The sequence below is a fragment of the Lepidochelys olivacea genome (assembly GCF_965140295.1).
Source record: "Lepidochelys olivacea isolate rLepOli2 genome assembly, chromosome: 8".
NCBI classification, from domain to species: domain Eukaryota; kingdom Metazoa; phylum Chordata; order Testudines; family Cheloniidae; genus Lepidochelys; species Lepidochelys olivacea.
In genome coordinates this window covers 35,669,590-35,813,768 of record NC_140418.1, presented here as the reverse complement: position 1 = coordinate 35,813,768, position 144,179 = coordinate 35,669,590, and the positions used below count along the sequence as shown (strand labels likewise).

The following is a 144,179-nucleotide window of genomic DNA, read 5'->3' as shown; positions in this document are numbered from 1 at the left end:
ACACTAGATATCCCCGTCCCAATCATCATATGGTCCAGCACTGCCCTGGGCTTTCACCCCAACGACAGTGACCCGGGCCGAATAAGCCCCCTGGACCCTGTTCTCCTGGGCAGACCCCTCCAGGACCAGATCCTTCAGGCAGGTAACTGCCTGGTTCAGAGTGGCATTCTCTACTTCCACCCACTCCTGCTCCTCCTCCGCTGCCACCACCTGCACTGCGGCTACAGAGAGGGAAGATGCCTGGGCGCCAGCAGTCAGAGCCTGCGCCTTCCACATATCCCGTTCCTTCTCCAGCTCATTACATCGGTCCTTGAGTGACTCTATTTCCGTGGCAAGCTGACTCTTTGCTGCCTGCCATTGCCAGCCTGCTTGCCACAGCAGCCAGGTCCGATTGCATATGGCCGCACAAACCTGCCCGATTGCATTCTTCAGCTTCTCTGTGTCCAGCTAAAGGGCTGAGCTTCATTTCTGTGCATACAACTTAAAATGAATGGAGCGAGGTTTTTAAATACAGCCACCTTAGCATGACATATGGCCGCACAATCCAGTCCCAACTTATTGGGACCATATATAAGTACATATTTATCCAACATGAGCTCTAGTTCAGGAATTGTACTCCCAGGTGGAACCGCCCCTGGCATCAGGGGTCTGACCCTTTCTTTTGGATCCCTTCGAACAACACCCCAGGCGGTGGTGCCACTCCCCAAGCAGGGGTAGGGGTATTGGTTCCAAGATACAGATCCTTTTGCCCCTGGGATACCAGCTTCTGGCCCACATTGGTAGTGATGAGAAGTTACTGCCTTGTGAAGGCTGCTTGGAAGGCTATGGGAAATTATTGGAATTGTGCAAAATTTCTCATTTCACTTGTCAGAAGGGTTCACCTATGTTGCTCTCTACCTCTTGAGCTTTGCTCTGAGTTCTGGGTTCAAATGAAGTGGGAATTCTGAGGCAAACTTCAGTTAAAGCCGCTGACTTTCACATTAAAGCTCTGTGAAGCTGTGAATTTCACATTATTTCAATGGAAATCATAAATCAACATTGAGTCTCACAGATCGGGCCCCAGAGCCACTGGAATAGTCATAGAATCATAGAATATCAGGGTTGGAAGGGACCTCAGGAGGTCATCTAGTCCAATCCCTGCTCAAAGCAGGACCAATCCCCAATTTTTGCCCCAGATCCCTAAATGGCCCCCTCAAGGATTGAACTCACAACCCTGGGTTTAGCAGGCCAATGATCAAACCACTGAGCTATCCCTCCCCCCCACGTCCCCCAAGTATTCACTCAGAATGGGTGCAGAGTCAGCTGGTACAGATTTAGAATGGGTCAGCTGAATGGTTTGCAAACCTTTCTGCAAACATGGCTGAAGATTAGTGTTTGTGGTGGACCATGCTCCCAGATGAGGTTGGTGTGATTGCACATTTATTGTGGACATTTCTCGTGGTCTAGGAATGGGACAGTAGGTCTGATCCCAGTTCCTAGGAGCTGCCATCCACTTCCCAAAAAGCTCTGCTATGATTGACTGTACTCTCACTGGCAGTCTCAGCATAAAGCTTGGGGGTTAAATGGGCCATGGAAACTGACTCCCTCTCTCCTTGAGAGAGGGGGTCCCTCTAGATCTGGGCAGCGCCAGGCATTGATTGGACCTGGTGCAAGAAATGTTGCACTTCTTCTGCACCTGTTCTGGGGTTAGACAAAGGACTTTGCTCTCCAAAGCTGTCAATTCAGCAGCTTTCGCCAGCTGTGGGGAAAGCTCATAGGTTTTCATCTCTGTTGGCTCCGACGCTATTGAGATCTTTGTTAAGAATTGGCTTCCCCGAGTTTAGCAGTCTGAGAAATGTGTAGAATAAATCACTTTTGACACTTACTCCTACATTTCCAGCCTTGCCCAGGACTTAGCCACACAGCTCCCATTTAAGTCAATGCGAGTTATTAAGGTCAGTGGGAGTTGTGTGGCTAAATCCCGTTGCACGGCTTTGAAAACGTCGAGGGAAGAATTCTCCCCCTTAGCCGCCATCAGGATTTGTCTCACACCCACATGACCTATTCTGTGGAGCCACAGCTAGCTAGTTAAAAGATGGTTAGGCATGCCTTGCTGTGGCATCTGGGCATCTGACCAAATTTCAGAGACGCTTTCAGACTAAAAATCATACATTAAAAAAAATCCTTACCTACATTATAAAAACAAGCGCAACCTTTACTATTAAATGGGACAGACTTTTTTAAATCTAGAGCTCGATCCTCAGCTGCTGTAAATGGGCATAGTTCCCTATCTGAACCCTATGCTTCTTGTCTGTTTCAGCTGTTTCATTGCTTTGTACACTTCACTCACCATGGACAGTGAAAATAAACTAGTCAGTATCTCTTTTGTTTCTAGTCAATTTCACTTTGGTGTCCTTTTGCCCTAGCACAGCGCAAACCCTACAAGGGGATATTTATATTAATAGCCCTTTTATTTGGGCTTTTAAAAATTCCATCAAAACACTTCTCTGCTTGTTCTCCTCTACTCGTTTTTCCCGGCCTACATTTCGGGCTGTATTTGACCAGACATGTCCCTTTCAATATGACAGGCTCCAAGGAAGAAGGGATCAGTCTCTTTGACAGGAACTAAAGTCCTGTTTGAGCTGGATTACATGCTCGTGTTGCTTAACAAACACAAGCATGCGGGAATGAGACGACAATGCGGAGCCATCTTTGTGCAAACCTGCCCGATTGCATTCTTCAGCTTCTCTGTGTCCAGCTAAAGGGCTGAGCTTCATTTCTGTGCATACAACTTAAAATGAATGGAGCGAGGTTTTTAAATACAGCCACCTTAGCATGACATATAAACCGCGGTTATTTGTACTACAAAATCCCAACGGGGTTCAGGGCCCCACTGAGCTAGACCCTGCACAGACACCTAGAGAGAGTCCCCGGTCTGAAGAGCTCACAGCCTAGACAGACAAAAGGAAAACAAAGGTGAAGTGACTGGCACAAGGTCCCGCAGCAGGTCAGTGATAGGAATAGACTCTACATTTCCTGAATCCCAACCCAGTGCTCTGGCCACTGTACCATGGTGCCGCTCAGAAATTAGGGGAATTTGCAACTGGGACAGACTAGGGCCTTGTTTGGGGCCCACTGAAATCCTTGGGAGTTCTTCCAGGGTCTTCAATGGACATGGGATCAGGCCCTCAGATGGTACCTTCTCTCTGACAACGACTAATGTAAAGCTGCCTCAGGGCCCCGATTACAGCACGGACAAGGCAGTTCCCTGTCTGACCTCAGCAGCTTATGGCCAGTGGCAGGATGGCTCATAACCTTTGTCATTTTGATCTTGGCTCGCAGAGCTGGGGACACAGTTCTATTTGGACCTCTCCCCTCTCCCAGGAGCTGCTAAAGCTCCAATTATGCAAGTCCATTCCTCTCAAAATAGCTTTCCATGTGCACCTCGTACCTGTCTCCTGTCTCTTCCGTCACCTGGTGCACCGTGGCTGCCTTCCCCTTGTGACTGTCTGCGGGGACAGAGCTGCTGAATTTTTCTCTTTCATGTATTTTGCAAAATTTGGAACAAAAGGCTGATTTGTCGGCTGCCCTGCTAGGACTGTGGGTTTGATCTCATTCTTCTTTGCTGGGACTTACATTCAGAATTCATGTGTGCATCCAGAGCCTTAGACAAGACAGGGATCAAAGGCAGGGGAGGGCCTCTAAACCACCATCTATATATTTATCGACATAAACGCTGGCTAGAAAATGGAAGCTCAGCAGATGCCCTCCCCATGCCATGCATCTTCCCATTCCCCCAGTAGCTGCAGAGCAGTGGAACTGCCAGTTCAGCGTGTAAGAGCATTGTATGTGCATGTTCCTTTATCAAATAAGGTTTCACAAGTCCTGCCGACAAACCGAGATTCTCTACACCTCTCAGCATCCAAGGGTTGCTTGCCGCCCTATCCCGCTGCTCTTTGTAATCCATTCTTTGCTAGTCCTCACTGTGATTTCCATGCTGCAGGGATCAGCGACGTGCACAGCCCGCGCAGGAGCCTCTTCAGCCAATGCACAGCAAACCCTACAACAAGAATATCCAAAAAGTGCAAAGCTGTCATCCGGCGCGTGTAACTGGACATATCCCTTCGCTGTGTCTGCTCAACACATTATAGTCACAGCAACACTTCCTCTCTCCCACCCTGTGTCTGCCCTGTGTATTGAGACAGGAAGATCTGTGGACAGGGACTGTGTTTCATTAGGGATTTGCAATAGCACCTGGCCCAATGAGGCCTTGATCTTGGCTGGGGCCTCTGGGTGCTACTGTAATAATTACAAATAATAAGGTTTTAACGGGATGGTCATTGAAGGTAATTGTCCCAGTCTGCTTGGCAATGATGGGGCCTCAGCTGGAGTACTGTGTCCAGTTCAGGGCATCACACATTAGGAAAGAGGTGGACAAATTGGAAAGAGTCCAGAGAAGAGCAACAAAAATGATCAAAGGTTTAGAAAACCTGACCTGTGAGGAAAGGTTTAAACGGGATTGTTTAGCCTTGAGAAAAGAAGACTGAGGGGGGACCTGAAAACAGTGAAGGGCTGTTCTAAAGAGGGACGGTGATCAATGGTTCTCCATGTCTGCTGAAGGTAAGACAAGAAGTAATGGGCTTAATCTGCAGCAGGGGAGATCTAGGTTAGATACTAGGGAAAACTTTCCCACTAGAAAGCGTAGTTAATCACTGGACCAGGCTGGACTAGGCTTCAGTCATGGAATCCCCATCACTGGAGGTTTTTAAGAACAGGTTGGACAAACACTTGCCAGGGCTGGCCTAGGTTTACTTGGTCTTGCCTCAGTGCAGGGGATGGGCTAGGAGATGCAGCCTCTTGAGGTCCCTTCCAACCCAACATTTCTGTGAAGCCATGATTTAATACAGTAACCATCAGAATTGCCAGTTTCCTGATTTTTCTCCCTTCTCCACATTTTTATGTCTCCACAATGCATTCTAAACTCTTTCTGTACCTTGCTGTTTGTTTTCCCTAGGCTCTGTCCATTTAACCTAGTTACTGTTGCTATTACGGTAGCACCCAGAGACCCCAGTCAAGGATTCGGACTCCAGCAGGCCAGGGCTGTACAAACACGTGGCAAGACACAGCTTGTGCTCCAAAGAGCTCACAGTCAAGGCCTTGCTGACATCATTTTAACATACAGCACTTTTCAAACCAATGAAGTTAAACAGGTTCAATAATCTTTGTGGACGTTCCCATTTGGGTTCAAGAGAGGCTTACTGGAATTTAACTTACACCAATTCCTAACTGGCTTACATCAGATTGCAGTGAGCCTGGTTTAAACTGAAAGGCGAGCATCCACCCAGGGGGCTGCACATTTAACTCAATGGGTTTGAAATCACACCTTTCAGTAAACGGTACAACTTTGCATGTAGGTCAGGCCTCAGTCCACTCCCCTCTCTCTTCTCTTAGATGTACAGCATTTTCTCCTGCCGCCCCTGCATGATCCCTTAAGTCCCTAGTACCTTTTCCTCCCCTGCTCGCTGCCTTTTTCCCTGTCAGTGGTTTTGCTCCTTCCATTTGCATTGCTTTTCCGGGTCGACTGTTTTCATCCCTTTGCTCTCTCTTCCTTTGTCTTGTCCTCTCTCTTTGTCCCTATCCGAGTCTTTCTCCCTTCTCCTATCCCACAGGAACTGCTCGTATTCTCTCTCTCTCTTCCCTGCTTCCTCCTTCGCTGCCGCCTGCTCTTTCCTTCCTGAAAACTCCCCCCAATAGTCAATTTCCCCTCATCCATCATCTCCCATAGATCCTCCATCTCTCCATCCCCGGGCCATCCCCCACATGCAGCTTTCCCTCGCCAATTGCTTTATCCCAAGTCTACCCCTGCGGCAGGGCTCAAAGTTTACAGAGCACTAGACAGACATTAGCTAATCCTCACACCAGCACCGCGAGGTCAGCCCCTCGGTTCCACTCGCAGTCCCTTCTCTGCTCTAGGAAGCCTGGACGTAGCTCATCAATAGCCTGATCCTGCTACCTACCCCTTTGCTCACCCAAATAAGGGCTTGGCAGGATCTCTCCCTAGCTCAGCTTGTCCCTCATTCTCTGCCCCTGAAGAAGTTCCCAGGGGTAGAACAAATGGGGCCCAGCAGCTCAGCACAGGGCTGGTACAGGAGAGACTCCTCTGGGGCACTGATTTGGCACCGCTCTAGCATGGGCAGGGAGGGGCACCCAGTGGTAGGGCATGCAGCCAGCCCCATGGCACGATTTTGCCTGAGCACAGTGGCAGTGGAGAGGTCTGGGGGGTCCAACTGATTGGCTGTGGCGCTCTCCAGTTCTTCCAGCCACCTAAGCTCCACCCACCAGTGAAGCTCCACCCACAGCTGAAACACCTGGACAGAAGAGAAACAAAACGTGATGCCACTCAGGTTCCTCTCCAGCCTGTGTGTGCTTCTCCCTGGGCTGCTTCTCCTCCTGGCTGTCTGCTAGTACTCTTGCTGGCCGTAGGAGGCGTTGTGGTGCGCCGGAGCTACTTCAGACGGGCACCTGGCATTCCTCTGCTGCCAAGGAGCTGCCCCTCCCTAGCCACCTCCTTCACCAGTGCCTTCTCCCACTTTTGCTGGCCAAAGGCCTGCTCAAACAATGGGGCTGTCGTAGCACGAATGGAAGGGCAACAGATTCAGGCTATTTTGAACCAGGGGCATCATTTACTAGGGGCAAAGACTTTGGTTTGTCCCCTCCTAAACTTTTCATAGGTCTGTATGCCCATTTCCCCCCACCACTGCTACTTTGCAGGCTATAATCCCATGTAATGTACTACATGCTGACACAAGTCCTCCTCCCCTCCCCTGGCTAGTTTTCTGCCCTGATGCCCATTTTGAAGCAAGTGATCTGCCGCAGGTCACTTGAACGCACTGCCAAAGCCCAATGTGGCGGATGCTAAAAGGCCAGCTAGCTTAACGCATACATGCGCCAGCCTGGCTGGCTCAACTTTTGATATTCTTGAATCTTACACTTCCAGGTCACTCTTTGCCCCCAACTGGGGTTGTTACCATCTGTCTGATGTTCAGGGGTGCAAGCAAAATGAGATGGTGAGTGTCAGTAGGGCTAGTGCATGAAGCTGGAACTCAGCAGACTGGGGTGCTCGTCTCATCTCTGCTACTGACTTTCCACGTGACCTGGGGCAAGTCTCCTCTCCCTCCCAGCCATGGTCAGGCTGGTCTTTTGAGACTTCAAGCTCTTCACGGCAGGGAGTGTTGCTCACTCTCTGTTTGCACAGCCCCGAGCACAATGGGGCCCCAATCTCCGCTGGAGCCCTTACGTGTGACTGTAATAAGCTAATAATATTAAATCCAGAGCCTGGTTACTCTCCTGCTATGCTCCGGCTCCCTCTGAAGGAAAAGGGGACCAACTATAAAGGCCAAGGGATGTTTTCAGCAGGAAAAAGCTGTGGGGTTTTGTCAGAATGAACCTACCAACAATCCAGCCTATGTGTCACAATCAAGCCACGCTACATGCTGGAATCTTCACATCAGTAAATGAGCTCGGGGTCAAGCCCCTGGTCCCTGCCTCGAAGGGAAGCAGACTGTGTGTCCTTTGCTCACGCATTCCATTCCTTTTCTGCCAAGCAATCCCGCCCGCTTTTCTCCTTGGCGAGTCGCTGGTGTGGCTTTACCAGGGCCGATGCCCCGGTCCCATGACTATGAGAGAGAGAGAGGCAGTGTCACAGCTCATTAATACACCTCTTGCAGGGCCCACCACTTCTGCTGGGCTCGTTCACGCCTCGTTCGCCTTGCTGTGTCGCTCTGGTAAACGGGCCCTGGTAGCATCCACGAATTGACCTGAATGCTTTTCTCGAGTGCTGCGAGGGGGAGGAGAGGCGGATAAAAGCAGCTATTACAATATATGTGCATCAGTGCGGGGGGGGGTGAAAAAGCACTCAGCCCCCATGGTCTCATGCCAGGGTGACTGCCTGGCCTGTGACCTGCTGACAAGGCACTGGGCTGTGTTGCAAGGGAGACAGCTACCTTGTCATTTTGTTTCCTTTGTATTAGCTCACCGCGATTTTGCTCATCCCACTATGCGGCTGCCAGCTGCTGGGATAAAGTCATTATAATACTAATAGCATCTTCTAGATGGGAAGGCTGGGCTAGTTGTTACAGCTCCGGGTTGGGGCTCCAGAGAATTGGGTTCAGTCTGCCTCTACCGCAGTCTCCGTGGGAACGTCTACACAGCAAGCGGCGGCCTTCAGCCTTGAGCCTCAGAGCTGGGGTCAACAGACTCGGGCTCACGCTACAGCACTAAAAATAGCTATGCCGACGTTGCTGCTCAGACTGGAGCTCGGGCACTGAAACCTAGGGAGGGGGCCTTCAGAGCCCAAGCCGCAACATCTACACAGCCGTATTCAGCACAGTCGCCTGAGCCCTGGAAGGCCACATCTGTCAGCTAGACACTCACGGCAGCAGCCTGTGTGGATACAGCCCATGTGACCCTGGGCAAGTCATGTAGATTTTCCGTGTCTCAGTTTCTCATCTATAAAATGGGCTGATGGTGCTCCCTTTGTCTGTTTAGACTGGAAGCTCTTTGGGGCATTGATCCTCAGACGTGGATCATTCGGATTTGTTGTTTCTGGCATGTTCCCGGCACCTTAGGGGACATAGAGTCGAAAGATAAGTTGATGGCACATGCTGAGCCCCTGCTGCGAGATACTGAGCACCGAGCGCCTTGCCCAGGCTGGTCCCCAATGAGGGGAGAGAAATGATTGCCTCCCATAAGCTGTTGATCTAATCAGGAATTTGAAGCAGGTGGTTTTCTCCTGTGCATTGCCATAGGGGCTGCAGGAGTGGGCCCGGCTCTGGACCGTTCTGTTTGAGGAGTTCTGTGACTGTGGTGTCTGATAAGATAAAAGTGAATGGATAAGGGCGTCTGACTTTCTGACTGTCCCAGGACATGAGTGGGGAAAGGGAATTGCACATCTCCCGCTGTGGTAGGGTGACCAGATGTCCCATTTCTATAGGGACAGTCCTGTTTTTGGGGACTTTTTCTTATAGAGGTGCCTATTACCCCCCACCCCCTGTCCCGTTTTTTCACAGTTGCTATCTGGTCACCCTGCACTGTGGGGGCCCTCTCTTCCAGACCTAGGGAGATGCAGGACAGAGGATCTCTTTCCGGCGATGGTAAGGGAGTGGGGGAAACGTGGAGCATAAGTATATTTGGAGGCAGCACAGTCCACTCTTGCCGGTTCCCCCAAGATCAGTAGAGCCAGTCAGGAAATGGGATTTTTCCTCATGAGAAATGTGAATGAAAACAACAACTAGTTATTGCCATAGAAAATTGTGTGACATTTTTCAGGTTTTCACTGCAAAACTGAACCCCAGTTGCTGGGTGACAATTTTCATTTTTGCTGGCCAAAAATTGAAAAGTTTTGGATGACAACCTGGAAAAAAATTCGCTGAAATGGCCCTTTCCTGTGGAAATTGACATGTCAACAAAAAGGAGCCATTTTTCAATGGAAAATACAGCTGGGATTCTGGGCAAACACCTTTGTTTTTCAGGTCTCCTAAATTAGGAGCCTCTTGCACAGTTCTTTCTTCTTCTGGTAGAAAAATGTACAGCGCCAAGCACAGCAGGGTCATGATCCATGGCTGGGATTCTTAGGTGCTAGCAGAATGCAGACAATAGACAATAATGGTAATACCTGAAGCCCATCCAGGAGAACCAGCTACCCCCCGCCCCCCGCAATGGAAAAACTAGCGTTTTTTGTACATTTCTAAAGCCACTATAAAGTTGCTGGCTGCAGGCCCATAGCTGCAGAACTGGAAGAGCCGTGGCCATCATTGTCAAGGGCAAAAGAGACAAAGAGAAATGTTTGGGGGCCATCTTTGATGTGGACAACAGGCCCCCAGACATATTATATTGGAAGGCCAACAGCTCATAGAATCTATTGTGATAAAGCTATGGGTTGAGATAGGCAGTGCCTAGACCTTGGGAGACCTGGGTCAATTCCCTGCCCTGTGCCTCCATTCCCCAGCTGTCAAATGGGGGCAAATAGCAATGCCCTACCGCACAGAGGTGCTCTGGGGATAAAGGCATTAAAGACTGTGAGGGGCTCAGATCCAGTGGTGACGGGGCCATAGACATACTGATGATTGACAGAGCTCCAGAGAGTGAAAAGGTGCAGTAAGCAGGAGCAAAGTCTGAAATAAATCACTATAAACGTCAAGCAGAATAGAATAATAACAAAAGCCCATGTCCTTGGCTCATGGTAGCAGTGGAGCAGTACTTATGAGCACTGGCTGACAAAGGGAAAAACAAGCAGCATGGCATTTGTACTACCTACGCTCCCAGCATTTCATGTCGCCAAAGATGGAGCAGAGTAATGGTGATGGCAGAACCAAGTAATGGTGGTGGCAGAAATGGACAAGCAGATTCAGAAATCTGGGGGGCCTGGAAGTCTAAAAGGAGCCCTCGCACTTCTGCACACTCCATGGGTGAGGTGAATAATGTCCAGCAAATCCGTGGTCTGCAGCTGAGCGAAGCGAGAAGCAGGTGAGACGAGGCACTCTTTAGCCCAGCTTGTGTCAACGACGGCTCACGGGTGAGTTTGCTGATTTAGACAATGAGACCAAGATGTGAATAGTTCCGCATTGCTCAGCAACAAAGCTTCACACAGCAGCACTGACTGTGGACAGACTTTTAGAGCTCAGGCCGGCTATGGGTCACCGTTCCCCAGGGTGGAAAACAATACTGAACCATGATGGGGGCTAATGTTGCTGAGCCTCTGGTCCCAGCTGACCAGGTCTCAAGGAGTAAGCTTGAGTTTTGAAACACTGGCATACTGCCTGACCCAGATGGCAGAATCTGAACCCAAGTCAGGGAAAGGGAAAGCTACCCAATATACTTGGGCCCAGTATAGTGTGAGAATACCGAGTTGCTTAGGCAGCGCCTAGCGAAGAAGGTGATGCCAACAGCAGAAGAGGAAGCTCAGCACATCTGTGTGACTAGAGCTAATGCCCTGAAAGCTGAACTGGAAGAAAAAGAGAGCGCTCTGAAGCATGGGTAGTGTGCGACTCCTCCATTTGGGGAGGCTGGGCACGCCCAGGCCCGTCCCTACTCACCTCCTCCCACTGAATCCCCACCCATGCTCCAACCCCACTTAGCCTCCTTCCCTGAGGTCCCTCCACTGCCCGCCTTCCCCCAAGCCCCTCCCCGCACCGCTCGTGCCTCTTTCACCACCCCCCCACACCTGGCCACCCACCCGGTTGTTCACTGCTCACACGCACCACTTTACTCTTTTCCCTGCACCCCCGCCCTCCCCACCTGCTGGCCAGCCAGCTACTCACTACTCACACTTGCCTCTTCAGCCCCTCCTCCACTCCCCCCCCAACTGGCACTCACCACTCACCTCCTGGGTCCCTCCCCCAAGGCTCCCATGCGGGCAGAGTGGGGATGGGAAGAGGTGGAACAAGGGTAGGGGTCTTGGGGGGAAGAGGACTAATGGGAGCGGGGCCTCAGTGCAGAGCACAGGTTGGGCCACGTCCGGGGCACCCTTTCAGCGGCAGTGCATTCCAAAGCCGGCGTGACAGGGCTCAACCTCCCCTGGCCTCTTACAGCCACCGTCCATGCTCTGAAGGCCTACTGGTATAGGCAGGCGTGAAAGAAGCAGGCAGCACCAGGAATGATGCTGTGGAGGGGTCACTGAGAGACAATGTGATAAAGGCAGAGGACACTGGGAAAAAGCAGAATCTAGATTTCCAAACATTATAGCCTGAACAGGACGTGCTTGGCAAGGAACTCCAGGAGTTACAGGTCAGAGCTGATGGCTCTTGAGAAGAGAAGAATAAAGGGTGTTCCATGCAGACTTAGGCCTTGTCTACACTGAGCCCTAGTGAGGATTACAGAGGTGTGAATTGCAGAGCACACCGAAGTGTTGTGTACTTTCTGATCTGTGTGGACAGTGCTTTTGCAAACTACAAGGCGTTTTGTTAATGCGAACGAGGTACCATTTGGTTCACACCAGCAGCCGGTCAGCATGCAACAACTGGTGCGCTCTGCAGTTCACGCCCCTGCAGTCCACACTGCAGCACAGTGTAGACATCGCCTCAGGGCTAGATTCTTTTCTGCAGTCGGCATCAACTTGACTCAGCAGACAGCAAGGCTGGCTGAAGGATGGTTACTACCCCCTGATTCTCTGCCTCAGCCCCACTTCCAGAGCAGGTCAGAGCAGCTTCCAGGCTGCTCTATACCGAGCCCGCTGGCTACGGGCCGCAACACAAACCTGCTGTGGATTTTTAGCACTTTGCACTCCACCTACGTCCCTTTCCCCCACCACGCTCCTCCCCTCCTCAGTTTCCCACCAGCAGAGGGGTGTAGGAGCTGGCTTTACACCTGCTAGGAATTCCCCCTGCCTGGGGGAATTGCCAGGAGGGAACTCAGAGGAGGCTTCTGCAGTGGTCTGGAGAATTCATCTGTAAATTCCAAGGCCAAAAGGGCCCATTTGATCATCTGGTGTGTAACAGGCCAGAGAACCCGATCACCAGAGAGCAAGTGCAGATCCAGTGACAGCATTAACAACACTGAAGGTTACAAAACTCCATGAGACTGATTTAAAAAATCATGAGACTTTAAAAATAATAAATGAGGGGCTCTTTTCATTAGCCTCCTGGGTTCACACTTCTGGGCTTTTCTCTGTAACCAGGAGGGGTAGAAGCATACTGCTTTTTTCATTAAAAGCTGAGAATATCAGATAATCACCTTAAAAAAAAAAACCCCAACGATCATAAGTGTCATGAGAAACTTGCGAGAGCTGGCAACGCTACAGTGGGAAACTAAGTAAAGGGAAAATAAAGTTGCTGTGGATTGAACTGTGGTTGTTGGGCATTATATTTTCCCTCTTTTATTGGCCAGATAGCTCCTGCCGTTTAGTCTTCGTCTAGCCGCTCATCTGCAAATATAATTCAGTCTCCACAATTCAAACTTCAAGCCCTTTGGATGGGACCCATAAGGCACGTGGTACCATTTCTGGTCCCTGATTGGATGAGTGTAACTCTCTGACTCAGGTATCTGGTGCGGCTACTTGTGGCTGCGGATTTGAAATTTGCTTCCCGTGAATAGTTGTGCAGCCGTTGACGGTGTGAAGAACATGCCTGCCAGCAAATTCATTGGCTACAGTATTCCTGGAGACTGAATGTGAAGGAGGTGTGAACACAGTTGAAACCAGTTCTATTTTATTCTATTCTGTTCTGTCCTCAGCATCCACGGACCTGAGCACCTTCCAATAGTGCATTAAGTGATGTGACTAACATCTGTTACAACTGGCTTGTTCGCTCTCTCCTCAGCAGGAGAAAGGCGTGAGCAGTGGATGATTTTGCTTCAGTAGGGTTCTGTTTGGGGGATTTTTGATTTTATTTATTTTTTAAATGCCCACACTGTTGTCTCTGGATGTTAGAGAAGGTCGGGTTGGAGAAGTGCTACCTGGAACAGAAGGTGGGTCAGTTTGCAATGGATCTTAGTTCCTATGGAAGCCCATTCGGCAGGCTGGGACCAGCCCTGAGAACGCTCTTTGTAGAGCAAAAGCCTTAGGCTCTTTTAGCTACCCTGGGCCCAGGCCATGAAGGGTGCAGGTAGGGTTGCCAGCTGTCTGGTTTTCGACAGCCCGGTCGAAAAGGGACCCATTAAAAGTCCAGTCAGCAGCGCAGTGAGGCTAAGGCAGGCTCCCTACCTGCCTTGGCTCTGTGCAGTTCCCAGAAGCAGCCCGCATGTCCCTCCAGCCCCTAGGTGCAGGGGCAATCAGGGAAGCTCCGCGTGCTGCCCCTACCCCCTGTGTCGGCTCCTCAGTTCCCATTGGCCAGGAACCATGGGGGTGGTGGTGGCCAATGGGAGTTGTGGGGGTGGTGCCTGCCAGCATGGGCACCATGCAGAGCCCCCTGGTCATGCCTCTGCCTAGTGGCCGGACATGCCAGTCACTTCCAGGAGCAGTATGAAACCAGGGCAAGCAGGGAGCCTGCCTTAGCCTCACTGTGCCACCAACCGGGAGCCACCTGAGGTAAGCACCACCCGGCGGGAGCTTGCACCCCAAACCCCCTCCTACACCCCAACCACCTTCCCCTGGTTGGAACTTCCTTCTGCATCCTAACTCCCTTCCAGATCCCGCACCCCAACCCCCTACCCCAGCCCTGAGCCTCCTCCTGCACCCAAACTCCCTGCCAGACCCCACACCCCACACTCCCTCCTGCCCCCCAACCCCCTGTCCCAGCCCAGAGCCCACTCCTGCACTCCAAACCCCTTGTCCCCAGCCCAGAGCCTCCTCCTGCACCCCAAACGCCTCATCCCCAGCCCCACCCCAGAGCCTGCACCCCCAGCCGGAGCCCTCACCCCCCCCCCCCCCGCACACCAACCCCCTGAGCCAGCCCGGTGAAAATGAGAGTGTGAGTGACGGTGGGGAGAACAATCGACTGAGGAAGGGGGGCTGGAGTGATTGGGGGGCTTCAGAGAAGGGGTGGAGCAGGGGCGGGGCCTCAGGAAGGGGCATGGCAGGGGTGGGGCAAGGGTGTTCAGGTTTGTACAGTTAGAAACTTGGCAACCCTAGGCACAAGCCAAGAACTAGGAGTGACTATTTGCAGGGTCTATCTTGCAGTATTTGCTCAGCTGTAATGAGAACGTCGCTGACAAGAGTGCGCATGCAGGCGGCTCCTCACTCCTTTGGGGCAGGTGATGCTGCAGTGGGTTGATGCATTCGCCTTTCATCTCTAGAGCTGTGTGCTCCCCTCCTGTTCCACAGGCGAATGACTGAGCTGGAGTCTCTCACCCTGGCCCTTACCTGGTCATTTCGGCACATCGCTAAATTGCCACATGCTTTGGCCCAATTGCGAGGCTCTGCTCAGGAAACTTGCAGGATTGGACTAGCAGGGGGAGGCTGCAGGGCAAGACTGAGGTGCATCAGCAAAGCTGCCTGCAGAACCTCGTGACTGGAATAACAGGGGTGGCTGTGGGTCAAGCCTGAAGAGCAGAAGCACGAAGCCCAGGAGAGTGGGAGCTGCAGGCCAGGGCAGGGCTGTCAGAGCAGTATGGGGGCAGCTTGGGTGCCTCCTGCCGGCAGGACGCCTGGCTGAAGCAGGCACTGTTCTCTCTCTCTCTGCCATGAACACTAAATCCACTTGCAACATTTAAAGAAAAAACAAGTGTGTGATTCATGATGGCTAACAGCTCCAGCGCGGGGATGAACAGCAGTGGCAAAAGGAGGCGGCCCTGGTTCCAGTATGACGCGTAACCAGCCCCGACTGGTACCCGTTGGTGCTGCCGGCTCCCTTTTACAGCAAGCACTATATAGCGGGGTGGATCCAAATACAAAGTGAATGCCGGAGCTGCAGATTCCACCTCCCTCCTCTTAACACAGGACAGGGGCCTTGGCATTTTCCCCACTGCATCTAGGATTTAGTAGCTTCCTTATGCTGTCTCAGGCCGACCTATTTCTCACCAATCCTGACTGGTCTGGCCTGAAAGCATCTTGCCGCAGTGCTGAAACCAGCCTTGACGCAGCAGTGAAGCAGAAGCAATGATGCTTGCGATTCCCGCTCTAACCGGGAGCAGCCGTGGATTTGTGTAAACTTTCAGGAGAGCAAACGCTGGGCAGAAACAGCGCCCCAGCCAATAGCCTGGATACAGTTCGGGTCTGGAGAGAGAAAATGAACCCATCCTTCGCTTTGGTTAATGAACAGCAGCCAGAGCAGCAACCTTCCCACCAGGTGGGAAGGCTTGTTCAGAGCTGCCCGGGAGGCGGAGTCAGGTGTGGGGCAAAGGGCTTGTCAATCTTGTGTGACCTCAGTCACCTTGTCTTGCGAGATAGATCTCTTTGCTGTGCTTTGTCTGATGAGCCCCTCGCTTGCCGTGCAGGCTGAGCAACAGCCTTGCAACACGCACACACACGCACATAGCTAGATCATGTTGCATCTCCCTACGCTGCAAAAGTAGCCCCTTCTCGTTCTGTGAGTGACACTCAATACCCTTTGCCTTCCTGTCTAATCCACTGCACACAAGGAATGTGAGATTCCCTTCACACCCATCAGCAATTGCTGATGTAACCTTCCTGCATCCTCTCACACCCTGGACGCTCCGCTCTGTAGCATTTCATGCCAAATCCCAGCAAAGAGCTGAGCATAGAAACTCTGGTGGAGGGGAGGCCGAGGGCGGGACGTGCTGGTATCTGAAGACTAGAGGGTGCAGATAGCTAGAAATACTTCCTTCCAAACTGCCTGTGGTGTTTGTTACATAGCCAAGGGTCATCTAAAGGGCAATCTTCTCCGGCTTGGTAATTACAGGCTAGCGCTAGTGGGTAAGGCGACTCCTTGATGCTACTAAAATCATAGAGGCCGTAGGGTGTTTGCACACCCAGCTGTTTGAAACACTATGGTTGACCATCTCCACAGCATTGTGTTTTGGGCTCCTCACCGTAATGGAAAGCGTGGATGACTTACAGAGAGACACCTGGAACCATCTAGCCCTAGGAGAGGGATTACAGGGACATGAGTGATGTGCTGCCAATATTTCCACAAGGGCCTCCCACAAAAATGGTCCTCTTCACCGGTGATATGCCTCACAGGCCCCAGGGCTTCCTTTACTGCAGGGGGACAGGGAAGGAACTTGTGTTCCCTTTTAAACACAGGTGCTTTCTCGTAACCAGACCATGGCAGGATGCAGCAACACTGTGCGAACAAACCTGGACTAAGCTGCACCTTGATCGGGTCAGTTAGAGGAATTTACAGTGTCTGATGATGTAGGACTCTGCTCCACTTACGTAGTTGGAAATGGGAGGTCCATGGGGTCAAGAATTTCTATCGGGAATCTGGGGAGATTGTGTCCTGGACATTTTTTTGCAAATACCTGCTCTGTGGTGCCATCTGGTCTGACAACAAAGGTGCTCTTCAGAACTATTTTGAGGCACCCAGGAATACGTCAGTATTGCATGGAACCAAACGAACGGTGGGTCCCCCCCAACCTACCTGTGATACCAAAAACGAGATGCCTCCCAAAGCAGAGCTTCACAATATGCTCGGCCCTTTTCTGGAGAAGATCAGGAGAGCAGAGAAAGGGGTCTGCTGGGTGCATTCATGCAGAAGACAACCCTGCATTAGTCCAGCTGCTCCATGAGATCCTTTGCAGACCTATCGATTCTAACACCACCTCTGGCTCTTGGTACCTCCCTGCCCAGCCAGCTGCAGAACTGAATTGGGCTGTGGCATGCATCCATCCCACCAGAAATGTTGCTCGGTAGCGTTTGAGCAGCGCACCCAAAGTCAGAGATGCCATCTGTGGCAGCCGCCTCCAGCCAAAGTGCTGGCAAGTGCTGCAAATCCCCATGGGACCTGGGGGATGGCGGCTGCCTCATTCCTCAGCGGCATCACTTCATCAAATTTGGCCAATGCACGCACGGGCTAGCGTTTGCAGACGGCATGCCGTACAGCAGATGTCAGCCATCCCACACGCTCACACAGTGATTTGCCAGCCGCACATTGCACTGGCTGAGCTCCCCAGGTTCTGTGCGCACCACACACAACGCATGGGGGCCACCGCACTCATGTGTGTCACACACGGTGAGGCCGCTAGCCCCTATCCCCCCCTGCTTGGTGTCCTTGCCACTGCTGCTGCCCCTGCCCTGCCCCTGTCCATCCATCAGCCTCACCCTCCGGGTGGCAGCAGTCTCCGTGTTCAGGCAGCGGTTTGCACAAGTCTCAGCACATCTTCACAGAACCATGCAACACAAAGTGTGGGAGGTTTGCCCATGGGTTTGCTCCTCAGATGATGTCCAGTTCACTGTTCTCACCCTGCCGGCTCTCAGCTTTCCTTCCTTTTCAGAGCTCTAACCTGACTCCTATTTCACTCAATCTCCTGTCCTGGTCCCCAGATCTCCACAATGGGAGGCTTTTAGTCTTTGCAGGTCCTTCCTCAGTCCTGGAGCAACTTTACAGGAGACCTCCCAGGTTCTGCAAGATGTGGAGCCAGTAGTTTGATAGCTGGCATTCTTCCTCATGAGTGCTGTGCTGAGGGATCCTTCTGTATCCGGATCATAAACCCGCTCCAAGGCTGGACCCGCACCACTCCATCACTGGCACGTCTCCTTGAATCAATCGTGCAGGATTGGGTCCTTTGGCAGGAACATCCTCGCTGACACTGAACAGGAATCCACCCCCATCACTGACTCACCCATATGTCACACCTCTTATCCCTGCTGCTCAGGGATACGAACAGGGTGATTAATCAGTAGAGCACCTACCTCCTAACTGCTTGTTTATTTAATGACAAACCCCCCAGAGCTGGTGGGTCCAGAGTTCTCCCTTGGAGATCACGCAATGAGATGCACTACCAGATGGGTAGCGAAGTCCCAGCACCAGAAGGTTACTACGAACCAGAGTAAGTATATGTGACTTAGACAGCAGTTGTGGACAAGGGGCAGGCCTTACTGCCTCTCTTCAGCATCCTCTTCCTGACAAGGGCAAGTCTACACTACACAACTAAGTCGACCTAAGTGACCTCGACATCCAGCCCCCACAGTAATTAAATCACTTTGGCACGTCCACACTGCACTCCTTGTGTTGGCAGTGCGCGTTCTCACCAGGAGCGCTTGTACCCATTGTACTGCCAGTGTGGGGCATTATGAAAGGCAGCAACGGTCAATATAAGCAACATATTGTCTGCACAGACACTGTGTTGACCTAAAATCATCTACCTAAGTGCTACACCTCTCGCAGAGGTGAAGTTATTAAGTCGGTGTAGTGGGTGACTTACATCGGTGGGAGCTGTATTTTAGTGTAGACGCAAATAGAGTAGTGTAGACATTCCCATTATCATCACGATGGCCTCCTGTGGCTACAGTTACTGCCAGTCGGGAAATTTTCCACAAAATGTTTTTCCATCAGAAAACGCCGATCCGTCAAAACCAACATTGTTGGAGAAATGACTGGCTAAATGTTCTCCAATCCAGGCTGGAATTTCTGGTAAAAACCCACGGAGAAGAATAGCCAAGAGCCTGTGGGCTAGAGAATCACCTCGCACGTAGAAGGCCCCAGGCCTAGACCCAGGGTTTCCCTAACCACCAGACTATAGGATCAGCCTGGCCTTGTAGAGCTGCTCCACTTTGTAGATAAATAATTAAATAGTGATTGGGCCAGAGACTCTAGCTCAGTGATTTGGGCACTAAGCTGGGATGGGGGAGACCCCAGATCAGCTCTTTGGGTCTCTGACGTGCAACCGGAGTGCCCTACCCACCGGTCTGTTGGCTATTGCGGAGGTGGGCCGTGCTCTCTCTATCTCCACGCAAGACTTTAAAAGGGCTCATTTTTGTTCCAATATGGAACAAAAACAAATGTCAAAGCTGCAACCCAGATTTCTCGTTTTCTGGCCAGCCCCAGCTGCAATCTCTGGTGGATCCTTAACATCAGGTGTCATCTCCATCCCTCGTTCTGGAAGTCCTCTCCATCCTGGGCCACTGCGGGCTCGGAAGGCTGGCTCTACCCTGCTGCATCCCTTTAAAGCTGCTGCCCCTGAGCCAGCTTGCTGCCAACCGGTGCGTCTGGCAGAAGAAGCCTGCCATACATCAGCTGTTGCAGAGCAGGCAGCCAGCTCCCTTAACTTCCCTGTTGAATATTAACAGAGCAACAGCAGCAAAACACCTGAACCATTGTTCGCCCAGCAAGGCTGGGCCTGGCCAGACTGCCTGCCCGCCGCCTGCCTTGCCATGCCCCCTCGAAAGGACACGTTTGAATAAAAGACCTGAGCAAGAAGGACAAAGCACAGCCAGGCTGGAGCCTGTGAGCTGCTGGAATGGCCCCGGGGCCCCATCCTGAAGCACTGAAGCCAGCAGGGGTTCACTATTGAGCGCAGTGGGAGCGGGAGCAGGCCCCGGTGCGCTCGGAGCGAGAGCGCCATCCGGCTCAGATGAAGCACATTCTGTGCAGAGCTTCCTGCATCCCGCCCGCATTCCCCACGTCGCTTTGTTTCTCCCAGGGAGGGGGGCGTCGAGGTTAAAATGAGGTCAGGCTGCTAATTGCGTCAAAGCGTCAGGCTGGGAGTGGGGAGTCAGCAGCCAAGCTAATGTGGCAGCAATTTAGAGCCCAAAACAGCAGCAGGAGTAAGAGAGGAGGCGTCGGGCGAGGCCAAAGAGAGGACAGAAGGGCAGTGAGAATGGGGAGAGCGGAGAGGAGAGGAGGGAGAGAGGGAGAAAGCAGAGGAGAAGGGTAAGAAAGGAGCGAGAAGAAGAAACCAGGAAGAGCCGTTAGTCACTAGAGTGATGAGCACTATGGAAAACCATAGCTAGATACAGAGGTATGAATGGGGAGGGATAGATGGATGGGTGCATATGGGGGTGGGGAAAGAAAGAAAGAAAGAAAGAAAGAAAGAAAGAAAGAAAGAAAGAAAGAAAGAAAGAAAGAAAGAAAGAAAGAAAGAAAGAGAAATGGATGGAGAGAGGGGGAAGCAGAAAAGGAAGGAAGAACTCAGCAGGGAGTCAGAGCTGCAAGACAGGGCCTGTGACACTTGGCCTGACAATCCAGGGGAACTGCATTGCCATCTCCAGGGGGGCTCAGAAGAGATTGACCAGCTCCCCCGCTCCCCCAGTTAAGCACCCACCACCCTGGACCTCACACCAACCCTTGTAGCAACCCACTAGACAGCTAGTTAGTTTAGCTTGAGCCACTGCTGTTGTTTCCTTACCTTTTCTTTCTCCTGCATCCCCTTGCCTCCAGCCTTTTCTTATTCTTTTTTTAACCATGTTTGTCTGGCAATATTTAGTCTTTATATGTCCTTGCTGCTGTTGGCTCATGGGTCCTCTAGCCTCCATCTGTGTATAGATTGCTTGCTGGTATATTTGCCCATTTTACTAAGGGCAAAGGATAGATGTACTGGATAGAAACTGCCAGGATCTCTTGTCTTTGCCTTTTGTGAAGCTCAGTAGCACATTTGCTTTCCCCTTCTCCACAATTGCACTAGCTGCCCCAATTTTTCAAAAATAATCATCAAGTAGTTCATTGAGTTAGGTAAATTCCCTTAATGCCCTAGGATGGAAATCAATCCAGATGCTATTAGTAATCCCCAATATCCCCTTGCTATTCCCTTATCACAACTAGTCCCTTATTTTTTAATCAATAACTCTTTTTCAGCGTTCTTCATGACTTCCTCGTTGGCCAGTCCTCTTAGGAGAAATCCCATGAACTGCTAAATCTCAGGCATGTTTGGGCCAACTCCTAATTTAATCTGAACTGAGTCCACACCTCTCTTCTTACAGTGACTATGATGTTGGTGAAAAGATGCCAGCTTAACCACTGCTGGAGGCAGAAACCCTCTCTTTATTCCCTGGACAGGCATATTGAGGGGCAGCAGTGCAAGCTCCCCTCCACCCCCCAAAGCACTGTGTCTCCACCTTGCTCCAAAGGGAACCTCCAGGGCCTGAGAGGCTAGTTCAGGCTCCATGGCTCACTCAGTGCTCTCTGTTGAGCCTGCCAACAAGGAAGCCAGCTGAGTGTTTGTGTGCTGTGGATACTTGTCAAATCAGAGCCGGACTCAGGCCAGCTAATACAGGACTGTCAGCCTGGAACAGCTTTTGCTAACTTGGCTTGTACTGGCTAAGGTGAGTGATCGCCACTCCCTGTACCAGACTGAACTGCACTCTTGCCTACGTGTGTGAAGCTATGTCACCCTCTAGTGGCTGTGTCAGGGAGGAACCAAGCCCTAACTTTACTGCAGCTCCAGGCGATTCTCCTACCCCCTCAATGCCCCAATCAACCAGCAGGAGACACAACGTAGGGGAAAGTCCTAAATCCACCTCTCAACCAATGCCTGTCACATGACCTTGCACTCCCCAGACTCTGCAGAACGGGGTTTAAAGCAATTCATGGGACTAATATGCTGCATGTTAACAGTCTCAAGGCCAGAAGGAGCCATTGTGCTCAGCTAGGCGGGCCTACTGCATAGCACGGGCCAGAGATTTCACCCAGAGAATGCTTTGCTCTCCCCTACTGTGTGAGTGGACCCTGGTCAGCCCTGGCCAGCCCATACGTGCTGGTATGGCTGAGGTCAGGTACCTCTTAGCACTGACCACAGCTCCTGTTCCAGTTGTGGTTCTTGCAGTGTCCTATCTAGCAGTTGCCGCTCTACAGCTCCTGTGGCTGGGCCTGGACCCCACCCACCCTGCTCTTCCCTTGCCTGCTAGCTCCTTTCTCCAGCAGTTCTGCTCATTTCAGACGCCCTTTCTTCCCTGTTGCCGTGACCCTTTTCCTCCATATGATCCTTATCAAATTCATTGCCCGTATCAATTTATTTGCCTTCCTCCCACCCTCTCCTGGGCACAGGCTCTCTCTCTGCCCCCCCCTGCCCCCCCCCGCTTCTAAAGGAGAAGGGAGAAGGGTCCAAAGACTTTCCATGGTTCACTCGCCCAGTCCCTTTCACTTCCAATCACAGTCTCCCCAGGTCCCTCCCTGCCTTCTCCACCCGTCCAATCTTGCCAGCCTCAGATTGAGGCTCCTTTCACCCAACCACAAGCCTCAGCCCTGTCTTCCTTCTCATGCCCAGACCCTGTTTAGCCCCTGCCCCAGACAAACCCCATCTCTTCAGCATGGCTGGGGAATCCCCTCAGGCTGCCAGCCCATCTGCCATTGCCCCCTTGTCTTCTTGCTCCCAAGGTTCTCCTTCTACCCTGGTTGTTCTCATGGAGACAGCAACCAGGCCAGCCCCGAGAGCACCAGCTGGGGCAGAAGCATTCCCCAGTTGTCCTCAACAGAGCAAACTCCAAATAGAAAGCTCCCGTCTGGGCACTGCCCCCATGACCATGCAACATAAGAATGGTCACACTGGGTCAGACCAAAGGTCCATCTATCCAAGTATCCTGTCTTCCCACAGCAGCCAATGCCAGGTGCCCCAGAGGGAATGAACAGAACAGGTATCATCAAGTGATCCATCCCCTGTTGCCCATTCCCAGCTTCTGGCAAACAGAGGCTTGGGACACCATCCCTGCCCATCCTGGCTAATAGCCATTGATGGACCGATCCTCCATGAACTTCTCTAGTTCTTTTTTGAACCCTGTTATAATCTTGGCCTTCACAACATCTTCTGGCAAAGAGTTCCACAGGCTGACTGTGTGTTGTGTGAAGAAATCCTTCCTTTTGTTTGTCTTAAACCGGCTGCCTATTAGTTTCAGTGGGTGACCCCCTAGTTCTTGTGTCCCCTTCCTCCCAAATTCTGGATTTCTCAAAGACAGCCAAGCTCTATGGCTAAGGGCTAAAGGGCATCCTGTCCATGGCCCAGGCAGGCCTGGTAGCTGTGTGTGGCATACAGGAGGGTGAGGGTGACAAGACGGCAGAGCAGGGCTGGAGGTGAACTAGAGGTGAAAGGCTGGGTCGCCTATGGCCCATCCGTCCATCACATGCTGCAGAAGTAGTGCAGTCCAGAAGGTAGGGTACTGACCTGGCACCCAGCAGCTGTGGGTTCTGTACCTGGCTCAGGGGCTGCCCTGCTGCGTATGTCTAGACTGCAAGTGTTCCAGGGCTTTGCTCCTCTCTGGTCCTCTCTTTCTTGTTCTTAACCCAGCCTGATCAGTGGGAGCCTGATGTCTGCACATATGGGAGCAGGCACGCCTACGAACGCGCGCTCCCGCGTGCGAGACGCATTTGCCTCCATGGTACACTCTGGAAATCGCCAGCTGGAGCCAAGCAGCCGGGATGCTATTCGAGCCACGCTGAGGGCCCCACTGACCATCTCTCTTGCTGCTTCAGGGACCGAGAGCGGTGGTGGAGCCAACAAGAACGAGAGAACATGCAGCTGGTGCTACCACCTGTGCCTGTCGAGCTGCAGCCAAGCCAGCGACTTCCCCTGAGTCTCCAGTGCCGGGGAGGGGGGAGAAAAGAAGCTCAAAAAGCCGGGCCAGAAAGCATGCGCCGTGTCCCTGACTCCAGCCTGAAATGCATCAGGGAAGAGAATGATCATTATAATTAATGCCAGTGGGCATGGACTGCTCACTCGCTCAACTGTGGGTTGATTCCCTCCCCCAAGCTGGCTAGCTAGCAGCTCCAAAAATCGAACACCTGTATGGTAGCCAGATCCATACACTGCTGCTGCACCATCTGCAGGGTCCAGCCTGTGCCAGCTGCCTCGCACAGGGGCCAGGGGAGGGAGACCAGGAAAGGAAGTGAGGCCCATAATCTGCTCGGCAGCACGTCCCTCCCCTGCCCCATGACTCTCAATCATTGTCTCCCTCTGAAGCTGCCCCGATGTGGCTTCCAAGACTGAATGTGCTGGGCACAGCCCAAGCACACACCAGGGCTTCACTGCTGGGCACTCCTCTAGCCGCGCGTGGTCTAGCTACGCGCGCCCCATTAGTATTAGCTCTGCCGGGGGCTAAAGGGGGCACCGCAGAGTGCCCCAGGGCTCCATGTCCGACATCAGGCACGTGCACGCAAATCCAGAGTAACACTCTTGACTGACTCTGCATTTACACTGGTCTCATTGAGCTCAGGATTTTGCCCCATGACTTTACCGTCCCCCAAGGGCAGACTGTGGCATGACTGACCATCCCTCTGCAGCATCTGATGTAGGCCACTATTGTAGATCGACTCTCGGAGCGCCTGAGCCATTGGGCTGAGCCAGTTGGGCACCTCTGGTGCCTCTGTCATAGTGGATTGGTTCCTTTGGACTCATGTGGGGCTTGGGAGCAGCATGGAGGGTTCTAGCTTTGTAGTTATTACTTTTCTTTTTGGCTTCTCTGGTTTTCCTCCCCTGACTTTGCCATTTGTCAGATTGTCTTGACTCTCCTTAGTCCGCAAAGTGGAGCCGTGCTTCCTCCCCAGCTCTGGCCAAGGGTGGGCGCAGGAGTTTGATGGCTGGTCACTAGGGAACAATCCTGCTGTTGAACTAGATGGCCCCAGTGGGTTTTCTCCATCCCTGGGCATTACGTGGCACCCTCAATGGCTCAGTCACAAAAATTGCCCCCTGCTCAGCTAGGGAGTCTGTATCTTTGGACAGGTAGCCTAGGGGTTTGTTTCTATGGCAGGACGCAGAACACAGACCTCAGCTGTGGGGTTGGGCTTGGGGTCCTCCAGAAGCTACAAGGGGGGACGGTTGCCCTGAGATCGCTTATACTCAGACAGTCATTTAGGCCCAGCTCCCCGAATGGATTTAGGCACCCATTGAAAGTCATGCAAGTTAGGCACCTAAATATCTTTGAGGATCTGGGCCTATTAGAATAAACGGCCCAGCGCCTGCACCAGGCTTTGCGCGTGCCTTTCTCCACGTAGCTAGCGCTGGCTTGCTTTCCAGCCCCACCCAGAATCTCCCCGCAAACCTTCTCCACTGTATCTTCTGAACCAGCCTTTCGAGTTCACCTCACTGCACCAAGCCAAGGCAGTGTGTGTGCTAGTGGTCAGATCATAGGGCTGGGTGCTCGCAGTCTTGGGGTGTAACCCTGGCTCTGTGGCTGCCTTGCTGTGTGACCCTCATCTGCAAAAAGGGGCTAGGTCCCTTAGCTACTCCCCAGGGTAGTAAGGCGCAGGCTAAACCAGTGAGAGCGTGGGGCTTTGTGCTTCTGGAAGGGGAGGGGTTATACGGAGGAGCAATGCAGTGTGGTGGTGCATACTGACGGGATGGAGGGGGGAAGGCAGGGGGAGGAGTGCTGCGTGCTGAGCCTGGTTCACCCACTGACTTGCTGTTTGAACCTGGGCAAGTCACGTCCCTGCTCCCTGTCGGGTCCCACCTCTGTCCTGGCTCTTTAGACTGTAAGTTCTGCAGGGCAGGGCCTATCTCTTACCACACGTTTCGAGAACAATCGGCCTGCACTTAGTTGTCACCTGCCGGTACTACTGTACTAGCAATGTCAAACGCTTCTTACTCCCGCATCTGCTCGGCCAGCTCAGGCCGATTTCTCTCCTGCATGCTGCCTCAGCTCGCCCCCGTAAAACAGTGCATGGCGACCCCAGTCAATCTGTGTTCATAATACCCGCCCCCGCTGCTATTGCCCGTGGCGCTGTGTGAGCTGGAGCTTTCACCCGCACCCAGTGCTGCAGCAAGCGCATGGCACAGCGATTGCTGCCCAAAGGCCGGTCACGTCACTCCAGCCCCACGCAGCGCACGAGGGGGAAACCCTTCCATGACCACGCGGGGCGTTCATTAAGGAGGCTGTGCACAGCCGAGCACGTCCACGCTGACGCTGCTTTCCAGCACACAGGCGCCTCTCTAATGCACCTTGGCCGTATGCACCTGGCTTGCCTCAAAGGCTCGGGCGGAGAGCACGTCAGACTCTTCCACACGCTGCCCACAGTATGGGTTATGACCAGCAGCCCTGTTTTGCCCTGCGCCTCAGCAGGCCTCGGGCACGTGCAGCCTCTGTGCTCTGGAAGGGACCTCGCCAGCCCCTTCCCTGCACCCGGTCGTTGCCTCGACACTAACCAGCATGCCGCACATGGAGCAGGAGTAGCTGGCTGCACTTGGCTTAACAGGTCGGGATTAGCTGGGCATTGCTTATCAGGTTGCAACTGACCAGAAGGCAAACAGGAGATGCCATAGCAGAGCAGCGCGCCGGGCCATGTAGGCTGGTACCCAGTATCCAGCAGCTGCTATTTGATATTTATGTGGAAGGCAACCGCCTCCCCGCCCCCTCCCCCTGCCGCCAACCCATGAATCAATGCTATAAACCTGAGCACAGATGAACTGGGGGGAACATTTTACCCACGCACAAGCTCGTCCATCTCTCAGCTTTTCCTTACACCCTGGCACCAGGGCCCTCATGCAGCAATCCTCTCAGCATGTGCAGCTGCAAATCTTAGCCATGCTCAGCAAATTAGACAGCCTTTCTCTGTAAACACAAACCTGCTAAGCCTTAGTGTGAATTCAGTGAAACTGGGGTTGCCACAGGAGTAACGCCACTGGCATCAGCTGAGCCATAGCGGTGCCAAACAGGTTTGAACGAGCACGGGATAAACCCTGCTCCCCCACCCCCCACCCCGTGGGTCAGAGCCTTTGCTCCCTGGACTGTGCTAGTCACTCCCGGCGTGTGCCGCTGCATCCTCAAACTCCACATCAAGATGAGCAGCAGCCACTGTACCTTTATCATGGCTCTCTGGCAAGCTCAGCTCTGTGCTTTTGCCATGGCTTGCCTTACCCACGTCCCCATCATACACTTGCGCAGAACACGGGAAGCCTGGTGCCATTGACTGGGTTCATGGCACGCTGAGGTCCATCTGCCTGTCTATCCCTTTTTTACAAGCTACCATGTTAGACTGTTTGAATGGCTGCCACACGCTGGGCACTGAGCTATCCGGGGTGGATGAAAGACCCCAGCTATTTTCCCCCAGAGAATCTGGCTAGCTGAGAAGCATAATTTCTCTCCCCCTGCCGCCCACTGGGCTGGAAGCTCCTTGTGGTAGGACTGTGTCTAGCTCTGTGTTGTACAGCACCTGGCACAATAGGGCTCGCATCTGACTGGAGTTCCCAAGTGCAACTGGCATACAATTAATAAGCCAGAACCCAACCAGCAGTGATGCTGATATACTCTGCACAAGGGCTTGCCCTAACCCTGCTAACGTGTTGCACTTCTGTAGCAGCTCCCACCTGAGGACCTCAAGGTGGTTCACAAATCGTCTTGACCATAGCCTCCCAATGCCATGAGTGGTAGGGCAGTACTTATGACCACCCTGTCCCAAGGGTCTGAGAGGCCTTGCCCAAGGAGTCCTTGGGAAGAGGCAAGAATAGAGCCCAAAGCTCCTGACTTCCATCCCCATGGCCAGCCACAGCACAATCCCATAAATATATTGGTACGCCAAGGTCTTCTAATGATCACTGGTTGGCCCACAGTTCCTCTCTCCGTAACCTGTCCAAAATGGCTGGAGAAGGTCATAAGCAAATAGCCCGTCACTGTTTGCAGTGTTGGTAGAGCTGTGTTGGTCCCAGGGTACAAGAGACAAGGTGGATGAGGTAGTAGCTTTGATTGGACCAACTTCTGTTTCTGGAAGAGACAAGCTTTCGCGCTACACAGAGCTCTTCCCTAGGAGAAGAGCTCTGTGTATCTCGAAAGCTTGTACTTTCCATCAGCAGAAGCTGAGCCAGTAAAAGATGTTATATCACCCACCTTGTCTCCTTCAATGATTGGGCATTTAGCAACTTGTGAATGTTGGAGCCTTGGCCAAATCCACCAGGAGTCTATAAACACCCTCAACTGCAAACATGCTTAGGGCTCAGCTGTGGCTTAGACCACACACTCATGCAAGGGAGAGTAAGAGACCCTTTCCATGTGCACTGGCTAGCCAGAACTCGGTCTGGGGCACTGGGAGGGGAGCCGGCATTGCATGATCTCATAAGAGATCAGGGCATTTTATGAACTCCATTCCCCAACGCACAGAGAGGACGTTGCATGCTGGCTTAGCCCTTGCTTCCTGGAGCAGGTGTCTGAGGAGGAGGTGAGGAATGCACAGAGCCTTGGCCCCACCCCTGACAACCATACTGGCCAGCACAGCTGAGCTGGCATACAGGAAGAAGAGGGATATAATTTGCTGCTGGTATTAGCCAGTGACAAATTACAACGCTATCCCGCCGCCATCCAGCTTGGAGCACGGGGATGCAGAGAGCGAATCAGGGCTCAGAGAGGTGTGTTGCGCCCAGTGACTTGTGGTGCTACTCATGGGGTGAAGAGCATAGACTGCATCTCAAGGTTGGCTGTCCTTAGCTCCTACTGCGTCCACCCTCCACCTGATCTGGCGAGTGACCCAGTCTGCAAGCCACACACACTTGAAAATTATCCCCAAAACAGACTCACCCCTTCACAAGTGCAGAGTAAATTTGTTTTATTGAACATTCAGCTATCTAAACTTAACTCACTAAAAAAGAGTTCCTGTTTTGAAGCATCCATTTTATCCTTGTCTTTCAGAACCAGTCTAAATACAATTATCTGTGGCATGATTGCACTGTTTTTCAAAAACAAATGGCATGTACTGTATGGTAAAACTCTAGGCAGGTCTAGCTGGTCAAATATTCCCACTAAGAAAGATAGTTTTTAACCCAACGACTCATATGATTAAATACGGGGGGAAACTGAACAAGTGGTGGCCCGTTGTGTTTTGTAGTTTTGTAGCCCATTGTGTTTCCTGCCATGGCATCAGGGGCTTGGGACCCTAATGTGTTGGGTACCATTGGAAAAGCCTGAGCATGAAGAGCTGTGAATGTCTGGACCTCGCAAGCTGCACTGTCAAGGAGGAGAGACCTTGGTGCAGCTGTTTGTTAGGAAGGAAAAAAGAAAAAAGATATCGGCGCGATATTGCTCTGGCCAACTCCGGCCAGATCCCGCTCCCAGGGCAGTCAAGGACAGCCTTCCCATTGAACTTCACTGGGCGCTGGATCAGCATACCCAGTGTACATTGCCAAAGCTGGAGCTCTGTGATAAGGGACCCAAGAAACAGTGTTACTGTCCTGCTCCTTGTGCGGCTTTGGACCTAAGCAGGGTGGAAAAGGGCCAAAGGTAAACACGAGAAAGCTCATGGGTTGGACACCATTTATTTCGTTTGATTCCTCTTTCAGAAATGCATCATCCGCATGTTACAATATGTCCATGAAGATGGGACTCTCAACACACGCCGTGTTGATACATCTTTATTCCCATTGTGGCCAATGGTCACCTAGTGGGAGGCAAATTCTAGGCAAACGCTGAATGCTTCTGAAAACAACACCCATCATTTCCAATCAGATTTGGCCTCAATTTATACAAGGGACTGTAGTGCCGAATCCATCGCCTGGTACAAGTTGTCAATTCCCCAACAAACTCACCACCACCAACAACCCTACGTCAGTTTCCAAGGAGTCTGTAGTTTAGTTGTCCACATGCTACCTGTAATGAAAATTCTAGCGATCAAGCCTAGCACAGTTTAGTTTAGACTCCTAAGTATATTGTAACAATCCCAGATTTAACACCGTATGTATTTTGCAGAACATGTGCTATTCAGCCAGCCAGTTAAAAATGTAACATATGCAACCTTAGGGGAAAAATGATTGATTGCTCCATTTGCACTGGCAAACATTTACAATTCTCTCATTTATTTTTTAATCTGCTAATAAAAAAACAAAAGCAAAACTGAAAACTAAAAAATACACCCCAAACCCTGAATGCCAAGAAAGGCAAACTTAGGAAAATGCCATGACACAAGAAGTGACATATTCAAAAGGGACATTTTTTTACGGTTTTTTTCTTCACAACTGCGTGCAACAGAAATGGACAGAAAAAAACGAGATGTAAATCATGACACAAAACATGCATTCATTTTATTCACAAAACAGCCTGGATCGCTAAAACATTACAAACAGCATTTCAATTTACTGATGTAGAGAGAGCTGGAGAGACGGGGATTTGAACGTAAGAGAAATATTAGCTTTCAGAACTGCTTCAGCACAGGTCCTGCAATTTTTTTTATTTTGCTTTTAACTTCAGTAAGTTTATAAAAATGATTTCTATAAGTAAACCATTGCAGTTAGGATCTTGTTTTCCCTGTATGCAGGATTTCTTGTTCTATATTAATAAACTAACAATGGTTTTTTTTTCCAAGACTGCCCATTTTGCAGCAATTATTCTTTCATTTTTAATACCAAGCTTCTTGCTGGTTAAACTTACATATGGGAATGGTTAGGAAAAGGGATACTACATCGTTTTAAACATATTCTCATTTATAAACATGAAGTTGAGGCATTCTAGAAACTATCCACTCTATTTTATGATGGGAAATAATCAAATAAAAAGTATAAATGAGGGTGTAATTAAACAACTGTGCTAAATTACAGTAGTGCTTATTAGTAACTAGATTTTAAAAGGTTACTGTAAATTTACATTCTCTACACAAGAACTGCATCTTCCACACATAAACAACATCAACACCAAAACACAGAAAGAAACTGATTGTCCATACTCTGTCTATTAAGTCTTGGTACTTTACAGATCCATTTTTTTATTATTATTATTTGAAAAGCAGTTAAATGTTTTACTAGGACTTGAAGATGTTAAAACAAACGCAAAAAAAATATATATATAAAAACAGGAATGAAATCTGCGAGAAAATATTTTTGGTTCTAAAGAGACACGGGTGCATCCATTCATTTCAGCCAAAAAATTCCTTGCCTGAGACAACACAAGCAAGCAGTGACATTGCACTTGGATGACAGAGCTTTGGAATTCTCATTCCTACTGAAACCATCTGAATGCAGCTCCTGTAGGAAGCATCACCTTCTGGAAAGAAAGAGAAAAGAAAACAGGGACACATTAAGAGTCAGGTGCATGCGGGAAACACAACTGCTACTAAATATGTCTGCTCTGCACACAACCCTTGGGCCGGTCACAGAAATCTTTCCTCGTGAAATCAGTCCCATTACTCCTCAAGGATGAAATCCCAGCCCAAGGTCCCACTTAAGCCCAAATGAGGATGGGTTTGCAAAATCTGGCCCTGCGTACAGGTTGTTAGGCAGGGGAGGGGGTCCCCAAGAAGCACCATGTTTATGCTAGGGACCTTGTCAAAGAGGTATTAGCAGGCAGTAATGCTAATACGATCAACTGGTAAGTTGATTAAAGGCAGCTAAGTAAAAGCAACATATGACAACATGCAAATTTTGTCTGGAGTGCACTGCCCTCCCTGCTGGGGCACGCTTTGCACTCACATTTCAGTGTCTTTGGGGTTCTGTTACTATACAGCTGGACTTGTCCTGCGGGGGAGACTTACGCCTTTTAGCAGTTGCAGCCTTTGGTGGGGGGAAAAAAGAGAAAGAAAAGTCCACACAAAAGAGGAAAATCTGTATCGGATGGGAGACAAAATATCTGCTTTGTAATGTGAGGAGGGAGGGAATAGTTTTATTTAGGGGATAAACCCCCTCCCCCCCTTTGGAACACACGCCTTTGGAAACACAATGCACAATTCCTCCTGTTTCAGACTAGCCACTTCTCCCTCAACCATCCCATTGTCTGTCTGCTGATTAGGGCACAAAGGGAGCCAGCAACTGCTAAGGGGCCCTGAGTGCTACACTGTACCAGGGTACAGGGAGCTCTGCCTTCACTAAGTCACTCCCACAGTCCTGGAAGGCTGGCGGCTGCAACACACGCTCTGTCCTTTGCCTGACAGGCCCTGCAGCCCCCAGGCACGATCTGGAATGGGGCTCAGCACCCCTGACAACCAGTGGGCCAAATCCTGAACCAAAACTTTCAAACCCAGCTGCCTAATGTCAAGCTCCTAAATCCAAATGACAAGACACAACCTGATTCCCAAAGGTGCTGAGCAACCATCAAATCCTATTGAAATCTATGCTCAGCACCTTTGAAAAACAGGTTGTTCCTAAGTAGTCCTGAATATGGCTCTAAGGAGCCTAACTTTAGGCCCCCCAGCTTTGAGAATTTGGCCTCCAAGGGACAGGATCCAGCCTTGCTCAGGCAAACTCCCATTCACTTCAGGGAGAAGTATGCTTGGGTGTGCAAGAAGTGATTGGGCCCACTGAGAAAAGCTCAGCACACCTCAAAATTTGGGCTTGTGTTGGCACATTAGTAACTGGTGAGCATGCTGGCCCAGAGGCCCTCTGTTCTTTACAAGAACGTCTTGTGCACAGTTCTCCTTAGCCAGCTCTACCCTGGGAAATGCAGATGGCACTGCCAGTCCTGCTCAGAGCCAGGTTTAGCCACCGTTTCTGGAGCACGGGTCCTGTCTGCGCTCTCAGCGAAGCTGTGGTCAGCTGCCGCCATCCTCCACTACAGGGAAATCCCCTAGTGGGGACTTAGCCTGCAGGCGCTTTAATAAAAAAATTATGCATTTCAAAGGCAGGAAAAGAAAGAGTTGGCCTAAGTCTGCTCCATCACATCTGCACACAGATTTCATAACAACCAGCTGGGCTAGTAACTCAAGCTAATACCTTGGATCATGTTCTCCAAACCCCGCATCTCTGCTGCATCTTTTAAACAGTTCCTTACAAAGTGAGATTCAGGTGACATCTGCTAATTAGCATTCTCATTTCAAATGAACAGCATTTCACCGGGCAGTCACTCTCAACATCTCTGCCCGGCTACCACACACATCTTCAGTGACAGAAAGGGAGGTTTGTTTTCAACCAGAGGCAGAACGGGTGTTATTCAGCTTTCAGTGCGGGTCACACCTCAACCCTCGTTTCCCACTGGGCGAAGCCACAAGGTTATGGTTGTGATATGGACAAAAGGACCGCTCGGCACTAAGCTGAGACCCAACAAACTCACTGTGCCTGAGAACTGCCTGACCTGGCGCTGTGACATTGGTTTTTAATATGAAGAAAGGAAGCGTGCCTGCCTGGGAAAAGGATATCTCCTCCACCCACAAAGGCTCATCTTAGAAGGGTTTCACTCAACAGTCCGGGGGGAGGGAAGGAGCTACAGAGAATGCTTGCTCCTAAAGGGCATCTGGAAAAACAGCTCTGTGATTGTTCCAGCCGTCCACTTACTGTTCCAGACACAATGGAACAAGCTCCTACTTCCCCTGTGTCTGATGTAGATTACAATGTCCGGCTTCCACTGAGTCGGATACAGAAAAGGCAGGCCAGCCTTCCCAGTGCAGCTGGCACGGCAAGGTAACTTTCCTTTACAAAGCTACGCTAGCCTCATGCTGATTGCTGAGCCTGCCCCAAACCTCCCCTTCATTTCAGGCCATTCGAAAACAGGCTAGGCTGGAGCACTTTGGGAAATCAGCAAATTAGAAAATGAGGGACAGAGCCCAAGACGGCAGAAATGAGCAATGCAAACGGGCCTTTCTGGGCACCTGTCAAACAACACACGCATTAAAGCATGGCTCATGCATCCACATTTAAATGATAATACCTAGTGTCTTCTGTTCAGATGGTAACACGCTTTACCAAAGAGCTCACAAGCATTATCACCCAGGTTACAGATAGAGAGACGGCGGCACAGAGAATGCTGGGACTTGCCCAAGGTAAGCAACAGAGTCAAGACTAGAACTATGTCTTCTGCCAGTCGGAGACCTTACCCTCTGAACCACATGGCCCTTATTAAACCTGATCACTTAAAAGGACAAACTCTCAAGAGCTCAGCTTTACACCGCAGTCCCTTGCATTTATGTAGTGTCTGGGAAATGCAGCTAGTGTACAGTACAGTTTGATGGGAAAGAGAGAAGGAATGTCTTCACACAGCACACAGTCAACCTGCCAGGGGATGTTGTGAAGACCAAAACTATAACTGGGATTAAAAAATAATTAGATAAATTCAGGAGGATAGTTCCATCAGTGGCTACTAGCCAAGATGGTCAGGGAGGCAACACCATGCTCTCAGCATCCCTAGCCTCTGACTGCCAGAAGCTGGGAGTAGACGACAGGGGATGGCTCACTTGATGATTGCCTGTTCTGTTCATTCCCTCTGAAGCACCTGGCACTGGCCACTGTCGGAAGACAGGATACTGGACTAGATGGACCACTGGTCTGACCCAGTGTGGCTGTTTTTATGTTCTTATTAATTTCAAACTGCAAAAGGCATGTGAGCTGGCAGAAATTAATTATCCGACCTAGGACACTGGGGCCAACACCCTGGTTCTTGCAGAGCGCACCATGGGATCTTTAAGCAGCCACAAACGGTCAAGTCCTCTGGTTTACATCACCTCTGAATGGCAGCACTAGCAACATTCAGGGAAGAGCACTGCACACGGGGTATCCTAAACTATCTCCTGCTGATCCTTGGGTTCTGCTTCCAAGTTCAGACCCGGCTTGACCCTTCTGAGATCCCACCATATCACAGCACATGGAGGAGAAATAACAGACATCAGAAGAGACCAGTTTTGAGTTGTACCCTTTAAAGAAGAGGCTGTCAGGGAGTCAGCATTAGCTAAGGGAACTGAACTAGGAAAGCTTTTCAAAGCTCACATTGTGCTGAGGACCCACTGGTGAATGATACACAGCAAGACAAAGGAGTGTTCACCGGGGATTACAGGTCTTCCAGCCTGGATACTGAGGGAGATCTCCTACCCAAGAGTGACAGGAGGCTTATGCTAGGCACTGCTTGCTGTAAAGGCAGCAGGACAGGAAACTTACCAATGCCAGAAGAAACTTTCTAGCACGTAGGACTCCCCAGGGGCAGCGCAGGAATTCTGAGCTGGTGGAGATGTAATGCAGGAGCCAAATGTACCAGATAAATCCCTCTCCTTCAGTTCCGGCATAGCCAAGCTGGCTGAGGCTACTGATGGGGAATGGCAGGTTCCCCCAGGACAACTATGAAGCACTGCAACAGCACTCATGTGGACGAGGACAGGGTGGGCTAGTGAGGAATAACCATCTTCACCCCAAACTGGATCCACTGGCACAAACACATCCAGCCTCTAGCAAGGCTTGACAAAAGGAGGGATGGAGAATGACCTGCCCTGCAGATAGTCCCCCTCCCTCCAATCCTACACCCTCTTTTTTGGCCCAGGAGGAAGCCATGGTATTTTTTCCAGCAAAGGGTTTATCGGAAACCCGGCGGGGCCTGACATGTACCACGGAATACTCTACGGCCGTCCTGACATTGCGCGAGTGCTGCTTCCATCCCTGCAGGCACGGAAGAATCGGGACTGGTGTTAGGAAACACTGGCTCCTGATCAGAGTCTAAGTGGGTTGTCCCCAGGGGCAGCAGCTGGGGTTTCCCCCGCTTCCTCTGAAGCATCAGATAGGGACTATTGCCAGGGGCTGGATATTGGATTAGATGGACCAATAGGCTTATCGAGCAGGGCAATTCCTAGGTTGCCATAAACCCTCAGTCAGGTAGCTGCCTGTCCATGCACACTTCCCTGACTCCACTGATCTCAAGCACTTCAGCAGTCCAGTGCAAAAAGGCAAACTGACGGAGGAGGCTCAGGGCAGAGGCTGGTGCAGTCTCTTGAGAACCAGCGTCCTTTGCGTCCCAGGACTTTCCAGGCACTGGCGTTGGTGGGAGACGGCTTACAGCAGCAGCAAGCCGGGGAACACCAAAGCATCAGCTGATGATGAGCCGACCTGGCACGGGAGCTGCAGGCACTCAGGGCTGCATGTTCAAAGGGGCCTCTGTAGCTAACTTTTTTTGTGCAGCTAACTTCTGGTGTGTGCAGAACTCGCACACCTTTCAGCCTGAACACCTGTGCGTGCAAGTGTTTGTGTGGGCAAAGTCACTTTGGGTTGTTTTAGCTCCTCTGGGTATGTGGACCTCTGGGTTTGGCTCCCCTCTTGCCAGCTTTGGAGGGAAATTTGCACCCTGCCAGAGGCCAGCTCAGCAGCACCTTCTTCCCTGCCATACAAGGACAGACAAACCAGAGCTGAAGGATTTGCCCATGCACAGGGGCCCGTCAGGGACTGGACTTATGTCCTAGAGCCTGGACGACTGCCAACTTGAGGCTTAGGTGCCGCCAGGGATTTTCAAAGTTGCCTCGACAGGAAGGACCGAGCATTTTCCTCTATCCACAACTCACCCCACTTTGGAGATGGGGGTTCTCTTCTTCTCACGCTCCATCCAAATGCAAACACTCAAATGGCTGCACAATACAGGGCAGAAATAGCACCTGCCAGAGCGAACAGCAATGGCACAGCCGAGGCAGAGCAGGGGCCTGCCAGCAGCTGAACCCAGGAAGTACAGAAGCTCTGAGGGGCCTGTCAGAACCACAGATGTTCCGCGAGTTCGCACCCCGGCCGTAAGATGACTCATGATGGTGTATGTCCGCTCACACAGTGGCGAGCACATGACGCCTAGCCACGTGGGTGCGCTGCGTTCTGACCATGCTCACAAGAAGGGCAGGAGCACGACTACCTGGGGCCTTGCGTGGTTCCTCTGCTGTTCCCACAAACGGTTAGCGAGTCCCACTTCTCTGTGCCCAAGGGGATCCCACGTGAAACCCCCCCACAATCCCCTGCTCTGGCCCTAGCAGCTGAGGGCCTATGAGATAGCTGCCCAGATTGTCTCACAATCCACTGGTGCAACCGTGGCTGGACAACATGGAAGGCTGCAGTCAGGCCAACCCAGTTAACACGTGCCTGATGCTGCTGCTGTGTAGATGTGCTCTGCCCACCTGCGTGTTGGATTGGTGGGATCTACCTATGGCGTAGACAGTGATGACGGCTAGTGTTTTCAGGAGCGGGCCCACCCACATGGGAGCTGCGTAAAACAGAGACAGGTCTCAATCAATGGGAGGGGACGATGCACAGCACCGTGCAGGGTCAGGCCCACAGTAAGCTGTTTTGACTTGCTCACAAGACAATAAGCCGGTCCCGCCTGCTCAGAGCACACATCTGATTTCCTGGGCAAATTTATCTTGGGGGCTGAGCAAGCACCACGGCACAATCACTGTTTCTCAACAATTTCCGCAATTTGCAATCAAATCACTGGAGGAGGCAAAACAGCAATCGGAAAAGATGCTTTTGTGCTAGTGACATAGATGGTCAGCAGTGCCAGGAGCGAGCGCTGTCTTGGGAGCAGGGCTAGTCCTGGGTCCCAGCCGGGATTTCCAAAGGAAACGTCTTTTGCAAAAGACCTTTCGTTCATTCCCTTTGAAGCACCTGGCACTGGCCACTGTCAGAAGACACGACACTGGGCTAGATGGTCCATTGGTCTGACCCAGTGTGGCTGTTCTTATGTTACGTTCTTACATTCAGATGGCATCAGAGAAGCCTGGCACCTGCTATCTATGACCCTGCCCATGCTATGGCTCAAAATGCAAGAGCAGCAACCCTCTTTGGAAGCGTTGGCCAAGACCGTTCTGATGTGGCTGTTGATAGCAGAGCATCCTGAACATTCAGGGAGGGGATATTTTAGGTGCCGGACAGCCGTGCTGGGTGTGGACTCTACTCCTCACCCCCGCTGTGACAGATAGCTCACTCCCCAGGACGTTATCCTCTGTCTCTCTTCCCTCCTTCCCCAAATGCTTTCCTCTACTTACTCCCTCTTCCTATGGCTAGGGATGGCTACTGCCCTCCACCACATGGTGGCCAGGCAAAACGGGCATGGCAGGTCTTTCCCTGGGTTTGGACATGCTGCTCTCCGTTCGGCAGAGCTAGCACAGCCCCAGCAGCACATTCAGACGGCAGGTGGCCCCTCCAAGTTAAGGTCATCTCACAAAACAGGGGACCAACATGGTTCTGAAGCCCTGGGCCATGAACTTCCCAAGGTCCCAAAAGCCAGCTCTACAGATAGCTCAGGAGGTGCATGAACCCCCGCGTGGGACTGACTTTCACTGACACCCCACATAGGCCTTATGCTGCTGGGGACACCAGTGCAATCAAGAGGAGTCACGGGGGCCAGAGATGGTATGTAGCCAGGAAGATCGAGTGTCTCTGAGTGAGGATACACCTTTAAACATAGCTTTCTGTCCATGCCCTGCGTTGCCTCGTTCCTAAGGGCTCAGGGCACTGCCTGAATTGAAGCCCAGCAGTGCACAGCCACGCTGACCCATGGTACATGGACACACTCCCAGTGCACAGCAGACCCAGGTTTCTACACGGGCAGGGGAGGTACCTCAAGTGCCAAGATCCCAGGGGCCTCCCTCACCTCCAGCACTCAGCCTGCTCTGAGGAACAGCTCCGCTGATAATGCTGAACCAGGGGCCAGACATGCCGATCTGAAAGGCCGATTCAGGTCTTTGTTTGGAGGAATACAGGTGCTAGAAAGTTCAGGACAATTAAGAAGTCCCAGGTCAAAGATGAGTCTGGAAAGGTTATAAGAGACTATGGACCCAATCCGGAGAGGTGCCGAGCACCTCTGACTCTCCACGGTAGTTGTGTGTGCTAAGCACGTACTCAACCCCTCTCAGGATGGGGCTCTGTATAGAGAAGGAAGATGATGAATGAGTCACATAAGTGCTTAGACTCATCTACTGAGCAAGCCAGTGCCTGGGCAGAGCCCCACTCACTTCAGGTCGCAGTGAATCAGACCTGTGTGCACCAGGCATTGAGCTGGACTGGTTGTTATTCAGAGCTGTTTGAACACTACTGCAAACGAACGTATACCAGGCAATGGGCTGATCTCTAACGCTTCACTCTCTCGCTCTATTTGCCCTTTGGCATGTGTGAATGGTCATCTAGGCCACATGATCTTGTTTCTGTTCTCCCATTGGATAACAGAACCTTTTGCATCACAGAAGAGGCACCTGAAAGAGATTTTAAAATGGCCACATATTTGCACTTGTATTCACAAGAGACCTGAACCTTCCACACTCATTCTTGTACAATTGTACAAGGGGGAGGAGCCCAAAGGTCACCAAAAATTAATACGGAATGTCATGGATGCCGTTGAACTGGATTCACAGAGTTCGTTCAAATGAGCGTATGTGAATATTGTTCTCCAGTGTTTGCCCAGCTAGCTCAGAAAGGGAGGAAGTATGGCTCTTGAGAGATTTTTGAAGCCACACAAGAATAACGTCAGGACAACACTTCCTTGTCTAGTCATCACCAGCAATGGAGGAACAGAGACCATCAGCAATACCTCTGCTCTCAAAACAGGAGCCATGACCATCTCCAGGGGGCGCTATTGAGCCAAGAAACTGAGTAGGACACAGTGATGTTGCGTGAATTTGTTGCAGTGCTTCGGCCAACGGTGATAGGTGAAGTTGGTGAAGGTTTAATCACCAATAAATTGTGTCGAAACACTGGTGACTTCCCAAATTTGTCTCACATTATGGAGACGACAAAGTCTAAGAGGAGGATATTTTCATCAGGAAAGAGACAAACAATGAACATTTCAGAAGAGGTTGAGTTCTATTGTGTACACAGCCCTCAGCACCACCAGGCTCCAGTGAGTGGAAGAATGCACTGGATCGCCTTAAAGCACATGAGAACTGCATCTCCCACTGGCCGGCAGCTCACAGTCTGCCACCCTGTCTTCACCTACCTACGCATATGGACTGAAAACTAGGTAGGCAGTGTGAATGAGAATGCAGTTTCTGGGGCGATCTCATGGAAAGAGTGGCCATAAATGTACAGTATTTGAGGTTTCGCCCTATTTTGGTGACTGTAAGTTCCTTAGTTCTCCAAAGGATGGAATCTTACCTGAAACTTTAGAGCCAATAACAGCTATCAATCCATTTCTGCCTATGCACCTATCCACATCTGGGATTCCTGTTGAGTCACCTGTCCTACACCTATGCGTTATTCCAAATTCACTCAGAAAGGAAAGTGACCCATCCACTCAGAGGTCCCAAATCATAAATTAAAAGCCCGATTCCAGTGACTCCGATTTCCCAGTCAGCTGTAGAACAGGAAACAAATCAAACGGGTGGGCGTTCAAAGGGCTCCCCATGCAATTTAACTTCCATATTTAACTCATATTGCAGGAAGAAAACCCTCTTCAACCTAATGTGAGCTATGGAATCAATTGACCTGCTTTAGGACTCTTCAGAAAAGATGAACTTTTTTTTCCCCCTCTCCCTTTTTCCAGATCACTGACTCAGCAAATTAGAACAAGAATATAATTTAGCAATACAGCGGTTTTTGAAAGACACCAGTCCCCTCATACCCCTGCCACCCAAATAGATTTTTTTCCCCTTCACTATTCATTCAGATCTGATGCTAATTGAAAACTTAGAATGTGGCTAAGAAAACAGTAAGTTCTCTCCTTCAGAAGACGTCAGAGGTTGCATAATACCCTTGCAACCTGGTACAACATCTTGCTGCCTCAACTGAGGCCGAGGTGTTTTTAACCTTTGTTGGCTTCACAGGAGCAATCTTCAGCAGGAGGAGGAAGGCACACAGCCTAAGCGGTGGTCAAGCTACCAAAAATTGACCATGAATTAAATGGAATAATACAGAGGACCTTGTTCAGAGGACTCAGCCCAGCCAAGTGTGGTCACTAGTCCTAGCACAAAACACTGACTCACACTTGAGCCATTTCTGCTCAAGAAACAGCGGGGAGATTCAGTTCCCTCGTATCCGCACAGCTCATCCAGGTCAAGGTTGTATCCTTGACATGCAAAGGTTTGCTTTTGTTGCTACCTACATCGCTTTTGTGCTCGGGCTTTATAAAGCGCTACACACATCTCTACCACAACAAAACTAACACATGGGGATCAGAAAACATCTCTGGTCAACAGAATGTTTCCAAACAACAGGTCTTCTGGGATTTTAAATTCAAGCGAGAAAATTCAGGCAGACAGCGGGTGAACTGTCCTTCCACAGCTGAACTTCAGAAGCCCTGGTCAATCCATGGCTAGGAGATTTTATTTTAAAAAGCCAAAATACAGAGATAGATTTATGGGAAGAGCGTCTGATGATATAAAATGCCTACGCCAGGGATTCCCCCAACCCCCAATTTTATTGATCTTTCCTCATTGAAGGGATGGATGAAGTAGTGAATAGATGCACACATGTTGGCGTTAATAATAAAGCATAGTAGTTCCTTGCCATCTCACACCTGAAATATGCTCAGAGGCACTGTATGCTCCTAACTCATCCCTAACTTTTCACATAATTTAAGCTGAAGTTTACTGAGAACAACTGAGTTCTGAACTTGCTCCACAAGGCTCTGGTTGAATTTCAGGCATATCTGATAACTCAATCCCCACTGCCTGGCATATGGGCTCCAGATTAATAACCCATCTGCCCTGCACTAACACTCGATCAGGAATCAGCTTCACAAACCAGCGGGATATGTTGGGGCAGCTCTTTTCTAGCACCAAATCCTGCAGTCCTTACTCAGACTAAACTCCCAGTGATCTTAAAGAGTGTTTGCCCAAGTAAAAATTAAGGACCCAATCCTGAAAGGAGCAGAGCACCCGGGATGCTCACTTGATTCTGCTGGCTCGCAGCAGCTCCCAGGAGACACCCAGCACGCTCTGGAACTGGACACTGAGGAAGCCTATTGGACCAGGCCCACATTCCAGACATAAAAAAAGGAAAGATCAGGGGTCAGATTCCATTCCCAGTGACACTACTGTATATCTGGAGTAACTCTTCTTTCTTCAATGGATTCATATTGGTGTCCTCAAACTCAGAATCTAGCCCTAGGTAAGCTTAGGTTGTCTCAGTACTGGACATGTTTCCCAAATGAAGTGGCCATTCCCCAGTTGATCACACCAACTTTCAAGAGCTCATCCCCTAACAATTTGCACACAGCACAGTCATTTTCACAGGAATTAACCACAGCCTGTTTCTTCCCTTTCAGAACAAGGGGCAAACTAATGACTTACAGTGGAACACCAGTTTGAAAAAACAGGTTTAACAGATTGATAATGACTACCAGAGTGACCTTGAGACCTGCCCTGAAAAGCCTAGAATTCAGGGCCTGATCCAAAACCCACTGCTGTCCACAGACCACTGACTTCAGTAGGCTTTGGATCAGGCCCTCATCCCATGATTCACTTACTGGCTCAGGAATTGTACTAAGCAATGGCTAGCTAGCTGGCAGGTGCAATTGTGAGACACTCCCCTGTTATACAAGAAAGGGGTATTAAAACTCAAAAGCCCCTACAGGAGTCAATAAAAAGGATACAAATCTACTGAGGGTTGTAATCATCATGGCAAGACCTATTTCAGGTGATATTACTGCTAATTACTAATCAGAATACAGTCGATCAGCATGGGGGGGGGGGAACGCTGACAATTTGTGTGTTGCTAAAGGCAGGAATTGTTAAGAAGGAAAAAGCCCCGGGATTTTATCATCTCTATCAACATCCAAAGGACAGCAGACCAAGAGAAAGGTTAGGATGTCGGACTACAGCCAGTTACCTCCAGCGCTGCAGACGGCTTCTTTTTGAGTTCCTCACATTTTCGGAATTTGCAAATCTGGTGGCCAGTTTTGCGATTCCTACAACTGCTGCACTGCTCGCAGTTTATCCGTCTTCGGCATGGAGGGCACATGCCACATCTTTTCCGTTTCTTTTTCCCAGAATTGATGGCAGATGCCAATTCATTCTGCATTGGGTACTCTGCCAAGCCAGCCATATGGAGCGCGCTCTCTGCCAGAAACACGCCAGCAGGGGTCATAATGAAAAGGCCTGGGTTTATGGGAAAAGCCCCCAGGTAAGGAAAATCAGAAGGGCTGTTCATTGTCTCTGCAGCTGAGACCGCTTCCATATCAGAGATACCAGTCCCGTGGTCATTTGGTAAAGGAATGTGCTCCTGTACCACTCTTTTGAGCATATCTGTAGACTGAGCAAACTGTTGTAGGCTGATCTGTCCTTCTGATGAGATTTCTGACGCCCTGTCTGATTTGCTCAGCATACTAGAGATATTTTTGTGCTTTGAGGTAGAGTGACTTTTATCCACAGTTGTGGCTTCATTGCCATTAGCTAAGGAGGTTCCTTTCTCTGAATGTTCGCTTACCGAGCTGCTGCTGCTGAAGGTGGAGTAATGGGAGAGTGGACGCGATTTCTTAAGACTTTTGTTCAAAGGTTCACTTATGATCCCACTTTTGTTCCTCCTCTCGGAGTTAACAGGGGGCTGCGAGTCCTCTGGGTTATTTCTGTCCAACATGTTGGGCTTGTTACCAGCGTCTTGAGGGGCACCAGGATTAGACATGGTGTTAAAAAAAACCAGAACCAAACCAAAAAACCAAACCCCACTCGCAGCGGCAACTAACCAACCAACCACCAAAAAATGAAATAATTATAATCAACGGGGGAATCCTTCCAACGCTGCTGCAGGAGTCTTCAGGGCAAGGTCAGTGCAGGGTCATCATCTGCGGTGCTGGTACAAAACATACGGCTCTGGAAGTAGAAAACAATAGACAGTTAGCAGTGGCACAAGCGACCGTGCTTTCCAAAGCCGCTCTCCGGCTCCCTGCAATGAAAGCCTCAGCTCCAATAACAATGAACTGGCAGGGCATGGACCTAGACTGGGATCAGTTAGCCTACGCCGTCACATTTAAAGAGTCACCATCATGAGTTTCAAAGGAATGGCCTGGCCTGGCTGACTAGCAGCGCCCTGAATTGCTAATGCTCCAAGGACTTGATTCCCCTTTCCCACTGGCGGAAATGAGGAGGAACCCCACCAAAGCCAGAGGCCCAGAGCCTCTGCTCCGGCCGAGCCGTGTTCGGCACAGGTCCGTAAAGTGAGGAGAGTCTTTAAGTCACCTTTGTGCTGCCCTGATTCTGGGGCTGCCTGCCTGGTCCCTAGAGCACCATTGAATCTATTTCCTTCCCACATCCCCAGCAGCCATCCCTGCAGCTGAGGATCCGTCAGACACAGTGGCATCTTGTCCATGCCCCCTTTTTCCTAGCCACACACCCAGGCAGACAGATTTCTCTTAATGCCAGGCTTGAGGTTGTTGGATCAGAGCCAGGGACTGGCCCAATGGCATTGCACTAGGGTACAGCTGGTGTGAGAAAAGAACCAGGCCCCGGCAATCTAATCTGCTTTCCCCATTTATGCGGATTCATTTTCCCTTGTCTCACCCAGCTCGGGCAGCAACTAAATGGGTCAGTCTGTGTTTCTGGCCTGTCTCCCTCTCGTGTCCTCAATCGCTGACTGAGCATGGCTGCTGCTCGAGGAGTTCCTGGAGCTGCAGTGGGGATTGCTGCTTCTTCTTCTTCTTCTTTTAGAGAATGAACACTTGCCTTGGGAGTCAGAGAGGAAAGTGACGAGACCATCCCCTGTGATGAGAACGTCCCTCTCCGTGCTGCATATCAGAACCCAGAGGTTTGGCCTGCACTGAGCTGGTGTAATCCCGCTAGTGAAGTGGTCCTCAAACTGTGGGTCGGGACCCCAAAGTGGGTCACAACCCCATTTTAATGGGGTCACCAGGGCTGGTGTTAGACTTGCTGGGGCCCAGGGCTAAAGCCGAAGCCTGAGGGCTTCAGCCCTTGGTGGTGGATCTCAGATTACAGGCCCCCTGCCCGGGGTAACAGGGGTTTGGCCCCCCACCTGGGGTGGTGGGGCTCGGGCAGGCTCAGGCTTCGGTCCCCTGGCCTGGGGTTTTGTAGTAATATTTGTTGTCAGAAGTGGGTCACAGTGCAATAAAGTTTGAAAACCCCACTATAGTGAACAAGTCTGCAAACAGCAAAGACAATCGGAGAAGCTTCCTATGGCCCAAATGGGCTTGATTCTGATCTCACGTACGCCAGTGTAGCCCCACTGCCTCCAGCTGAGTCCCTCCTTGCTGTGTAAGGAAGTCCTGGTACTGCTACCCTCAGCATTGAGCGCCCGGGTACGTTTCCTGAAGGGTGGCCTCCCCTGGGTAGTGCCCGTGTCCGGGTCACTGCAATACCACAGCGGGTACAAGTCAAAGCACTCACCCGCCAGGCGCCCAGCTGGAGGAGAATGGGAGGAGGTGCTCCAGTGCCAAGCCCCTGCGCCCCGACCCCACTCCTGGGCTGGAGCGCTGGGTGGGAGAGTGGAGCGGGACAAGCTCCCAACCCCGTTCCCTGGCTGAAGCGCCGGACGGATGGAGGGGGGTAAGCGCTGGGGCCGGAGCAGAGCCGGGGCTGCGGGGGTGGGCATGGATGCTAAGTGGATGGGCCATGGCCCACCCAGGTGCACCTGTGGCTACGCCCCTGCTCTGACAAGGCCCCTCCCCCACCCCCATCACTGTCTCAGGGTCTGAGCCTCACAAACCCGCCCAGCCCAGCCCACTTGGCGTCACAATGTGGCATCTTCTCTGCTTTAAACCAACAAGCCCTGATTATTCCCAGCGCCAAGAGTGACAGCTGCGTTATCTCGTTGGCATGCTCCTCGCTGCTCTTGTCTATCCGTCATTCCTCCCTTTCTTCTAGGTGTTCTGCAGCAAATGTCTTATTCAATATGACTGCATGGCCTGACCCAGCTACAGAGTGTTTAAATCTCTCCTCAGGCCTGCTGTAATTAAAGAGAAGAGGCTTGCAAATACGGGATCATACAGTCTTCCCACATTACATGACCTCTCTGCCAACACACAGGCACACAGACACGGCGGTGCAAGCTCTAAAGTGGAATCTGTATCTCCTCCTGGCAAGATCAGTGCGCTGGGAGACCATACTGGAGGAAAGGGAAGAGGTCCCATCTCACCCTAATAAGGGAAATGCCTTGACTCATGAGTGAAATGGTCCGACCACTGTACTATTATCCCTTTCTTCAGCGCTTGCATATTGTAATGTAGCGGGCAGCTATGTAGCCGTTCAGCCTGGCGGTCACAAACAGGGGTCAGGGCATTGTGGCTGCCCTGTTCCTCTCACCCCCCATGTTAGTAAATGGGAGGGGGATCCTGGCTAGCTGGAAGGGGTGGGCCTGAGATATGGAGAAGGCTGAGATGTAGGATATTAGCACTGCTGCAGCAATGACAGGACCAGCTCAGGTAAACCAGTGCAGCTCCCATGGTAATCTATGGGCCAAAGTCAGCAGTGACCTAAAAGATGGTGAGAAGATGCAAGTAAGGGATGAAGTAGGGTATCTCGCACCAATCTGTCACTGAGTCAGCGTGCAAAGCCATAACTGCCGCCGCTGGAGTCAGCGGGTCCCAGGCAAGTCTCTCTCCAGCAGCACTCTGGGGTGTCACACCTTTATTGCAAAAACGCCTGTAACTGGCATGGCAGGGGCCCAGAGGGGAGCGAAGCAGGAAAAGCATCTAACAAGAGGATGTGAGATAAAGTCACCCAGCCTCCTTATCTTACACCCTCCTGTTACTGCTTTTCCTGCTGCCCTTCCCTCCGCCACCCCCTTGGTGTGGAAGTCACACTTGTTTTGCACACCTACGTGCTGAGCGGCTAGCACCCGGCCTGTAACTCTCACCCAAGCTCGACATTCTCAGGGCCCCAATCAGCTGAGTCTGAAGGGTCGTGGGAGGCCTCGGAGGTGCCCGAACAGGGACAGTTTGCTGCACAGGCAGAGAGAGGGTGCAGAGAGACCAGCATGAGCTGGGTGCTGTGGCAGGCTCCGCAGATACCCTATGGGGAAGGGGAATGATCAGGGGAGCGGAGGGGGCGGTATCTCCTCATGGCAAAATCAGCGTGCTGGGAGATCACGTTGGAGGAAAGGGAAGATCTCCCAGCTCAGCCAGGTAAGGGAAATGGATCGACTGATGAGAGAAATGTTCCTACCCTTCTTCAGCTCTCATGTGTTACAATTTCAAGTGCATCCATGCATCTCTGCAGCCTGGGGGTCACAAACAGGGCTCACTAGGAGCAAGCGGTGGCAACCCCCACATAAATCAACACACCAGGAGCAGCCTGGCTATCACACTGGAAACAGAAGCCAACGTGGCGGGTGCAGCCAAACAGGGACAGACAAATCCAGCACGGGCACCAGGGGGCGCAGAGCCACTTATGGCCTCTCTGAATCAGTGCTAAGGGCTACATGCAAAGATCAAGCCCCATAACGCTAGCCCCACGGAATAGTTATACAGGGCCCTTCATCCTAAAGGTGCCCAAAGAACTGGCAGACTGGCAGCTCAGATCTTCTTCCCCCCATTGCAAATCCCACACGAACAGGCCTTGTGCAGGGGACTCTGCAAAGTGAGGGTGGCACCCCTACCAAACACAGGAGGTGGATTGCATCCACATGACTGCAGATTGGCACTAGCCCCAGATCCTTCCCCTGCCCCATGGGGTAATTTGAGGATGCTGCCATAGCACCCATGCCAGTCTCTCTGCACCCTTGCCCTGCCTATGCAGCACAACCGTCCCTGCTTGGGAGCACCCAGGGCCTGCTACAGCCCTGACTTGACTGAGCTGATTTGGCCCACGGAAGCTGTATGCAATATACAGCTGTCTACATGCAGTACATGCCAGTTCTGATGGGCAGTCGGGACTTCTACCGCCAAGGGAGTTGATTTCCTCCCAGTGAGCAGGGCTGGCTGTTAGCACCGCTGTTTATCTGGGAGGCAGATGCTCCCACGGAATATAAAATGGATTGCTCCCCCAGCACCCCCGGTCCCTGCTGGGCTTCTGAGCTCCCCGGGAACAGGAGTGGAGCTTAGGCGCTTCTGAGCTCGCACAATCCGGTGGCTACAACCCCTGCTGAGCTTAGAAGCGGGATGTCTTCGGATAATTAGGATGGCTCTGTAATTGGGATAACAGGTTGTCCAGCAGCCAATTAAGCAGCTTCTTCTCTATAGGCAGCCACCTCTGGGGTGGAAAGTGGCAGGTGTTGCAACACTGTGCAACAGTTCAGCCCCAGAAGCGAGCATGAGCCCCACCTCCACTTGGAACTGGAGGGGTAACATAGGGAGGTAGAATGTAATTACCCAGCTTGCAATTTGGCGAGGACTCGAGGGCTAACATCGGGACGGGATTATTAACAACCCTGCACAATCAGGAACGTGGGTTTTAGGAACTTGTCATTAAACTCAATCTGGGGATTCTGATCTCAACAGGCCTAATGTAGTAAAGGAAAAGGAAAACCCAAGATGTTCTTTCTTGTGTCCACATTCGGGAAGCCTGCTCAGGACCACAGACATGCTGCCTAGACAGAAATCTGCAGAGACTGTGCAGAGCACTGAATAAGGCCTGGTTTTACTGGCATGCTCAGCTCACATTTCCGGCTCATTTGCAATCGCCAGAAGTTTCAGTTGTAAACGACTTTGCTCGGGCACTTTTCGGCGCTCCTGACATTTCCTCTGAATCGTGCCTCAATGTTTTGTTTGCTAGGAAGTGTCAGGGTTACAACATTCATCATGGAAAGGGAAGACACCCATGTGAAAATAGAGATCTCAAGTTCTCTGTCGTTCGGACCAATCAGGGTAAATATTATACATTCAAAGAATGAAATGGATGCCCTATGGGGAAGGGTTGATTATAGGATATGGAAATTTGCATCTCTAGGTCACTGAATACAGCTTACGGCTGATCAATATTGACCAACACTCATTACCATGTCATGTCAACATAATCAAAAAACACTATCCCAGCCAGCACCCTAATAGCTCCCATTCTTCTCAGTCTTGTATGTCTCTATATAGCTACCCGCTGGTCAGTATGTGTCTCCATCAGTTATATACAAAGGCAGATCCTCTCTCATGGGCAGTGGTAATGGCCCAAATGCTACAGCAATGGTTTTCAACCTTTTTTTCATTTGCGGACCCCTAAAAACTTTCAAATGGAGGTGCTGACCCCTTTGGACATTTAAGACATAGTCTGCGGACCCCAAGGGGTCCCTGAACCACAGTTGAAAACATCTGCACTATGGCTAACAGCAGTGATCTGATCTTAGTAATACCGGTGTGAATGAGAAGTAACTCCACACAAGTAAATGGAGTTACACTAGCGTAACCCTGAAGTCAGTGAGCCCATCTGTTCCAGGACAACACCACAGTATCTTTTGATAAGGGATGGTCATTACACAGCATGAAATTAGGGAATGATTTTAGGTGCTGATCATAAATGGTTTTACAAAGGACAGCTAGATTGGAGGGGGTTTACTGGCATCTAAGCTGTTGTGAGATCACATCGGGGAGTGAGAATCCGGCCTCTCCAAGCATGGGATCTGCTCCTGGTCAAAGACAATGGCCCCATCTCATGTGTACTTGCACGTGTGGGTATGCGTGTGTGCGTGCACAGCTTCAGTGGGCCCATTCACATCTCCTACGCGGGTTTCATCTGACCCCATTCAGCTCTTGGGTTGGGTGTAAGCCATGCATGGCTCAGTGAGGCAACCCCTTTTGCGACCTGCTTTCTTGATGGGCACTTCTTGGAGGGCCCTTTGTGGCAGAAGACACTGCAAGGCTCAATACAGATGTATCCTGTGGGGAAGGAGAAGTGGTTACCTAGAGGCACCAACCTGACTGGAGCAAGAACCATAAGTCCCTCTTGCCCAGTAAAAACAATGGGGAAGGAGAGGAGACACATGACGGCTGGAGGAGATAATGGCAGGCGGGGAGAGACTTCTGGTAGGTCATTTAGCCTCTCTGAGTGGATTGTGATGGGACAGGTTTCATTATCCCTGATAGCTGAGCATCCAGTCTAGCCCTGGCCAGCTCCATAGTAATGCAGCCTGTCTGAGATGGGTAGGACTGGACCCCTCTGTCTCAGGGTCTTTGCATCAGTTGACTTCTCCTGAGGTTGTCAGTGATGGTGACCCCGTTGTTTACAGCCTTGACTATTGCAGCTCCTTCCCCTACAGCCTCCCCACCTCCCAGCTCGCCTGCTGCTGCCCATCTTCTCACACATGACCACTGTCCCATTTCCTCTGCTCCCCCAGCACCAAAACCAACCTTCAGGGCTTGTCCACACATTCAGGAATAACTATGCCACTTGAAATCCACACCCTACCTTCTTCCAGAATAGCTTTCCTGGGGAGATAAGCCCTTAGAGCTTAAAAAAAAAAAAAACAAAAACCACCCAGCAGTGGCTAATCCACAATGGGAGAGGAAAGATATTGGAAGGGGAGATAAAAGAACCAGGATGGGGAGGGAAAAAGAAAGAAAGAAAGAAAGAAAGAAAGAAAGAAAGAAAGAAAGAAAGAAAGAAAGAAAGAAAGAAAGAAAGAAAGAAAGAAAGAAAGAAGAGAGAGCAGACTAGAAGGAGAGGTAGAGAGGGAGGAAAACAAAGACAGCGACAAACTCAATGGCAGCTCTTGTCGCAGTCAGGAAGCCGGTCCAGGCACTGTAAGCGGCAGGAGTGTCTGAGGCAGCTGGCTTGCTGACCACAAGAGACTGGCCTTTAGGCTGGCAGCCGAACTAAGGAGTGTGTCTGGGAAACAAAGGGGCCTCTGCAGCGACTCCTCTGGCCATCTGAGTTACAGCGCCAACAGGGAGTCCTGTCCAGCCCTCCCGGCCAGGGAGACGAGAGCTGTGATGGGCGAGGGGAGCGTTTTGGGGGCAGGGCTCTCACAGGCACCGGGCAGGAGAGGGGCAGCTGGATAAAGGAAGGGAGGGGGCTCAGGACTTTCCAGGCTACATCTAAGTGTCAAGCTGACGGCCCCGATCCAGCAGAGAACCAAGTGGGCGGAGCGCTATGCGATTCCCTGCAGGCGCTGGGAACTGCCCAGGCACAGGCCACACTCTGTGTGTGTCAACTTTGTGGGGGCCCATCCCCACTTCCTGAGGGGATGTCAAACCCCAAGGAGCATTAGAGGCTCTCCTATGGTCACTGCTCTGTGCTGGCCTGTGCACCCCCTTTCTTACACCACAGTGCCTTGTTGCTGGCTTTTTTCACGACCCTACTCCTCTCTTTGCAATAATGGACCTTAATTAGCAAATAATTCTATAACGGAAGAAGACATGCACCCCCCTGCCACCCATCCCCCCCCCGACAGTTCACCGGGCACAGCGTGTCATCTGGGCTCCGTCAGAAGGTGCTTAGTTTCAGCCAGAGCATTAAGTGTCATGTGACACACCCATTCATTCAGGTCTTTATACACGGCAGCTTAGCAGGCTGGAAAGATGCCAGGGTTAAAGGGGACGCTGTCAAGGTCGGGAGGGCCCAGATTGACCCTATCAGATTTAGAGCTGTTTGAAAAGGTCAGGCAGCTCCTGGGGTTCCTGTTTTAGCCCAAATGCTTTGGTGCTGTTATTCTATTGCCCACTCCCCGTCCTCCCTGCTTCCCCCGAGATTATCCTGCAATGGCAAACAAGCCAGCCATGCAGCCGGACACTGTGCACAACTCATCCAGCCACGGGCAACCCTGCAACAGCGAGCGACAGTGCAGTGATCCAAGGGACACATGGGCAGCGCCTCAGTGAGAGCCAGGCCAATGCGCACAGCACAGTGGCTCCCAGCCACGTCTGAAAGCCAACACAGGGAACTTAAAAACATGCCACCTCATGTGATCCAGCAACCCTACAAAAACAAACCAGCTCACACAGCCCCAGCACTCAGGCCAGCAACCTTACAACAACAAACCGGTGCACACAGCACCAGGCAAACCCTATAACAACAAACCAGTGCACACAGTCCAAGTACCCAGACCAGCAACGCTACAACAACAAGCCAGTGCACACAGCCCCAGCACTCAGACCGGCAACCCTACAATAACAAACCAGTGCACACAGCACCAGGCAACCCTACAACAACAAATCAGCGCACACAGCCCTAGCACTCAGGCAGGCAACCCTACAATAACAAACCAACACGTATGTAATGAAGATAAAAGGTGGCTGATAAGGAAACATTTCAATTTCAAGCTTCCAAAGATTTAGTATGTCTATGGTGAGGAGGTAAGAGCTTTATAAGTTACTGAGACCCCTTGAGATTATCCTGCCAAGCCCTTAGCCTGGTGCTTGGCCACAGGAGCAAGCAGCTGGCAGAAGGAAGGAAGCACAAAGAAGGCAGAGGTGACTGATTTTGAGGCCACTCGGCACTAGCTCAGCATCCCTTCCTGGAGCCCTGCACCCTGCGCTGGATCAGTGAGAGGCAGCTACTCGCAGCTGAGAGGGGGCAGAAGGGAAGCATGGGCTCTGCACAATGAGCACTTCCTGGGGAAGGCTTTGCTGCCTAACTGAGGGGGCAGCCCACCCTTTGCCAAGACACAACACAACCCAGAGGGGACTGAGTGGGAGCTGTGAGACCACAGCACCGTCACAGAAACAGCCCGAAAACGCAACCACACAAACCGCAGGCTGGGCAGCATTCAGATGGGGCTCCCCGCCGTTAACGGTGATGTGCCAGCCCTTGGCAGTCTGCCCCCAGGGAGAGAGGGAGCCGTTCCACCAGGTGCCCTGCACATTGGTTCCTTTTTCCTTCACCATCAGATCAAACAAAAAACCGCAAAGCATGTTTTCTCCATCCCATCCCCCAGAAACTGCTCCAGAATCCTCCTGAATCTGCTCAAATACCCCGTCCCCAAAAACTGCTGCAATATCCCTCACCCCCACCCCCAAATCTACTCCAATACCCCCCACCCATCACTCCATGAAATCTCCCTCACTTTTCCATGTCCCTACCCTCACAATGCCCAGATCTTGCCCCACGTGACTTTCTTTACTATCCCTCAGCACCATCCCTCTGCCCATCGTCCTCTGCACCCCCCACTGCTCCTGCCCTGTTCTTCTCCAGTGCCCATGCCCTGTGGAAGCTGACCTGGGTAACGAGGCTTTGGACATGTTCCTACACAAATCAATTGGCCAGGGGTTGGCCAGGGACTTTGCTGGGTGCCAGAGCGGCTGCAGTGGTTACGGGGTGATGCTGCTTCATGAGTTTTCTGTTGCTGTGTCCCCCAGAAATGGGTGGGATACACAATGCCCGGAGCCAAGGGGCATCTCCAAGCCCTACTCCAGTCCTGGGGACAGGTTCTCCCCATGCACTCACCACCACCGCATACAGCCGTGCAGGAGGGATGTGTCCCAGGGATGCTCTGCCTGAGGGGATTCCTACACCTTTGCTCTTGTCAATATTGGATTCAAAGCACTCGGACCAGCCCCCACCCCTACTCCCGGTTTGATTCCAGCTAGTGCTTTCTTCTCAGATGTCCCATCACACACCTTCCGCCCCACGGTGCCGCAAGATCAGAGCTCCCACATGCAGGCAAGCCACCGTTGTGTAGCTTCAAGCCCCACAGCTGCTGCTTATTGCTGTGAGTCGGGGAATCTCCCCCATACTCTGCTGTGAGGCAGAGAAACTACAGAAGCCAGAGGAGCTGCCTAAGCCTGTGCTCCTGAGAAAGGAAGGACGGCCATGGCCACCTGCTGCTTGGTGGGGGTGACCGTATGCTTCCAGCCATGATGGGGATAGCTGCAAAGCACACGGGAGGGCGCTGCTCAATTCAGAGCTGCTCTGTGCTCATGTCTATGGCTTGCAGTATACGGACAAGCCCTTCCCAGCTAGAGAGAGGAGACCTAGGGTGGGGTGGGGTTGGAGACCCCGCACAGACCTCCTCCCTAGTCTGGAGCATTTCAGGGGCTGTAGGTCTCTGCAGCACTCCATGTCTGGCTTAGCTCTGTTAGAGAAGTGGAGTCACGGGGTTTACTCTAGGGATGAACTTGGCCCTGGAGGTGGCATTCCTTGCAACAATGCTGGCTAAGCAGTGATGATAGATCAGTGCGGTTGGGGGCTCCAGATAAGAACTTCCTTGGAGGAAGCGAAAAGGCACTCAGGAGCGAGAGGGAGGAGCAGAGGGCAAGGCACAGCTGCTCAGAGCCAGCTCACATCCAGCCTGGAGACGACCTGGCTTTCAGAAAGGATATCCCGGAGCAGAGCGGCAATGCAGTCAATGGGAATCTTGCAGTGGCTCACCATAATCTTATTCACAATCAGTGGAACCAGTTCTGTTGGCAATCCCCTCTTGCTTATTAGAGGTCAGTCTTTTCTGGGCCCAAACCAAAACCCTGGCTCCAAACACCCACAGTCTCGGAGAGGGGTCCCAACGCCAGACTGGAATTCCTTGTTACGATGGGCCAGATCAAAACTCTGAACCCAGCACCCACGAGCTTTGGGGTGCAGGAACCCCGCAGCAGAACTGTCTCAACTGCGCTAACCCCTAGATGAAACTGCTCAGCAGGGATTATTTGGGAAGTGGCATGACACAGGGGACAAGGCATTCAGCTGACTTGAGGTCTAGTCCTGGTTCTTCCACAGGTCTCCTATGTGACTGGGGTGAGACACTTGCCCTGCCTGTGCGGCCGGTATCTGTACCAGGGAGCTAACGCTACCTACCTCACTTAGAGATCTGTGGATGGAAAGAGCTAGATATTATTATTTCTACTCTGTGACTTCACCTTCAAGGGCCACTTGTCCAGAGAGCTGCCCATGGCATGAGATACACATGTGGCTGTAAGGACCAAGACAGGCACTGCTAGAATGGCCCAAATCACAGTGCTTTCCACTTATCCCCAAACTTCCATCCAACATCACTCTCCTTATCCAAAGTGTCATGACCAGGGCTTGGGAAGTCAGGCTTAGTGGTAGGGTTGCCAACTTTCTAATTGTACAAAACTGAACACCCTTGCTCCGCCCCTTCTCTGAGGCCCCACTCCTGCACTGAGGCCCTGCCGCCGCTCACTCCATCCCCCCTCCCTCCATCGCTCGCTCTCTCCCATCCTCACCCACTCACTCATTTTCACTGGGCTGGCTCAGGGGGCTGGAGTGTGGGAGGGGTGAGGGCTCCAGCTGGGGGTGTGGGCTCTGGGGTGGGGCCAGAAATGAGGAGTTCATAGTGCGGGAGGGGGCCCCAGGCTGAGGCAGTGGGTTGGGATGCGAGAGGGGGCTCTGGCTCGGGGTACGGGCTCTGGGGTGGGGCCAGGGATAAAGGGTTTGGGGTACAGGAGCGGGCTTTGGGCTGGGGGTGGAGCCGAGGGGTTCAGAGTATGGGAGGGGGCTCTGGGCTGCGGCAGGGGTTTGCGGTGTGCGAGGGGGTACAGGCTTTGGGCTGCAAGTGCAGGTTCCAGGATGGGGCCAGAAATGAGGGGGTCAGGGTGTGGAGGGGGCTCCGGGCTGGGGCAGGGGGTTGGAGTGCAGGAGGGTGCGGGCTCTGGGAGGGATTTTGGGTGTGGAAGGGGGATTCCGAGCTGGGGGAGGAGGTGCGGGGAGGGGGGTTCAGGCTCCAGGAGGGAGTTTGGGTGTGGGAGGGGATTCCAAGCTGGGACAGGGGGTTGGGGTGCGGGAGGGGGTGTGGGGTGCGAGCTCCAGGAGGGTGCAGGAAGGGGCTCAGGGCTTGGGAGGAGGGGTGGGGTGCGGGGAGTGGACTCTGGGTGGCGCTTACCTCAGGGGGCTCCCTGGAAACTGTGACATGTCCCTTGGCTCCTTGGTGGAGGCACTACCAGGAGGGTCTGCACGCTGCTCTGCCCACAGGCGCTGCCCCTGCAGCTCCCATTGGCTGCAGATCTCGGCCAATGGCACTCAGGGCAGGGCAGGGGAACCGTGCCAGCTTCCAGGAGCCGAGGTCCAGGGTCAAAACCAGAGTCAGAGTCTAAGAGCGAAAGCCTGAGTCCGAGCCCAGGGTCAGGGTCCTAGTACCAATGCCAGGGGCAGGAACAGAGCCAGGGCTCAAGGGGCAAAGTTAGTGTTCGTAGCCAGAGTCAGAGTTCAAGCACCGAAGCCTGGGGTCGGGATTAGAGTCGGAGATGCAGGGTGGAAGCTGAGGGTCCAAGCCGTAGTCAGAAGTCCAAAGGCAAGCCAAGAGGCAGGACCATTGCTACAGCTGGCAGGGGAGTCTGCCTCATTGCATGGACACTTCCTGGAATTCCTCCTGGGCTTAAATAGGGCACCTGGACCAATCAGGGGCCATGAGGGAAGCTGTCAACCCAGCTTTCAAGGTGGTACTTCCTGTGGTGTTTCTCCTCATAGGGTCTATGTGGTAATGCATGAGGCCCTACCACAGGTAGCAGCACGGAGGCACCGGCCTGCTGCAGATCCTTAGGGAAAGCAGCATTTGTATTAAGAGGCATTCTTAGCAAACAAAATCTTCCTGGAGTTTACCCCAGATACCAGTCAACAGTCATGCATCCTGGCACCAACGCACAGCTACGGCATTCTCTGAGGACAACGCTCTAGGGAATATCCATCGGACACTTAATCTAATAAGAATCCTTCCTGCAGGGATTATGATCTGTAGATCTCAAAGCACTTTACAAAGAGGAGTAAGTACCATTCTATCCATGGTACAGATGAGGCACGGAGCCAGGAAATGACTTGCTTCCACAGTGCTGGTGCTGGGAGGAGAGCCCAGGAGTCCTGACTCCTAGGCCAATGCCCCTCTTCCTCGGGTCACAAAGCACCCCAAAACTAATATCGTGAAGTCACAAAGGCACTTGCGAAATCCAGAACAGCCCCTTTCTTCCCTCCCCAGTCCAGGCACGGAGTTGCCACCAGAACCCGTGTTTGCATGGTGTGCCTCCTGGTCCCCCTCTAGTGGCTAAGCCACAGAAAAGGTTGACGAGTCTGTTACCGCCTCTTTAGCTCAAGCCATAGCTATTCATGCTTTTAGATCCAAGCTTTCCAAGCCATCTGGGGACATGATTACCAGAAAATCCTAACAATCCACAAAATGGCCCTAACCCACCCTGGCTCAGCTCATCTCTCTCCCTCCAAAAAGCCTCAGAACTTTAAGATGCGGCAATTGTCAAATGACAAACTAAGATCTTGCTGATTGTAGAAATCATTTATTCGTAAGAGGGTGAGAGGTGGACAAGAGAGAGAATGCTGAGCTCCTTGTAAAGCACGTAAAGACGACAGATTGCGATTTACATCACTCCTGTGTTATTTCACTGTCTGGGGACCAGCATAACTGGGAAGTAGTCAGCCTCTTCAGGTGTAAAAACTCTTATCTTGAAAAATAATTTCCACTTTCCTTTAATTTTAAATAAATCAGTTTCCTCCCGCAGCCTCTGTTCTCTCAGCCCTGCGCCAAAGCTGCAGTAAAAGCCTCCCAAAAGAAGCTGAGGCCAAGATGCTCCCAAGGATCAAGAGGGGGAAAAAAAGAAAATAAAAGTTCTGCTTTTTCGATGATTTCAGAGAAACTGTTTCCCGCTGTGCATTGATTAGTGGCTGCTCTGCGCCTTTGCATTGTCTGATACTTAACAGGAATGAGCAGAACGCCAAAGGAAAACAGACGTCTTTTCAATCTCCGAGATGAGGAACTAAAAGTCCATAATTGCGTACACTGCGGGATTTCTGTCTGTCCGTCACTTCTGAAAGCACAGCAATCTGCCACTCAGTTTATCTACCTATCTGTCTCTCTATCAAGGCATCTGTAATGTGCTCAGTCCTATGGCATAAAATACAGCAATTCTCAGAATCACTGCTGTCCTAAAATGGACTAGTTTCTCATCCTTCCATTGGCTCGGAGCATTCCCTGTCAGACATGCAGGGGGTCCTTATTAGGGGAAGGGAAAATTGTGCAGGCCAAGCGTGTGATTTTAGCTTCTTCTACTGAGTGGGAACAAGCCTTTGCAAAACTTGTAGGTAGTTCCAATACCAAGGACCCTTTGGCAAAAATTTCTATCTCCCACTCCTGAGACTATCACCCTGTCCTCCATCTGCTGTAATGTCCCCACGCTTCTGGGGGAGTCTCCATCCGCGGTAATGTCCCCACGCATCTGGAGGAGTCTCCATCCGTGGTAATGTTCCTACGCATCTGGAGGAGTCTCCATCCACTGTAATGTCCCCACGCTTCTGAGGGAGTCTCCATCCAATGTAATGTCCCCATACATCTGGAGGAGTCTCCATCCGCGGTAGTGTCCCCACGCATCTGAAGGATTGTATAGGTATGGTCCCTGCATTAATGAAGCCCTAGTCCATTGAGGGCTTTGCATTGGAGGACTGAGGTTTTAAGGAGAATCCAAAATTCAACAGAGAGCCTGTGATGCGAGCATGATGTGCCTTCGTAAGGAGACAAGCTGTAGCACATGGGATCAGCACAAGTTAACAAGAGAGCACATTCCAGCCTGAATGGGTTTTATCCAGTTCAGTGATGGAAAGGCTGCTACTTTATTGAAAGGACATACCCAAAAGGCCTGATAACACATGCCCACCATGCTGTAAACCTAAGGAGATGATGGGATGTTCAGTTTGTCACCTAAAATGGGCATTTATTTCTCCTACAAAAAGACTAATCAGTACTAAGGCAAAGCTGTTAAGTCAAGGCCTCAAAAGAAGGAACTGAACCTATGATAAAGGTTGCAACTAAAATCTCTTCACCTCTGTACCCCAATATCCGAGCATGCAACCTACACTGGTTTCAAAGGAAGCTGCACTTTCATGCCCAAGGGAAGACTCTGGCTCTTGGTAATGAAGTTTCAAAGCAGCTGTTAACAGCTCCACAGCTCACAGCTCAGCTCCCAAACGTCCAACTTGTATGGCAAAAATCAAAGCTGGAATTACAATGCTTCTCTCCCACTTTCCTTCCCAGGTGAGAAAGGCAAAATAAAACTTAGCTATGACTTCTAATTACAAATACCAGTCAGTCTAAGCAAAGAAAGGTTCTGGGGAACACAACAAAGCAACCTGCATGAACCCAATGCTGCTGGGTTCGTTACAACCTTGACCTGAAGACCAAGAGGGATCTGAATTTTGTAGAACTTGTGAACCTGTTTCTTATTATTTGACAGCAGTTGATTTAACTGGATTACAGCTCAACACACAGACTCCCAGCAGGGAAAAGACACTGATTGCTCCCTGTCAGTTTTTCGTCTCGCCCTGGCTAGTTCCATTCTCCTCCAACCCCATCTTGGAAGAAAGACAGATCCAGAGAAGGATGCAACTGACAGTTCTATAGGTATCATGGCTAAATGTCTCTTCGTATTCACTGTTCCATGAGAACCTGAGTAGTGCGTGCATCTAGCCAGTATCCTCCAAATGAGCAACCACCACTGCCGATTCAGGGAGCCTTCCAGAGCTGCAAAGGTAGCAATGATAAGGTACCTCTAACCATTCTGAGCCCGAGGCAATCAACTCTGGTGCCCTCTCTTCATAGGCACATTTTCTGTGAAGACCCCAGCTCTGTCTCAGCCCTCCCATAAATGGGTGGATAAACAGTTGGAATTTCAAGACAGACCTTGTGTCCATTTAATACACAGTGGTAATATTAACGATTCCCCCAGGCCAAGCCAAGGAGATAATTCGTCTTGAGGGTTTTCAATCTTCAGGCTCGGAGGCACAACACTGACTGAATACCCTTTCAGACTGTAAACTGTCTCCTAAATCATAAAGGCTTTAGGGTGGGCTTTATGGACATTTGTGCCGTGTACAGTACTGAGCACATTGTTGATTCCTGGCAAATTATCATTGCCATTAGCTGGACTAGAATTTCATCAAAAATCGAGAGGGTCTCCTAGCCTTGGGTCATTTCCTGGAGCTCCTATTACTCATTCCCATATTCCAAGGGTTGGTGTTCTTAAACAGCAGTTATTTGACACAAATCATCTTCCAGGTGCAGAGGGAAATATCACAAGAGACTGTGATGATTCCCCAAGTGATTTCACTATATTAGCTGTGGTTTATTTCTACTTATTCGATAACACAGTGTGTCTATTGCCTTGAAACATGTGCAGATCACAGATTAAGATAAAACAAAACATCAGTTACAACTCAGACATGGAAGGAGACCACAGAGCCTTGATTTTATTGGGCTAGGTTGTGGCTGAAAAGATAAGCCACGTACCATGCCTCTGAAGACTAACCAGGTTAAGGTCTGACAGACCACCCAACAGAATGCTCTTCTGAGGGCTGTCAGCACAGCCTCTCTGCTGATTTCAGCCGTTGCAGTGGTGTACAGAGACATGTATCGTCTCTAAGGAAGCCAGCTCCTAAATTACAAAAGGTTTGGGAGATTAAATGCAGCACATTGAATTGCATATAGGAACAGACGGGACGCCATCATGGTGCATGGCCAGCAGCAGTAACATGCTTGCACAGCCTTTCCCCACCAAGCAGCTCACCATTCTTCTCCACCTAAAGTTTCCAAGCAGTCTCCAAGAGTCACCCTGAGTAAATAACACTGCAATAGTCTAGTCAGGAAGTGACATAGATATGGATGACAGTAGCATTAGCAAGGGAAATCAATAGCCACTTAGCTAAAAACACTGGGGTGGGAGAGTGAGAGAGCGAGTGAGTTAAAGGCCTAGGTCTCTAGTCCCTGCTCCCCCAGGATGAATGGATAGGGGCAGGGGGATTATCTAGTAACCATGTCTATTGTCTGCGACACTTGGGTTTATTGTATCACCTTTGCTGCTGTATCTGTGCATCCAAGAGTTGCTCAGAGACCAATAAATACCCTGTTGTGCTTTCCAACCCAGAGGTTTGTCCTACTAATAACAACACCCCAGAAGAGACATTTCCCATCAAAACATGCAGGCCCTACTCAAATCAACAGCAAAACTTCCACAAGCTTCCAGGGGTGGTCAGGATTTCACCTGAAAAGCACAGGAAGGTGCAATCAGCAATGCCACCATCTTGGGGTGAAACAGTACCTTAACACAGCCATAAACCTGCTATGTGCCCAGAGACTGCCAACCTCCTCAGCAGAGGGGAAACACCCTCCAGTCAGAGCAGTCACAACACTCCTCCAGTCCTTCAGTGCCAGCACCACTGGGCTCTTATCTGGCTGGCATCTCATCCAGCACCAGGACTGCCCCCGCTGGGAGCTGATGAAATGGAAACACAAACCTGAGCACCAGCCACACCATGAGGGCAGCGAGGCCCCAAGCGCCAGGCCTGACGCAGTTCCATGGGATATGCCTCCAGATCTGCTGCCAGTTGCCACAGCAACTTGAGTGCCCCTCTGTGTCCCACCGCAAGGCATGGAAAGTTGCTCCCTATTTATTTTACTGGTGGTCGCTATGGAAATAAGGAGACGTGCAAATGTCAGACTACCCAGGAGCTTGTTGGAAATCCACTTATCTCCACAGCTGCTTGGAATGTCCAGATCCGGGGTGGTTATGGAGATAAGGCAACTTAAAATGTCCATCAGAATATGCAAAGACTCTGCATGCCCTGTGGACAACTAAGGGCTTCTCTTCTTTCCCTCCGCACTCCATAGAGACGTGCTCCAGGGGCCACAAAGTTGAGGGAAGGGCTGGTCAAGCCCCCCTCCACCAAGTGAGTCAAGAGGCTGCCCACCACCTGCGTGCCCCCTGCAATCCCACAGATGCCGGCGGCTTGGCAGGCTCGCCACTCCTGATGTCGTCAATGAGCGGCTCATCCGCTCTCCCCGCACTCGGCTGCCAAAGCTGCTGCGCTCGCTGCCCAAATCCTAAAGTGGCTGTAACTAAAACCTACCAGATTGAGACTCAGGAAGGCAATCGCCTGTTTTTTTCACCCCTCTCCCTCAAAATTGGATTGAACAGATCTATGTGTATGGGCTGGTCTCACAGCCAATGGGCAGCAGCATCTGCCATTCAAATACCACAGCATGGATCTCTGGGGGGAGCATTTCATTTCTCTCCCACCTTTGCTGGCTGGTACTGCCTTCCTAATGCTGTCCTCCTTTGTTTGGGGGAGTCTCGAAGGCTGTTGTAAAAGGAACCCCTGTAACCCAGAGATGGACAGATAAACCCAGCACACTGGAGGCAGATGAGGACAGCCATTTTTCCCCCTTATTCAAATATTTTGCAGGTCAATTTGGGGGTGGTTGGAAGGGCCGGACTGGCAATGAAAGATCAATCAGAGCATGGGCAGCAGTAGTGCCCTCTTCTCCCACACACGTGCCTCTTCAACATGTCTCAGCCCTGCCCTCCATAGAGCAGCTGAGTCTCTATGGCCATTCGGTCCTCAGTCTCTCTGCAAAGAAGGTTGCCAAATAGAATTTGTGGCCTGTGATCCACAGATCAGACTAGATGATCTAATGGTCTCTTCTGGCCTTGAAGTCTTTGGTTCTATGGTGATTTATGCAATATGGACACCTGCCTACGGGAAAATGCACTGAGACCTAGCACAGTTAGCCACAGACGTCAGCAGATACCAACTCCTGCCATGCAACCGGGCTATAACCTTTTGTAACCCTCATCCACACCATGCGATTGGGACCAGGTTAATATTGACCAGCCCCTTCCCAGCACTCCTTTTTCCTCTGACACCTGGCATCAGAGGAGAACCGTATGTATCTCTAGCACAAATGGAGCAAAGGAAGCCACTGGAATCCCTCAGACCAGAGGGGAATCTGGCAGAGAGTTGAAAGAGCTGCTAGCAGAACTTCCAAACTTTCCTATAAGCCAGAAGTACTGCAGAGCAAACTGAGAGGGCCAGACCCTCCATACTGTTACCTGTGGCAGGCCCAGAGGCTATTGACAAAACATTCCATTCCAGAGACCGCAAACTGGTGCACAAAGCTATTCAAAGCATTTCAACTATACTGTGATCTATACGACAGACAGTTCGCTTGGGGAAGGCACATTTTTGTTACAAGAAAGCAGCTGCCAGGTGAGACCAACGATCATGACATTACATACCTGGGTATTAGAGCTAAGACACGGGAATCTGAACAGTTAACCAATGGATTTATTAAAGCCTGAATTGTTTGGGGGTATAACTGATAACAAGTTCACAGCGAGATCGACTGGCATGAGAGACGCTTTTGGAAGTTAAAAGAAAAAAAAAGTGGTCGCAGATATGTCACTATGGAAATATTTTGCGATAAACAACATGTAAGGTCTCAGTCAGTCCAGGCTCACAGAAGCAGGGGCTGTCTTTCTGTATCAGGAAAGATTGCCTCTTATTAGAGGACTAGTACTCAATTTTCTTAGCAACGTAATACCCCATTGTAAATCAGTTTGCTCACCACAGGCTTCCAGATGAGTTAGTACCAGAGATTGGCCAACAATTCACAAAAGGCTCATTTCTGCAATTCTCTGAAATATTAGTTCAAGCACCTTATGCCAAGCCTGTGCGATGTATCATCGAACAGGCTGGCCAAACAGCCAGCGCAAATAGCAAAGAGCATGCTAGAAAGAAAAAGGCCTGGTTCAAGGGATTCATGTTTAGCATTGGGAATATATCACAACCCACCACACAGTGCTTGGTTAGGATCAGAGGCATGTGGGTAGGGCAGAATCCTTAGTGCCCATATCTAATAGGCTCTGAAGGAGTTATAAAATAACTGGATCATGGGACAGAACAGAAGAAATATTATGACAAAGAATGCCAAATGGCTGCTCCCATTACATACAGGAGAGAGTGTTAGAAAGGGGTTGCCGCAAGCTGCCACAGTAAGAGCTAGACAGTCACAACATAGTGATGTGCCATAGCTACCGCGAAGCACCAGACGCACAGGAGCTACAGAAGACATCTTGACAAAACTAAGGCGGGAAGCAGTGGACACCCAGGATGCTCTCTGACAGGGCTGGCAGGAGTAGCACATGCCAACCCCTGTCTTTGGCCATGACAAGCACCAAGAGCAGCCAACTGGGGCTCCAGATGACAGACCCTCCCCAATGCTGACCAGGCCCCTGCAGAAGGAATTGCTCTGACAAGTGGCCATGCAACGGGAAGCCTGATGGGGTTACGAGATGGTTGCTACTGACAGATGTCTAATGAGACAGCAAAATCCTGCCTCCTCTCAAGAGGGTTCGGGTCGTCCCCATCCTACCCATGGCTATCTGCGTGGTTTGTGACTGGGCTGTATTAGTTTGTGGTTGCCAGTTTTGCTTGATATTGTGTTTTATTTGGGCTTGATTTTTAAGGAGAGAAAGGTGAAGATTTAACAGTGGTCCCTGGAATCAGTGGATACTGACCTCTGCCATGTGACCTTGGTAACCCTGACCTGGACCACGTGACTAGGGCCGGGAAATAAACATCAGTGTCTGTCACACCTTCGTTCCAAGGCCCCGAACTCACTGCACATAGCCCAAACAGCCCGGCCAGTGAGCCCCATGGGGCAGGGATTCTGCAGTGGAAATGACACCAGCCAACAAACAGAAATGGCTAGCGAGCTGGCTCGGCAGAGGCCACCTTTGGAATGACGAGCGTGTTTCACCAACACGAGACAATGAACAGCCTGAGCATGGTGAAGGCACAGCCAGCGTGCCACATCTACGGCTCCTCTCCAAGGGGCACCAAGTCAGACTGGGTTAGGTTCTTTGTCTCCAAGCTAAGATGGGCTAGAAGCAGGCAGCCTGGCAGCAGGGGCGGGGTGCCTTGCCTTGCTCTGAAGTTACCTTCTCTGGCCAACTCAGGAGTAACATCCTAAGGCTCTGGAGAAAGCCCTACCCTGCCCTCTAAGGCCAGGTATAATGTGGGGGCCTTGCCATGTGAGTGGGGGGCAGAAGAGAGGTATCCTGGGGACTCCCAGAGAGTCTCTGAAAGACTCACAAAGAAAATTGACAATCCCCCACCCTGGGATCAACCTTGAAGCATTTTGCTCTCTATCCAAGCCCTGGAAGCTGGGTCTTGGAGACCCCCAACACTCCTCATTAACACGTCAATCTGCTCTTTTGTGCAGCAATAGCCAGAAAGCCCAATGCTCATTCTGCCTGCAAAACACCCAGACAATGAAACCCTCCCTCCATGCTTGGCGGACTTTCAGCCCGACCGCCCCGCTTCCTGAGAGCGAGAGAGGACACGCTACACAAAACTGTTCTCCTGAGCTTTCCCTGCACTCTGTGCCACTTGTCATCTGAGCAACCCTGTGGCCTTTAGTTGCCAAGGTTCCAGAGCTGTTCCAGAATCAGAGTTAGCTCAGCTTCTGCCCTGGAGCAAGGAATCTGAAACGCTGCCACTGGAAACGAAAGAGAGCATCCATCATTTCTCTTGCCAGGAATACATCCAGCCCACAACGAAATACTGCCTGCGAAACAGCGCAAAACAAAAGCCCTCAATTTCATCAGCAATGCAGAGCCAGCTCCTCGCCTATCGGTCATTTCCACGAAGGTCTCCATTGTCTGCATTTAGAGAAAGAATTAAACATCACCAATGCAACCTAAACAAAAAAGAGCAGCTAAGTTTGGCTGGCTTGCAGGAAACAAGGCTCTCCAGGGGACAGGCCCCAGCTCTGAGTCGTGATTGCTGCAGGGCCCCTGGCCGAACTGTATGCCACACCCATGATGCATCAAAAGTCAAAGGCTGCCGAAGGTGGCGGAGCTAGGGTTTGCAGGAATGACAGCTCACTCTCCCCATCCCCTGTGCAAAAATAAAATCCAGCTGTGCCCATCCACAAACCCCACTTGGGGAGCAGCCTCCAGGAAATGATGAGCGTCCTGCTAACAGCCAGTGGAGCATCATTTAATAACCTCTCCAGGGAAACAGACTTTTAGGGCCTGTCTAAATGCCATCCAAAGGCCAAAGGCAAATGGTGAGGATCCCCCAGACACAGCCCCAGACCCAACACAGACAAGCCAACCGAAATGTCCACAGAAGGCCCTCCTTCCATGGGGCACACAACCATATGCAATGTCCACGTGCCCCCACAATGCCTGATTTAAACGCCCAGGCTCCAAGGGAATACCGCGCTGTCTGCCTGCCAATAAGATAGCAGCTAGCCTGCCTTAAGAAACAGACAACTCTAGGATTTACATCGAAAATAAACACAAGCCAAATCCTGATGCCCCAGTTCACCCTCCCTGAAGAGAAGCTTGCATTCAAAACCCCTGGCCCAAATGCTGCAAGTCTGACTCACTTGCCTCTCAGTCCCTTATCTATCTGCTAGGGTGTTTATACGACTCTATCGCCATGGTATGAGGAAAGAGCAGGGGTGGGCAAACTACAGCCTGGAGGCTGCATCCAGCCCTTCAGACGTTTTAATCCGGCCCTCGAGTTCCTGCCGGGAAGCGGGGTCTGGGGCTTGCCCCGTTCCGCACGGCTCCTGGAACCAGAAGCATGTCCCCCCTCTGGATCCTACGCATAGGGGCATCCAGGGGGTTCCGGATGCTGCCACCGCCCCAAGTACCGCCCCTGCAGCTCCCATTGGCCAGCAACTGCGGCCAATGGAAGCTGCAAGGGTGGAGCCTGTGGATGGGGCAGCGTATAGAGCTGCCTGGCCGCACCTCTGCATAGGAACTGGAGAGGGGACATGCCGCTACTTCCAGGAGCTGCCTGAGGTAAGCACCGCCCAGAGCTTGCACCCCTGACCCTCTCCAGCACCCCAACCCCCTGCCCCACCCCGAATCCCCCTCCTGCCTTCAAATCCCTCAATCCCACCCTCCAGCACCCTAGAGTCCACACCATCAGCCGGAGCCCTCACCCCCCCTCCTCACCCGCACCTCAACCCCCTGCCCCAGCCCAGAGCTCCCTCCCGCACCCTTTCTGGCCCCACCCCAGAGCCCGCACCCCCAGCCAGATCCCTAACCCCCTCCCACACCCCAACCCCCAATTTCATGAGCATTCATGGCCCGCCATTCAATTTCCATACCCAGATGTGGCCCTCAGGCCAAAGAGTTTGCACAGCCCTGGGAAAGAGCTTACTGAAGTCAATAGCAGCTCTGGGCATTAAAAACTTAGACCCCGATTCAGGATTGTACTTAAGCACATGCTTCATTTTAAGCACATGATTAGTCCCGTTGCAATCAATGTGATTACTCTGTTGCTTAAAGTTAGGCACATACCTGAGCACCTGCCTTAGAAACAAGCACCTGGAAATATGAATTGCCCTGGATCTCTGAAAAGCAACTGGAAACCACAGCAGTGACAAACAGCATGAAAAATGCCACCTGGGACAAAAGAGAAGACTATTTGCTCAATGCACCATCCTCTCCCTTCTCTCTTTGCTTTGGGACATCTGTATGAGCAAGGGATGTTTGCCACTTATAGCGTGCCCCTGAAATTCGAATCCCCTATTAGTTTATTTTGAAATGTACCCAGTGAGCCCATTTCTGGGTTCCTGAGCACAGCTATAATGAGAAAATATTGCAACAGTAAAACAGACTGACCATGCTCAGTTAAAGAACTTCTTCCTTCAAACTTACCTCTTCAAGTGATCTCTCCTCCCTTGTTCTCCACGTCCATAGTGCCCACACACTTGCCGTCCTGACCCATCACCCTGCCTCTTGTCCGGTGTTTGTTAGTCTTGTCTTACTACTTAGATCTTTGGGACAGGGTCTTATCAAGGACTGGAAGGTGTCATGTAAATTTACAGCCCTATGTAAACTATAATGTATTACTACTATCAATAGAAGTCCTAGCTGACTCTAGAAAGGCAGTGTGGTGCAGCAGAATGGGTATTAGCCTAGCATTCAGGTGACCTGGAGTCTATTCTCAATTCTACCACTGACCTTCTGCATGACCTAGGGCGAGAAACTACAAGGTCTTTGGGAGTAAGAGATTGTCTCTCAGCAGCTCTTTCTACAGCATCCAGCACCATGGAGCCCCAATCTCAGCTGGAGTTCCTCAGTGCTACTGTAATACAAATGGTAATAACTGATGTCAGTACTCATAAGGCCCTCATTACCATCTGAAGATAACAGGTCAAACAGCTACTCATCCTAAGGAAGAAGGCTGAGCAAGAAGTGAGGCTTTACACCATGTCCTGAAGGTCCATAAATTCTGGCTCTGAGAGAATGACAGGGCATATGAGTTTCCTCTACCGAGAACACCCTGTCCCCAGATGTTCAAATCTAGGGACCACCAACTAGTATGTCCCAGCAGGTATGAACTGCGGAGATGATGCAGAGGGAGAGAGGAGACATCACAACTGTGACATCGGTTTCAACAGCAACCTATTGTGATGCCATTAATGGGAAATTCTGCTTTCAGCCAGGGTATGCACAGAGGAGCTGACCTACTCTTCCTTACCATGTATAACTATAGATGTTATTGACACACAGAAAATTATCCCATTTACCCCCACACAACCTGATGTCAGGGTAGGACACTTTCAGGCAGTGGCACCATGATCACTGTGGATGTTCAAGACCTGGAAAGACATCCACATTGCATCTAAACACTATCCTCTCGAGGCCAAGCTCTGGGGTCAGATATGAATGTACAGCCCTCCCTGAAGTGACAACGAGTTGTGCACTCACATCGGAAGGCAGAGTCAAACTCCGGGTGTTCTCAAAGCCACATACCAGGCTTCTATCAGCTCTTCTAGATCTTGACACATGTCCATATAAAGAGAATTTATTTCCTAGTTTTTTTACCCCCTTCTCCATCCTCCCCCACAATACCACAATGCAATATCTCTCCACTTACCAACAGGGGGATATCAATCCGAGGCAAAATAGTGGAAAAGCTGCTTCAGGATTCAAGTAATAAAGAACTGACAGATAGGTATATAATTAATGCTAGTGAGCATGGGTTATGGAAAATAGGTCTTGTCAAACAAACCTGATTTCGTTCTCTGAGAGATTACCAATTTGCTTGACAAAGGGTAACTCTGTCGCTGTTTTTGTAAGGCGTTTGACTTCGTGCAGCAGGACATTCTGATTAAAAAATTAAAGCATTATATAATATCAATAAAGCATACGTTAAATGAGCTAAGCACTGACTTACTGACAGATCTCAAAAAGTAGTCATCAATGGGGGAATCATCATGGAATGGGAGTGTTTCTAGTGGGGTTCCGCAGGGATCGGTTCTAGGCCCAATGCTATTTTGAACTATTTCATCAATGAACTATATTTCATCAATATAAAATCATGGCTGGCAAAATTGGCACATGACACGAAGACTGGTGAATAGTGATGAGGACAGGGTCAGCCATACAGAGCGATTTGGATCACCTGGGAAGCAGAGCCCACTCAAACAAAATGAATTTTACTACAGACAAATGCAGTTATGCATCAGGTCATAGCTACAGAATTGAGGACCATATCCTGAAAAGCAATGATTCTGAAAAAGATTTTGGGGTCATAGTGGACAAGCAACTCAGTATGAGCTCTCCGTGCCATGCTGTGGCAAAAAGAGCTAATGCAATCCTTGGCAGTATCAACATAGGATTAATCAGTAGGAGTCAGGAGGTGATTTTACTTCTGTTTACAGCACCGGTACGACCGCTACAAGAACACAACACACAGTTCTAGCGTCCACATTTTAAAAAGGATGTTGAAAAGTGGAGAGAGTGCAGGAAAGAACCATACAAACGATTCAAGAACTGGAGAAAATGCCTTATAGTGATAGACTGAAAGAGCCCAATCTGTTTAGCTTATCAAAAAGAAGATAGAGAGGAGACTAGATTACAGCGTATAAGTATCTTCATGGGGAGAAAATACTGAGTACTAAAGGGCTCTTTAACCTAGCAGAGGAAGGCAGAACAAGAACTAATGGCTGGAAGCTGAAGCCAGACAAATTCAAACTAAAAATAAAACACAAATTTTAATGGTGACTGTGATTAACCATTGGAACAAACGACAAGGAAAGGGGTGGATTCTCCATCTCTTGATGTCTTCATATCCAGACTGGCTGCCTTTCTGGAAGGGATGTTTTAGCCAAACGCGAGTTATTCGGCTCAATACAGGGGTAACTAGGTGAAATGTCATGGCCTGTGACATGCAGGAGGTCAGACTAGAAGATCTAATGGTCCCGTCTGGCCATAAACTTTATGAATCTATTAATCAAAGAACTGTTCCTCGAGACAGATGCAGATACTTCTGCCCTTCTTATCTCTTACTCAGTTGAGAAACAAAAGAAAGATTACCCACAAGAGTGAGTAAATCCTCCATCATTGCAAGCCTCGTCCCCATTCTGTGCTAGACTCCCAAGCAAACAGAAGGTGTAGCGAGCACCCATCCACTTACCTTGAACTGCAGCATGTAGACCTCATGACGCCGGGTCTTGAGAAAACATTCTCTCCACCTCTTAAGAAGAGTTTAATCTTGGAAACTGGCTTCCTATTTCCTGAACTTCCTGCCAGGCCCAATCAAACCTATGAATAGCTCACCTCACACACCACCTAGACAGAAATGTTATTTGATTTACATGAGACGTTATGAAGCTATTTTAAAGCTCCCTGGCCAAAGTGCTGTGGAATATACTGTAGGGAATGATCCCGCGCTGGTCCAAAGGGAATGGACAGCAGAGCACGCAGTGAGACATGGCAGCAACAAAACCATAGGAGAGATAACTCAGTGTTGGGCTGCACACACATCATCTCACGCAGCAAGCAGGAGACAGGGACTAATCCAGCTCATTATGACTCATCCGGGAGACTGCTTTCAGTTCTGGGTGATGCAGTAACAAGAAGATGCAGATAAGTTGGAGGGAATTCAGAGAAAAGCAACCGAGAGGACTGGGGGCGTGAGGGACTGATTTATGAGGGCAGATTAAAAGAAAGAAATGTGTATAGCCAGCGCAGCTAATTGATGACTAAGGGAGGGCATGATAAACTGCCTCTGCAACCCTTTAAAGACCATCTCCCAGCCCTGGCAGCTGGCATCCACATCTATGCTTAACCTGGCCGCTACGGGCAGGAAACCCCACACCATGCAAGAGGCAAGATCCGCCCAGCAGAGAGCGGAACGAGGACGAAATGCAAGGACATCCGCCAGAGAGCTCAGCCTGAACCACTTGCTCAGACCTCTGTTGTGAGTATCCAGGTACCTACCAACAAAATCATTGGCCTGCTGCTTGGGGATAGCCAATGGGACCAGGCGGAAAGACATGATCTATTTAAAAAAAAACCCATAAAGCACCCCCTATTCCCCTGGTTAGAACCTTCCTGCACATCTCAAAGCTACCCTGGTACTAGGGGACAAACTGTTCCTCCACATTAGACTGGAGCTATTTCACGTCCCGGAACTGTGGGGGGAAAAGACACAGGGAAAAGCAGTAATTTCAAGCAAGGCCTTACCAAAATGCTGGCAATAATGGCTCTAGTTTGCTCAGGGTGGTATCCCCCTTCCTCAAGATCTGTCTCAGAGCTGCACAGAGTTCCCATGGAGAGGGGCCGCGCGCAGCCCTAGTCAGAGATCCAGCAGCCTACCAAAGAGGCTATAGGGACAGGGCTACAAGATCCATGGGTGAAAGAAAGATACTCCCAGAGGGATGGGGCCATGGCCCAGGAAAAGCATCCTGCTGAGGAGGCTGGTCTGGAAAAAGAGTCTGGAAACCTATTCCATGTGGGGCAACTGTTCCCCCAGGCACTGCCCTTCCTGGCAAGAGAGATTCCTGATGCCCCTTCTACTGCAAACAGGGCCAGAGCACAGCTCTGGAAAGGGTGGAGAAGGGAATGGACACAGCACGTTCAAACCTGGCCTTTGAGAGAGCTGGGAAGGGTAGGAACAGACTCCATGAAGTGGAAACCACCACTGGGGAAGTAGCTCCTGTGACCCAACATACTCCTGTCCCCAAGTGTCTACTCAGAATGCAACTGGCATCCACACAGGGCCCTCTAACATGCCCAGTTCTTTCATCATCCTTCAATTCTTCCTTTTCTTTTTACCTTCTTTACCTAGATGGGGGGAGAGGGAGGCCAGGAAGAGCTGCGTCATGGACTCCACGTGCTTCAAGAGCGAAGGAAACAAATACTAAGGAGGAGGAACCAGGAGGGCAGGAGCTTTCATAACTAGCCTTGATGGACAATTCCTTTGTTCCCCAGCTCCCCTGAGGTAGGCACATCCCTGTGTATGGATGAGCTGTAGCACAGGCTGTGGAGGGGCAGGAGGTGTCATAGGGGAGACAAACTGAAATTAGCATTGAGCAAATCATCAAGGAAGATGGCATCTTCTGCATGTCCATTTCCTCCAAAATGCTGGTCCATCTCACACCTGAGAACTGGTTTGAAAGGACAGTGGTGAGTCCCAATCCTGCCAAGAGCAGAGCAGACCGAACTCCATAGGGATTGAGGGTCCCCAATGACAGAGCCAGTTAAAATTTGGAGGTTTTTTTTTTTTTTTTTTTGGTCAACAAATGGCCTTTTAAAAACAAAAAATGCCATGAAGAACCGTTCACTTTTTGGAAATTTTTCAGGACATTTTTCGTGACTTTTTTTCAATGGGTTTTCGGTGAGTTAAGAATGACCATAATCGTTTTGAGAAAGATTTCATCGAGAACAGTTTGCAAAATGAATGGGGGAAAAGGAGTCCTTTTTGAAACCTGCAAAATGGAAACAACCTTGAAATATTTTGCTAACATTTTATTGTTTTGTGCAGCATAACTCAGCACTTCACAGGCCTCATCCATAGCGATGGAATAACATACTGGGCTTCTCAATCCTTATCAGTTCCTGTTCTATCACGCCAGCCCTATTAAAAGGTCATACGATCATTCTTATTGACCAACTCCACCTAGGATCTGTGAATCTGGCTGGGTGCTTCCTATTCCACACATTGCCACCGATAAGAGAGATTCTCCCATCAGAAATTAGCTGATGATTTTCCTGATGCTGCACAAGGCAAGAAGAGAATCCAGCTTGCTCCTTCGTAACTGTATCAGCTCTACTAGGATTAAGAGCAGTACAAACTTAGTATGGACCTGATTCTGAAGTTAACAGGAATTTTAGTTTTGGGCGCGCAAGGAAAGCAGGATTGGACCATTTGTCAGTCAAATAAGCAGATATGATTATAAGAGACACGGGCAAATTTTCCTCCTGATTACTTAAGAAAGCTCCACTCACATCAAGTACGTAGCTGATCAGAGGATTTGGCCCACAAGCAGCTATGCTAGAATTTCAAATAAAGTAGATAATATCTCTGGCATAAGAAAGACACTCCTATTGCATGACTAAGCTAAGGACCCAAACAAAAGCATTTTAGGCTTAGGATGACCAACCATACATATAAAATGATGGGGTCTAAATTAGCTATTACCACTCAAGAAAGAGATCTTGGAGTCAGTGTGGCTAGTTCTCTGAAAACATCCACTCAATGTGCAGCGGCACTCAAAAAAGCGAACAGAATGCTGGGAATCATTAAGAAAGGGATAGATAATAGGACAGAAAATATGTCGCCTCTATATGAATCCATGGTACGCCCACATCTTGAATACTGTATGCAGATGTGGTCGCCCCATCTCAAAAAAGATATATTGGAATTGGAAAAGGTTCAGAAAAGGGCAACAAAAATTATTAGGGGTATGGAAAGGCTTCCGTATGAGGAAAAATTAATAAGACTGGGACTTTTCAGCTTGGAAAAGAGACGGCTAAGGGGAGATATGATTGAGGCCTATAAAATCATGATTGGTGTAGAGAAAGTAGATAAGGAAGTGTTGTTTACTACCTCTCATAACACAAGAACTAGGGGTCACCAAATGAAATTAATAAGCAGCAGGTTTAAAACAAATAAAAGGAAGTATTTCTTTACACAGCACACAGACAACCTTGCCGGAACTCCTTGCCGGAGGATGTTGTGAAGGCCAAGACCATCACAAGGTTCAAAAAAGAACTAGATAAATTCATGGAAGATAGGTCCATCAATGGCTATTAGCCAGGATGGGCAGGGATGGTGTCCCTGCCTCTGTTTGCCAGAAGCTGGGAATGAGCGACAGGGGATGGATCACTTGATGATTTCCAGTTCTGTTCATTCCCTCTGGGGCACCTGGCACTGGCCATTGTCGGAAGACAGGATTCTGGGCTAGATGGACCTTTGGTCTGACCGAGTAGGGCCATTCTTATGTTCTTATGCTTACATTGCCAAGGCTCTAACTCGGGTGACTTTGCCAGACCATGGTACAGCACAAGTTCCTCTAGGCAACTGTGACTCCTGACTGACTTGCCCAATGTGGCAAGTTCAACCACCCATCCCTTCATCACAGATCCCCCTGATGCAATGCAACGCAAAGCCTCCTATAATGGCCCAGCAGCAGTGGCAAAGACTAAAGACAGCACTTAAAATAAACCAGCATGCCTCTGAATCCAGCTGACCTCCCAGGGCACTGCAGCCACTGAACATACACTCCAGAGCTGTCTGTTCCACCGATGGGGCAAGGACAGGGAGTTGAGGCACCAAGAGCTCTGCTACCCCTACCGCCTCCCTCCTAGAGAGAGAACTGACCCAGCTGCCTCTCCAAGTCCCAATTATATGCAGCCCCCAAAGACTCAGGGCTAGAACACCTCACCATCTGATGTATCTACGCATTGATCCATATTCCTTTCCAGTCCCTGATTTGTATGACCTTAAAGGTGAACTGAAATGCTTTTTTTTTTTAAAAAAGGATCTTAAATTACAGAAGAAATTTGAAAAACAAAGGTATATTTTTTCCTTTGGGTCTACATTTAAATTGTTTAATCATCATATAATCAATGGTTTTCATAGCCAAGAGGCCATGCCATGAAAGTCACTGGTTCACAAACCTCATCAGCTCATTGGGTAGAATGGATTTGCGGTTAAAGCCCTGACCAACCACACAAGAGACCTGGCTTCAACTCCTGGCTCTGCTAAAGACTTCCTGCGTAACTCTGGGCTGGACACTCAGGCCATGGCTACACTATAAAATTATGTTGACTTAACTTATGTCGGCATACAGCCACCAGTTACTAAATCACTTGTTTCGGAGTAGCAGCCGTGTTTAGTCTGTATTCACAAAAAGAAAAGGAGTACTTGTGGCACCTTAGAGACTAACCAATTTATTTGAGCACAAGCTTTCGTGAGCTACAGCTCACTTCATCCACTGAATGCATCCGATGAAGAGAGCTGGAGCTCACGAAAGCTTATGCTCAAATAAATTTGTTAGTCTCTAAGGTGCCACAAGTACTCCTTTTCTTTAAATCACTTGTGTGCGTGCAAACTTGGCTCCTTGTGTTGGCAGTGTGCATCCTCACCAGGAGCATTTGTATCAACTGTGTTATCATTGTGGGGGATTGTGGACAGTGCCTGAAAGCCAGGGACAGTCGATATAAGCATAGGCGGCGACTCCATGGGTTCTCTGGGGCTTGAGCACCCATGGGGAAAAATTAGTGGGTGCTTGCGCTGCAAAACAGCTGTTTCATGCGGCAAGGGCTGGGAGGGAGGGGGAACACAGTGCACTCGGGGAAGAGGCAGGGCCGGGGTGGGGATTTGGGGAAGGGGTCCAATGGGGCAGAGAGGGGACAGAGTTGGGCGGGGACTTTGGGGAAAGGGTTGGAATGGGGGTGGGGTGGGGAAGGGCTGGAGTTGGGGCGGGGCCAGGGGGGGTGCGAGCACGCACCGGTGCCGAGGAAAGTTGGTGCCTATGGATATAAGTAATGCAGTGTAGATACTGCGTTGACCTAATTACATCCACTGTGTGTGACTCTACACCACTTGGGGAGGTGGTGTTACTAAATGGGTGTAGAGGCACTTACATTGATGGGAACCAAATTTAAGCCCAGACACTTCCACAACTAGGTTGACGCAAGGCAACTTATGTCAAACTAACCATGTAGTGTAGACCAGGCGTCAGACGACGTCTACACTCGGAGCTAAGGGTGTGATTTCCAGTTCATACAGATGTCCTCGCACGAGCGGTCAGCTGAGCTAGCATGCCAAAAACAGCAGTGAAGCTGCAGTAGCTTGGTGAGTAGTGGCATGGGCTAGCCAGCACAAACCTTCCTAGACCCCAGGAATACGTAGTTGGGGTAGCTAGCCTGTGGCTATGCTACAATTTCTATTGCCCTAGCTCAGTGACAGCTAGCGCAGGAATGTCTATGTGAGCTGGAATCACACCCCTGGTTCATAGTGTAGATGAAGCTTAAGGGTGAAATCCTGAAATGGCAAGACTCCCCCGACATCAACAGAGCTAGGATTTACCCTGTTGGTATGTCCACACTGGAGCTGGAAGATGTAGCCATACCCGTGCTAGCTCTGATCAAGCTAGCATGCTAAAAACAGTTGGGTAGCCATGGCAGCATTAGCAATGGGAGGAGCTAGGGTTTACATGGGATCGTACTCAGCATGGCTGCCACTGTGGCTGCGCTGCTATTTTTAGCATGCTAGCTCGATCTACCCGAGCTGGAAATTACACCTCCAGCCCCCAGGTAGACTAGCCCTTAGGATCTCTGTGCCTCAGCTTCCCACCTGTAAAATGGGGATAACAATCCTGCCTTTCTCCCACTGTTTGCCTGTCTTGTCTATTTAGATTGTAAGCTCTGCAGAGCAGGGTCTGTTTCATTCTCTGTGAATGTACAGCACCTTGCATACTGGGCCTCCAGGAGCCACTGTAACAGAAATCACCATCCTCATAAGAGGAGAAGAAGTAAAACAAACTAACTTAGGGGAATAACCCAAGAGGGGTTCTCAAGGCTCGTGTGCATGGCGAATTGCAGCAGTTTAACTTAAGCTGTGAATTTAAACTGGGTTAGTTAAACCAGTTTCATTAAACCAGTGCAAATCCCCATGTAGATGCTCTTACTTTGGTTTAAGAGTGGCTTACTGCAGTTTAGCTTAAGTCCATTAAGAACAGGTTTAAGCTAAATGGAAATAAGCCGTTCTTATATACAATTTAGAGTGTCCATACAGGGGTCTGCCCTGGTTTACCTAAACCAGTTTAATTAAACCAGTACCATTCTGCGTGTGGACAAGGCCTACAGGTATATATCTCCACAAGATAGTTGCACCACTTTACCTTAAGATGTGAATTTAAACCAAGTTAGTTAAACTGGTGCAAACTTTTAGGTGGATGCTCATATTTCAGAATACACCAGGCTCGTTTCAGTTAATTAGGAATCGGTTTAAGATGAACCAAAATGAGCCACTCTTAAACCCAAATCAGAGTGTCTACATGAGGTCTGCACCGGTTCAACAGAACTGGCTTAAAAACCCACTTGAGTTAAACCAGTGCAACTTTCTCATGCATGGAACAAGGCTCTTGCGCTGCTAACCAGCTGTAAGTGCCTAAAAAAGGGCTCTGAAGAGCTAGCTGGGTGGGGGCCTTCCAGCGACAATACCCAAACACTGCCACAGTTTCATGCAAGGGCTGCATCACAGAGTGCATGGACAATGGTGTGCATAACTGGACGTGCACTCACCATTATCTGTGCATGCAAGTGGCCAGATAGCAGCTGGCCTGCAACGTTTCGCTGGTATTATGGTTTACCAGGCAGGGCTCCTACCACTTTGGCGGAGGACTGTGGAGCGCTCAGAGCTGGGCCTGGGCATGTGCCAAACATGCAGGCCTTCAGAGCAGGGTGCCTGGGGGAGACAGGCCCTGTTCTGTCAGTACCCGCTGTGACCTTCCCCTCCAGCTGGAGATCCCCCCCTTCCCTTCACACACACACCCTGAAAGAGAGACTTGGCCTCCACAGCCCTCAGTCACTAATGACCCACCCCACATTATCCCTGCCAGCTCCAGCCCTCCCCATAATGGCAAGCACCCCAATCCTGCACACCGCAACCCCAGCACAGGGTTGGGAAGCCTGCCTAGTGAGCCACGCGGCATTCTCCACACAAAGCCCCTGCAATCCTAGCCCTGGCACCGGGCTCCCTTTCTAGATGAAATGCTGATGATTTTCCCTTTCCTCCACATCTCGCTCCCGCCCTGACCTTGGGAGCAGTCGTCATGCAGGCAAAGGGGAGGTGCCACAATTAACCAGCAGCCCGGAGTGGCATGAGCTCATCGGCTGGATGAATGGGCAGCCTGGCCCAGCTGGAATTCAGAGCACTGCAGACAACACTGAGCCGGACGCATTCATCTGCAGCAGGGGAGAGATGAAAGTGTTTCCTGCGCTGGCTGCCTGGCTGACCACAGTACCAAAGCGCCCCCCCCCCCCCCCGATCCCTCCTGTTGCTGCTTCGGTGGAAGCCAACGATTGAGATGCGGGTGGTGGGCACATGCCGAGGACGCACAGGGCTTTGCTGGCTGCGACTCTTTAATCTCCTAGGCCTGCCGTAGTCACAGGCAAGGGCTAAGCCATTGCAGCAGAGACTGCAAAGAAGAGAGAATAAGTGTCGGGCAGATGCACGAAATGAAACACAGCCGTGCCCTGTGTCTCTTGATCCCTGCTCAGGTTGGTCTGGTGCTGGGGGAGCTGCAGGAAGAAGTCTTCTTTCTTATCACAGGATAAGCACAAACACCAGCACTGCCCTGTCAATACACCTTGGTGCTGCCCTGAGGGTGAGAAGGGGAGCTACGGTCATCATGGGGTGGGTTTTAAATGACACAGACGCCCAACCACTAAGGATGGAGGAAGCCACTAGCTCCTTTCGCATAGGAGCCTGATTCAGACCTCTCCTGAGCTGAGCTGAGCTGAGCTGGAATTGAACCAGCACCCTCAAGGCAGTCAGCTCTCTAGCCCTGTTCCTGAGCCCCATGGCCAGCCAGTCTCCCACAGCCACTTCAAACTGCCGGCTTGCAATCTGTGGGAGACTCATCAATGTACGTTACAAACAGGCCAGCGTGGGGCGGGTGCAGCCGTCCAGCCAAGCGCTGGGCAAACACAGGAAAGCCACAGGCGGAGAAAAGGAACAGAAAGGGCAACAGATATCAGGAGAGGAAAGTGCGGAAGGGCCAAGATAACGAGCAGAGAGGAAGGACATACACGTACCCTCCTTTGTCAAAGGGTTACTGGGCTACGGCCGGAGCACGACATGGCCGGCCCAGCCCCGCCGCCCTCTGACAGTACTGAGCAACCCATCAGGTGGCTGGAAGCACAGAAGTCCTTCCACACGCCCTATACTTGGGTTAAACTCCCCCCTAGCCTGATACAGTTCATCATGGAAGGACACTCAGAAAAACGACAACTGATACTAGCACCCCAGGGACCCCGGCAGAGGGTGCAGGGTGGGCGGAGCTTCTGGAAAATGGCCAGGCTCTTCCCCTCCTGTCTACGTCCACCGCAGGGCCCTCTTCTCCCCACCTCTGAGTCCCTCTCAAATGACACCTCTGCCGAGCTGCCTACAATGCCTCTTCTTGATTCATATGGACAGTCCCTTCTGCCATTTCCCATCCCTGGCCTCTGTCTGTCCGTCTGCCCTCAGTGGGGCAGGGTCTGCCCAGACTCATTGGTCTGGAAAGTACCCAGCGTATCACGGGCACTACAGCAAACAATCATGTGACGCGGGGTCAGCGTTGCTGCCAGAATAAGCATGGATCTGCAGGACGGCGTTCCTAGAGGCGCAGTGCACAGCCCAGCTGCACCTTTAAACCAGCCCCTCTTCCCTGACCAGGCAGTCTGCCCCGGGCTTTGCTGAGAGGTACGAGTGCCTGAGCCAATAACCTCCTTGAGACTGGGTGTGAACACATCCTTCAATTAACATAACTCTCAAGAGGAGTTCAGCACAAGCCCCCACCTCAGACAAAAGGGGTGTGGTGACACGCAGGAGTTTTGATCTGAGTGGGTGATGGGGTTTTGCGGAGTACTGTTTCGGTAAGTACATTGGGGGGGGGTAAGTATGTGCTCAGGAGATACAGCAGGGGAGAGTCAGGGACAGAACTAGAAAGCCAAGCAACAACCGGCAAGCACAGGGCAACCCTGGAGAAGCCTAGAGAGGTCTGGGTCGGGGGTGTTGGCTGAACCAAGTTTGGGCCTGCGAGCTAAGAAACGGCTCCTTCTGGTTTTGATTCGGAGAGGCAGGACATGCCTTGTAATAAAAAGGCTGCATCAAAGAAACCACCTGGCTCCATTGTCAATTTCTGTTCCCAACTGGGACAACCCCAGGGGTCTGAACTTGGACTACCCGCTTGGGTCACACGGCGTAACACCAGCTACAGGGCCCGTTTCACACCTGCAGCAGAAGGCAGCAGCTCCTCGCCCTGTGTGCTGGGGCCTGGTGATGCCTCTGCTGCAGTAGGGGGATCAGCCAGGGAAACCTGAGGATCTGAACTCAGTTCTCAGCAGGTAAAAGGCCTTTCAAATGTCTTTTAACTAACATGTACGTCTACAAGCATTCTTCCAGGGCCTCTAAAGCCAGTAGACCGACTCCCCTTCACTTCACTGGGATTTGGAATGGGTTGGCTTTTCTCTATAAAGCCGTACCTGCTTTAGGCCCTGGCTAGTTGGAGGCAGCCTCTCTCCTTAGCGGATACCATGAAGCTGCCAGAAGCGGACACACTTGCACCAGCAGCCCCTGGGTGTCAGCAGGATGGAGGACTGGGGGAGAGCGCCTTCAGCGGGGGGGTGCTCAGCTCGGAGACACTCTCCCTTGCCCCTTCGGCCTGACACAGCTGGAATTTGGAGACTTTCAGATCAAGCCGCAAAGCTTACTTGTTCTTCTAGGAGGGGAGGGCATGAGGGCAGGGTGGGGGGAGGGTCTGTATTTGGGACATGGGATTTTCAGCGCATCAAAAGCAATTGATTAACTGTAATCAGCTTTAGCGCCTCTTACTGAAGAAATCGGGTCAGTTCCCCTTTAAGGATGAGTTTGCTCTTAACTTCTAAAACCATCTGTTTGATGGGAACTGGGCAGGAAGGGGGAAGGGTGTGTTGAAATTGTCACACACACTGTCACTTGATATGGCACTCGGGTGACAGCGGAGAATAACACAGCAGCGGGATCGCTTGTGTGGCCATCGTGGGGAGTTGTATCAGCACTTTCTTTAGAAATCCTGTTTTTCAGGGGTTTATAACTCAACCATAACAATCTGCTCTGGCAGAAAACTTTGCATACAATTGTAGCAGCCTGGGCCAAATTCTCTTCTCTACATATTTTTGCCTTGCATGAAAGCAGTGTCTGTTGTATTTGAAAATGACCCCCTAAAATACTAACATATATTTTTTAATGAACACATTTTTAATTTTTAAGAAAGGTTTGCTTTCCCATGACTCAAAAACTGGCCGTTCTTTTACACTGAAACATTTTCAGGCTCTTACTCCCTAATGTAGGCTTGTGCCTTTGGGTATTTTCAGAGGGGGGGGGAACCCAGAAAGCAGCTGAGCTACTGAGATTTCCATATCAGCTGCTGTACACACACACACTGCATGGAAAAAATCCTTAGGAAATTTCTGTGAAAATAAAATAAAATAAAATAAAGACCTATGCAACACAGAGCTAGCTGGACACACCATGCCAGGAGGGTCTGACAGCGCTGTTACGGTCTATCGGACCAGTAATCCACAAACTAAAACGGATTTATTGTACATGGCAGATCGTAACAGCTCCAAAGAAACCATCACTGTCTACTGTGCTTAAAATGCACTTTTTTTGTTTTAAAGGGCCAAAATATGGGTTTACAAGATAAGATGCACCGGTTGTTCAGATCTGTTGAGTACATAACCCCTTGAAAAATATATATATATATTCCTCCAACCAAAGTAGCATTACACTGCCAATGTCATAGTCAAAACACTTGTCGTTACCAGTGGATTACCAGGATGGTTTTCACCTCGGCTAGCAAGATGGATTAGCAGTACCATTGTTTCCACTGTGATATTACCACTGAACACATGGGAAAATAAAAGGAGTGCATTAAATCCGACCCAGGCCCTGCACAAATCCAGCCCAGGCTTAGTTATTTTCCAGCTGGAAAGAAAGTAGCGAAGGACAAACCTCAAAAAAACAAGTTGGGAGGTTTGTCTCGGACCAGCACCCGCAAATTGGGATTTTCACGGGTCTGCGCTACAGCCAGGATTATCATCAGGTTAGAGAATGCTAAAATAAAAACAGCCCACAGCTTTATTCCTTTCGTTTTATTTGGGGCAATTTCAATGCAGACAACGTACCCAGATAAGCGTCCAAACAGCTGAGCACATGAGCAGAGCAAGGTTGAAACCATAACAATTCCGGAGCCCGTTCAAATCATTCAAACATTGGAAATCATTCGGGACCCAGGCAAAAGCTTATGTTGGAGATGATAATATCAGAGTGGGATAAAAGAGGATAAGCTAACAGGTTTAGTGGACAGCTTGTCTGAGTCAGTGGCGCTGAGGGAGGGGGACCGTGCTCCTGATTTACACCAGAGAAGAAAATCAGGCCTAGGCATAGCTGATTCTTCTCATGTACACATTGGTGTAAATCAGGAATGACTCTACTGCAGTCAATGAAACATTTGCACCAACGTAAATGAGAGGAGTGCCAGCCCCCACGTTTTCAATGTATTTTAAGGCTTGTAAATTTCTCCGTCCCCATTAGACCAGGTGCACAAGGTGGGGTTACGCCATCCAGCTGTGACATGAGAGATGAGCAGCTGTTACACAAATGGCAGATCACAATGGGACGCATAAGCAAAGTGGAGATCGGTGCCTATGCTGAGACAGTCATTTCCTCACAGGCGAAGCTCGATCTCCTCCAGAGAGGGAAGCTCTTGTATTCTCCTATTTCACCCACAGAGTCAATCTTCAGGCAGAATTTTACCGGCATGGTCTTTTGCATTATATAGAACACATTAGTGTCACAGTTCATGAAGAATGCTGCAGCACCGCACAAGGAAGAAAGGATTGTCTAGTGGTTAGAGCAGGGGGCTGGAAGTCAGGATTCTTGAGATATCATCCTGTTCCTATGGGGCAGTGGAGAGTTTGGCCTAGCAGTATAGTTAGAGCAGGGGACTGGGCATCAGAACTCCTAGGTTCACTTCTCGGCCCTGCTCTGGGCAGGGAGGTTAGCCTAGCAAACAGAGATGAGGGGCAGTGGGTCAGCAAACCAGGCATAACCGCAGCGATTTTGACAATAAGGTAAAACGTGGCAGTTTCAGCTGAGAGCCTCCAATGAAAGGGGATATTTATCCCGGCAAAGAATTTGACACTCTTAACAACTGCACTATCAGGGACCAGCTTTTCAAAACATGCGGCTTTACAATCCGCTGCCAAACATTCGCATACACGAGCTGCAAGACTTTAAAAATAATTGGAAAGAGAGATGTGTTTGTAGACTAAACTTGGAGTAACAAGGAACCAGAAGGCGGGACCATGCCCGTCATGAGTCCTTGAAAATAATGACAAGCAACAGAGAGACACAAGCCTGTCCCTTATCCTGTATTTGACGCTCACATGGAAAGATGGTTAAGTCCAGACTCCATATCTGACCTTGCCAAATACTGTGCTTCTGATGCCCTAGAGAGAAGAACAAACCATTGCAGATTCTCCCTGCACGACTGCAGCATGCTCTAAGATATATATTCAGGATTTAGTGTTGGGTTTATATTCAGGGTGAGTGTTGGCCTGGAAGCAAATCCAGTCTACAGTTGCAGATTTCCTAACAGGAACGCCTTGGTCACTTTGGCCTGATTGACATGGCTTTAGTCAGAAAGGTGACAAAGGGGGAGGAAGGCAGAGAGAAGAAAGCACAGAGTCGGGGCTAGAAATCAAGATGCCTACGTACGATGGGCGAGCATTTCCCAGCATGTCAAAGAAAGAATAAAGAGGAGAGTTTAATTAACCCTGAAATTATATCCTTAAAAACAATAATTGAATGTCAAATAAGGGAAATCGACGTGGCAGGTCAGTGCCAGTGGGTGTTATCGCACCACAGAGATACTGTCTCCTTCAGGACACAGGGGTTAGTCCTACAAAATCACAGCTGGCCCTTGCCAGATAAGTCCCGAGAGGTGGAATCTGAAATAAACAACCAGCTCACAAAACCAAGCCAAACAAATATACATGGGTCCATATTAGGGGAAGGATCAGGGTCTTATTCCTTATGCAGGAAAAATTCTACTGCGCTTTGTGTAAGGACTGAGCAGGCACTGAGTACGGTCCCACTGTAAGCAGGACTCAACCTCCTTATTTCTAGCCCACTTTTTTGAACCCAAACCCAGCTCTTCTCCGCCCCCATTTGCTGGCCCCTCACACTTTGTTTTCCCAGCAGTGTGGAAGGGCAGAATGTTCACACGTAGATCCCGATCTAGCTAATGCCAATTTTACATCAGACTCACACAATGGAGTTACTCCTGACTAAACCCGTGTAAGGAAGATCCAAAAGAAGATCACACAGAAGGCTGGGGAAAACTCTAATCCAGGCCCAATCACTTTCTTTCAAAGCCAGTTTAAGCGGTGCAGAGAGGGAAGGTGGGGAGTGAAAGTGATTAGTGAAGCCTGTCCTTCTGGATGTGTGACTTTAGTGGCAGCTGAAGTGGGTTTGGTGTGGACTCAGACCAAGTTCCAGTGGGCATTTTAGCACTTGAATAAACCCACTCTCTGACCTATCCCTACTGGAGGTCTCCCTGTGGTGGACAGCATGTAAGTACCAGATAGGCAAGAGAGAATCAAGGTATGGTTGAGGTGCATTACATGTATTATTAAAGAATCATTATGAAAAGGAGCATGTAAGGCCTGATCCTGAAACCTAAAAACCATCGCTCGGCTTCTGACTTGAAACCAAAAGGGAATGCATTACGGAGAGAAGGTGCCATGGGAATCTCATTTTAAAATCATTAAGCAGTGTTTGAGTTCCAGGTGTGAACTAACCGCTGCAGCGTTGACTTTCCAGGGGCAAAACTTCAGCAGAAGAATTTTAATGCATTGAAAAATCTCTTCCAAGCAAGGCTGCCAAGACCTGAATTCACCTCACAGTTAAACAAGCACAAGGAAGCTCAAGCCAAGGAGGTTGCACTAGGGTAACAGAGAGGAGAATCTGGACCTGAGTCTTCAATTCAGAGGATTCCCCCAACTTTTCCTTCCTGTTCTGCTTTCATATGCCCAGCAGTCTCTTGGGTATACAGTGGGAGAGAGTGAGGCAGGACTCTCTGAGTCTGATTCTCCTCTCACTCACACCCGTCTATACCAGGAGCAGCTTCATTGCAGCCAGTGGACGTCTTCTGGTCCAGGAGGAGAACTGGGCCCTGCTTTCTAAAGTCAGGCCGCTTCCTCTCAAACACTACTGAGCAAATCCTGTTCTGAAAGCCTAGTCCCAGTAGTTGGGCCAGGCACTGGGGATCTGCACTGATGGCTCTTGAGGGGGAGGAATCTTCCTCCCCAACCCAGGAGCACAGCTGTTCTGCAGACACTACACTGTCCCTTAGAGTGGAGATGCCCTTGTGTGGAGGCCACTGCCAGCAGATCCATGCAATAGAAGACCCCCACCCTTCTAGAGTGCTGGCTGTAAGTGCCCGGGTAAGCTGCCCAGGGCCAAGCTCACACACACACACACACAAAGGGTTCTCAGACGCCTTCCCCACTCAACACACAGGGATATGTAGTCCCCCAATCCAGTAGAGCAGAAGACCCCAAGAGTTCCCAGGACACAGGATCATGCACAGCTCCAGAAACAGCAATGCTGGTTCATGACTAGTTTGAAGTAGGCCAGCTAGGGGAGCACACATCTTCCTGTTTGGTGCGTCCAGCCAAAACGATGATTATATCATGACATTACATTTGTAATATCTGAAGTGCTCGGTAACAGCGACCCTAATATTATTACATTTAACTTCCGGGGGGGGGAATACCAAAGAAGCCCACCGCAGTAGCTTCTGAAAGGGGAACCACAGAAAAAGGAGGAAGCTAGTTAAATGGAAATTAAAAGGTACAAGTCACAAAAGTGAAATGCCGGCAAGCTGCACAAAAACTTTTTAAAAACATAGCAGAGCCTCAAATTAAACGTATACTCCATATTAAAAAACCTTGTAAGAGGACAAAAAAAGTGCCACTGCGACTAAACAACGAAGTAAAAGACACGGTTAGAGGCAAAAAGGCATCCTTTAAAAACCGGAAGTCAAATCCTACTGAGGACAATAGAAAGAAGCATAAACTCTGGCAAGTCAAGTGTAAAAGTATAATTAGGAAGGCCAAAAAAGAATTTGAAGAGCAACTAGCAAAAGACTCAAAAAGTAATAGCAAAAAAGATTTAAGTACATCAGAAGCAGAAAGCCTGCCAACCTATCAGTGGGGCCACTGGACAATCAAGATGCTCATGGAGCACTTAAAAGAGGATAAGGCCATTGCGGAGAAGCTATACGAATTTTTTGCATAGGTCTTCTTTACAGAAGATGTGAGAGAAATTCCCAAACCTGAGCCATTCTTTCTAGGTGACAAACCTGTGGAACTGTCCTAGATTGAGGTGTCTAGATAGGAGGTTTTGGAACAAATTGATAAATTAAACAGTAATAAGTCACCAGAACCAGATGGTATTCACCCAAGAGTTCTGAAGAAATCAAATGTGAAATTGCAGAACTACTAACTGTGGAATGTAACCTATAATTTAAATCAGCTTCTGTACCAAATGAATAGCTAAGGTGATGTGAACTTTTACAAAAAGCTCCAAAGGCGATCCTGGCAATTGCAAGCCAGTAAGCCTCGCTTCAGTACCAGGCAAATGGGCTAAAACTATAGTAAAGAACAGAATTATCAGACACACAGATGTACATGATTTGTTGGGGAAGAGTCAATTCAGTTTTTGTAAAGGGAAATCATGCCTCACCAATCTATTAGAATTCTTTGAGGGACTCAGCAAACATGTGGACAAGGGGGATCCAGTGGATAGAGTGTACTTGAACTTTCACAAAGCCGTTGACACAGTCCCTCACCAAAGGCTCTTAAGCAAAGTAAGCAGCCATGGGATAAGAGGGAAGGTCCTTTCACAGATGAATAACTGGTTACAAGACAGAAAACAAAGGACAGGAATAAACGCTCAGTTTTCAGAATGGCGAGAGGTAAATCATGGTGTCCCCCAGGGGTCTGTACTGGGACCAGTGCTGTTCAATATATCCATAAATGATCTGGAAAAAGGGGTAAAGAGGTGGCAAAATTTGCAGATGTTACAAAATTACTCAAGATAGTTAAGTCCAAAGCAGACTGCGAAGTGTTACAAAGGGATCTCCCCAAACTGGGTAACTGGGCAAAAAAATGGCAGATGAAATTCAATGTTGACAAATTAAAAGAATGCACATTGAAAAACATAATCCCAACTATACACACAAATGATGGGGTCTACGTTAACTGTTACCATTCAAGAAAGATCTTGGAGTCACTGTGGACAGTTCTCTGAAAATATCCACTCAATGTGCAGCGGCGTCAAAAAGGCAAACAGAATGTTAGGAAGCATGAGGAAAGGGATAGATAATAAGACAATAAATATCATAACGCCTCTATATGAATCCATGAATACTGCATGCAGTTCTGGTCTCCCCATCTCAAAAACATATATTAAATTTGGAAAAAGTACAGAGAAGGGCAACAAAAATGATTAGGGGTTTGGAACAGCTCCCATGTGAAGAGAGATTAAAAAGACTCGGACTATTCAGCCTGGAAAAGAGACGACTATGGGGGGATACGACAGAGGTCTATAAAATCGTGACTGGTGTGGAGAGAGTGACTAAGGCAGTGTTGTTTTCCCCTCACATAATACAGGAACCTGAGATCACCATGTGAAATTAACAGGTAGCAGGTTTAAAATAAACATAAGGAAGTATTTCTTCACACAATGCAGAGTCAACCTGTGGAACTCGTTGCCAGGGGAAGGCCAAGACTATAACTGGGTTCAAAAAAGATAAGTTCACAGAGGATAAGTCCATCAATGGCAGTTAGCCAAGATGGTCAGGGATGCAACCCCATGCTCTGGATGTCCCTAGCCTCTGACTGCCAGAAGCTGGGAGTATATGACAGGGGATGGATCACTCAATGGTTGCCCTGTTCTATTCAACCCTCTGAAGCACCTGGCATTGACCACTGTTGGAGGACTGGATATTGGGCTAGATGGTCTGATCCAGTATGTTCTTATGTAGCGCCTCCACCTGGTGCCATCCAAAGCACTTTAGCCAACTAGATATGCTTCACCTAGCACTGAAAAGCAGCTGACTCTGTATGGAACACTCCAGCTGTTTAACAGCCCACAACAACAATGCTCAACAATTTAGGACTGTATATAAAGAAGAATACTGTGTACAATTGAAGTTGCAGGTGGAATTTAGGAAGGCAGGATGGAATTACGAATACTGGAATTTAACTAGAATGGGGCTAAATGGGATCTTTATTGACCGTTAGCAGTCAGACCCTCAGTTTTCCGTCTCCTCCAAAACCTAGGTATATAATGGAGTTTTTCTCTTGGCAATGGAACAGCTGATTACTTTAAAAAAGAATGCAAATCTAGGGCACATTTCTGATCAGATAGATAGATATTTATAGTAGGTCAAAATCTAGACCAAAACGACTTGTCAGGATCTCTTTAATTCCAATGCTGCCACTGGGCCCTTCAAGAAGATGCTTCAAAGTTTTTCCTTAATTGGTTTCATTTTTGCCTCATCAATGATTCACGACGCTAGCGGGGCTTGAGAAAAGGGTTGTGGTAGAGCATGGTTTGGAAGTAGCTTTCCGTCCCCTGCACCACATCTCTGCAGGGGCAGTGCAGCAGGGTCGGAGACAGTGCAGCAGCGGCAGAGTTAGGGAGGGTTTCAGGGCTGCCAGTGGGAACATCTGATCAGCTCACTGGAGCTTCTCGTTGAGGCCCAGATGCTATATTGACACCCTTGCAGGCACAGGGGTCTCGATACAGGATTGGGACCATGCTGAGAACAGATAGGGCCTGATCCTGGGAACATGCTGATTATCCTGGAGGGCCCCTGGAGCCAACACATGGCAACGTCAGGCCCTGAGTTCAGTGGGGAAAGGACCTGTTGTATTCAAAGATCATCTAATGGGGCCAGGAGGCTCCTGCAGCTAGAAGGACAGGGTCAGTTAATGCAAGCCCCGAATCAAACACAACTGGCAAGATGGGGAGGGATAGCTCAGTGGTTTGAGCATTGGCCTGCTAAACCCAGGGTTACGAGTTCAATCCTTGAGGGGACCATTTAGGGATCTGGGGCAAAAATTGGGGATTTGTACTGCTTTGAACAGGAAGTTGGACCAGATGTCCCTTCCAATCTATGATTCTATGACATGCCCATGCCCTGGAGCTGTATGGCCTGGTCCACTCAGCCCGTTTAAAGGTTGGAATCCTATGGGCTGCTATGGCCAGCAAATGGGAGGGGAGGGAGCACAGAGCTGGCGTGCAGGCCACTGCATGGGTGGCCCAGGTCTCCCAAAACCCACATATATCCCTAGGGATTCTCCAGGTTTGGGGAGGCCCCTCCAGCCATTGCCAATGCTGCAGAAAGAGCAAATCCCCCTCCCACTCTGACAGACTGGGGAAGGGAATATCGCTGTAGTTCCCTCTCTTAGCCCCTTCTTTGAGTGCTACAGCAGGAAAGGGCGATCCAGCGCCAAGATTTCTAAAAAGAGAACCACCCTACGGGCTTTATCTCACATAACACTGAGTCACACTCTTATGTCTTCATTAATTTCAGTGGGATTACACAGGCGGGACACAGAGCAGAATGCAGCATTGCATTGCCATTTTACTGCGAGTCTCATGATGCTTGGTGTTTTTCTTAAAGTTCCAGCTCCTGGAGTCACAGGGTTACATGCGAATCTCAGCTTTTCTTTTAGAAACAAAGTTTCTAGCTTTCACTGTTGCAAGGAAAAGCTTAAAAAGGTGAATTCTGAGGGTCCAATAAAAAGAACCCAACACTTATTATTTTTTAAGTCTCGTGACTTTCAGGGCTTGGCTCGTGATTTCTGAATAATACGATGGATATTTTCCAACCACTATTCTAATCCCAATATCAAAGGGTTTGTCCTTTTTAATATTATGACAGCTTTGCTTGTGATCCAGACAGGAAGATGGTGTGCTCGTCTGCTTGCATGGTTCCGTGAAATGCAGCAACAGATACAAGTCGTGTAAATGGGTGAAAGGCACACTAGGTTTCTCAGTGTTGTTACATAACACGGGGCAGGGACTGTTTTTAAATATCCAGGGCCTGACCTCCTGCTCGGAGGAGTGCAAATCAGGAGTGACTCCACTGAAACCAATGGAGTGCCACTGGGCTACTGTCAGCAGAAGGAAGTGGAAAGTCAGGCTCTTCGTTTGGTCTCGGCAGTGCCACCTGTCACCCAACCACAGGCAGCAACCTCTTGGCTCTGCACACCAGAGGAGCAGATCAGACAGGGCCAAGGCAGCCCCCAGGCACCAAGCGGTGCCAAGGGTTTGATGAAAACCCTTACATAGCTAATCAAGTACTAATGACAGATGCATGGCAGACTGGAGGGATCATGGGCGTGGATGAAGGGCACAGGCCTGCCCCACTGGGCTGCCAGTTCAAAACCAGGTCTGGCCAGTAGCCCTGTGGCCTGTGTGAAAGGCGTCGGTGGGCTCAGTGCACTAGTGCACTAGCCATGGCCTCTCCTGAATAGGGGGGCTGACGTAGGGTAGATGGGAGGAGCTTGCAGAGCAAGGGCCCTGTGCTACAACGTTTCTGTGGACAGAGCCAATCAGCAGCGATGGGATCCTAGCTACACCCAGCCAGCCCAGGGACAATGTGGTTGAAATTCCTCGACAGACATCTGTCCTTGAAGAGCTGGCACCCGCATGAATCAGCCCTCTTTCAGCACGGACCAACAATGTACTGACAGCATTGACTCCAGTGGGCGTGTCAGGGTGTGAGCAGCTGTGCCTGCCCAGAGAGCACAGGAAAAGCAACATTGGGCTGACTCTGAAGCTATCCCAATCCTGGCTTGTCGCTGACTGCGTCGCCAAGGCAGGAGACGATCTCGCCCCGTCTCTGTAACCAGGCTCCTCTTCCAGGCCAGCCAAAGCCAAGATCGGGGACACAGACAGCGCTGCAGATGGGCTAGCGGCAGGGTGGATACAGCCCTGCATATGAACACGCAGCTGTTGAGATCTGCATCTGTCAGCTGGTCAGGTTCTAGGGGAAGGGGGAAGTTCCTGGTAGACAGAGAGAGGCCCGAATTCCTCCAACCCCTGCCCCCCCTTACTGACACCACCTTCAGCCTCAGCTGCTGACCTATAGGACAGAAGGGCAAACAGGTTAGGTGGCCTGCTGAGTTTCCAAGGCTCATGAGTCTGGGAGTGGAGGCATAGACGGGGACCGTACCGATCTAGGGCCTAGACTGTGTATATGAACAGGGCTTCCTGAACAGTCAGTGGAACCAGTCTCCTCCCATTGGCATGGGCTGGCACTGGGACACACAAGGCTAAAGGGCTCCCTGTACCCTTTCCCCACACCAGGAGCTAAAGGAACAAAGACAGAGCAGCAGGGAAGCCTCTAATGCAGGAGATCAGTTGTTGGAAAATTACATGGCTTCCTAAGAAGCTGCTCATGCTAGGTGAAGGCCCCCATCTAGGGCCTGGCACTGCACCCCTGAACTCTGGGAGAATTGCACAACTGCCTTTGACAGGAGCAAGAGAGCTGCTACAAGCCACTCTGGCCAGGACAGAGGGAAGAACCATCTCTTTACCAACATACATTTGGCCAGGTAGAACTGAGATCCCGATGAGGTGGGGTATTTCCACCATTGGCCAAAGGGTTCACGCTGTCGCAGATTTAAAAACAATAGACAGGGCCAAATCCCCAGCTGGTGTCATCAGTGTAGCTTCACTCACCTCAATGGAGTGGCCTTGATTTACACCAGCTGAGGATCCAGCCCATCATGTACTACTTTCACACAACTCCTCCCATTGGGAGCAATTTCAGATTCCCTCGGCCCAGCACTGACATGCAGCCACCTCTAGAAGGAATTTAGCAGCAGTCTAATAGCACACAGCACCACTCCATGGCAGGCTTAGCGCAGGAAGTGTGGGCTGGGGAGGTAGAATTGAATCTGATGTCCCCAGAATGGCAAGATTCTTCCCTGTGTATGGATGGCAAACTCCCATTGAAGCTTGAGAATAGGAACACGCATCAAGGGAAGAGGGGGTGGAATAGACGCGCCAGTCTCAGTCACTCTCCGTAACCTGTACTTGTTATTCCTGATGTGTGTTACAGTAGCACTCGGAGCCCCAGAGCAGGCTCTGCGTTCCATTGCACTAAGTGCTCTACGTGCTCACAGTGGGAGCCAGGCCCTGCCCCAAAGACCCGGCAAGCTAAAGGAAGACAAGGTACCTCCCATTTGTGGTACGAACCAACAAGCAAAGGAAGGGTGAGGGCAACAGTGATGGGAACAAGGGCCGTGAATAATGTCACTAATCCCTGCTGGCCACCATTAGGGAATCCACAGTGGAAACAAGTGGCAAAGCATGGTACGTGCCTAGCCACTAGTGCGAGCATTTCCCACTCTGGGTGCCTAAAGCTAGGTACCCACATTTCGATTCAGGCACTTAAGTAAGATACCTGATTTTCAGTGATGCTGTGTATCCCAAATTCCTACTACAGCCAAAGCCGGTTGCAGGAGCTGAGCCCCTGAAGCAGGAGGCTGACCCCATACACGATCCGCTCCAAAGTCACTGAGGCTGGGATTTCCAAGAAGACCTTAGTGACTTTAAGAAGGAGTTGGACACCTGACTCCCTTTGGAAATGCCAGATTCCATGTGTCCTGCCCCACATTCCCCGGAGACGCTGGATGACAGGCTGAGCCGGGTGGGTGGAGCAGACGTGCTGGGCACTTGACAGAGGAGCTTCACTGGCTACAGAACTAACTGCAAGAACTAGTGATCCAGAGATCTGTGAATCTACAGATCTGGTGAGAGCATGTAACCAGAGGCACTAAAACCATGGTCCCTTCCTAAGGGGCCTGGGGCAGAGCTAGGGAATAGCAGGAGTTCACTATACGCTGTAAATCGAACAGGAATTCATGGGCCTATGGCCTGTACTATACAACTTAGATGATCACGATGGTTCCTTCTGGCCTTAGAATCTAGAACACACATTGAGTTGGGTCAGCAGTAGCCGTGAATTTGATGCAATGGGAGAGTAAAAACAAAAAATCCCCTTCCTAACATGTGGGGTTTTAACAGTACCTTTCATCTGAGTGTCTCAGTGTTTTATCGCATTAAACTCGCAGGCCTTCTATGAAGCAGCTATTATCAGTCCCATTTTACAAATGAGTAAACAGAGGCAAGGAGCTACAAGGTGACTGGCCCAATGAATCAGAAGTAGAGCTAGGAACTGAACCAATGAGTCCTGACTCCCAGTTCCCAGCTCTACCCATTAGACAGCACTGCCTAGGTTGGGCCATTTGTTTTATGTTGGAAAAATTCTAGATCAGCTGAATTCTGATTGCACAGCCCAAATGCAGCAGTCAAGATATTCAAAAGTGACTTGTAATTCTGGACGCCTCCCTTTTCATGCACTCTACTTGAGAGACCTTAGATGGGCCTGATATGCAGAGAGCTGGTGCTGGAAATCAGCCCCCTTTTTGGGGTCCCAGGTTGGGTACCCCAAACACAAAGCACCCAAAGTCACCAGTTGCTTTTGAAAACTCTACGGTGTTCTTCATCTGAGCATGGGCAGCTGAGAAATCTGGGGGCTGTGCTCGTGTTTGTGACCACCAACCCACAGCAGCAATTATTATATTCAATCATACGCAGCCATTGTCAATATCCAGCAAGGTCCTCTGCATAAAGGGAGCAACAGAGCCAAGACCCCAACTGAGTCAAGACCCACCACATTAGACAGTGTAGGAGTTGGTGTTACTCCTGGGGGAATTCTGTGTGTGTGCAGAATTCATGTCCCCCACAGATTTCTTTGCTTCCCCGCAGAAAAATTACTTTGACAGGGAAGCAAAGGAAAGCTGCAAGAGCAGTCACGCACCACTCCCTAGCAGTGCAGGTACATCATTTCAGGCACCCTGATCAGCCAGCAGAGAGGTAAATCATCACAGGGCTGGGGACACCCCAGCCAGTGACTTCTACCCTGAGCCGGGATCAGCTGCTAGTCCCGGCTAGGCTGGAGGCAGGAGAGGATGGGACTTCCTCTTCCCCTGCAAGGAGTGGCGGGGGCTCTGTCAGACTCACCCCCAGAAACCTCCCCCAGCTGCAGGAAGCTCAGCATCCTCCCCTGCTTCCTGCCCCCATTGCTCCTCAGCTGTGGGGGGAGGAGGGGTCACTGTTCCTCAGCTGCTCCCCCATCCGCCCAACCACTGTGCTTCCGGACCTCCCTTACCCAGACACCCCCACCAAGCCTCACCCTGTACACTCAAAACCCCCCTTGCCCTCCATACCCAAACCCCACTTCACTGAACCTCAACCTCTGCATCTGGAGCTCCCTGCACCCAGGTCCCCTGCCTCCGGACCCACCCTGCACCCAGACCACCCCCACTGAGCTCCCTGCATCAAACCCTCAGCCTGATGAGCCCCAACCCCTGCACCACCCTGAGCCCCCACATCCAGACCCCCACACCACTGACCCCCAACTAGCACCACCCAGACCCCCATCCCACCAAGCCCTACTCTCCCAGCACCCAGACTCCCTCGCTGAGACCCTCCATACCCAGACCCCTCCGCTGAGCCCCAACCACCTTCACCTGGAAGCCCCTGCAGAATCCCATTCCCCCTGCATCTAGAACCCCCTCCCGATGAGCCTCTGTGCATCGAGATCCCCCCACACCTAGATCCCCCACTGAGCTGCCTGCACCCAGACTGTCCCACGGAGAATCCTCTCACCCCACACCTGGATCACCCCACACTGAACCCCCACATACACTTGGATCCTGCCTGGTTGAGTCTGCCTGCCCCACACCTGGTGCACCTGGTGCAGAGAGGCAGGGCCCTAGGGTATTTCTGGGGCAGACCCAGACCTTGTGCTGTGTCAGGGTCAAGTACAGCCCCACTGCTAAGTCCGTGTCCCAGGAGTGGGGGGGTTGCAGGGTGACCTCCCACCTTCATGCAGCCAGTGGCCTGTGCTCCCCACTGCCATGCTGGAGCCTCTGCATTTATTTATTGACAAAACAAAACTTTGCAGATTTTTTTAAATTTCTTGGCAAAGAATTTTTATTTTTTTGGCACAGAATGCCCTCCAGAGCATTGGTGTGCATTGCAAACAGTAGAGTTTACTTTGAAGCTGCCCAGAGCTGAGTGGATGACTATGGGGCATGGAGCTTTCCCTCGGCAGTGACCGGTCAGATCTGTCCTGGGTTGGTGTTGACTGACTGGCATCATGGCCGGGTGGCTGGGTCAATGTTCGGTTCCTATTGGACAGGGACAACCCTTCCAAAAACTGTCATCACCAACTGCCCTCCTTGATGGCTATCTTGGGCCAATGACTAAGCGGGCCATGGAGACGTCCTCACAAACCCCTGAGAGGACAGGCAGGCTGGCATTTTTATCCCCATGTTAGCAATGGGGAAACTAAGGCAGAGAGGCACAGTGACATGCCCAAAGTCACACAGTTAGTGTCCAAGATGGGACCACAGCTCGGGCACTCTTAGCTTGCACTGCTGTGCTCCCACCACAAAACTATGCCTCTCTCATATGTTAGCTGATCCACTGCCCACTTCCATGCCCCAGAAAGGGGGCAGAGGGGTTGAAGGGGGAAGAGAAAGAGCAATAACCCTATGAAGGAGAAACTCAGTTGGCCTTGCCCTATAGACCATGTTCCAGTGTGTTCCACTGAAATTGCATGCCACAAACTGAAACATGCATGGGCAAGTGTGTAACTTATTTGTACATACAGCTACCAGGACAGTGCGCACAGAGCAGGTGTTTGCTCATGCAAGTGACCACGTGGTTGCATTGTCAGTCTTTAGCTCCTGGAGCAATGGCAGCTTGGTGTCCCTCTCACCGACATGTGCGATATTTTCAGCCTTCAGGACATACATTCCCTGTCAGGCTGTAGAGGTTGCAAGGGGAATCCGACAGAAGTGGAACGCCTCCGGTGTGCTCACCGGCATGTTGGCAGATTGGCATGCTGGCATTTAGCTGCCAGTCAACATTATGTCTCTTTGGGTGGAGCGTAGGAGAGAAATGCACGTCAGCCCATTACATGAGTGGACAAAGAAGTGGCTCTCTGCTGTGAAGAATACACTTTACAGGGTCTTGTAACTTACCCTCTCAGCTCCGTCACCCCCTCACACAGCCCCTCACAAGCACTGCCCTACCAGGCACCACAACTCTGCAAAAAGTGCACTACACCAAGGCAGCAATGGCTGGTTTTGTTCACAGAGATGATCTCCATAGGCCCAACATGAAAGCTAATGTCTTCTGATTATCAGATCGGTTGTAACATGAACATTATGACAAAGCCCAACCTTCACAATGAAAGGACTTATCAGAGCAGCATCCAGCCGTCAGCTGAGACATCTGGGGTGTCACTGTCAACTCACCTTGGCAACGCTCCTTCAGCGTGACCTTCACTGGATCCTCCTCCTCCTTCCTCCCCCCCTTCCCCTTGATGCTCTCCTTCCCCGGGGGCCTGGCCTTGTCTCCTGCTTTTCCTCTCTGTGCCTGGCTGCTGGATGACCTCCCGTGCTCCCACGGTTTCATAGATTCCAAAGCCAAAAGGGAGCATTGTTATCATCCAGTCTGACCTCCCAGATAGCACAGGCCAGAGACCTGCCCCACAATAATCCTTAGGGTGGATCTGTTAGACATACATCCAATATGGATTGAAAAATTGTCAGTGATGGAGTATCCACCACGGCCCTTGGTAAATTGTACCAATGGTTAATTACCTCCCTGTTAACAATGTACGCCTTATTTCCAGTCTGAATGTGTCTAGCTTCAACTCCCAGCCATTGGATTGTGTTCGACCTTCCTCGGTTAGTCTGATGCGCCCATTATTAAATATTTCTTCCCCATGTAGGTACTTACAGACTGTGAGCAAGTCACCCTTCACCTTCTCTTTGTTAAACTAAATAGATTGAGTTCCTTGAGTCTGTCACTATAAGGAATGTTGTCTAAACTGTTAACCATTCTCGTGGCTCTTCTCTGAACCCTCTGCAATTTATCAACATCCTACTTGAATTGTGGGCACCAGAACTGGACACAGGATTCCAGCAATTGTTGCACCAGTGCCAACTACAGAGGTAAAATAACCTTGCTACTCCCACTGGAGATCCTCAGGATCGCATTAGGATCACATCCCAGGATCGCATTAGCTCTTTTGGCCACAGTGTCGCACTGCAAGCTCATGTTCATCTGATTATCCACCCCCATGCCCAAATCTTTTTCAGAGTGCCTCTTTGCAGTGCGATATTAAAATACTGTGATTTAATTATTAACCAATCTAAGTTATTAACCAATTAGGGTGCCTTTACTGTGTTATTAACCAATTGTGGAATACATGGTCAGTCATTTTGCTGTGAGAATAATATATATAAAAACATTAAAAAGAACCAATGAAGTCATACGACTGGCTTGTTTGGGTAATGTTGATTGCTAATTTTGCTCCTGACCCACTGAGGTCTAAGAATCACTGCCCCACAATCTTTGTTCCTAGAGGTATATATTGACATTCAGCCGTATTGAAAGGCATATTGTTTGCTTGCACTCAGCTTACCAAGCACTCCCGATCCCTTTGTATCAGTGACCTGTCCTCTTCATTATCTACCAGGCCTTGTTCCTTGTTCCACTGCTATCCTGATGACTCTTAGACCTACCTCTCCACTCCTGCCTTTTCTTCCTCCACCCAAGCCCCCAGCTCTCCCTCCTGAGCTCTATATACAGTACACAGCACAGCCTGGACCCGCCCCCACCTTTTCCCCATACCATCTCCACCCATCCCTTCTCCCTTGCCACTGACATCTCCGCCAGCTCTCATCAGCCCTGGGGGTTCTGTGCCTCCCCTTCCCTATCCAGCCTCTTCTCCATCTGCATCCTTGCTCAGATCTGCCCCTCCATCTCCATTCCTGCTGTCGAAATCCTGGCTCACACCATGGCTCTCTCCCCTGGATACCGTAGCTTTTCCCCTGCACTCAGCCCACTCTGCATGCCTGTGCTTTTCTGGCACTATAATCGGACTTGTTTTACTATTTACTTCCACCCTTCCCACTCCCTTTGGGGCAGCGCTAGGATGCTCTGGGTCTGGCTGTGGGAGCCTGGCAGCTCCTTGGAGCAGGGGCAGTGTCTTTTTAAAACTGCCTCCCAAACACCATGCAGAATTACGGAGCTCTGGCAATGCACTGCAGAGTTTTTCATACGCCTGCTGAAGGTAACAGACTGCCAACCGCTATCCCTGCACAGGGCAAGTGCAGCAGCACCGTGAGCCTCGGCACATCTTGCCCTGACCAGCTCCATCTCCTTGGTCTGTTCAATTATTGGCTTCTACACTGAGAGGGCCAAAAGGGGAGCCCGCCAGTGCCACCTGCAATGGTGGCTTTGGTGAGGTGCCCACACTCATCTCAGAGAAGGTACCACTCCCCAGATGGCAAGGTCTCTTGCTCTTCACTGATGGGGGCTGGACTAGAACTAGCAGCCTGGCAGGGCAAGGCGCTAGCCCACTGAATCCTTTGAATCCTGCTCCTCAGACCTCTCCACCTATTTCCAGGAAAACCCCACACCTCCCCCATCTAACGCTTGGGCACCTCCTCCAGCCCTCATCCCCCCAGCACCACTTCTAGTCTCGCCTCCTTCCCAGATCTGGTGCGGCACGTAGAAGCAGATGAACTGCAGCCACTTTTCCACGTAACGGTACGTTCCCTCTTAGCAGAGGAGTCTATTTTCTCATAGGAGTGCAGCACTAGCCCTTCAGAAACAGAAGCAGGTCTCCGCCCCAACAAGGGGACCAATACTGCCGACCCTTCATGCTGGGTGCAGTGCTTACTGCTCAGCATGGTCCCGTTAGCGCCAGCGGGCAGAGAGTGTTGCAGGCTCTGGCCCTGCACTGGAGACACCACAAGGGAGTACAAGCACATGAGAGAAGGGGGAGGAGGGTTACCCCAGCGAGCCATCCTGAGATCCCCTCTATTGTCACAGCCACATCTTTGCGGTGGCACAGACTTACATTGGCCATTATTTTTCTCAATGAATAATTCAGTTTTCTTTTCAAAAAGACTGAGCAACGTCCTATTCCAGACACAGAAAACGCTTCTCCTCCCCTGCTTGGGTACAGACACTACTACTAATACCGGGCACCAGAGTTTTCCACAGAGCGTAGACTGACCCCTCCACACACTTCCATGTCCTTCCTCTCTCAGACCCCGCCCCCACGCCTTTGATTTAGTCAGAACGGCCAAACCACTCCAGAGTTATTTTCCAGATGTCCCCCATTCTGGGAGAATCCGGGAATGCCCTCCTCGCTGTTCTCAGCAGCTCCCTAAAGGGACAGGCGCAGACGCCACTGTGCTTCGCTCCCATTCTGTGCATACCAGCCCCTGAGATGACCAGTCCCAATCGGATCCAGTCTCAAATCTCCTATTGATTTCCACATACATGCTGCCTAGGATGGCGCTCAGGCCTGGGCAACTGGTGGGCTGCCCTGTGTTCCTTAGCCATGTGCTGACAGGGGGAGGGTTGGGGGGAGTTCTAGAGTGCAAACATTCAGGATCTGCTGACCACCCGCCCCTCTCTGCATCTCTTCTCACTTTCGCTGGTGTGAACCAGGAGCAGTTCCATGTAGCAGTTTCTGTGTGTGAAGTTATGAATATTGGCTATGTACTTGTATCTCCATGTGTTTTAATTCTAAGTAGCCTCAGTGAAGCATTTGGTCAGCTTCTTGAGAAAGGACTATTCTCAGTAAGTGCCCAATCAAGAAACATTTAACTAACAATGAACTTTGGGAGACACCAATCCACATCTGAGCTTTTCTGGGAACATTCAAACTAATATGCAAACAGTGGCGTTGGCCTGTAAAGAACTGAGTCATGCACGGACATGTGACTTGCCCGTGTGACTCCAAACTCCATCTTGCTGCTGTGGTTTTCCATAGTAAGAACAAAGGGGTGTCCTTCCACAGGGCAGAGGATATAAAAGGCCCTGGAAACCCCTCCATTTGGTCTTCAATCCTGCTTCTGACCTCTGGAAGGACTTTGCTACAAACTGAAGCTCTGAACAAAGGATTGAATGACCCATCCCAGCTGTGGATGTACTCCAGAGACTTGATTTGAACCTCCAGTTTATTCCATCACTGCTATAAGCCTAAACCAAGAACTTTGCCATTACTGTATGTAATTGATTCCACTTAACCAATTTTAGCTCTCATCTATATTTCTTTCTTTTGATGAATAAACCTTTACACTTTAGATTCTAAAGGACTGGCAACAGCGTGATTTGTGGGTAAGATCTGACTTGTATATTGACCTGGGTCTGGGGCTTGGTCCTTTGGGATCGGGAGAACTTTTTTTCTTTTACTGGGGTATTGGGTTTCATAACCAGTCATCCCCATAACAAGCGGCACTGGTGGTGATCCTAGGAAACTGGACTGTCTAAGGAAATTGCCTGTAAGGCTTATGGTTAGCCAGTGGGGTGAGACCGAAGTCCTCTCTGTTTGGCTGGTTTGGTTTGCCTTAATAATAAAGAAACTCCAGCTTTGGGCTGTAACTGCCCTGTTCTAAGCAATTTGTCCTGAATTAATACTCTCAGTTGTGTTCCGCCAGAGGCAGCATCATTACAGGGAGCTCAAGGCTGGGGTAGGGGGTTGGGGTGTGGGAGGGGGTCAGGGCTCTGGGCTGGGGGTGAAGGCTCTGGGGTGGGGCTGGGGATGAGGAGTTTCGGGGGCAGGAAGGGGCTCTGGGTTTGGGGGGAGGGGCTCAGGGCTGGGGCAAGGGATTGGGGCACAGGCTTACCTCGGGCAGCTTCCGGTCAATGGCGCAGCAGGGGAACAGAGGCAGGCTTCCTGCCTGTCCTGGCACCTGCGCCCTGGAAGCAGCTAGCAGTAGGTCTGGCTCCTAGGCAGAGGCATGCAAGCGGCTCCGTGCGACTCTCGCCCGCAGGCACCGCCACACCCCCAGCTCCCATTGGCCAGTGCAGAACCAGTGCTCGGAGCCGGGGCAGCACGCACAGCCCCGTGGTCCCGCCCCAGCCTAGGAGCTGGACCTGCTGCTGGCCACTTCCAGGGCACAGGGCAGTGTCAGAACAGGTAGGGACTAGCCTGCCTTAGCTGGGCAGCACTGCCGACAGGACTTTTAATGGCCTGGTTAGAGGTTTGGGCCAAAAGAAATCTGATGAGGTTCAACAAGGACAAGTGCAGAGTCCTGCACTTAGGATGGAAGAATCCCATGCACTGCTACAGACTAGGGACTGAGTGGCTAGGCAGCAGTTCTGCAGAAAAGGACCTAGGGGTTACGGTGGACAAGAAGCTGGATATGAATCCACAGTGTGCCCTTGTTGCCAAGAAGGCTAATGGCATTTTGGGCTGTATAAGTAGGAGCATTGCCAGCAGATCGAGGGATGTGATCGTTCCCCTCTATTTGGCATTGGTGAGGCCTCATCTGGAGTACTGTGTCCAGTTTTGGGCCCCACACTACAAGAAGGATGTGGAAAAATTGGAAAGAGTCCAGCAGAGGGCAACAAAAATTATTAGGGGGCTGGAACACATGATTTATGAGGAGAGGCTGACGGAACTGGGATTGTTTAGTATGCAGAAGAGAAGAATGAGGGGGGATTTGATAGCTGCTTTCAACTACCTAAAAGGGGGTTCCAAAGAGGATGGATCTAGACTGTTCTCAGTGGTAGCAGAGTACAGAACGAGGAGTAATGGTTTCCAGTTACAGTGGGGGAGGTTTAGGTTGGATATTACAAAAAACTTTTTCACTAGGAGGGTGGTGAAGCACTGGAATGGGTTACCTAGGGAGGTGGCAGAATCTCCTTCCTTAGAGGTTTTTAAGGTCAGGCTTGACAAAGCCCTGGCTGGGATGATTGAGCTGGGTATTAGATCCTGCTTTGAGCAGGGGGTTGGAGTAGATGATCTCCTGAGGTCCCTTCCAACCCTGATATTCTATGATTTTATGACCCAGTGCCTTACATTCTGTGACCCAGTACTGGGTCACGACCCACAGTTTGAAAACCACTGGTCTAAACTGCAGCCCAAACCCCGTTTCTTCCACGCTGCCAACATCCCCAGGAGCTTCTGACCATCTGCACACACCAGTATTTAATATCACCCCCTTCTCACGCTTCTCATCTCCTCTTTCCCACTGATTTCTGCACCTCAGCAGCCCAGATCCCCAGCTGATGTAAATGGGCTGTACCGATTTCCACCAACAGAGGGTCTGGTCCTCAGGCTGTAACCCTTCCATGAGTTCTGAGACAGCTGCATGAATCCGCCAGATTTTTACACCGCGTTGCAGTGTAAAAACAGAAAGGCCTGATCTGAATTCTCCTTACACCACATGACTCCATGGAGGGAGTTACTCTTGATCCACACCGGAACAGGAGAGGAGTCAGGCCTAAAGAATTGTAGGATCAGGAAAAGAACATCTGGACTGGTGCAGCAACCCTTTTAACGGCTATTGTAATGCCATGTTACTGCTTCCCCAGGTTAAAACACCCTGTGTTTCTCAACTGTGATAGCTCCGAACACCTTGGAAAGCCAAGGGAGTGAATCCAGTGGGCGTGAGAGGAAGATCAGGCCCCTCTGCCTCACAATGCTGCACTGGTGATGCTGGGGCGATGCCGAATTTTCCATAGAGGCATCTATCTCCTAGACTCAGTCAGTTTCTCACTTTTCCCAGCAGCTCCCACTGTCTGGTTACAACCTCTCAATAATAAACGGGAGCTAAGATGTTTTCATCTTGGTGATGCACTGAGGAGAACTTGCTCATTTTGTTTCAATGTACATCGCCGTACCGGCATCGCAGACACACACGCAGACACGGTGGGCACCAGCGTAAGCCCAGGGGCAGGGATCTAGCCGGAGAGAAGAGGTTTTATCTGATGAATATTCAATACGCAGCTGAAATTTCAGGTCCCCAGCTAATCCTTAAAGATCTCTGCTCCATGGGGAATCGTGGGCTAGGTTTGCGGGATAGAGGATCAGAGGAGCTCAAAATGGAAAAGACCGTATATTACAGACGATGGAGTCCATCCTCCTGCAAGGGCAGCAGAAGGGCTCAAAGAGAGGCTGGATTTGCTTCTGCGTTCCCAAACGTTCACATTTACTCCAAGTGTTTTCCAGCATTCTCTGTTGAGTTAAATGTCCTTTCAGATTAGCCGCTGAGGCCCTGGACTTTCGGCGGAGTGTCAGTTATTTGGAGGATTAGGCTAGTCGCAATTACTAAGACTTCGACGCTAGTGCAGGTGAAGAGACGACAGCTGAACAGCTTCCATTTTAAAAATCCGCAGCCTGTTTGCTTTGTGCACTTGACAGCACTTTGCTCCCCCTCCCCACCCCGGCCGCACTCTTCCCCCAGTACAGTCGTGCAATCAGCCAGCTTCCTTTGTTGCTTGTGTGGGTCTTTTTCACAGCAAGAGGGGAGAGAAAAAAACCTCTTTTGAAATAGGAAAATGGGATCACACGGCTTGGCAGGGGGAGTCCGGGCAGGACTAGCATATGCTGGCACTGACTAGATTTCATGTGGAGGATGTCCCTTAAAGGTGAAAAATTTCACAGTTCAACTCTGCTCCTGCTGAAGACAATGGGAGACTTTCCATTAGCTTCAATCAGAGCAGGACTGGACCAGTACCACAGAGCCGAAGAAGTTCTGTGTCTGTACAACACCTAGATCTTGGGGTCCTGGTCCGTAACTGGGGCTCCCAGCTGCTAACACAAATTATAAATAAGAAGAATTTGCCTCTCCATAGAGTCTTTCAGGGTCTAGATTCTTTGAGGTGCTCGGGAGATATTTTAAATTTGAATTAATTAGTCACACTCTGGTGTGATAACGAAGGGATGTTGAGGAATTACTTAGCTCAACCCACAATAGAAATGCTGTCCTCTCCGGGGTGGAACATGGCAGCTGTTCAACTGCTAACAGCAAAACTAAGCCACAGATTAGGGAAAAAGGTGTAGGATCCCAAATCCAACTGAAACCGCAAGGGGAATTTAGACAAGCACCATGGGGTGCTCTGACTTGGAATCTGGCCCGGAAAACAGAGTTAATGCCTCTCCACTTAGAACAAAGGCCAGAGGGTCTTTTAGGAGCACAAGCAGTCAGGGTCTCAGCTGCAGGTCCCGTCAGAAACACGGCACGCCCAGCAATGCAGCATCCCTGCCAGAGTGACTAGCTGGGGGGATGATTTGGTGTTGACTCAGAAGGGGGCTCGGTGCTGACTCGGCAAGAACTGCACCACCCATTGAATCAGCGCCACAGCGCCCGCGGTGCCTGGGTCTCCCATCTGAGCACTGACCCTGTCCTCCCTTGCAAGGCGGGGGCCACAGCCCACCAGTGCGCCAGCTGGAACCCCTCCCGGACAGCTCCCCCCTGCCATGCATCAGAACTCCCCGAAAGCAGCAGCTTGGCACCGAATGGACCACTGTGATTCAGGCCTAACCTGGTTACCTCCTCCTGCTCTCTCTCTCTGAATTCAGGGCAGCCTCAGAGCACTGAGATGGGCGCTGATGCGCTCCACGCCTCCCCAGGGGCATCGCAGCAGCCCTGGCATGGCCCCCAGGGAGGCCAGGAACAGATGTAGCCATTGCCTGGTACACAGGGGCTGGCTGGCACAGAATCCATCTCATGCATTGCTTTACCTCTGTCCCTGACCCTCAGCCCACTTACCTCTGTCCCTCCGTCCCTCTCCTCCCCCCAATCCTCACAATACAGCGAATTCATCCCGATTTAATCTTCACAGTGCATCAGCGTGAAAAACTTTGCTGTTTTGTCTTAATCTTTACCTGAGGTCATATTTACTAAGCCTTTCCCTAATCCCCCAACGCCTTCACAAATAAAAGGTCCCATCCTGCCTAGGGCTGGGAGAGAGACTGAGCCCTGAACTCCCACGCGTGGTAGGGGGAGGTGAAGCGGCTCCGCACCCCGCAGTATCAGCCCTGAAAAGTTCAACCAGGGAATAAAAATAATCCCAGAACACATCAAACCAATGTGAAGATGCAGAGGTGTCGGGGCCACTGGCTTACTTTTCAAGGTGAAACCATTTCTCCCCATCAAGATGGTTAATAAGTATTTATTAAAGGATCTGATTTAAAGGAACAAAGATCTAAACACTACAAGATGGGACCTGGAGAAACACATGGGGATCTGGAGATGTGGAACTGAGGGAGGAAGAATGAACAGCACATATTTCCCTTCCCAAATCCCATCAATTAATTTTAGCTTACGAGCTTCCAGTGTTTAACGGAAGGGGACAATAAATAATTTGCTTCTTAAAGGGTACTTGGGAAAATAAGCACCAGGCTGCGTTATTGCTGCTCTTCTTAGATCATGGAAAAATACAAAGGCCTATTAGATCCTGCAGCCACTCTGTCCCAACGCACGCCATGCACCACGGCAAGGCAGGGCAGCTTCCTAGGCTGCATTCGCCAATGCAACAGCCATGGACTGCACCTGCTGTAGCTCTCTTTGGGAGATCATTCCTCAGTCCAAGAGGCCTGTGTGTTCAGAAAAGTTCTCTGATATTCAGCCAAAGTGTTTCCTTGCTCTATTTCATCCTGTCACTCCTTGTTCTAACCCCTTGGCAATCAGTCCCCCCGCTCCAATGATGCTTTAATCATTTATCCAGAGCACAACAGCGTCAGCAGGATAGGCAGGAGGAGCCGCACCTCAGAACACCCAACAGCCCTCACCACAGAGGGTGAAGAGCCCTGTTCAAATCCCTTCTCTCCCTTCAGTGGAATCTGCTGAGAGACTCGAACCAGAGGTCTCCCACTTCCCGGGGAGCACCCTACCATGGGGGTGGACAACAGGAGGGCGTGCCTGCCCTCCCTCCCCCCACCCCAGATATTTGGTGTGAATTCATCTCAGGGGCCCGATCCAGTAGGTGGCCTCTAAGCACACCGCCGGATTGGGCCCCACACACGCCTTAGGCAGCTGTCACTAGGGTGACCACCTTTTCAAAAGGCAAAAGTGGGACACATGCAGGAGCCCTGCCCCCTCTGTGGCACTGCCCCCCCCCCCGTTTACCCCAAGGCCCCACCCCTGGACAAGCCAGAAGCCAGAACCAGGCCATGGTAAGAGCAGCCCAGGGAGCCCAGGCCGCTGATGGGGTGCTCAAGAGCAGCCCCCGGCCCATATACCCGCCCCCCGGAGGCAAGCTGCCCAGGGCAGGGGGAGGGTCTGGGGGTCTGGAACATTTGTATACACCTCTCCCACCCCTATTCTAGGATCTGTGCACTCCCCTTCTTTTACTCCCCCCCCCCAAACCCTAGGGTTCACACACTTCCCCTCTCCACGCCCCACGCCCCCCGTCCTAGGATCTATGCATACACCTCCCCCTGCCCATCATCCTATGATCTTTGCATGTACTGGTCTCTCTCCTATAGCGATATCCTTGGAAGACGACAGGCCTCCAGTCCTCTCACTGGCATGCAGTTGGTGCACATCACTAACACCCATCATTAAAAGGAATGTCACAGAGAAGGGAGTGTCTAGAACTGGTACGCTGGAGCTCTATTCCCAGTGCAGCCACTGACTCACTGTGATGCCCCTGGGCAAACAACTTTCTGTGCCTCAGTTTCCCCATCTGTAAAATGACACTCCTTCCCTATCACACAGGGCAAGGCACTCTCAACGGGGCTAGAGAAGTGTTAATGCCATCGGACAAGGCACTGGTGAGACCTCATCTGGAATCCTGTGTGCAATGCTGGGCACCCGTGATTGGGCAAGGTGAATTCACACAGGAGCAGGTGCAGAGAAGAGCTACTGGGATGATCGGGGGAATGGAGGCCCTCTCTTACGAGACAAGACTGGAAGAGCTTGGCTGGTTTAGTCTCACAAAAAGAAGGCTGAGAGGACCTGATTGCTCTATAAAATGCACGAGGGAGTAAAAACCAGGGAGGGAGAAGAGCTATGGAAGCTAAAGGACAACGGTGGCACAAGAACAAATCGGTATAAACTGGCCCTGAACAAATTCAGGCTGGAAATGAGAAGAAGGTTTCTAACCATCAAGTGGTGAGGTTCTGGAATTATGGAGACAAACAAACAACTTAATTGTCTTTTATCAGAGGGGTAGCCATGTTAGTCTGGATCTGTAAAAGCGGCAGAGAGTCCTGTGGCACCTTATAGATTAACAAACGTATTGGAGCATAAGCTTTCGTGGGTGAATACCCACTTCGTCGGATGCATGTAGTGGAAATTTCCAGAGGCAGGTATAAATATGCAAGCAAGAATCAGGCTAGGGATAAGGAGGTTAGTTCAATCAGGGAAGATGAGGCCCTCTTCTAGCAGTAGAGGTATGAACACCAAGGGAGGAGAAACTGCTTTTGTAGTTGGCTAGCCATTCACAGTCTTTGTTTAATCCTGAGCTGATGGTGTCAAATTTGCAAATCTGTCTTTAAGAGAGAGCTGGACAAATGTATGAGTGGGACTGTATGACAGGGCTGCTGGTGAGGGTGGGAGACGGCGTTTGGCAGCCCTGGAGCTCGCGTCTGGTTTATGTCTGATGTTCCTAAAGCTCATGCTTCAGGGCGTCAGCCAGCCACCTGCAGGGGTCAGGAAGGGATGTTCCCCCCGCCCCCACCACGGTGTGGGTTTTTGGTCTCCTCCCTCTGAGGCAACAGAGCTGAAGATGAGACATTAGGCAGGGTGGGCCAGTGCTCTGAGCAGTCTCTCTCTCAGCTGCTTGGTTCTTGCTCCCAGGCTCTGGATCTAACTGAGCGCTGTATATGGGTCAGGTAGGAATTTTCCCCCAGCACAGACTGGCAGTGAGCTCGGGGGTTTTCACCTTCCTCTGTGGCGTGGAGATTTGCGGTGGTTTGGGGTCCATCAGTCTAGCTCACTGCTCCCTGATGCCACAGGGGGATGAGCTGGGGGAACTAGCCCATCCCCTCCATGCCGGCCAGCCCAGCTGGGAGATCAAACTGCCCCTCGAGATGTCTGTACAGGCAGCCATGCCCCGCAAGCCTTGGCCTAGCCCTTGGCATTCTGCTCTCCCCAGTGCACCTCCCAGCCCTCCGGCCTGTTGCACAGAGCTGCAATGACTTTTTTCTCTCTCTCTTTTTTAACTGTGCAAACTAAATCATTCTGTCAGCAGCCCTGAGAGGATCCGAGCAGACTCACCGGGCGAGACAGCGCGCTTGGACAGACCCGCTGGCCACCATGGCAGGCAGGAATTTGCATGCTGTCCTGATTCATTAAGGCGCTAACACCACACGCCTCACTGCTGCAGCGCTCCCCCGGCCAAACAAAATGGTGGCAGCGGGCGGCAATCCTAGCAGCTAGTGCGCACTGCTCCCTCTCCGAAAGCAATCAGATACCACTCCCCCACCCCCAGCCTCCCCCCACCCTGCCACACGGGAGGGAAACAAGGAAACCAGCAACCACATTTGGGGGTGACAGCAGAGAAATGAGCGTGGAGTTCCCTACGCTGCCGCTGCGGCCACTGGTGAGCGGAGGGAGCGGGCCGGCTGAGGGGAGGGAGCCGTGCAGATAGGGGAGCACTTTATTTTATTGACTGCTGGAGCGGAGGCCAAGGTAAATGGGCGGGCACAGATGCACAGCCAATGCCCCGGGTGCCTGGAGCTGGCACACCAGCCTTTCAAAACCCATGCCAGACGGGAGTCTTTTTTTCCCCCCTGCTTTAAATAGCCTCTGAAGCTGAGCCAGGAACAGTTTGCTCAACAAACTCCAGGTCCCCTGCTGCCCACCTCCAGCTCGGTGCTTGGGGCGTGGCGCAGAGCTGGCCATTAGCACCAGGATGGGCGGAAGAGGTTTTGGAGAAGGGCTTTGGTTCCATGTGGATCCCGCAAATGATGCAAGTTCAGGGCAACAAGCAGATAAATCTAGCTGGTTAGCAACTAGCCCTCTCACCCCACAATATCTGAGCACCAAGGGATGGGGCAGGGGGATCCCCACAATGATTAGCAATAGGAGGCACCAAGTGTTGAGACAGAGACTTAAAGGGGCACATAGAAGAAGGGCCACACTTCCCCTGAGTATGCTCCGGAATTTACCTGCCTTCAATGGGCAGCAAATCTCCCTGGGGAGCCAGACCTGCCAAATACATAGGCCTCGCCCGCTTGAGCTGAGGGAGAACTCCCTTAGCAAACACTTCTAGCAGGTCCAGATCCTCTCTGTGGGCCAACCACTAGGAGGCAACATTGCTCACTTCCATACTCAGGCTGCTTGGTACGGGGAACGGACCCAGGGTGATCCTCAGCTGGTGCCCGGCGCTGCTGTGCCAGTGGCTCTGATGGAGCCCCAGCGACTGGCCCAACACCTCTGTAATTCAGCTGTCCCCCTAACCGCGTGGGACCCTTATCCCTGCGATGACACTGCTCTGCCCAAGTTGTAGAGATGAGAGCCTTGATCCTGATCTCAACTCTGGCGGTGTGAATCCGGAGGGGTAGCGCTCAAGCCAACGGTGTTCGGCCAATGGACACCACAGTAACTGACAGCAGCAGTGGCCCTGCATCCGTTGGTTTTAGAGCCAGGATCAGTGTGACAAGCATATAACCAGTGGTGAGCTGGAGCTGGTTTGCACCAGTTCACGCGAACCGGCAGTTAAATTTAGAAACCAGTTTAGAACTGGTTGTTAAAGGGTTGGGCAAACTCCGGCCCGCGGGCCATATCTGGCCCACAGGAGTGTCCTGACTGGCCCGCCTGAGATCCCAGCTGGGGAGGCTCACCTTGAGAATCCCTTTTTAGTCACCCGGCGGTGCTCCAGGTCTTCGGCGGCACTTCCCTCAGTGCCGCCGAAGACCCGGAGCGAGTGAAGGAACCGGTTCTTCAGAGTTTGGCAGCTCATCGCTGCATATGACTGTACTGATCCCTTGCTGAGTTGAACACATCTCTCAGGGCCTGATCTTGCCCCCTGATAAGTCAAAGAGAGCAGTGCCACTCACTCCCTCTGGAGCAAGACTGGAGGCCAAATGCCCCCTTTTCTACCAAGAACTAACCGCACTTTCCTTAACCCTTTCCTTACCCCTCTGGTCCACCGTACCTGGTGTCATCCCTAGTACCCTCCCCAGGGCAGCACCCTGCCCATGGCAGCAATCCCCTGCCTGTGGCATGCTACCCAACTGGCACAGTGTTCTTGCTAGGTATCTAACAAGGAATGAGACAGCAGTGTCTCTCTCATTTTGCATGCTACACTTTCCCTTTAACAAATCAGTCTCCTGCCTCATTTTCCTGCTGCTGTCTCCGTAATATTCCCCACGCACGCACGCAATAACCCCCAAATCTTTCCCCTGATCAGCGCCAGGAAGAATACCGTAGACGAGTGATAATTTAATTAGCAGTTTCATAAAAGGGTGAGGGCATATAACAAATCGGAATGAAGTTTTCAAAGCTGCGACAAAGTGCACTGATGAGGGAAGCCGTGGACATCAGAAAAGCTTTTTGATAGCGCTCCGCACAAAAGACTAATCTACAAGGTCAGTAAGTACGGTATAGAGGGTGAGCTACTTGAGTGGATAAAGGGCTAGCCTGGAAATCAAAGACCTAGTTTCCTTGTGAGCGCTAATAGTTTGGGAAGGAGGGAGGTGAGTATTGGAGAATCGCAACGATCAGCATCAGGACCATTTTTTTGCGCTCGCTTTGTTAAGGACCTGGAGGAAGTACAGTGCAGCGAGGGGGTGATGTTAGTGGAGGACACAGAATCAGGGCAGGCAGTCATGTTTAGGGAGGCCAGAGAGGAGCCCAGGCGAGCAGACAAGTTGATTCTGCAATTGACCACAGATCAATGAAAGGCAACGCGGCTCGGACAGAAAGGAAGGGAGAAGGATAAACCTGGCAGTGTGGAGGCGGGGGTGGGGGTCAGACCCAGCAGGACAGAGCAGCAGAAGGAAAAAGGAAAGCCAGAGCCCTTAGCATAGAACAGATCTCCTGCCTAGAGAGTTCGGGACAGTGGGCATGTGAAGGATGGGTTCTTCCTATGCTGTTAGGGGCTGAACACCCCCTGCCCCCCGGCATGTGCCATGTCACCTGATTCAGAGAGCCAGGAGGCTCCTGTGTTTAAAAGACTAGCCAGGAGATCTAGTTCAATGCCCAGCTCTACCCCAGCCTCCCTGTGTGACACGGGCAAGTCATGTATCTCTGTGCCTCAGTTTCCCCTCTGAATTTGGTCTGTCTTGATCATACGCTCTTTGGGCCCGGGATTGTTTCTTACTGGACACTTAAAGCCCAAAACCAGGGGACCCCATCACAGTAAGGTCTCTGACTTGTCCTCTGATCCCCACGTCACAAGAGATTTACACTTTCATACAGGGGATGCACAGAAAACTCACAGACTATCCTAGGCAGTTAGTATATTGCAGCCAAAGGCAGCACTTCTAAAGGGTACGAAACCACAGCACCTCTCAGGGACAGCTCCCTGGTGCCCTAGATAAAGACACACACGGTGGGGTGGATGGAAGTGTGGGCCACACACCCCCAGGGGGAAATGGGGCAGCTCAGGAGTGTGCTGAAGCAGCACAGTGCCTCTGGAGACCACAAGGGGGTGCCATCACTGCGCTAGGTCAGAAGGGGAAGTGGTGTTCCAGCCCCTTCGTGCCCCCCAGCTACAGAGTCTAGCCCAGTGGTGGGCAACCTGTGGCCCATCAGGGCAAGCCGCTGGCGGGCCGCCAGACTGTTTACATTTTGATGGCCATCCGCAGCTCCCAGTGGTCACGGTTCACTGTTCCCAGCCAATGGGAGCTGCGGGAAGTGGCACAGGCCTGGCCACCATTTCCTGCAGCTCCCATTGGCCGGAAACAGTGGACCGCGGCCACTGGGAGCTGTGGGTGGCCATGCATATGGAAACAAATGGTCTGGTTGCCCGCCAGTGACTTGCCCTGATGGGCCGCGTGTGGCCGCAGGCCGCAGGTTGCCCACCACTGGTCTAGCCCCAGCAGTGGCATGGCAGGAGGGTCGCAAGGTGCTGGGGGAGAAGCTCTCTGCATCACCACTCTCCCTGGTGCATGCAGGGCCGTCCTTACCCATACGCAAAGCACACAGCTACATAGGGCACCAGGAAATTGTGCCCTGCGCAGTTGCGTGCTGCTCCAGTCCCTGCTCCGGTTCTTCACCAGGCCTCTGCCCCTGCTCCGCCCTCCGTTCCCCACCGGCTTCTTCCCCTGGGCCTCCGCCCCTTCCCCACCCCCAGCACTTACCGGCGGCGTGGCTGAGGCCGGGTCGCTGCACTCCCACTGCTGGTGGGTGCAGGCCCAGCCTCGCCCCTGCTCTGCTCCAGACTCGCCCCCGGTCCCCTGAGCTCTGCAGCCGCGGGGCTGGGCCTGCCCTCACCGGCAGCGGGAGCACAGCGACCCGGCCCCAGCCGCGCCGCCGGTGAGTGCTGGGGGGTGGTTCCCCCCTGCCCCCCAAGTCAGCCCCGGCCCCCCTGTAGAGGCCTGGGTCGCCCCCCCCATCCCGCAGAGGCCTCCCCGCGGGGGGACTGCATAGGGCCCCAGAATCGCTAGGGACGGTCCTGGGTGCATGGGCCGAAACCCCTGTGCAGAACATGGCCTTCGAGCGACAAAGTACACCGGATCCTCGCTAGAATGCAGGATTTGGGATCCATGCGCGATACCGCGTTATAGCGGGGACTGCATTAAAATGAAATGCAATTAAAATAATTAAATTTGGGATCCATGGCCGCGACCATGTTATATGCGAATTCGTGCTATATAGACGTGCGTTCTAGCGAGGGTCCGGTGTACCACACTCAATACAGAGTAGATAGCTGCATCTAACACACACATATGTCACATAGAAAACGGGCCTGATTGTTAAAGACAAAGCACACACTGCGTGTGATTTGCATGTGCATTTACTGCAATCAGACACACAAATAACCAGAGCCAATGATTTGTGCGTGCTATTCCTGATTTATATGCACAATCACTGAAACTGCACGTGCAATTTCAAATGCAATGCAATATGATTCTACATTGTGGCATACACACACAACAGGGAGTATAAATAGACTTATTGAATAATGGTCCCAGGAAATCCTTCTTGTGCTTTGTAAAGAGCCAGACAATGAACCCATATTTGGAATGCTTTGAATACTTTCTGGTCATCAGATTAGTGAGATGAAGAAGGTAAAGCAGAGGGCAACCAAAACAATGCCACCCAGAGGCAGCAATCTTCTGTCATTCATAGAGGTTATAGCAATTAGGTCAAAAGTCTCCAGAAACGAAGAACAAAAGGCTTGTCTAGAGGAAGAGCCATGTAGAGATGGACCCAAATTCAGGTGCCAGCCAGGCAACAGCCTGGGGCACGGTGGAGATAGCATGCAGGTGGGCACACATCCTGGAGCTCTCTACTGACCCCATCCAGATCAGGAACGCTGCTGGCAGGCTGCGGAAGGAGCTGCTCCTGCCCCACACTGTGCAGAGCCCCAGAGAGATGAGGAAGGAAAATGTAGTCCCTAAGCGCTGGCCTGTTCTCCCATGGGAGCAGCCATACAGCAAGGAGGAGACAACACAGACAGTATGGATTTGCTTCCTGCCGCCCTGAACTGTCCGTTTCCTACACACAACATATGCGACCATGTCACCCATGCCAAGTGTGTATTACACATCCCGCCACTCACCAGGGGTTACAAATGCACGGACTGTACATGCTGGACCAGATCCTCATCTAGGATTGCCAAGTTGGTAATACTTAAAAACCAGACACTCCAGCAGGAGAGTCAGAACCTCCCCTGCCCCGCCTCTTCCCCCCAAAGCCCTACCCTCTATCCACTCCTCTTCCCCCCTCCCCCTGTCGCTCACTGCTTTTTCCCTCTCCTCCACCTGCCCCCTCCACCCCCCACCCCACCTGAGACAGGAGGGACTCACCTGCGGAGCCAGGGCTGGGAGCTGCAGCTGCCCAATGCAGGTAGGAAGCTGCTCCAGCTGAGTGGGGACTGGAGCGGGTGATGACCCACCACCTCCCCCGCCCGCAGGAACTGGACATCAGGTGTCCAGTCCCCTTTTCGACCAGACTTTCCAGTCAAAAACCAGGCACCTGATCACCCTATCCTCATCTAGTGTAAACCAGCAAATTGCCACCGAGATCAATGGACCTACACTGAATCCCACCAGCCGAGGAGCTGGCTCTCTATGTACAATAAAAGTGGCATGGCCCAATGGATAGGGCTGGGCTTAACTCCTTGTTCTGGGCCACCCTAATGGCAGTTTTTAAGCCAAAGCCCTCATCGAAATCAAGCAGGGGCACGGCCTGAAAAATTATTGGGGGAATGGCCCCACTGCTGCCAACTCACCGCGTGACCCGGGACAAGTCAGTTGCCTTCTCCGTACTTTGGCTTCCGCAGCTGTGAAACAGGGCTCACAATAATGCAGAGAGCTTTGAGATCTAGGATGCAACTAAGGACTCAGTGGGGTTTCTATGTTCTACACAACGCTCTCCAGGGCTCCCACAGCTGGGATGCTGATGAGTGGCAACAGATGCAGTCATCCCCCAGCCCCCAAATATAATTTTTATATACATATAAACTTTTTAAAAGCACATTTTCCCATTCTGTTTCTAGGCCGGCTCTGCCAACAGCTGAGCAGGCTACCACGCCGTCCATCAAATCCTAATACAATTCTGGTGAGTTGGAGTGCACGGATCCTGTAATTTATAGGAAGTCTGTCATTCTCAAAACAAAAAATCACTAGAAACCCAGCACATTCAGAGTTAAGGTAAAATTTAAATGAAACTTAAATGGGAAAGAATGAAAATCCACTTAAGATACTCAAACTGCCTTAACTCTGCCCCGTTAGTGGCACGTGCCTCCAATCTTCCCTGCTTTGATCCGTTCATACTTAGCTCCTGCGGGCTTTCACTCACACCATGAAGATGTGTTTGTTATTTTAAGGATCAAGAACATTTTCTAAGGGCTTTGAGAAGTTTGTACAGGTCTACACTACAAAGTTAGCTGGCATAGCTATGTTGGTAGGCACGTGAAAAAATCATTCCCAGCCTGACATAGCTACGCAGCAAAAGCCCTAGTGTAGACAGTTATACCAGCAAAAAAATCCTTTAGCTGGAAACAGCTTATGTCAGCGGGGCAGGTGGTTTAACTAAGCCAATTCCTTTTGTTGGTATAACCAGCGTCTCCACTAGGCGGCCCTTCCGGCATAGCTACACCAGTACAGCTGTGCCAGCAAAGCCTTTGTAGCGTAGACAAGCCCTTACTCAAACCGCTGGAACAAACTATGAAGGCAAGTGGTGGATTCTCCATCTCTTCAGCTCCAGACTGGCTACCTGTCTGGAAGATGCCTCACCCAACACAAGTTACATGGCTCAATAAAGGGGTAACTAGCTGAAATGTGATGGCCGGTGATATACAGGAGGTCAGATGAGATGATCTAATGGTCCCTTCTGTGAATCTAGAAGCACCACCAACCCTTTAATGACCACAGGAATCAGGTCCTCAGGTTTCCATTTCATACAGAGGACAGCACCTTGGGCGTTCATTCTTCCCTAGCAACCGTGAGGGGATCACCCCATCTACTGAACCACAAACACCACTTCCAGCGGCAGCAGCATGGGCTTTCCTAGAAGATCTTTCCTCCATGAACTGACCTAGCCTGATCCTGCTTAGCTAGTGAGATGAGCAGGGCCCACAGGGGTACAGCAGCTACACTTGAACCAAGGGGGCAGAAATGCAGTAGTTGGGTGACATTCTAAGGCACTGAAATGTCAAATACAGGCCTAATTTTGACTACACGGGGCCAGAGCCACAGCTGATGTAAATCAGCAGCACGCCACTGAAGCTAAAGGAGCTGCACTGATTTACACCAGTAAATATGATCCCTTATGTGCACTGGTGACTGACAATACCAAACTGTCCCTTACAACTCAGAAATCCTTGCAAACTAATGCACCCTGGGAGTTCTAGTGTACATGTAAACCATATTCTAAAATCAGAACCACTGAGCAGCAAGAACCAGGCATTGACGTGTCGGCTCAGTGCAATTACAGATGCAAGACTGCAACTAACAAATTAAAGAGGCCCACACAGAAAGAGTCAAGAGAAAACCCTAACGGAAGCATTTCAGCTCACACCCACACCTAATGGTACGGCTGGGAAGTCAGCACTGGGAACATCCTGAGAGCAGCAGAACCAGCAGCATTCAGGAAAAAGCTCAGAGCATCCATAGTGAAGGAGCATTAGAGATTCACAGTCTTACAGGGAAGACAAAAGGATGTTCAGGGTGAAGGACAGAGGCATATGTGACAGAGGTGAATGACAGGTTAAATAACAGAGGAATGGAAAAGAATGGGGGAACGTGTTCAAAAGAGAAACCCCCAGTGGAGAACATCAACAGCTGGACTGAAGACAAGAGGTGGGTGATTATGGTTGAAGGAGATGTATAAAAGCCAGGTATGTGCAAAAGCAAAGCAACACACGTCACATGGGAGGGTGGGGTGGAGAATGACTGAGAACTGGAGGAAAAGTCTCAGAATGAGAACACAAATTTAAAGAAAAAGAAGCCTGAAAAGTAACTGAAAATCATGATGAACTGGAAGGAGAACTGCTGAAGCCAAACAAGATTTAAAGGCCCAAATTCAAACACCATACAGCCACCACCCCAAGTGCCAAGGGCATCACTTGCTTGGATCGCTGGATGGCCATCTGATGTCATGCTAATCAAGGACTTTAAAAGCTGCGCTTAAGGAAACTGAAGTCAAGGGAGGCCAGAGTCCAGGATGAGAGTGCATCAAGACCTCAGAGCACTGGGGCATGTGGATGCAATTCCTATTTGTTGCAATGACATTGTGCAGGCTTATGCCAGACAAAATGGGTCTAAAAATTACTGGGCCTAATTCAGCTCTCAGTTACACTGGCATATATCTGAAGCAAATCCATACCACACAGTGGAGTTACTCTGGATTTACACCTGTGAGCAGAATTGGATCCATCGCCCGTGGGATAAGATCACATGCATCTCTAGGGCCCCTGTAGAATTATCTTGGCAATTCAAATATAGTTTGCCAGTTGTAACCTCAACCAACCAGTGGGGCCCAGAAATGATTTTCAGTCACGGATTTTGTTCCCACATCTCAATAAATCAGGAATCACTCCAGTGTAGTCAGTGGAGTTACACCACTGGAAAATTGGCATAGGTGAGAGCAGAATCAAACCCCAAGGATGGATCTGAACTGTGACATAGAAATGGAAGGCTCCATGTCTCACAATGAAGTGCTGGGGATGTTTATTACCCACTACATTCTCTAGCTGGAGAACTAGCGCTTGCTCTTGACAAGAGACAGATTCAGTGGTCTAGGTTCTTTTCCATCTCTAACTTTCATGACTTTTAAGAGCTTAAATGGGAAGATGCAACACCCCACCATAAGCATCATCCAGAGAGGAAGAAGAGGGATGGAGGACATTATAAACTTCCAGAGCCCTGTGCTCACAGTCTAGCTACATCAGTGGTAACCCGAAATTCCAACTGTTTGCAATGCAGTGACGATATTCGCTATAAAGTAGGGCTCTCTCTGACAGGTGACTGTAAAAATGGCATCGGGGTAGCTATGTTTGTTGGCTTGTGGATACCGTATGAAATCTTCTCATCTGACACATAAAAAGGTGGCATTTCCCTTCTGATGCATCATCCCCAGTAACAATGATTTTGCTGGCCAAATTATACTCTGATTGGCAGCTGTGCCTTTAGTAGCATTGCATAAGCGTTAAGGAATCCAGAATATGGCCTGTAAAAGAAGCAGCTTATGATTCCGAGTGATTATACACAGGAAGGGGAGAACCCAGCTTGACTCTAGAATCCCAGGGGAAGTTGCAGGGCTGGAGATTAGAAAAAAAAACTTTTTTATTTGTAAAATGGGTACATCTAAGATGGAATCAATGAGACAGATGCAGGAGCCTCTTACAGAGTCACTTTTAAAACATTTTAAAGCCTTTGTATTAATTATCCAGAAAGGATTACACTTTCCAATCAAGACAAAGCACAAAAGGAGCACCCTTTGATGAGACAGAGATGGGTCCAGGGAGCTGGGTGAGAAAGATCACTGACCATGTGACAGACAAAAGGAGAAGAAAAAATATGGAACAAGAGGAGAGATTACAGGCCATGAGACCCAGAAGAAAATAGATTAAAGCAATTCTGCAGCACGCGTTTGCTAGCGGAATCACTTTTTCACACACCAAGCCTCATTCTGATCTTATTTGCACCGGTACAGATCAGGAGTAACCCTAATGAAGGCATTGGGGTAAACCTGATGTATGTGTCTCAGAATCGGGCCCTCTATTTATCTCTGAAAACTAATTTTGGAGCGTTCCAAACCTCAGAAGTTAACCCAATATGGTATGTAGGCTGATCCAACCGCTTCCATAGAATACAAGGGTTCCCCTTTGCTTCATTCTGCTGCTTTAAAAAGTTGTGACCTTAAAATCCTTTTCTTCTTCTAATAACAGGCTGCCCTGTGCATTGATATGGATTGTCATAGAAGACCTGCGATGCCATCCGCCTGCTTCCCCAATGTAGGGGAGGAGACATGTGGGAAGAGAATGCTCTGCATGTGCTAACTGACAGTGCTCTCAGGGCCGATACCCATTGCCCCCAAAGACCAGAGGCACCCGAGAAGAGAGGGCTTTCAAAGGTGTGCCTGATACGCCATGCAGCACCCCCTCTACCCCACACTGCACCAACTGGGATGTGCGTGGAGCTCAGAGCAGGGTGAACTGAGAGGTGATGTGTATGTCACAGCAGGTAAATGGGCTCATAAGCTTCTGTAACACATAGGTGCCTGAAGATTAAACCTGATAGCCTGGCTGAGAAGGACATGTGCTGACACAAAACCCAACCCCACACCTATCAGATTTAAAGGATCACTTCTCCTCTCTCCCACCAATAGATCAATCCTGACACCTCCCAACACAGACACAGAGTAAATACATTCTGGGCTCTCCTCCCACCACCTAATAACTGAACCCACAGATTTGCTCCACACCCCTATGAATGAATTCTGGGCTCACCCTCTGCAAACCCCTCCACAAAATAAATGAAATCTGTACCCCAATCCAAGACTGCTAGGTTCCCCCATCACATAACAACGCTGCTCTGGGGCTGCAGAGCTCTGGGGCACACAGGATACCTTGGGCCTCTGAGAAACTCTGAGAGTCATAGATGCTAAGGCCAGAAGGGACCGTGATGATCATCCCGTCTGACCTACTACATCAAGCCCATCCCTTCCAGTCAAGCGAGAGCAGCTCTTTCCCGCCCAGGCCACTCTGTTCCTTGCTCCCCATTTATCTGCAGAGAAGCTACCACTTGGTACCCGGGCCCTGCTCAGGCAGCTTGCCCAGGCAACACGCAGCACGAGTGGGCAGGAGGGGAAGCCGGCCCTGCCCCAACATGCCAGAGCATGGGCAGAGAAGCAACGAGCAGGAGAGTAGTAAAGAAATTTCCCCTTCTTTAACCACAGCTCCGAACGGGGTACAAGCCATACCAGCTCAGAGCCCCTTCGGCAGGACTCGGCTTCACATACACCATTGTTATGGTGGTGCCACTCGGCCTGGGGTTGGCGCAGTCGCCGCCGATTGCTGCCACGGGGAGTGAGATCTGCCGCAGGCTCTGCTGACCCCCTCTCACCCACTGGCTGCCCTGAAACCTGCCCCTTGTCCACGTCACCTGGAGTCGGACCCCAAAGCTCTAAGCAGATTCCATTGTTTCCTCCCTCTCTGGCTGCATAAGGGCTTTGCTGGTTAGGGAAAAAAGCAGCCCCTTTCCCCCCACTATTTGCGCCAACTACCTCTTATCTTCTGCCCTCCCAGCTCCTCCGCTGCAGCCTCATCCCCACCTCCCCTACGAGCCCCCTACTCCTGGCAATATTGCTGGTCCTTTTTCCCCCGTAGGCCTGTTAGCTCAGCCCCTCCACTCTCCCCACTCACCCCATCTCCCACCAGACATAAAACTGATCTAAGAGGCCATTTGCCTCCCTTCTTGTATGTTATACCTTGTCTGTCCCCCCCCTCCTGCCTTGTCTGTCTGGTCTATGCAGACTGTAAGCAACTCAAGGCAGGGATCGTCTCTTACTCTGTGCAGTGTGGAGCACAATGGGGCCCTGATCCTGGGGCATCACTGGCTTAACAAACAATCATCCTCCTCCACTCCACAGAAGGTAAATTTCAATGGAGCTGGGTGTTGCTAGGCATACAGGCTCATCAAAATGGGTAAAGATCAATCCCATTGGAGTTGCCCAGCTCCAACAGGAAACAAATTGGGTTTCCGTTAAGGAAAAAAAAGGATTCAAAGCGCTAGCGAGAGGGGGAAATGTTAAATGCTCCTTTGGCCAAGGGAGGAATTCAGTCTCCACCTCTCTTACCAAAGCTCGCAGAGCTGGAGAGAGACCCAACAGGAAAAGCTGGGATCGCCCCCAGATCCGGGGTCCTCTGGAGGAGAAAAGCGCCAGAAAGGCCCCCTCTCTCCTGGAAGTTGAAGTTGAGGGGCGGGGGGTGGGAGGGTGGAGGAAAGCTTCAGCACTATATTCTTGTTGAGCACCAGAGCATGAGTAAACACGATGGAGGCTTTTCGTGGTCTGGTGAGTTTAAGCTATGAGCTGAAAGTTTAACTGTTAATACACTTAACCAAGGGGTCCTTCCTGCGCCCGGGTTTGGGAAAACAAATTTGCCATCAGTGAAGAGGGTGGGGGAGAGACCGGGGCAAGTCAGCACCACCCCAGTGGAACCAGCCTCCTGAGGAGGGGAGTGGTACATCTGCGTGGAGGCTGGAGGAAAAAGGGCGGAGGGGGGGAACAGGACTGGAGGGGGCTGGCTCCGGCCTCCTCATTGTGAGCCTGAATGTGGCCATCAAAGCACGTGATGGAGTGGCAGCCAGACAAAGTGTGGAAAGCCACACCACCGCACCGGCAGGAAATCCAGAGTCTCCCAAGCAGGGACGGCATTTGAATAGCAAAGGTAGCAGAGTGCCAGAGGAGATGCCTGCTGCTAGGTCCCAGACAGAGCGGGATCCAGGCCAGCACACGGCCAGGCTGCTGACGGGTGAGCAGGCAGCTGGCCCCAAGACAGTCATCTTGGTGGCTTGGCATGATTTGTTTCAAGTCTCCTCACCCTGGAAGTGGCAGTCGCTCCCAAAGGCTCCCCCAGCCCATCCTAAGGATCCCAGCACCGGAACATGTCCTGCATCGGGAGGGAAACTTCCCACCAAGGGGGCCAGCGCAGCTCCTCTCTGGGTGAGAGCTGGTGTAGTGCCATGGAGCTCCCTGATTTACAGGTCTCTGGAGGATCTGGCCCCAAAGCCAGGGGGTGGGCAGCCCCTAGGAAAGCCTCAGGGCCAATCCAGGGTTGGTGTAAATGGTGAAGCGATGGCACTTGCATGATCCAGCAGGCCTGCAAACCCGGGGAATGGGAGTGGAAGGGACCAGGGGCTGGTAGCATCCAGAGATACAGTAACGCAGCACCCTTCCCTCCAGGTTTTCACTCACACCTGCACCATCTGCTACCCCCCCGGCCCAGGCCCAGGTGAAGCCCAGCTGGCAGGGGACCCCCCCAATGCATCAGGGACACAGCCTGGACTCCAGCCTTTTTACACCCCGAAGAACGGTTTCAAGTGACCAGACCGCTGCCCATGGTGGGGGCCAGCGTGCACACCTGTCAAACGCCTCGTCTGCATGAGCTATGCGCCTGTGCCCCCCTACAGGCGCCACCTGGCCAAGGCAGACATAAGGCCTGAGCCTGGATCCAGTGGCGTGAGAGCAGAATCAGGCCCAGGGAGAGTAACCGACACCACCACTCACAGGGACTTGGCTCACACTGGCTTTCAAGCTCCAGATTGGCCCTTCCAGGCACAACGGGCCCAATTCTGCTCTCCTGTATACCAGTGTAAATCAGGAGGAACTGCACTGAGATTAGTGGATTCAGACTAGGGTAAACGGAAATCAGGTGAGGTGAGCGGAAGTCAGGCCTTCTCTCTCTCTCCTTCTCCCTCGCCCCACCACCCACACTTTCTACAGACCCCTGAGTCTCACTCAGTTGCAGGGTGGGCACTGCAGCAAATTCACCCACTCCCCAATACGGCCTTCCATGGCACCTAAGGTGCTGGGGACCAAATCCTCTGCTTGTGTAAACTGGCACACTTCCGTAAAGTCACAGAACTCTGGTGGCTTATGCCAGCAGTGAGTTTGGCTCAGAGCTTCTAATTTCACACAGTAAACCCCCAATTCCTTCATTGCCCCTTTTCCAAACTCAGCCCTCCCCTGGAGACTTTGGCCTTGGAGAAAGCACATGGGAAAGAAGCAAAATATCAGCAGAACTTGCAGTGTAAATCTGAAGTGACCTACACTGCTAAAGGCAACAACGTGACACCGATGTAACTGAGAAGATGATCAAGCCAGTAAGCTGTCTAGTATTTTGCAATAAAATTACAAGCCCCCCTTGCAATAGTGTCTCTCTGAGCAGCACGCTCCTGCTTTGCTAGGATTCAGCTGAGAACACGGTCAATTCATCTCACCAAATGGCCCCCAGTCACTGCTGCACTAGAACCAGATTGGAACCAGCACCCTACAGGTGAAGAGCCCCATATGACCCTGCCCCGCACCCAGAGCCAATCAGTCCCCTTCTCCCCCCGCCAAAAAACCCCAACCCTCTCACTTGTAATTCACCTTGCTCTGTGTTACCAAGCTTTTAAATCTGAATGGGCCAAAGGGCCAGATCTTGCGCAGGTGTAGATCATTTCTATTGACATCGGTGGGGCTATGCCAATTTACACCAGCTGAGGGTCTGGCCGTAAGTGCTACTGGAGGAGCTCAGAAGTGAAACCACCAGAAAACCACATTGTGCTTAGGAACAAACGAGGATACCGACAGGCAGCCACATGTCCCCACGTGCTCCGAACGCATGGCCCGAGAGTGCCCCTGGTGAGAACAAGTCAGGAAATGCCATGAGCTCTGCCTTCTCATGGATCATTGCTGGGGGGAAGAGTTTATCCCACAACCTATTGGGTGGGCAGGGGAGTTGATTCCCCAAAACCAATGGAGGAGATACCACTGACTCTGCAGGTAGGGGACACATTTCACCAAAGGGGACATTTACCCTGCTTAGGGAGAGGACAATTTGGCCCCTCTGTGATAGATGCCACTAGTGAGATGCACTGGACAAGTCCCTACCACAATAAACCCATTTCAGCATCCCCCTCTTGCATGACTCGTGTTAACTGCATCCTTTATCAAGGAGGAACAAGCAGGTTTTTGGAAAGAGGCACCTGCAAATACATCCTCAGCCAGTTAATGTCATACATGCACTTTTGGCTGCTGGGCTCATGCTGCAGACTGGATCAGTCCTCAGCCTTCAGGGCATCCCATGCTGCTGGAGTGTAACACGGCCCAATGTTATTTCACAGGCTCCGTGGGCCAAACTCCATGCTAGCGTAAGCCAGCACAACTGCACCAAAGTCAACCTTGTGGCATCTGCCAGAGACAAAGCTGGGTCCCTTTGGTCCTCAGATCTCCCCCTGTAAGTCCATGTCAGTAACAACTTGGCTCAAAGCCTCAAACAATTCATCTATTTTCCCACCAAAGTGGTGATAACCTGTGAATGATGTGTGCATGCATTCATTCAAAAAGTTTTACATTGTACAAAGCCCTTGCACACATGACACACACACATGACACACACACACACAAACTGCCTGCACCACCAAGGCCTTCTCCCCATTCCACCCCCCATTCAATAACCTCTGCATGCTCTAAATGCCCTTGTTTAGCCCAATGCAGACACTTCAATATCTTCTTTATTATCTCTCTAATCCAGGGTAAGCAATCATGTTTTGCAATGTGCACTTTGCATTTGCCACCAGTAAACAAAACTCCCACGCAAGTTCATTCAACAAGTTTCATTCATGGAATCAGCCGAACTTTCAAATCATTCCGAACATTTACTATGTCGATTTCATTTGTCCGACGCTTTAACCTGTCATTTCCTCATAAGCCACTTTGTCAGCTTTAATGTGCAGAGGAAGAACATCGACTAGAACTTCAAATACACAGAGCCAAGTCAACCCTCACCAGCAGAAAGCTATAAGCACTTCTTTTGTTAGTTTACTTTTATTATCACGCTCTGATGGGTTAACCCCACAAAAAACCCCGGGAGGTCAGATCATTGGGTCTATAAGGCTGATAAAATGCACATCTACGCACACACGCACACAATGGCGCCTACTTGGATTTAAGTGACAAAACGAGCCCATTCCCATGACAGGGGAACACAGTAAATGTTACCAACAGCTCCCAATTCCATAGGGGGACACTACTAAAATCAGGCAATAAATTTACACTTGGCAGCAAAGGGAGCTAAACCGACCCCTCTCTGCCTCGCCAATGTGGGCAGAAGCCTTGGAGAACAACACTTACGGGTTTTGTGCTCAATAAGGCACTAAAGAAGCCGATTTGTTTTTGACATTGCACTGAGAGTTCTCATCAAGGTCTAAATGCACAGACTGTTGTCATTTTTTCAAAAGGTGACACCATGCATAATCTTTCAGGAAAGGAATTTTTTAAAAAGGGAGGAAAGGGGCACTCTGTTTTCTATGTCTAACTAAAGGGTACTTTACACTCCAAAGGAAAAACCTAGGTCTGCTTTTCTATTAATCAACACCTCTTAAAGGCAAAATCCTCGCTACTTGGCCTTCAATTTCAATGGCTCATGTTTCTTTCAAAGCGCACATTAAAGCAAAGCTATTTAACTGTTGGAACATTTTTTTAAAACCTCACACAAATAAACAAAAGGAAAAAAACCCAGTTACAGTAGCAATAAGTGAAAGCAAGTATATTCAGGGTGGGACCTTTGTCAGCCCAAGTTCTCCCTATGCCTAGGTGCAGCATGGAAGACCACCCAGTGTTTGGGGAATCCTCCAGCACAGAGGGGATAAACGGGGTTGGAGTTAACAAAGAAGTTGCAGTCTGAGCTCTGAACTTCCTGGCTTTGGTGGGTTTAAGCTGGACCCCACACAATTACTTACAGCAGTTGCTTGTAGGGAAGTAGCCTGCAGGCCAAATTTTCACTCCCTGGTGCTATGGGTGTATTTGTAATAAATCACACCCTTGGACAGGCAAATCAGGGAGAGAAACACCCAATCACCCTCCTGTATAGGCAGCTACCTGATCTAAAGTCACAGGGTCCTGTTTGCATGCATAAGCATGGAAGTTCATGGGTAGCTTTGTGGAAGCAGCTGCTGGAAATTTAGTCTTTTTTTTTTTAGAAAGTGGAACAGCAAGTGAAGGTGGGGAAGTGTCCCTGTGACAGAATAAGGGCTCCAAGGAGCCTGGAAAAGCCAGGCAAGGGAACTATTAAAGGACCATTGACACTGTCATATCAGTCAGGGCCTATTCCCGAACGCGTCAGAAACATAACTTCCATTGAGTTCAGTGGTGCAAGACCCAGCTCCTACCCCTTGCATGCAATGTATCTTTCAAGCTGCATGGTGATAAGAAATGTGCCCTACATTCTAATTCAGTGGGTTACAGATGGGGCAGCCCCAACCATTAAGTTTTTCTTTTAAAACACGGTATTTCCCAGGTATCCTACAACTAAGAGGGCATGGATCCTTTACTCCTTCATGTAGTCCTCAAATCACTCCAGTCATCCCATCCTCTCCAAAGAATCTACTCATGGGAGCAAAGATTGCTGGATCAGGGTCACATGGAGCTCTGCACACATGTGATCTGTTATCACTGGATGTGTGTACAGCTTTGTTTATGTTTAGGACCCAGAATAAGTAGCACTTCCTTTTTAATCGCTCATTTGAGCAAAGAATTAAAGGACCCAAACCAAATAACTGGGTGGAATGGGAAGGGCATTGGTCATTGGGCCTCAATGAGTTGAGCTAAGACCGAGTCGAGTTTTGTATAATAATCAACAGTACAGTAAATCATTTGCAAAATACACTACAGCACTACAGCTAGCAGCGTGCGGCTGTGGATGAGTATTAGATAAATTACACATTGTACACTGCAATCGTCTGCTTCCATTTAATCTTTTATTCTTAGTGTACATTCAGTGCCCACACATCAAATGCAGGGGGAGTGCAGCTCCAGCATGAATCGCATATTACCGACTCAAAGGCAAAGTGGGGGGAAAATATTACTTGGTTAAAAAAAACAAACTTAAGTTACTTGTCACACATGGCTCAGTTCCAGAGAGCCGCGCATCCCGCACACTGGCCATCCCTCACTGACTGCAGTTTGGGAAACAAAACTAAAATGGGCAACAACAAAATAGACAGATTTCAACTACTCTGTGGATGCAAAATTTGCTTTAAAAATAAATGAAACAAACTCAGCCCTCCTGTTGCTTTTATATAAAAAAAGAAACCTGTAGAAAACTCTGAACAAGCGACCCGAACACTTTGAATGCCCTCTGAGCTACAGAAAAGAAAAAGAAATCATATCCAACCCGCAAGTCAAAGGGATAAGCCCAGGGAACGCTGTTCTGCCCCAAATCCTCTTCCTCCAGCTTTTTTTTTTTTTTTTTAAAAAAAAAGGGGGCAAATTAAAGCCGGGAAAACCCAAAGTCTGCCCCCCAGCCGCCTTGTGCTGCTCCCCGTCCACTCCCTCTCCCCAGCAGCGCCAGGCTCTGCATGGCAAGCTGGAGGCAGGCGAGGGAGGGTGGGCGGCCTGGGTTTGTTTGCTGAATCGCCAGCCCCTGGAAAGCAGGGCTAGGAATTGCTGACAGCCCCTGAGCTGCAGCGGCGCTAGCGGGCGCCGCTCTAATCCGCGGCTCACACAAGCAGAAGGGTCAGCTAGAGCCAGCCTGCTGCTTTCAGACACCATTGTAACCCGGGAAACAACCCAGTGATTAGATCGGGAGGGGGTGGGCTCCCGATCAATAATGCAGCGTCCTGGGATAGAGGGGCTGGCTGCAGCCACCGTGCCACCGCCCAGCCCTGGAAACTGACATTTGCTATCCCATTTCCCCCTCCTGTTAATTTCACTCAAGGGGGGGGGAGGGAAGGGGGGGGCAAGAGGGACAATTTCAATATTGCAGACAAAACTTTGCTCATTAAACGCCCCGTCCTCGCGGCCGCCACAACAATCCCCCCACCCCCCACGCTCCCGGCAGCAACCCCAATAAAGCAGCCGCGATCTGGGACTTACATGACTCCGAGCGCTACAGGAGAGAGAGAGAGAGACACACACACACACACACTCACACACACACACGGGACTGGTCACTTTCAAATCGCGGTGCTTGGGGTTTGCTCCACCCCGCAAAAAATACCCAAAACTGGAAGAATCGGGGCGGGAGAAGCGATTAATTTCCCTTGGGGGGGGGACTTTAAAAGGAAAGTGAGGGAGGGTGCATAACCCTCCCCCCTTCTCCTGGGATGTCTCTGCCTCTGCTCCAAGGACCTCTGGTGCCAGCCGGGCTGGGGCGAACTCACGGGTCATCTCCCATGGAGGATCCCACCACCCTCCTCCCCCCCCCAAAAAAAGTCCCCTGCTTTTTGTCTAGACCCAGTGATCTGAGACCAACCTTCTGCCGCACTTCTCCATCCCGGCGGAGGTAGGGAGAAGGGGGGTTAGGGATAGGGGCTGGGTCGGAGCAAAGGGTCTGATCTGCCCCCTCTCCCCTTTCCCACTGATCAGCACCTGAACGGACGGGAAATTACAGGGCAAACTTTTTCCCGAGACTTTTCCCCCAACTCTTCCGTCGCCCGTGAATGTATCTGCATATTTAGCAAGCACAGGGGCCTTTTCACTCTCATGCACCTACCGGAGGAAGAGCGATCCGGAGCAAGAGCAGGAGAAGCAGCAGCGGCAGGGGAGGAAGGAGGAGGAGAAGGGAAGGATGGGAGCTGCAGCCACCACCACTCCGGGCAGTGTGTGTGTGTGTGTGTGTGTGTGTGCGCGCGCGAGCTGTCGCCGGCCGGATTAAAGAGCCAAATCCAGAGCATGCAAAAAAAAAAAAAATTAGCACCTGCCAAAAAATTGTCTCTTTGCAAAGCGAGGGGTGTTTGTCTCCCTCCCCTCGCTGTGGGGCGGGGGGGTAAATCAGCGGGGTGGGGGGGGGCTGCAGCGCCCAGATCAAAGGGTCGCGTGCATGGGAGGAGGGGGGGGGCTCACAATGGGAAATTGAAGGGGAAAAAAAAAGAAGTGAAGGGGTGGGGGGGTGTTTCTCCTCCAAGGCAGCGTCTCCTTCCCCGCAAACCCACCTCTACATCCCTCCTCGCTCTGGAAGTACATAGACAGCCGAACCACATTGCATAGGGCTGCTGCTGCCCGGGGGCTGCCGGCAAAACCCGGACCGGACCAAGTCGCCGGCTGCCCACTGCCGCCGCCTCTGCCATCTCCGCCTCGCTCCCTTGGCCCTGCTCTTTTGCATGCTGAGCGCAGGCTTCTCCCCCCGCCCTCCCCAGCAACCAGCCCCAAAGTGAGCCGCAGCCCGGGGCAACTCCTCCAGCCGGGCAGGCAGCGCCGAGCCGCCTCCAAAGGAGGTTTTTATGCAATCGCTTTGATTATTATCTGATTAACTTGCAGCGTGGCTGCCGCTGCTGCATTCCCACTGGCCACATCCCAGCCCCCAAGCCCTCTGCCATCCCTCGCTGTCTCCTACACTCCCTCTTTTTGCTCTCTCCTTGTGTTCCCCCCCACCACCACCACCACGACGAAAAGCAACTTTGAGTTTATCGCCGTCCTTCCCCTTTAAACAAAATAAAAACAAACCCCAAAGTAAGATGCGAAACTTTGCCCAGCCGGCGTTCAGCAAGCTGGCCTGGGGAGGTGCTAGCCCAGCCGGGTTTGCTTCTCAGGGGCGATGTGATTTTTATTTGGGGCTTTGTTAAACTGGCCTGTTCGGAACTTTCTTTGGGGGGGGGGTTGGTATAACAAATACCGAGGTTCACGCTGCTTCCTGGTGAAAACACGCTCCTTGTGCCTCGCCACAAAATATCGCCAGCACATGGGCTGATTCATTGTGGAGCCTTTTTTTATGAATAAAGGTTTTCCCAGCGGTTCCTTAGGGGTGTAAATACTTCAACAGACCACTTGTGGTACTCGTGCTAAACTTTGAAGATCCTTTTTATTAATTAATTATTAATTATTATTATTATAACATGTAGATACAGATGTGCGTGAGCGAGAGCATGAGGATTTAGGTTTCCGCAATGGATTCCGCTTGCTTGGACTCAGAGCGCAGCTTTCTGTGGCATTTCAAGCTATTCTGAGCTGAAATTGTTCAAACTAGTCTCTGTACATTATGAATACATGACATTGGCCCTCAGTCTAATGCAATGTGTCCATTTATTGTATTTTTATTACATACCTTGGGCACATATATATAAATGCCAAATATATATAGATGCCTATATAGCTTCTGCTAACTGCTATAAGGCCCTCTTAAAAGGGATATATTACTTGGGGGGATTGATTGGAAGTGAAGACTACAGCAAAAATTCAGAAATTGACCATCAAGATATAATTAAGCTGCAGGTCCCTTTTGTTTTTTTTTCAACACATGATGCAGACCTTCATCCTTATACACATTACCCTGCTGGCCAGGGGATGTGTTATAACATTCTTTAATAATGTATTTTGTATCACTTGTCTCAGGCTGTTTACCGTCTGACAAAGTTTGGGTTTAGCTCGCCGCATGACGTGACCTAGTCTTAGTAACAGAACTCCAGGACAAATAGTGGGAACTGTCTCAGATAATAATTAATTAATAATAGGATCATGTAATAATAGTAAGCACGTCTATAGCACTCTCAAAGCACTGTGCAAAGCTGGGCAGGTGCTATTAAGCCACGCTCCGTACAAGACATTTTCCCCTCAGTTCTTATAGTCCTTCATGTTCACTTTTAAAAATCATGTCTGCTGAGCATCTCCTGCAATCCTGGAGCATGTGTGAGGGACCCACACAGCACCCTGTTGATTTCCATGGGGCTCTGCTAGGGAGCAAGGGTCATCTCTCCCCTCCCCCCTGCCATGCAACGCTACTCGCAGGATCAAGGTCTTACATGGTACAACCTCCATCAATTTCAAGCGGACCAGGACCTGGCCCAGTGCTACTACTGTGCTCAGATGCGCTGGACAAGATAAACAGATGGCAGACAGCTAATCATAAAACTAGGTCTTTGGTTATAAACCACTTGGACTAGGGTGTGTCTCTCTCCATGATACCATACTGAGCTGCTGTCTCAATAAATAATTGTTATGACTGCTTTTCTTTCTGTGTCGCTTATACCTCACACGTTTTGTTCATGTTTGTGTGGCTGATGCCTAAAAAGCCTGGGACTGGGGCCCTGAAAGCTTATTCCGGGTAGAATAAGATAAAATGTCTCCACTCCAATATCCCCTACACAGCATCGAAGTTATCGTCCTCTATATTTCAGGTCAAAAGGCCATATGACCTCCCCTCAGCAAATTTGTAGCTGGTCAATATTTGCTGGTGCCAGAAGCTATTGACTAGCTAGGAAAGCAATAGTGCAAAACTCTTTTCAGTCTTATGATGCTGTGTCAGCCAGTTGTATGACAGTTGGTAAGCAATGGGTGTCACAAGTATGTACATCATATATAATCTGGGGATCATGTAAGTACCACTGGTCAGATGTGAACTTCTTACTGAACCCTTCCAGCAGATACATGAAGAAAACAGGAATGTGATATTTCCTGGTCTTGCTTGCAATACAATCTCAAATGGACTCAGGACCCAATTCTGCAAATGTACTCACATTGACTAGCAGGTGCTCATCCATTTACTTTACGTGTCCATTTAAGGAGTGGGTACTTCCTCCAGCATTACAGGAGGTACAGCTAATGTCTGCTATAGGCAAGGCTGAAAGGCAATTTCTATTCCCACTCTTCTCCATTTCTCGTAACTTCTTGTGGGGCTGAAGCATTATGTGGATTCCAATTTCTTATTCAGTTAAACTGATTATTTATACAGACCATGTGTGTGACCCACAGCTACCATAACAAGACCCTGATCGCTACCACACTACACATTTCCCCATTGCACACCTGGCCAGATGTATGGCAGGGGACAGGGAAGCAGGGGTTATCTTCCCCTGAAGCATCAGGGATTAGCCACAGCTGGAGACAGGACCCTGGATGGGGTGGACTAATGCTCTGAAGTGGTACAGAGAATCCTTTCCAGACGTCTGACTGGTGGGTCTTGCTCACATACTCAGGATCCAACTAATTGCCAGATGTGCAGGCTAGCAGGAATTCTCCCCCCCCCCCTACCCAGTCTGATTAGAGGAACCTTGGAGATTTGCTGCCTGCCTGTGCAGCATGGGGTGTGGTTCGCCTGCTGGGATCATCCGGGCATATCTCACCTAATCAATTCCCTGCCATGGCAGCAGCCTCTGGCATTGGTGGCCCCTCCATTTTCCTTCTTCTCTGCCTGGGGCACCTCTAGTCTCCTGAGGATGACATGCTTTAGGGCTCACTCAAGTTATTGAGCTCAATATAAGGGTAAATGGGTAAAAATTTCAGGCCTGGGTTTTACAGGAAGTCAGACTAGATCTAAAAAGTCTCTTTCCCCTTAAACTCTATGAAATAAGCAGGATATTTTCAAAGATACAACCAGGGGCCCAGGTACCCAACTCCCACTGACTTTCAAGGAGAGTTGGGTGCCTACTTGGCCTATTGTGCATTTGAAAATCTCCACCTCAATAAAGACAAAATACATCATTTCTATGCAAGGCCCATTACAAACACCTCAGGGGATTAGATCCCTACATCGGACACTGGAAAGTTATATCCAGTTGAAATATTTCTTTCAACCCAACTTTAATGGCTCTCATCAAAATGGAAGACTTACACAGGACATCTACGGTTTTGAGTACGTGTTTCAGGTTTTCCACTAAAAATAAATCTAAAACCCCAAAACTGATTTTTTTCTATCAATTTCCACTAAAAACTAAAGAAAAATGGTTTATGGCAGAAATTTTTTAGCTTTATGTTGCTGAAAATTGAAAAAACCCTGTTTTTTTGGCTTCTGTTTTCTGATGAAAACCCAACATTTTCTGAAGAAAAATGTTGAGAAAAAATGAAAAAAACCCTCTTTTCATTGGCTTTTTTCCCCAGGGGAGGACCCCAAAATCATGTCCTGACCAGCTCTACTTATAGTCATAAGTGAGACAAAAATGCAGACAGTATGTGTATATTGGGGCAGAGGAGGGAGGATTGAAAATGAAAGTAATATGGCTAAGCTGTTTTCATTTGGCACACATCTGGTTAATTCCAAGAGTTTTACATATATCTCTGGTGGGAATGCAGTATTGGCTTCACTCTGCTCCTAGTGAAGTCAAGGAGAGTTTTACACCTTACTTCGATGGGAGCAGAGTTAGGCCAGCGCTAGGTGCTTTGAAAATGCCATCTTCATAAAGGTAAGTTAAAAGGCTAAGGAACTGTAGCCTCAGAAGGAGCAATTTGCAGGCGGCTAGGCCAACAGGAACAGCTGTGTCTGCGAGGAAAGGCAGGTTGAAGCACCACTGCTGCCCTCCACTGGGAGGCATTTTTAAACATTTAAGATAATATTTTCAAAACCGCCTAAGTGATCAAGGAAACCAAGTCTCATTCTCAGAAGGGACTTAGAAATCAATGGGAAGTTAGGGGCCTGTTTTTAAAATCGCACAGAGCACCTATCTGCATCTTCAGATACCTGCATCCCGATACAACCCTGGTCCTAACTCACTCACAGGTTTTTGAAAATGTTACCAACAAAATCAAAGACTGCTTTGGAAGCTAGGCCTATGCAGCCTGCACAAAAAAAAAAAAAAAAAAAAAAAATCACACAAAGCCAGTGGGAAAGCCAACTCCTAAGCCCCATTATCCACCCATTAGACCACAGATGTCCCATAAAGTTACTTCCAATTCTAACCACCCCCAAGGCTACACACAAAGATTGAAGTTACACAGACAGCATATTGGGTACGGCCTGCTAGCACAGCCCTGTATGATACAGCTCCTAAGCCAGTGAGGCTTGGCATTGGTCACAGGCATCTCTGCTTGGGGTACTTGTATATCCCCCATGACCATGGTACCTAAGTGCCCCTCAACACAGCCTGTGAGGCAGGGAAGTGCTCTTATCCGTGTTTTACAGAGGAGAAACTGATGGCCAGGGAGACTAAAGGTGGGAGCCACAAAAGGACATAGGTGGGTAACCCCCAGACTTAGGCACCCCCAGCCCAGTTTTGGCTCCAATGCAATGCCTGAAGTCACTTGGTGCCTCCGTTTTCATGTGCATCTGCTTCTGGGCGTGTGCACTGCCTGCCTCCGTTTGGGCGTCCTAGCATCCAGCTTCTGATCTCCTCCCTAAGCCCCAGGGCAATTCAACAAACCATGGGAAAGGCAGGCCTTCAGCTTCCTAAGTCAAGGGAGGGCCTGATCCAGGTGGTGTGCTCAGAGGCTACCTACCAGATTGGGTCCCATTCAAAATCCAGCTCCAGGAGGACGAGTCCAGTTTATAACTTTTAGCCCAGTGGTTAAAGCACTTGTGGAAGTGCTCAGCGGCTACCTATCAGATCAGCTCCCATGCAAAATCTGGCAGTCTCTCCTGTTGAAGCTGTGCACTGTGGATAAATAATGAAAGTGATTGGGCTACCCAAAAATGAGGAAACTAGTGAAATGGAAATTAAAAAGTACAGTCTCAAAAGTGAAATGCTGCAACCTGTATGGAAACTTGTTTTATAAAACACCATAATAGAGGTGCAAATTAAATGTATACCCCAAATTAAAAAACTTGGGAAGAGGATCAAAAAAGTGACACCGTGGCTAAACAAAGTAAAAGAATCAGTTAGAGGCAAAAAGGCATCATTTAAAAATTGGAAGTTAATCCTACCGAGGAAAACAGAAAGGAGCATAAACTGCGGCAAGTCAGGTGTAAAAGTATAATTAGGCAGGCCAAAAAAGAATTTGAAGAGCAACTAGCAAAAGACACAAAAACAGCAAAAAGTACATCAGAGGCAGGAAGACTGTCAATCAGTGGGGCCACTGGACGATTGAGGTGGTAAAGGAGCACTCAAGGAAGACAAGGCCATTGTGGAGAAACTACTACCACTTTTGTCAGTATAACTTATGTTGCTCAGGGGTGTGAAAACACACACCGCTGAGCGATATAAATTTCGACAGAAGTGCCCATGTGGACAGTGTTACCTTGGCAGGAGAGCTTCTCCTGCCGACATAGCTACCGCCGCTTGTGAAGGTGGTTTTATTATGTCGATGGGAGATCTCTCTCCTGCAAGTATAGAGCGGCTACACGAGTGATCTTGCAGCAGCATAGCTGCATTAGTACAGCTGTGCCACTGTAAGCTTGCTAGTGTAGATACAGCCTAAATTAACTCTTTGCATTGGTCTTCCCTGCAGAAGTTGTGAGGGAGATTCCCACAACTGAGCCATCCCTTTTAGGTGACAGATCTGAAGAACTGTCCCAGAGTGAAGTGTCAATAGAGGAGGTTTGGGAACAAACTGGATTAAACAAACAGTAATAAGTCACCAGGACCAGATGGTATTCACTCAAGAGTTCTGAAGGAACTCAAACATGAAATTGCAGAACTCCTAACTGTGGTATGCAACCTATCATTTAAAACAGCTTCTGTACCAGATGACTGGAGGATAGCTAATGTGAGATAATTTTTTTAAAAAGGCTCCAGAGGCGATCCTAGCATTACAGGCCAGTAAGCCTAACTTCAGTACCAAACAAATTGGTTGAAACTCTATTAAAGAATAGAATTATCAGACACATAGATGAACACGATTTTTTGGGGAAGAGTCAACATGGCTATTTAAAGGGAACTTATGCCTCACCAAGCTATTAGAATTCTTTGAGGGGGTCAACAAACGTGGACAAGGGGGATCCAGTGGATATAGTGTACTTAGATCTTCAGAAAGCCTTTGAAAAGGTCCCTTACCAAAGGCTCTTATACAAAGTAAGCTGTTATGGTAAGAGGGAAGGTCTTCTCATGGATCAGTAACTGGTTAAAAGACCGAAAACAAAGGGTAGGAATAAATTGCCAGTTTTCACAATGGAGAAAGGTTAATAGTGGTGTTCCCCAGGGATCTGTACTGGGACCAGTGCAATTCGACCAATTCAAAAATCTGGAACATATTTTATTATCTGGAAAAGGGGGTAAACAGTGAGGTGGCAAAATGTGCAGATACAAAATTACTTAAGATAGTTAAGTCTAAAGCAGATTGTGAAGAGTTACAAAGGGATCTCCCAAAACTGGGTGACTGGGCAACAAAATGGCAAAAGAAATTCAATATTGATAAATGCAAAGTCATGCACATTGGAAAACAATCCCAACTATATACACAAAATGATTGGGTCTAAATTAGCTGTTACCACTCAAGAAAGATCTTGGAGCCATTGTAGACAGTTCTCTGAAACCATCCACGCAATGTGCAGTGGTGGTCAAAAAAAGCAAACAGTGTTAGGAATAATTAGGAAAGGGATAGAGAATAAGACAGTAAATATCAGAATGCTTCTATATACATCTATGGTACACCTACACCTTGAATACTGTGAGCAGTTCTAGTCACCCCACCTCAGTAAAGATATATTGGAATTGGAAAAGGTACAGAAAGGGTAACAAAAATTAGGGGTATGAAACAGCTTCTATGTGAAGAGAGATTAATAAGACTGGGACTGTTGATCTTGGAAAAGAAATAACTAAGGGGGGATATGAGAGAGGGCTATAAAGCCTTGACTGGTGTGGAGACAGTGAACAAGGCAGTGTTATTCACCCCTTCACATAACACAAGAACTGGGGGTCACACAATGAAATTAATAGGCAGCAGATTTAAAAACAAACAAAAGGAAGTACTTTGCACAGTCAACCTGTAGAACTTGTTGCCAGAAGATGTTGTGAAGGCCAAAGTTATAGCGGGGTTCAAAAAAGAACTAGATAAGTTCATGGAGGATGGGTCCATCAATGGCTATTAGCCAAGATAGTCAGTGAGACAACCCCATGCTTTGGGTGTCCCTAAACTTCTGTTTGCCACAAGCTGGGAGGGAACAATAGGGGATGGGTCACTCAATGATTGCTTCTTCTGTTTAGTCCCTCTGAAGCACCTGGCATTGGCTATTGTTGGAAGACAGGACACTGGGCTGGGTGGACCAATGGTCTGACCCAGTATGGCCGTTCTTATGTTCCTAGGTTGGAGCAGAGGGACAGGACCAGAGTCATATCCCTCCCACATGGGAGCCTTAACCACTGGATTAGAGTCATCTCCCCTCTGTGGCCCAATGGCTGTGTTTATCCTCAGCGGAACAGCTTCAAGAGGAGAGAGTGAGGAAGCCCCACATCAGAATACCTCACAGTCCAGTGGCTGGAGCATGCCCTTGAGAGGTGAGAGAGCCTCTCCCCTCTGGCAGAGGAGGAATTAAACCTGGGCCGCCCGCATCCCAGACCAGTGGTCTAACCACTGGGCTGGAAGTTATAAGGCGGGCAAGACCTCTTCCCAGCACCATTTTTCATGGAGTGAGGCAGGCACTTAACCCATTCCCCCAAGGAGCGACTCCAGGCAGCAGGTCCCTGGTCACGGGTGGCTACGCAGAGTTAGGCACCTTCTGCGGCCTGCACTTAGGTGCCGATCTCTGGGAAAGGGGCGGGGCTTAGCACACCCCCCTTTGGTCAGCATTTCCATTCGCTAGATTAGGGATCTTCTGGCCTAGCCAGCTGGCTTTTGTCGATCCCATTCTTAGGCGCCTCTCTCCCCATTCATTGTATAGGGAGCCAAGTTGCCTCTCAGGATTTGTGGATCGTAGCACTATTCCTGGGATTGTCTAGGTGATACCATGCTGAGTGTCACAGCACCCAAGTCCCTTTGTGGATCCCACCCTAAGTGACTTGCCCACAGTCACAGAGGAAGCCTGTGGTAGAGCCAGTAGGGTGACCAGATGTCCCGATTTTATAGGGACAGTCCCGATTTTGGGGTCTTTTTCTTATATAGGTTCCTATTACCCTCCCACCCCCGTCCCGATTTTTCACAATTTTCTGTCTGGTCACCCTAAGAGCCAGGGTTGGCTGAATCTGGAACTCCTGAGACCCAGGCTAGCCCCCTTCCACAAAGCCATCCTTCCTCTCTGGATCAGCTGCTTACCACCAGTGAACTGACTCAGAGTGAGTTAGTGATTAACACCATTTCCTCTGCTGTTTTCACCTAAACCAGCACATTGAAAAAGTGAACCTCAACGGCCTTCATCAGGTGCATAAGCTCAGAAACCACTTAGGTGATTTTGAAAATCCAGTGCTAGTCTTGTTTAGCAGCACTGTTGGGAGCAGGGAAACCAGATCTCCATCCGCAAAGGACTTCAGGCTGATTGAGTTTGGATGGTTGGAACAGTGACTGTGACCTACCTTGGATTAACAGCTGACGTTAGCCACCGACTCACTCCTTTCCTGTGGAAAGAATGAGTGTATAAGAAAACGAGGTCTTATCAAAACTATTCCCATATACCCATTGCCCAGCCAATTCCCAGATCCTCTCCCCTTCCCTGGCACACCTTATCCCAAGTCCTGCAACCTTTCCCCACCATGTCCTTTGAGTTTTGTTATACAGGCAGTGTGGTTCAATAGACTAGAAACCTGGGCTGTAGTCCCAGTTCAGCCATGAACTCGCTGTGTGATCTTGGGTAATCTGTCCCACAATTTCTTCTCTCCTCCTTTGCCTTTTTTGGTGCTGAGAGGGTCTGTAGAACACAGAGCACAAGGGCATCTAGACATCACTGCAATGTAAAGAATGAAGAATAATAGTGCTTCTTCCCAAAGGAAAATATACAAACAAGAGCTGGCTAGCACTAGCCCAAGCCAGCCATTGAGGAGATGAACCACTGAAGAGAAGAAGAGCAACTCTCTCTGGGGTACACATGCTAATTTTTGGCCTGCACCATAGTACCTGCCGCGGTGATCTCTTCAGATCTAACAAGGTGAGAGGGGTCAGAACCCATCAATACTGTTCGGATGGACTCTACTGTACCTGCCGGTACATGCTTGAAATGAGGCTGGCACATCTTCCCTCTACATTGGCTTGTAACTTTAATAGACCTTTAGATGAATAAGAGAACCCACCAGCTACCGTGCAGCAACAAGACTTGCTTCACGGATTCTCTACACTTATACTTAAGATAGAAGAAGATGGCTGCTGTAGTCCCATCACATGTAAAGCAGATGCCATTATTAGTATTAAAATAACCCTAGAGGGCTCAGCTGAGATCAGGGCCCCATTGTGCTAGGTGCTGCACAAACACATAGTAAGGGATGGCCTCTGTCCCAAAGAATTCCCAGTCTAAACACAGAGAAAAAGGGATGGAAGAATGGAACATTACATCCACGTTAGATATAGGAAACTGAGGCACAGAAAGATTACATGAGTTGCTCAGGATCATACAAGAAGTTGGCTGAGCCAGGATTTGAACCTTGATCTCCAGTGCCTCATTACAGCAACTTAACTATAAGACCACCCATCTGCCCAATGGCTACAATGGCCTATTCATTTAGTGTAAAGCTGCACAGCCTACCCCACAGCAAGGTCTGCTTTCTTACTATTGACCAGCTCAACTACTGTCTCAATCACCTTTTGGGAGAAAAACAAAGATACCTGAGAATGAGACCAAAAAATGCACATTTTACACACTTGAGAAAACCTGTAAAATCATAGAATATCAGGGTTGGAAGGGACCCCAGAAGGTCATCTAGTCCAACCCCCTGCTCGAAGCAGGACCAATTCCCAGTTAAATCATCCCAGCCAGGGCTTTGTCAAGCCTGACCTTAAAAACCCCTAAGGAAGGAGATTCTACCACCTCCCTAGGTAACGCATTCCAGTGTTTCACCACCCTCTTAGTGAAAAAGTTTTTCCTAATATCCAATCTAAACCTCCCCCACTGCAACTTGAGACCATTACTCCTCGTTCTGTCATCTGCTACCATTGAGAACAGTCTAGAGCCATCCTCTTTGGAACCCCCTTTCAGGTAGTTGAAAGCAGCTATCAAATCCCCCCTCATTCTTCTCTTCTGCAGGCTAAACAATCCCAGCTCCCTCAGCCTCTCCTCATAAGTCATGTGTTCCAGATCCCTAATCATTTTTGTTGCCCTTCGCTGGACTCTCTCCAATTTATTCACATCCTTCTTGTAGTGTGGGGCCCAAAACTGGACACAGTACTCCAGATGAGGCCTCACCAATGTCGAATAGAGGGGAACGATCACATCCCTCGATCTGCTTGCTATGCCCCTACTTATACATCCCAAAATGCCATTGGCCTTCTTGGCAACAAGGGCACACTGCTGACTCATATCCAGCTTCTCGTCCACTGTCACCCCTAGGTCCTTTTCCACAGAACTGCTGCCTAGCCATTCGGTCCCTAGTCTGTAGCAGTGCATTGGATTCTTCCATCCTAAGTGCAGGACCCTGCACTTATCCTTATTGAACCTCATCAGATGATTAAATCCCTCAAAATGTCCCTGCTTAGAAGTGGGGAAAAAACCCAAAGCATCTCTGAAGAGAGATAATTTCCTCGTCACAAACCATGATTCTTCATCTATTTAACATTTGTAAGAAGTTAGTTCCCTTTAAAAAGTCTCACTGTGCTAGGCGTAGGAAAATCAGTGTGCTCAGCTCTTGCAAAAAACCAGTTACCTCCCTTTCGTAACTGTTGTTCTTCGTGATGTGTTGCTCATGTTCATTCCATTCTAGGTGTGCGTCTGCCCACATGCAGTTGTCAGAGATTTTTGCCTTAGCGGCAGGCTGTCCCCAGCTATTCTGGGGCCCGAAGCAGCCCCCCTGCGGGGGAGGGGGTCAGGCCTCTGCGGGGTGTGGGCAGCTGGCTTGGGGGTCAGGGAGGAACCAACCCCCAGCACTCACTGGCAGTGTGGCTCGGACCAGGTCCCTGCACTTCCCCCCACTGGTGAGGGCGGGCCCAGCCCTGCTGCACTCCTCAGGGGCGGGAAGAGGCGGGGCTGCGGTGGAGCAGGGCCAGAGCTGGGGTGGAGCAGGGGCAGGAAGAGGTGGGGCAGAGGTGGGGAGCCTGGGGAAGGGGTGGGGCAGGGGCTGGAGCACCGTGCAGCTGCGCAGGGCACCAGAAAATTCGGTGCCCCAAGCAGCTGCGTACTTTGCATGTGGGTAAGGATGGCCCTGCTTAGCAGTATCTGTAGGGCCAGCTATGGCACCTTCGGGAGTGCCACGCTCACGCGTCAGTATATTAGGCACCTCTAGCCCTACGCCTTCTCCGTTCCTTCTTGCCAGAACTCCAACAGAGGGGTAGGAGGGCGAGGAATAAAATGGACATGAGCAACACGTCTCGAAGAACAGTTACGAAAAGATAGGTAGCCGTTTTTTCTTCTTTGAGTGCTTGCTGATGTTGATTCCATTCTAGGTGACTCACAAGCAGAATCCCTGGCAGCAGGCTCGGAGTTCATGGTCATGCAGCTTGCAACACTGCTCTACCAAAGCCAGCATAGTCTCGGGCCTGCTGAGGAAGCGCATAAGGAGACGTGAGTGTGTGAATGGACGACCAGGTAGTGGCCCTGCAGAGGTCTTGAATAGGCCCTTGAGCCAAGAAGGCAGTCGCCGAGCCTCGTGCCTTAGTCGAGTGGGCGGTCGCAATCGCCGGTGGAGGCGCTTTTGCCAGATCATAACAAAAGCTGGAGTCACGTGGAGATAAATCAGCAGTGAGGTTTTCGGAAACAAACTGTAGTCTCTGTTGCACCAATTGAGTCACTCCAGATTTACACCAGGGTGGCTGAGATCAGAATGTGTAGCCTAGGGCCTGTTTCACCACTGCAGCTCTCCAGTTTCACATGTGAGTGATTCCACTGAATCCACACACAAAGCTGGAGTAACAGCGGTGAATCAGGCCCCCATACTTAACATGTAGTGAATACACAAATACTCTACCCCTAATTCTGATCTCTGTTACACCGGTGTGCATGGAGTTACCCCAGCATCACACAGGTGTCGCTCAGACCAGAACGTGGCTCAGACTAACTGAATTTTAAGTGGCCTATACCTGTTCGTGCTCACAGAAGAGGTTGTTAATTTTTAACCCCAGCTGTCTGCGGTGTGGTGAGCTCTAACCACAGCAGCGGGTTCCGGCTGGAGTTATCAGGTACATGCAGAGGTCAAACAGCAACTTCCCCAGGAATCCGCTCTCCCTTACCGTATATCACGGAGCGGGCAGAGGGATACAGCTGTCTCAGCTCTCCAGCGGATTTGACCTCCTGGTAGGAGTGCATGGTATTTTGACATCCAAGACACTGTGGGCTGAGGTTTCGACTCTGCTCCTAGGTGGCACAAGCAAAGCATGCAGTTGCATTTAGGAAATGGGTAACTGGGCCCGTGGTTTGAGATATCCCAGTGGTTAATCTGCAACTGGGCCTGCAACTGCATGGAGAGCATGCTCGCTGGCACTGCCCATAGAGGCAGGCCCCAAACCACAAAGCCAGCTGCAGGGGTGTAGGGTGGTTGTTGGTCACCTCAATGCAGCTAGCTCGGGGCAGGAGGGACCCATCAGCCTTTGTGCATGAGCCACACTACACAGGGGTAAAGGAGAGTGAGTCAGAAAAGAATAAGGTCTTCAGGTGCAGCAATGGGTGGGGGAGGCTGGATTGGAATCACTCCGTTTTTACCCTGACAGGAGACCGTTACCCCTCCCCCCATATGAGGGCTGGTGCAAATCTGTCCCTTCCCGCTCTAACTGTACTGGGTGTGGCATTCTATGGGGAGTCTGCAGCTGTCTGGGGGATATAGACGTCTCCCCCAGACAGATTGCTAGGGTGTTATTTGTCTGTTGGGGGAGGGAATGGATGGCTTGAGTAGCTGTCCTGGAGGTCCTTATCCAGGTGATCAATGGTGGCAGTTATCTCCACTGGAGGCTGGCCAAAAGGGCAAAGCAATGCTGCTATGCCCTGGGGAGACCCAGGAGGCTGGGGACAGGGACTCTTCAGTCCCTGCAGTTGTGAGCAGGGCGAGACCAGGCAGGAAACGTGTATGCAGAAGACTGGGATGGAAGTGACAAGTCTTGGTTCTGTTGGCTTGGGTCACAGGTCTCTCCAGGAGAGCAGGGTATCAGGGGACACTGGCCTGGGGACCATGGGGGTTAAGTCATGAAGGACAAGCCCCTGGATTTTGCATGTGTGGCTGCAGGACATGGCTGGTGCTGCTGTCTCCAGCTGGGTATTCAGTGCAGTATGAGCCGAAGGGGGGCTCAGTGAGGGGGTGGGGGTGGCTGTGTTATTTCCACCCAGCCTGAAATGTACTCCAAAGTGGTCATGAACACAGCACATCCCCAAGGCAGCATCCAGATGGGACTGGCTGTCAGTGGGCAGAGCACATAACTGTGTGAGCAGAGGACATTCCTCACCAGGGCAACACTGGAAATGTCAGCATCCTGTGGACGGTGGTTCTCCCGAGACAGCTCCAGATTTCATGACTACCACACCAACTACAAGGGGACTGTCTGAGGCGCATCGCGAGCACTTGGCCACACTGTTGATCCAGTGAGTGAGGATGGGATTAGAGGCAGTACAGGTGGAGATTCAGCCTGCATCATGGTCCTCCTGCATCTTGGGGTCCCCTTTCCTAGGGGGCGAGGAACCTGGTTTGATGGTCCCACCTTGTTGGTTAATGGAACCTGGATGTTTCCCAAGGGCTGGGAGGCAGAAATATTGTCTTTCTGACCCGACACTCCCTCGAGGGGTTGGCAAGACTTTATAACATCGATGAAGGGCTCCTGGATACCCTCTTCCCCAGCGTTTGCCTCACAGGTCGCCTTGGTTGACAGATGAGCTGACGCAGCAGAAGCAGTGGGAAGCCAGCTGGAGGGTCCACGGAGAGGTGCAGTTGTGTCAGAAAGACACTTTCTTTTACCCTCAGTTTCCATGGCAGTGTGGGAGGCCAATAAGCAGCTCTTGGCCTTTTCCACTGCCCCCGCAGGCCTGTTCCAGGGAGTGGAATGAGCTGCCCAGGCACAACGAGCTGCTTTCGCTCTGCAGCTGACTTACATCTTCCAGCTGTGAGGCAATTTCACGTCGCTTTGCTCAGCAAGGCTCACAGAGTCAGACCCAATGGTCTGTGTCCATGGAGGCAGGTCCAGACACTGTCTCCCCTGCTCAGGTTCCAGCCCGCCGTGCTCCCGGAACTGTGTGCCACAGCTGTGCTGGGAACCCATGTCCCTGATGCCTGGTGAAGGCCAATGAAGAAGCGGATGGTGAGCATCCATGCCTTGCTTAAGGAGGGCTGCTCTGAAGAAGCCATCCCCTTGATGCTGACAATCCAGGCTGGATCACCCACTCTCAAATCATCTGTTTTCAGAATGAGCTTGTGGAGAATGCCATGGGGAGAACATTCTCAGGGCTTTTGCATGCCTCTTGTTTCCTGGAGCTCATGCTAATCTGTGGGCCTGGAAATGGCATGGGGACTGTACTGGTGGCATGGACAAATGGTCTCCTCCTGGAGATGGATGAAGATCAGGGGTCTTTGCTGATACTGTTAGGTCTACCAACTGCCACAGAGATTGTTGATCGTGACCTGGTGCTAACTCATCTGTGGACACTAGCAGGAAAACGTAAGTGGCTCTGCTCTTTCATATCTGAGAGATCTGCACTGGCTGCCTGAAGGCTCCTGGGTGGAGCTGATGGTGTGGTATGTGATCTAGAAACCCCTCAATGGCCAGAGAGGCCCCTCTTACCCCGTGCTCTGCTGCAGCAGTGATTAACAGGGCTCTCAAGCTGGAGTCTTTAGGAGCTAAGGGGCAGCTGACAGTGCATTTTCTGTGAAGTGGGTTGCCTTTGGAATGCCCGCCCCCTTCTGGGTCCAAAACAGCCCAACTCTGACCTGTCGGGCAGAGTGCAAAAGCCACCTGATTGCTCAGGTGCTCCGTGTTGGTAGGGTGGGGCAGTGCAAGATCCTTTCATGCTCTTTTAGCCACTGGTGGTGAATTTCTGCTATGGGCTCAAATCATGCTGTGAAATCCGCTATTGGCTGACTGCATTTTAAACATGCGTCAATTGGCCTGGGAGATGCACCTCACTAGGCTTTTGGGAGACATTGCATGAAGCAAAGATATGGATTTGGGCAGGAAAATGGCCCGATCGCCCCCATCCCTGTGTCATGACGCCATGGGATCTTTCATAGCCATGGAGATGTCAGAGCCTCGACTTTATGGCTCGCCCCAAGCACTTTGCCAGCCTCCTCCCAGCAGTGCCTGTGAATAGATCAGAAAGATAAAACACCAGTCTCTCTGAGCAAAGAGGGAAGGCTAGGCCCAGAGTCTCCAGATGAGAGCATTCAGCACAAGTGCAGCTGGGAAGGCACCCAGTGGCGATACACCACTATTCTGCTCCCGTGACAATGAATGTGCGGAGTGCCCAGCTGCTCCCTGACTTAAGTTAGAGCAGCCTGAAGGCTGTTGGCTACCCCAGCTACCAATGGCCTCCAGCAGTTGTTCCAGCAGCCAAAGAACAGTTAGATCTTTCTTCTGGCCACGTTCCTTGTGCTGGTGCCTGAAAGGAGTGTGGCGACATAAGAGCCGCTAGCCACTGGAGGATTCCCCAGCACAGGTGGATCCTCCAGAGGCCAGATCCACTGGCTTTAGGGCTGCTCTCATGGGGCAAGGCTGCCCAAGACAGCCCCAGTGCACCGGGGAAGTTAGGCTCCGAATGGCCAAGCTGCCGTGCATTCTGAGCCACCGACAGCATAAAGAGCGGGGATTGATGTGGCCTGCTGAAGCATTTCATTTGTGGTGG

General features: G+C 50.4%; 1 protein-coding gene across 8 annotated transcripts; it reads right to left on the bottom strand.

The window, feature by feature from the left end:
• Positions 1-29,456: 29,456 nt before the first annotated feature.
• On the bottom strand, positions 29,457-136,821 carry CXXC5 (CXXC finger protein 5). 8 transcript variants are annotated; one of them, XM_084636003.1, is made up of 4 exons: positions 136,801-136,821; positions 42,625-43,604; positions 31,615-31,695; positions 29,457-31,189 (listed from the first exon to the last, which is right to left on the bottom strand). In XM_084636003.1, the coding sequence occupies exons 2-3, from the start codon at positions 43,414-43,416 to the stop codon at positions 31,618-31,620; spliced, it is 870 nt and encodes a 289-aa protein (XP_084492129.1). In that variant the 5' UTR covers positions 43,417-43,604; positions 136,801-136,821; the 3' UTR covers positions 29,457-31,189; positions 31,615-31,617. The 8 variants fall into 8 exon arrangements, with proteins under 8 accessions (XP_084492129.1, XP_084492127.1, XP_084492126.1 ...); XM_084636001.1 differs by lacking the exon at positions 136,801-136,821 and adding an exon at positions 127,648-127,887; XM_084636000.1 differs by lacking the exon at positions 136,801-136,821 and adding an exon at positions 127,209-127,482.
• Positions 136,822-144,179: the final 7,358 nt, after the last annotated feature.

Bases quoted from the DNA above. Each gene is read 5' to 3' on its own strand.
- CXXC5 (XM_084636003.1), bottom strand. From the start codon at position 43,416: ATGTCTAATCCTGGTGCCCCTCAAGACGCTGGTAACAAGCCCAACATG. The intron at 31,696-42,624 runs GTAACTGGCTGT...CCCCCACCAAAG, and splicing joins AGCCGTCTGCAGCGCTGGAG to GCTGCAACTGCTAAAAGGCG.